Source organism: Cylas formicarius, unplaced genomic scaffold (genome assembly GCF_029955315.1).
Source record: "Cylas formicarius isolate icCylForm1 unplaced genomic scaffold, icCylForm1.1 PGA_scaffold_7__23_contigs__length_41026272, whole genome shotgun sequence".
In the NCBI taxonomy this organism is placed as follows: domain Eukaryota; kingdom Metazoa; phylum Arthropoda; class Insecta; order Coleoptera; family Brentidae; genus Cylas; species Cylas formicarius.
The window spans coordinates 25104893-25239727 of NW_026844352.1; the positions used below are offsets into that span (position 1 = coordinate 25104893).

Genomic DNA, 134835 nt, shown 5'->3' on the forward strand with positions numbered 1-134835 from the left:
CCTGCTTCCGTAGTTGAGCCGAAGCACCTCTCTGGTCGCCATCAATAAAGCGAAAATTTCCGCCTGAAACACAGTGCAGTACTGACCCAGAGGGACCGACAAGCTTGATCCCGTTGTCTCGCAGTACGCTCCAGCTCCGGCCAGATCTCCCATTCTGGACCCGTCCGTGTACCAGACAAGTCCATCCCAGGAGCCGACTCTGCCCTCTCTCCAATCTTCCCTTGATGGAAAGAGAAAGGTCAATTTATCAAAGAAGGTCATCTCGGGGATCATGACGTCACTCGGCATGCCCATGACCCCGCGATCCCCGCGACAGCCCTCTAAAATGTCGTACGGACCCCGATTGAGGGTTCCCTCCCTCCAGAGCCCGCAGTTCGCCAGCCTCACAGCTGTCCTGGCCGCCTCCATCGGCACCCGATCCGCCAGAGAGGGCAGCCCCACCAGAGCCTCCAGGGCCCTCGTGGGCGCCGTTCTCATGGCGCCCGTTATGCAGAGGCAAGCCAATCTCTGCAGTCTGTCAAGAACTAGCCTTGCTCCCGCTCTTTTGGTCCCCGGCCACCATGCCACTGCCCCATGCGTGAGCATAGGGACCACCATGGTACCGTAGATCCACTGCATGATCTTCGGCCCCAGGCCCCAAGTGCCCCCTACCGCTCTCCGGCACGCCCACAGAGCTCCAAAGGCCGACCTGGTCCTTGATCTTATATGTTCCTGGAAGGTCAACTTAGAGTCCAACCATACGCCCAAGTACTTGACACTTCCGCTTACAGAAAGAGGCACCCCATCCATCGAAATGTTGAGGTTGCACTCCATCTTCCTTTTCCTAGATGACCATCTCCACCTTGCTAGGATTGACAGCCAACTTGCTGTCCAGGCACCATTGTGAGAATCTTGCCAATGCCCCGTTCAGGAGCCCCTGCATCCTCCTCACGTCCGTCCCCTGCGTCATTATCACAAGGTCGTCTGCATATGCCTGAGCATAGACCCCGTGTTCTTCCTTCAGAATATGCAATATCTCGTTCACCACCAGGCACCACAGGAACGGGGACAAGACCCCGCCCTGTGGACAACCCCGTGATGAACCGATGGAGACCTGCTCCCCACCCAGTCTTGCCTCGACCCTCCTGTCGGTTAGCATGGAGCGGATCCACCTTACAATGGCCGTCCCCACTCCAGTACTCTCCACCGCCCTGCAGATCGAGTACAGGGCCGTGTTATTGAAAGCCCCTTCGATGTCAGCGAACACGCACACCGACAGCCGTCCCGAGCCCATACCCTCCTCCAACCTGGAAGTCAGATGGTGAAGAGCTGAGCCCACAGACCCGCCACTTCGGTACGCATGCTGAGCTGGCTCTAAAGGGGCCTCCAGCTCCACCCAGTCCCTCAGATACCGGTCCACCAGCCTCTCCAGAGTCTTCATAATGAAGCTGGTGAGGCAAACAGGCCGGTACGACTTCGGGTCTGTGTAGTCACTCTTCCCTTGGGAATGAACACTACCCTGTTGTGTCTCCACAGCTCGGGCACGTACCCCCTCGCAATGGAGGCCCTGAACAGGTCCATCAGCGGGCTGGTCAGGAGACCTCCGTCCCTTTGCAGCAGAGCCGGAAATACTCCATCCCCGCCCGCCGACTTGAAGGGGCCAAAGCTGTCAATAGCCCACCTCAGCCTACTATGGGTAACCACCCTCCTTGCCGTGGCGTAGTCGCCTCCAAGACGACCCCCGGCTTCAATATTCCCCCCTGTGTCCGGATCAGCGGACCCTGGGAAGTGCGTGTTCAGCAGCTGTTGTAGTGTGTCCGCTGGTCCCGCTGTGTAGCCACCGCCGGTCCTGCGGACCACCCCCAGTCTTCCCGCAGGGTCACTTCTGAGTACCCTAAGGAGCCTAGCCGCGTCCGGGGTATTCATTACTCCGTCGCAGTAGCCCCTCCAGGCCCTCCTCCGTGATGCCCGTAGTTCTTTTTTGTACTGTCTGCGGACCTCCCTATAGAGATCCCAGTCCGCACCTTGGCTGCTGCTCCTCGCTGTATTGAACAGCCTCCCCACTTTCCTCCTGAGACGCTCCAGAGAAGAGCTCCACCAAGGAGTCCTTCCCGCCCTATGCTCCTCTGTCTCAGGGCAACTATTCTCGAACGCCCGCATCATAGCGGAGCTGACTCGGTCGGCGGCCTCGTCAATCTCCTCCATTGTGCGGTGTTTCCTTGGTAAGCCCCCTAGGCGCCAAGCAAGTTCCTCTCTATAGAGTTCCCAGTTTGTTGCCCGGGGGTTCCTAAATCTAACGGGTTCCCGAACACCCATCTCCAACCCAAAGGTGATGTATCTATGGTCCGACATAGAGTCTTCCCCACAGACACACCACCCAGTTATTTCCGGGAGCAGAGCCCTGGTACAAAGTGTTAAATCTATGATCGAGCTCCGACCCGTTGTGAAAAACGTGGGTTCTACCCCTCTGTTGGCCACCTGCAGCCCTGCCGAGGCCATGAACTCCACGAGGTCTCCCCCCTTCTATTCGTTGCCGCGCTGCCCCACAAAACGTGGTGAGCATTGCTGTCGCAGCCAATCAAAAGAGGAAGATTCGCCTCCTCGCAGTAGGAGACCAAGTCACTGATCTCCTGCGGAGGACAGCTGCGGTCGCCTGGAAAGTACGCAGAGGCGACCACTACCTCCCTCACGCCGTCCCGAGTGGGGGATCTGACCAGAATTGGAACCAGGTCCTTGGACGCCTTATCCCTTAGGAAAAAGGCCTCCAGCCCCATGGTTAGAATACAGGCCCTGGGACCGCCCTCTAAGGAGTCGACACTATGCAGCATCGATCCTCCCAGAGATAAGCCCCTAACCCTTGATTTTACAATCCAGGGCTCTTGGATCAGTACAATAGATGTACCGCCCTCCGAAATTTTCCTGCATAAGTGGGCCGTTGCAGCCCTGCTGTGTTGCAGGTTAATCTGTAATATCCCCGTGAAGATGTTATTGCGGGAATACCACCTGCGGGTCACGATGCTAGCCTCAGCCCGAATCCGAGCCCGAGGTAGCACCTCCCTCCGCTTCCGCTTCCTGACTGGTGGACCCTGATGGGATTCCCCGGTCATCTGAGATACCTCCTCGGTTCTCGCTTCCTCGGAGAGCCCTCCGGAGGTCTCCTCCACAGAAGCCGTGGGCGCCGCCTCTCCGACAGGCCCGCCAACCTCCATGGACGAGCCGTCCTCGCGTGAGCCCCCCGCGGCCACCTCATCCCCCTGCGGCCTCGGCGCCGCCAGGTTCACTTTTACCTGTGTCGCCAGGCAGAAGAGAAGTGAGCCCTTAGCCGTGATGGCACCAACCTTGTGCCACTTACATCCTCCGTCCTCTGCCAGACCCTCCAGGCACGGCAATCTAGGCCATTCTGAGCTGCCAGGCAGCGGACTAGTGCCTCATTCGAGACACCCGCCCCCAGGTCCGGAATCCATATCGCCGCCCTTCTCAGTCTCAATCCTTCCGGATCGACCTCCACCAGGTTTGCGAGCCCCCAGGGCCTGACGTTAATCAGCTCCCTGCGAACCCACTCCCTGGTTTCTTCATCCATCATCTCGATCAGGATGTGGCTCCTCCACAGCCTAACCGAGCGTATCCGGGGAGGGGTGTATTGCCCCCCCTGCATGATATACATGCTTATGCGGAGGTTAAGAGACCCTATGAACCGTAGCAGGTCCTCGGAAGACAGGTCAGTTTCCTGTCCTCTGAGGCCCACCACCAGTTCAGGCCCCCCCGCCGCCGCTTGTGCATAGGACCGAGCCTCCCTTTCAGAGCCCCCCCGGGACGGCCCGCCTTTCCCGGGCCTTGCTTTCGCCGGGCCACGTGTCGGCCGCCGACCCCCGGCAGGTGCCCCAACCTGGGTGGTCTCTCCCATTTTCTTTTCCGCTTCCCGCCTGCCGTTTCCGGTGTGCCCCCTATGGAGCCCTCCGTTGACGGCGTGGCAGGATTCCTGGGCGCCGGAAGAGAGCCCGTCTGCGGTTCCGAAACCGTCACCGCGAGTCTCTTCTTCTTCGCCCTCCTTTTTTCCGCCCCACTCCTATGTCTGGGGCGGTGTGTCATCGAGGTGGTGTTCCCGGTTTGTACCGAGCCCTCCACCCCGCTGGCGACCTGGGGATCCTGTTCGGATCGCCCTTGGAGGTGGCCTTCCTGAGGACGCCCCTGCTTGCTGGAGCCCCCCTGGGTCCCCTCCTCCTTCTTCATTACTTCGCATTTCATTTTTGGTTCCATAAAGGTCCCACGAGTAGCTAGGGAAACCGAGCCCCGCATGCAGAGGTAAGGCTTCCTTCCCCGAGGTGCGCCCGGTGCCTCGGGGTTGGAATCGGTAGAGACTGATCTTCTATTCAGCCATGCATCCCCTAGGCCCGCCCCCCCACCGTAGGATTTAGGATTTTTATTGAGGTTTACTCCTCTTGGTCCAAGTGGTGAAGCTCAGACCCCCCGCGTCGCGTGCCCACTCGTCGAGCCGGCCCCGACGCCTGGTTTATCAACCGACTACAAGCCAGTTGGCACCGTTATACCCTGTGCAGGCCCTTAGCCACGACACGACAGCTGGGCAGGGTGAGCTGGTCCACGACTGGTTATTTGTCAGCCCTATTGGATTTTTACCTCCTCAAGCCTCCTTATTCCCAGCCACCCAGGCCCGTGAGGGCCTGGGCTCCCCCATCCGCCACCCGGGGGACGCGCCTCATGGATTGCTCAACCACAGAGGATGTTTGTATAGGTAGCTACAATTCAAAATAATTACAAAATAGTGTAAAAATATTGAAATTCATATATTACTATACAGTGACAGACTACACTTAATGAATATGCTAAAAACAATCCAAAGCGGTAATTTCTACAATTTAATTTGGGCATATACGGGGTGCAAAAATGAGCGATATTTTGCTAACACTTATTTTTATTATTTGCCATCATTCATTTTGCCTATGGCTTATAAAACTTGAAAGTATTTTTTATTTCGTTTAAAAAGAAGGGTCAAAAATATTTCATTTAGATTGAGATAATTGAACTGATTTTTGCTTGATGAAAATCCATTTATCAAAATAATAAGAACTAAAAGTTCAGATTTTCACGAAATTATATATTTTTTACATGACAATTGTTTCGGCAACACCGTGTCTTTATCAAATCAGAACATTTGATAGAGACGCGCGCAAAAATGAATAAGAATGGCAAAAAAAAACGAATTTGTTTAGCACATAATCAAATAGATTTATCTCACTGTATTTATATAAGATTCATGAGGACCTATTGTTGAAATGATAACCTACGATTACTAAGAAAAAAGAAAAAAAACCTGAAAATGGCAGTTTCGATTACCTATTAACAATTGCTGATGAAACACTTGTTTGTGGAAAACCATAAACAATACTGCAGAATGGTGAAAGTTTTTCAGACGCTATTTCGGTCAGCGTTAAAGAGAATCCTCAGCAATGTTCGCATACGTGAATATTAAATTGAAATAAAAAAATCGAAATAATTTTGCGCTGATGAAACAACTGGGGCTAATGCAAGTCAAAACAAAATGCGTAGAGCATACACAACTTAATTCGAATATATTTTCTACGGAAGCGTTGGACGACCAGTATGTATATATATTTTTTTTAATTCAACCGGTTGATTTTCACACTCAACTGATTGATTTAATACTGAACTAGTTGAGTTTTCAAACTCAACCGGTTGACTCAATAAACTCAACCAGTTTACTTTATTTATTATTATTGTTGAGTTTCTCAAGCATTTTAAATTATTTCTACAGACTATTTCTGTTCCACTCTCACATGTGTAGCGCTTCTGCGCATATGTATACACGCGCTCTCCTCTCGTGAAGTCCTAAAATAAAACGCCTATATTGCACTGCACATTGCAAAATTTGTAGCCTATAGTGTTGTGTACGCTGATTTGGAAAGATAACATGGAGCAACCGCATTTGAATAACGCCATTCAAACTACTTTTATTTAGGCTTACAAAATCATGAAATATTGTTTTTCCTTATACAACAGAACTTCACTATTAGTTTTACAGCGTTTAAACGACGTCCGCGGTATTTGAATTTATATGGGAGAAAAATTTATGCTCCACGACGAAATATGGTAGATTTGATCTGCGAATAAGGACTAAATGTTTGACAGAATATTGTTCGTAATATGTTGAATTCTATCGACCCACAAGGTGTCTCAATAAGAAAGAGAAAAACGACTCCAAAAAAGGCAGTATTTCAACAAAGGTCCTATTTGTAGCATGTTGATGGTTATGCCAAACTGAAGCCTTACGGAATATGTATTAGCGGTTACATCGATGGATTTTCACGTAAAATTTTAACTCCGAAAGCTGAAAGTGCCAACAATAATCCTCGAGCTATAGCTGGTTACTACATTCAAGCAATCAAAAATGTAAATGGCTGTCTCGGAACTGTAAGCAGCGACATAGGCTCTTCCATACCAACAGGCATTACTCTAAAAAGATTGTTAGTTATAGTTTACTGTTACATTATTTGAAGCACTTATGTCTTCCTCATCGCTATCAGTCCGTAAAGAAGCTGCTGGAGTTTCCTTTTCCTTTGTAGCTAAATAAAATCTCAATTTGTTTATTCCTGATTTTTCCATCAATCAATTGCATCGTTTTTAAAATCAAACAGATCAATTGTAAAATTATTCAATTGTCCCTTTGATGATGTGCCATTAGGAAAAAATAATTCGATTGCCTTCTGTTGTATCGTGTCTTTGGAAGCGGATTTTAAAACTTTAATTTTTCTCGTACCACCTTCTTGAATGGCTCTCATTTGACGGTATTTCGTTTTCATCATTCATGCAACATTAACCATCTTAACTCTATTTGTTTATTAAGTTGACAATTAGGCCCTTTCCTAACCTTTTTTTCATCGCCATTGCTAATATTTTGTAACTTTTTACGCAGACTCTACAAAAGTGACTGCTTTCTGTTAGTTGCGTTTCCTTTATCACATTTGAAAAAACTGTCTTAGGGCGATGCGGTCTCCATATTTAGGTACAAACTTTGCTATTTGCATATTAATAAGGCAATTATCGGTTTAATTACTAAAATTATTTTTGGCTTTTAAAGAATTTCATTTTGTGCATACGGATTTATACGACAAAATAGGTTAGATAAGATAAACTAAAAAAGGTCTATGGATACGTTTTGAGTAGTAACTCTAATGAAATACTTCAAAATAATAGAATTTTGTAATGATCGTAAAAAAGTAACGCCTTGGGTAGTAATCTCGTTGTCACCCGGTATACACATGTATAAACGACGTAAAAACAATTAATTTAATTGATTTTTAGAAAAAAAAAAACTGCTGCTAATGGAATCATTACTTCCACATCATTATTATGTCGTATGAGAGTTCCCCGTACATATTTATTTCGTTGTAATTTAATTATTTATTTTTATTTTTAATCAATAATACCTATGTAAAAAATAAAACACAATAATTTTTTTAAAATGTTGACAATGTTTAAACAGGTTTCCAGCCTGAACTGTTACGGCTTCATCGCAAGATTAGAACCACTAAACCAGGATTGGAAAAAAATTATGTAAAACTATAGACATGTTACTGAAATTATAATTTTTAGTGAAAGCAATTTTGTATTTTTATTTATAAATGTTTATTTCAATTTGCTTTTAGTATTTTTTGTTATGTCGGCGTACATTATTTGTGGAAATTTCAACTGTCTAGTTATCATAATTAGTTGATTATTTACAAAAAAAATGCAATTTTTTCCAACCAACCCTTCATTTCACCCCTTTCTGCTTCTTCTTCTTCTTGACGTGGAGGTTGGATATCACAGTGGCAAATCTCTCTCTGTGTTCAGCAGATCTTATGAGCTCTTGGAAGTCCATGCCAGTCCACTGACGTATATTCCTCAGCCATGATAGTTTCTTCCGACCCAGCCCCCGCTTGCCTTCGATCTTTCCCTTGACGATGAGCTGTGCGTATCGGTATTTGTCGTTTCTCGGGATGTGACCCAGGTATGCAGTCTTACGGACTTTCACAAGCTTGAATAGTTCTCGTTCAGTTCCCAGCCTGCGCAAAACTTCTTCGTTCGTGGTATTTTAAGTATTCTGCGATATGTCCACATCTCGAAAGCTTCTAGTTTATTAATGGCTTGTGTTTTTAGTATCCATGTTTCGACTCCGTACAAGAGAGTAGACCACACATAACATTTTGAGAGTCTTAAACGCAGCTCGAGGTTGATTCGTGAGTCGCATAGGAGCTTTCTGAGTCGTACAACAGAGTTTATGGATTGTTCTATTCTCGATCTTATTTCTGTGTCTGGATCTAATTTGTTATCTATCCAGCATCCCAAGTATTGAAACCTGCGCACTTCTTCTAGTATCTTTCCATTTATTTGTATTGGTTGTGGGACATTCTTTGGTTTTTTAATTACCATTACCTTAGTTTTCTTAACGTTTATTTTCATATCGAACTCTTCGCAGGTATTGCAAACGCGGTCGAGGAGTCGCTGCAAACCCACATCCGAGTCGGCGATTAGAATAGTATCGTCAGCGTATCTAATGCTGTTTATGTTCAAGGTTGAACAGCAAAGGGGACAAGACGCAACCCTGTCTAACTCCCCTGCCAATCCGGATTTGCTCGGACTTGGATCCCTCTATTCTGATTCTAGCGCTCTGGTTCCAATATAGGTTCTGTATTAGAGTATTTTCCTTTTCATGCCACGAAGCGACTCCATGAGCAGATCATGTCTCACTCTATCGAACGCTTTTTCGAAGTCTATGAAGCAGATGAAGATGTCTCGTTATTGATCATAGCATTTTTGCGCTAGCACCACTAGGCTAAACAAAGCCTCTCTCGTGCCCATTCCGCTCCTGAATCCAAATTGGTCATCTCCAATGTTCGCTTCGCATTTACTAGAGATGCGGTTATGAATTATTTTCAGTAGGACTTTTAACGCATGACTCATTAAACTAATTAGGCGAAAGTCTCCGCAGTCTTTGGCAATGGTACGAAAATTGATTCTAACCATTCTTGAGGTATTTTGCCAGTTTCATAAATGCGGTTATAGAGAGCGACAAGCAGGTCGATGTTTTCTTCGCTTATTAGCCTTAAGATTTCGGGTAATATTTCGTTTGGCCCTGGGCTCTTGTTTGCCTTGAGTTGTTTTATCGCGTACTCTACTTCGGTTTTCAGAATACTTGGTTCTTCCGCGTTTATGTCCGTCTGGTAGGGCTCTGCTCTGGCGCCTTCGAACAGATTCTTGATGTATTTTTCCCATTCTTGTAGTTTTCCCTCTGTGGAGTCTAATAATTTTCCATCCGAGCTTAATATGTTGTGGACTGCAGTTTTTCTGTTCGTCGCTGTAAAATCTTTCACTTTCTTATGTAGGCTGAAATTGTCATGGCGTCCTTGCAATTCCTATATTTCCGAGCATCTGTCTTCTATCCAATGTTCCTTAGCACCTTTTATTTTGGAGCGGATTATTCTGTTAAGATGTCTGTACTTATTTATGTCATTAGCGGCTTTACATTCCCTCCGTGAGTCCATCAGATTTAAGATTTCCCCTGTCATCCACTCTCTCCTATTTCTTTTAGGAGTTGGTTTCAGATTTGCTTCAACGGCCCCATTTAAGATGTCTTTTATAGCTTTCCACGTGCTATCCACATCAGTGGTAAGGGCAAGGTCCCGAGAGACATTTGCGAGGTGCTCGTTTAGTTCTTGACTTACTTTTTGTTTTATTGTGACGTCCCTCAGAAGTCCCACATCTGGTTTTCCTGGAAGTATTGGCCTTTTAATGATTTTCCATTTTGGTCTCACTCTAGCTATAAACCAAACTCTCCAACCAAATCCGACACTCGCCCTTGGCCTATCTTCGCATTAAAATCTCCCATGATGACTGTAAGATCTTGTTTCTTAGTAACTTGTATTAACTCCTCCAATTCTGTGTACCACGCCTCAAGCTCATCTGTGGACTTATCGGCTGTGGGAGCATACGTCTGTATTATATTTATGTTCATTGGTTTTCCCGAAAGCTGAATTAGCAGGTTTCTGTCGGAGACCGGTAGAAAGTTAGTAACCGCCTGACTGTATTCTTTCTCCAAAATTACTCCTACTCCATTGTGGTGTTTGGAGTCATTGTTACCGGAGTAGTAAAGTATTTTATTCATTGCTCTGGTTATTCCTGAGCCTCGCCATCTAACGTCGTTCAAGCCGAGTATTTGGATGCCCAGTCTGTCCATTTCGTGACATGCATTTGCAAATTTTCCTGTTTCAAACAGAGTTCTCACATTCCATGTCCCTATCTTAAATTCCATATGTAAGGTTTTCAGCGTAGCCAACCCGGGGATTCTTCGCACCCCTTGGACATTTAAGTCCTGCCGGGGACTAGGAGCCATTAAATTTTGTTGTATTGCCATTGTGATTTTCTTTGGAAAGAAACACCAGAGTGGTTTCCCGTTGTCTTCTCTGGCCTTTCTGCTTAACGAATTTATTTTAAAAACAATCCGAATTAATGTCTTGTATACCAAATTTAAAGTCACGGCGGTATTGCTTTTACAAAATTGCTTCCTTTCACCAAATTTTCGTATCTCCCTCCACCACATTGTGATATAAACTTTAGAAAATATGTTACGTGTAAACTATTCTTATTTCTGAATCTTTAATGATCTCTGCTTGTATTATTACTCTGAGAAGTACCCTTTGAAATTCAAATTAGATTTAAAAAATAGTACATATTTTTTCTATTCTCATCGTTTCTACTTCACTGCGTGATAGTCCCATATTTCAATCAATCAGTTGAGTGTGTAAGTCAACCGGTTTAATTTTAAAAAGATACATACTGATCTCAGCACAGCACTCTCAATTAAAGATCACAGATGCCAGGGTGTACCGCGGACAAGAATGCGGGTCAAATCACCAGGCAAACTATAGGAGGAAAGAACAGAAAATAAATTCACAAGACCAACAAGACAAAATAATCTAAGTAAAATACAACCTTGAAAGTCTGAACCACGAATCACCCCAATTCCTGTATAAATTGAGATTATCTACCTAGCTACAGAACCTGGACATGAACATATAAAGAAAAACATACAGGAAGTGGCAAAAGAAGCTCTGGGATACCAAGAGACAAAGAACACTAAAAAACCGGAATGGTAGTCAGAAGAAATAAACGACCTAGAACAAAAGAAATAAAAGCATATAATATGCACCTCAACTCACACAAACTAGAAGACAGAAAAATCTATATGTATTGGAATAGAAAAGTAAAAACAGAAATCGTAAAAAGTAAAAATATAACATGGGAAAAGAAATGCGAAGAGATTGATAGGTATATGGGAGGAACGAAGGTGACAATGGCTTGGAAAACTATAAGTGTTTAGTTTTGTGCGGTATGCAACCCAACATACTCGATTTTTTCCCGGCGCCGGCCGTGAAGGAGAGGGAGAAGCATGTCGGCGGTGAACGAATAGAGACCATGTTTTTTTTTTCTTTTGTCTAGTCTGTTGGTATTGTTATCTATTTGGCAGTAAGAGGAATAAAGTTTTATGTAGTGATAACGTTAGTGTTTTTGAACCAACGAAAATACAGTCCACCAATTTTCAAACGCAACAATAAGAAATATGAGAAATGAAGAAAAGCAACAAAATTAGTTCAATTTAATAGCTGAAAACGAATGGGAAAAGCACTACAAAGGATTACTAACGGAAAAGAGACCACAATTCAAGTTACAATATAAGGAGATTCAAATTAAAAATCAAGAAATAGACGAAATTGGAAAAGCTTTACAAGATTCAAAACATGGAAAAGCATCGGGGCCTGGAAACATTCCTATTGAACTAGTGAAAAATAGGCCAGAACAAAACAATTACAAACCTATTTAATAAATGCTTATTAAATGGGGACACAATCCCAGAAAATTGGAATGTGGCATATATTTCACCGATATACAAAAAAAGGGATAAGGAAAACTGTAATAATTATCGTGGAATTAGTGTAACTAGCGCAATGGGAAGGTTGTATGGCAGAATAATAAAAAATATAATCGAAAAAAATATTATAGAAATAGAAGAACAGAGCGGATTTCGTGCAGGTCGCTTCTGTATTGATAACACCTTTGTTTTGGAACAAATACTAGAAAAACGTAAAGCCAGAAACCTAGCCACGCACCTTGTATTTATTAATCTTGAGAAGGCCTACGACACAGTACCCCTGAAAATGCTATTTGAAATATTGACTTTAGTAGTGTATATATTTGAGCTATTCAAAACATATACATAAACTCAAATAGTGTAGTTAATATAAGAGGTACAATATTAAAGCCGTTTACGACTACAAAAGGGTTGAGGCAAGGGTGCAGCTTATCATCAACTGGAGAACAAATATTGCTAGAATAGGAATCTAGGTAGAAGATAAGTGCGTAACAACTCTATTTTTTGCAGACGACCAAGTGCTCATAGCGGGCTAAGAAAACTTGAAGACGAATATTCAAAATGGGATTTAAATATGAATATGACAAAAATGGAATACCTACCGGTTGGGAGTAAAAATGAAAACCCCGAACTGCATATAAATAGAGTAAAAAAATGTGAACAGTATAAATATCTAGGAAGCATAATTTCAGAAGACGGAATAATAAAAGAATACAAAAAAATAGACTGCAACAAGGAAAAAAGCTACAAGAATTTTAAACTCATTGCTTTGGTCAGAAAAAATTAGGTTAAATACAAAATTGACAACCTACAAAGTTATAGTGGAGCCCATTCTAACGTATGGATGTGAGTGCTCGCAATTGACCGACAGACAGGAAAAACAAATTGATGCTATTGAAATGGACTACCTGAGAAGATCCTGCAGGATATCTAGAATACAACATATACAGACAACACAATTACTATGGCACGGACATGTGATGAGAATGGAGTCGGACAGGTGGCTGAAAAAAGCACTACCCACCGCTAAATTGAAGAAGAAGAGAAAGACCCTTAAGGACCTAGAAGGAAGGTCTAGAACAGACAATGAAGGACAGAGCTATCCAGGAAGACAAGTGGATGGATAGGAAAGTTTGGCGTACGAAATGCGGGATGCGGCACAGAAAGCTGTAGGACCCCTGTATATATGGACAGTGGCCCTGTAAAATCGCAACCTATAGTAAAAAATGGGCTCGAAAGTTTTAATCTAGATTTAGGCAAATTTCCCATAATTGGGGTATTATATGAGGGTTTGGCCTGAGAACAAATGAAACATTGTCGTAACCCATTTTTAATAACATTCCATAAAACTGATAATAGTGACTGCGTACCCAAATGAAAATTGCGTTTGTGTACATATTTTATTAATAACTTAGTGAAATTATGATAAGGGGGTAGTATTATTTGAAGTTTTACGTCCGAAGTTAAATCCGAATGACATTCTACTACCTACATGCAAGAAATCACCTTTGCTGTCAGTAAATGGTTGTAGAGCATAAAGTTTACTCTCTATCGAATCGAGCTTATTGGCTAGTACAAAAATGATCCGCGGGTTGTTCTAACGTCCAAAAATGATCTGAGATGAGCGTGCGATTTCATTTTGATTGGCTGAGTACCAAAAATTGCTTTAATGTGTGTGTGGAGTCGCTTATAAGGAGTATAATAATTGTGAAGCTTTAGGCCAGATTTCTTAAAGCCACGTTTGAATCTACTAGAGAATGAAATAATTCGTTTAATCACCGACGATTAAATTCTGGTAAATTGGTTGCTGGTAATTTGATAGGGTTTGGATCATAACTCGGGTTGTAATTTGTGATTTTGTTTTTTTTTGTGAACAACTGGTTTGTTATCAGATTCTTTACCTGTTACACATTCTATTTATATTTGAATTGATTCGAACCATATAGGTCTAGCTGCTATATGGTTTAAATAACAAATAACAGCAACGATTCTGCACCTTTTGAATGCGATACTGCTTCAATTGCCGAAAACAGGGACCGTAGAACTGAAGTAAAGTTGGTTAAGTTATATGCCCGTTGGGTAAGAATTTTTATATGTTCGGTAAAGAGTATATTGGAGTCAAGCAGGGCACCAAGGATATGTGCCGTTTCACTAAATGTTAAATGGTGGCCTTCAATACTGAAGTGTTTTTGTTGTCGTTTTGACATCCAAATGAAAATCTTTGTCTAATCATGGACAGGTTACTATGTTTTGTTTATTAAAATATAGAAGACATTTTAACGAATTGTTGGAAGTTTTGATGTGGTCGTGGATTTAATTTGATTTATATTAACTAAAACATGTTCATTTTCAGATCATTTAAAATAATAAAAGAGAATTACAAAAAAACTACATTTGCGGCTGTGCTGATAACAGCAAATGTAAAGCTGTAACAGAATTTGAAAAATATTGTGCTCCCTTGCTTAATTTGGCTGGTTTAAGCGTCGAAATTCACAAGAAGGAAAACAAGAAGCCGGTGTATGCTCTAGCAGAAATAAAGTGGGGTGCTTACAGAGATGCTGAAATGAGAAAGATATTGGTAGTATAGTGGGTTGAAAAAATATGCCACCTACTTATTTAGTGGGTAAGCAAAACTGTCTAATGAATGAAGTGTTTATTTTTGGATTGTGGCTTTAGTCATAAATCAGCTTGACATGGACATAACTTTTATTTAGTCCTCCCAGTATTGGATTTTCAAATTGTTATAGAATTCAAATGTTAAAGTCAAGAATTTTTTTTTGACTTGCTAACTCCATGAAAGAGGATGATGTAAATGAATAAAAATTTAAATAAATACACAACCACACAAAAATAGAGACAGTGTTGGGGAGCACTAGAAACATTTATGAAGGTATACAGGCAGCAATCATTGAAACTGATCCAAGTAATGTAGCAAAAGTGGTAATGAATTGTGGTTTTTTATTGAGAATGAAGATTATTAGGTCAAACCTATAAGAGTGACTTTGCTACCTGGAATATATGTATTTTAAAAAGGAGATGTTGGAATAAATGTATGTATGGTATTGTTTTTAATTATTTTTTTTGTAATATCTTATTCTGTCCAGTGCTCTTAATTCCCCAATTGATGAGTTCCATTATCTTGCAAAGGTGTGTGAATAAAGTGACAATATAAATAAGAATTTGTTAACAATTGTCTCTTTGTCGGCAATGGTACTGGGATGATACAGTATTAAAACAATAAACAAAACGAGAAATAAAACTCTCAACAGACCAAAAGGCTGAGGTAATGTCAACATATCATTAGTTGACACGAATACATATATCATATATCAAGAACGAATATTTAAAGAACACCTGATTCTGAACAATATTATTTTTCAAAAATTAAAAAATACTAATCAAATATTAATTAAAGCAAATGTGAAACATGGATGTTAAATGATGCTAAATAAAATGAGAGTTTTAAAAAATCTATAGAAAATAAATTATATAGGGTTTCCCTAAAAAAAGTGCAAGGTTGCACAGTTTATTACATATAGGAGACTACAAATATTTTTTTGAATATTCGGTGTATGATATCTCGAAAACAATTAAATTGTGGTCTATGATGTTACAACATATTTGCAGAATTTTGAAAAAAAGAAGGTTACTTTATGTGGTAATATTTTTTCGGACACTCTTTGACTTTAGGGGATAATTGATCGTTTTCATAAAGTTACTTGTATTCTCTAGACCGTTCCCATGTTTACCGGATTCCCGCTTACGATCCCTGGAAATAATTTAAGCAATTCGTATAATAGGAAACGAAATCTAAAAAGGAATTTCGAGAATCTGTACTTAAGACGTAGGACGATTCTGCGAAATGTATTCATCCCAAGCTCTAGTAGGTATCTCAATTTATAGATATTTTTCGAAGAACCGGCGGTGTTGAGAATATTTTTGAACATTTCGCTTTTGAGATTTCATACCTCGTTAGTTTGGCGCCTTTGGATCATTACAGGGTGGTCCGTTTATTATGGGATTAACTTTATTTCAGAATCTGGAAAAAATATCAAAAAAACTTAAAACTAACAGTTGTTTGGATTGGATTCTTATTTTAAATAGAACATCTTATATAACTACAGTGACTCACAGCTTAAATGATGCAGTCGCTATAACAAGAAATAACTGGTCTGATTGTCTCTTTATTTATTAAAAAGAAACAACTTATTGAAATTAAGTTATTAAAGAGCCTTCTAAAAAAGTGTGAATGACTTTTTGTCTTAAATATGCCTTACTTACTTAACAACATGGAATTAATTAAATTATATACAATATTAACGTCACAGCTTAAATGATGCAAAACAAAACATAACCAAATCAATAGAGAAAAACTGCATAATTTGAAATGCTAATGCTAATATTTAATCAGGACATTATCGATAACGGCTTGTAGTCTTCTGGCTATTGATTGAACTAATTTTCTAGTGTAGAAATTGCGTTCCATACTTCAGTAATTTTTACTTCTAATCCATTCTTGTTAGATATTGGGACACTATTTACTTTGTTTTTTAATGTCAACCACAAATTTTCAATTACATTTAAGTCTATTGACTGGGCTGGTGTCTTAATAACATTTGGGCAGTTATAAAACAAACAATTGCGGACCCGAAATGACGTGTGTTTTGGTTCATTGTAATGAAAGAACCGATAATTGTTACCCATATTTAATTTTTGGACACTAGCAACCAGATGCTGTCTTAATATCTCCAAATACACATATTGGTTCATATTTCCTTCAATGAAATGCATCATATTACCTGCAGATGACTGCCCCATAACATCACTTCACCTTCACTGTGCTTTACCGTAGCTTTTAAGTTTTTCGATTTTAATTCTTCCGTAGGCTTTCTCCATACTGACATTTTTCATCGGCAAATGTTACTGAATTTCAGAAGTATAAATCTTTATCGATATGCTCTCTAGCGAATGCCAATTTCAAGCGTCTATTTCTTCGGCTAATGAGGCTTATTTCTTGCGGTTTGACCATGTAAATTTTTTTTTTCAAATTGTTTTTCCACCTCGACACACATTTTTGGAGCACTTTTTTTTGGATAATTCGATACCTCTCTTACAATCCACCTTTGCTCACGTTTATTGAAGATCTTATTGGAAGCTAACCTTGACTTATTCTCGACCCTATTTTCGTTACAGTAACGGTCAATGATATGCTGAACAGTGGACGGACATTTACCATTTTGGCTATATCTTTTTCGCCGTATTAATTTCTGTGATGCGTAATAATTAAATTTCTCTGAGAAATTGTAGTTTGGCTACCCATTCAAAAGAAAGTGTTTTACTGAACGAAAACGTGTTTTCAAATGTCAAACTAAACAAAAAACAATTGCAGTAATAAATAAAAGCCTTGATAAATTTCAAACTGATAAGTTTTGAACCCGGTTATTATTTTTGCATCATTTAAGCTGTGACGTTAATATTGTATATAATTTAATTAATTCTATATCGTTAAGTAAGTAAGGCATATTTAAGACAAAAAGTAATTCACACTTTTTTAGAAGGGTCTTTACTAACTTAATTTCAATAAGTTGTTTGTTTTTTTAATAAATAAAGAGACAATCAGACCAGTTATTTCTTGTTATAGCGATCATTTAAGCTGTGAGTCACTGTAGTTATATAAGATGTTCTATTTAAAATAAGAAAGTTGTTACTTGTCGAATCCAAACAACTTTTAGTTTTAAGTTTTTTTGATATTTTGATATAGAAGGCTCTTTATTAACTTAATTTGAATAAGATGTTTTTTGCCAAATAAAGAAACGTTCAAACCAGTTAGTTTTTGTTATAGCGACTGCATTATTTAAGCTACGAGTCACTGTAAGTCCTACCGTTTCCAACACATTTTAAATTTTGTGTCAAAAGTTGAAGAAACAGGACGAAAAATATCTCGGCTTAAAGAACATGGCTTAAGGCTGCTGGAACTCATCAGCAGAATATGGAATATGGATCTACGAGAATGACTTATATAATAATAATAGTGTTTTTATTTCTACATCATACATTTTGTTATAAAATAAGATACAGCAGTACTATGAAAATATTTATATATACATATAGACGAAGTGATGGGCCAGCCACAGGTATTTATTATTCTGCTCTACTCAACCGCGAATATCAAAAATAAAAAAAACTGCATAGTATGCATAAATTCTGCCAATTTTTAATTTATAACAGGTAATGTAAGCACTGTTTGCTATAACAACATTGACAAATGTGACGTTTAAATTTGACAGGAAGAGAGTTGTATAATTTTGCTGTCTTGTATGCATATAGCTATTTGGTAATGTAGTGGCCCTACTGCCTCGAGGTGCCATTGATATTTTCGTAGAGAAGGTAACCCACTAACCTGCACTTTTCAACATTTTCTTTCTAAACAGCGATTTCCACACACTGAACTAGTTTCCCAGAACATTTAATGGGATCTAGGCATATTTTAAGAAAATTCTGTCTTAAAAACGCCGCTTCCAAAATATCGCAAGGTCAAGGTTAAAAATTAAAAACGGTATATCCCGCATGGACATGTTGAATCGACCTCAAAAATTTTTACATACTTGCTTTATAAGTTTCTGTATTATCAGCATAGTATATATCTCAAAAAAGAAAGGTCTGTGGCGAGGTGCCATTATTATCCCTATAAAATGCAATGTGTTGCAATGTAATAGTACAAGTGAATCCAACTTTTGTTTTTAAATTTCTTTGATATTCTCCCCGCATAAGGTGGAGAGTGAATATGATATTTTAGGAAAAATTATTTTTATTCAGAATCACTTGATTCGTACTCGCTATCGTAATTAACTTCTTAACTTATATTGTTCGTCGGTTCTATAAACTGTATAATCGCAGTGAAGTAAATCAAAGTATTGCTGATTAGAGAAAAGATCGTAGATCTGTTAATCTCGAAGCATTTTGCGGCGGTAAATGAAATTGGCCTTAGTTCTAGTATTTGGCACAACTTTTTTAATTCACGATATTCTTCGGAATTCATGGGTATCGTTTCCAGGTAGTTCACACAAGTTACGAGAATTGTTTTGGATTCGTTAACTACGAGATCACAGTAGAGCAACACCATAAACAGCATACCCTGAAACGCAAAAAAAATTATAGCAACATTAGGAATATTTTTCTAAATACTGTTTTTAATAAAATACAATTCAGTTACAGTTATTATAGTCATCCTGTTTCCCCACGAACACAGTGTGATTCCCAATTATCTTAACAATTAAGTAGGTATATCTAAAAGCCAGATGAGTTTTTTTTTAATTCCTCAAGCTTCGCGAGCACAATACTGTTGAATCCGCTATGTGAGCAAAACTTTATTAAACTGTACTAAAAATGATGTGATGGTAAATGTTGGTTTTTTAGTTTAAGCCAGTTAGAAGGCTCGCTCATATTTAATGGGGAATGATTGTGTTGCAATGCTAAGACTGTTTTAATTTCATGTTTCAGAAAAGGGTCATTTTTTCTACATAAAAACCTGCTTTTGGCCAATGTCAACATTTCAAGTTGATTGTTATAAGGGGTGTTTTTTTTCGATGTATAGAACTTTAAGTTGCAATGAAACAGCGATGGATTATTCGATTGACATGAATTTTATTTATCCGGCATTATATTTTAAATATGATTTCAGGCATATGACCGCCACGGCTGCCGCGGATGTATTCCAATCTGGACGTCCAATTTTCGATGACTTTTTCCAACATTTGTGGCCGTATATCGGCAATAACACGGCGAATGTTGTCTTCCAAATGGTCAAGCGTTTGTGGCTTATCCGCATAGACCAATGACTTTACATAGCCCCACAGAAAGTAGTCTAGCGGTGTTAAATCACAAGATCTTGGAGGCCAATTCACAGGTCCAAAACGTGAAATTAGGCGGTCACCAAACGTGTCTTTCAATAAATCGATTATGGCACGAGCTGTGTGACATGTTGCGCCGTCTTGTTGAAACCACATCTCCTGGACATCATGGTTATTAAATTCAGGAATGAAAGAGTTAGTAATCATAGCTCTATACTGATCACCATTGACTGTAACGTTCTGACCATCATCGTTTTTGAAGAAGTGCGGACCAATGATTCCACCAGCCCATAAAGCGCACCAAACAGTCATATAACGGTGTTTCGACATATACTTGACGATTAGCTTCGCTCCAAATGCGGCAGTTTTGTTTGTTGACGTAGCCATTCAACCAGAAGTGCGCTTCATCGCTAAACAAAATTCGCTTATGAAAATCGGGAACCAACGGCAATCTCGTTTTGGGCCCATTCGACGAATCTACGCCTTACTTGATGATCGTTTGGCTTCAATTCTTGTACGAGTTGGATTTTGTAAGCACGTAAACCAAGATCCTTCCGCAAAATCTTCCATAAAGTGGATGGACACAGATCCAATTCCTGTGCTCGATGGCGGATGGACTCATTCGGGTCTTCCTCAATGCTACGCTCTACAGCAGCAACAGCTTCTTCTGTACGCACCGTACGGCGTCTCTGGGGATGCGAGTTATCAAAGTGGTGCGAAAACGTTCCATGGTTAATCGAATTAACTGCTCTGATAGACGATTTTGTCGACGATAAAATGGACGTAGTGCGCGATACGTATTCCGCAGAGAACCATTATTTTCGAAATAAAATTGCACTATTTGCAAGCGTTGTTCAGGCGTGAGTCTTGAACAGTAATGCCAACTTAAAGTTCTATACATCGAAAATAATAACCCTGTATATTCATCACATATTATTACATTCTGCTAGATAAATACTAATGTTGCCAATAGCAAACAGTCACACTAGTTAAGAATGATTGTTATTTTCTAACGGATGGCCCACAGTGGTTGGTCTATTAGAAGTATCTGGCGAACTATCTAACGCATTTATTTTTTAAATTATATAGAGAGATGTAAGAAGAGGTGCTTTATCGCTTTTAAATATTTTAAAGTATGCAGAGTTGTCGCTTTTATATAAACATATTAGATAATACTCAAGAAATAGAATCTTTTAGGTTTCTCTATACCCATGTCCTACCGTTAGCGAAATAAAAAATAATTTTCTAGATTTTTAAGCAATTTGGAATTCTAGAGGAGAGACTAACCCAACTTGACTAAAATCTACTTTGTTGAGTAGAATCTCAAAATGAAATATTATATAGGGGATGCCATTTAAATTCAGCAAGATATAGAAACGGCAACACTGCATACTTGCAAATATTTTAGAGTGATAGAGCATCGCCTCTTACATCACCATGTATAATTTAAAGTACCAACGGATTTACTGTTCTGTTCTCTTTTAAATATACTACTTGTTGCTAGAGTAAGGCGGGATGTCCTCTTAATATTAATGACTTCATTTGACAAAACTTAATTACGTATGTAACATCCCCAATCCATTAGTTAACAGAAACCATAAAAGAAACACAAAAATTAATGTTAGAGACAACGACAAATCTCGTTGTCGTTATTTGCTGAAAATATGTCTGTTTTTGACTTGGCTTTCGATTTGCACTTCATTTATTGTTGTATTTAGAAAAAAAAGGATTTGGTACGTTATTATACTTGACCGGGAGATGCGATTCTCTAATTTCTATATTGGGCGTCCCATTAAAAAAAATAACCAAAATTAAATAACCGTATAAGACAAAGGTTTCTTGAAATACTATCCTGCCAACGCACGTGTACCTAAATTAACTACTCACCAACACCGAACATAAGTAGATAATTGTTGAAATAATCTCTATAGAGAGATCTAGATATACTGAGATGCAGGCATTTAATACGTCCGAACTGACGAAAAACGACATAATCAAAACCTGTTTGCCAAACAATTCGTTAAACATGTCCACCAAACTAGAAAGTGACACGATCATAATTTTAGCCATCCTAATCTTTTTAATGTTAGCCCTTTCGTTGGCGATATTTAAAGTGAGCAATGCTTGATTAACTTTCGAGTATTTGTATCGCATATTCATTGTTAAATTCCAAAGTACAAACGATGTTAAAAGGTAGTAGTAAAACCCGACCAACTCTGCGAAAAATGTGGAATATATTTCTATACCAATCTTGGTGCCGTATGTAAATATATCGCACGCCAAAAACGCTATAATATATAGATGAAGTATTACGAAGTGGACGACGGCTTTTGAATAAAATCTTCCCCTTTCACATTCTACGCAGTTTATCGACAAACGTTCTTCGACATGAATTATTTGCCGTAGGAAATGTTCCCACAACTGCTTTTTCCTATATATGTCACTCGTGGCACAAATCAAGCCCGCACATCCAGTGATATAGGTTATTAATAAAAGTATGTTTGTTATAAAAGGGTCATTAAAAGAAAATTTTGTCCAGGTTGAAGATATCGTCAGTAGGATATCGACCAAGATTAGAATCGTAGCAGATGTTAAACATAGTTTCGAACTGATCACTTGGTTTTTATCCCAGTCGTAATTGGGAACGATTCCCAAAAATCTCAAATATTTGGTTAGCGGACTAAGATCTTTTAAACACGTTTTATGGTGCATGACGCTTGTACAGTTGTGTAACGGCAACCACACTGAGTAGGTAAGTAAACAATTTAATGGTTGAATTGCATCACTACCGGAATTCTAACTAATTATTAATCAATATTTTTGTCACGAAGAAGAGCCACATGTCACACAGAACGGCTTCACCTGGGTAATTTTTTGTATATCCATAAATCTGGAGCATAAATTGGAATTTGCCAATGATATTCACTTTTTTAATATCAAAAATAAAAATAAAAGTATTCTTTATAATGCAATTAATCCATATTAGAATACAAGGCATTAATAGCTCAAAAACGGTAAGAAATAGAGAAAATCTTTTAACCAAAGTTGCAAGCATGATATAAATCTATCGAAAATAATTTTAGGTATACCCTGTATTTTTTTTTAATATTTAGTATCTTATGTGCCGAAGAGATTTACAGTAGAGCTACGCTTTTTAAATTCTGCTTCAGCGTTGCCACGAAATTATTTTTTTCTGGTTCTAAAATTAGAAATATTAGCTATTTGTTTGCACGTACCGAAATCAATTTTATGGTGCTGAAATAAAGCAGATGTTATTTGTCTATTTCTTGTGGCTAATCGATATTCCTCGAGCCTGGCTGAAATCCTTCTGTTGGTTTGTCCCCACGATTCCAGTCGGAGTTCAACAAACTAAGGGATGATGAGCATATATAACAATAACATAAAACTCTTATAAAGTAATCAATTTTATTTTTTAGGACTATGGACATACAGATATACAGGACCAAGCGAAATATCATACAAAACCTTTATTGCCGTTTAATTTCACGTTATCTTATTTGTCAGTTTATCAGGTTACGAGTTTGGAATGTCAATATTGAATGAGGTAAAGTCTATACAGTTTATCACACAAAAAAAAAAACTCAAAAATATTGATTAATTGTCTTAAAAAACATAACTTTATGTGGTTCCATTTTTTCGAGCACCATTATTTTTGTATTATTCCAACCATAAATGTTTTACGTTTAGCATTTTTTGATAGCTCTTTAGAAAAATTCCTGTGTACACTAGCACTTCTACGTTTTGCTTGATTCATAACCTGTTTCCTCAGCACCCTAAGATGGTATACAAGCACATAACATAACCGTAAATAACATAAACGTAAATATATTAATAGTTTAGTCTTATTACAAATTCTACCGAAATATTTACTAATACATTCTTCATTAGTTTTCTTCACAATGACTTGTCGTCGGCTTCTTCCTTTATCTAGTTCGTTGGTTCTATAAATTGTATAATTGCAGTAAAATAGATCAAAGTCTGGCTCATTAGCGAGAAGACCGTGGACCTGTTAATTTCGAAGCATTTTGCGGCGGTAAATGATATTGGCCTCAGTTCGAGTATTTCGCACAGCTTTTTTAATTCACAGTATTCTTCGGAACTCACGGGAATCGTTTCCTGATAGTTTACACAAGTTACGAGAATTTTTTTTGATTCGTTAACTACGAGATCGCAGCAAAGCATCACCATAAAAAGCATAACCTGAAATGTCAAAAATGTTTATAACTATAAAAACGATTTTTGGATTTTACTGAAACTTGCCGTCTTGGACATATTTTAGCAATATACTAGAAATATGTATTATTTATAAAAATAACGTAGTTTCGTAACATATATCTAAAACTTCCACAAGCTACTGTAATAATATAATATTTACAAAGCTAGTTGTTGGTGAATCGAAGTTGCTGACGTTCCAGTGCTTACCTCCATATATTTTGTTTGAAGAGAGCGGAGCTAAAGGAGGGGCCTAAATGATAATGTTGCCAAAAGTAATTTACTCAGTAATCAAAAATAACATACTTGTTCGAATATTCCCTTATTGTTTTATATAAATCAATTTGATTCTGTGGAATATTATACATACTTGAAAAGAAGATTTGATTATTCTTATACCGAGTGTACTATAAAAACAACTCACGACCCAATAAAAAAAATCTCGAAATACTCCCCTGCCAACGCATGGATGCTTAAATTGACTACTCACCAACACCGAGCATAAGTAGATAATCGTTGAACTAATCTCTAAAGAGAGATCAAGATATACTGAAATGCAGGCATTTAATACGTCCGAACTGACAAACAACGACATCATCAAAACCTGTTTGCCAAACAATTCGTTAAACGTATCCACCAAAGTAGCAAGTGACATGACCACAATTTTAGATATCCTAATCTTCTTCACATTATCCCTTTCGTTAGTGATATTTAAAGTGAGCAATGCTTGATTCACTTTCGAATATTTGTATCGAATATTCAATGTTAAATTCCAAATGAGAAACCATATTAGAAGGTAGTAGTAATACCCGAGCAACTCTGGGAAAAATGTCGAATATTTTTCAATACCAATGTTGATTCCGTAAGTAAATATATCGAATGCCAAATACCATATAACATATATATGCAGCATTACAAATTGGATGACAGGTTTTGAATAAAATCTTCCCCTTTCACATTCTACGCAGTTGATTGACAAACGTTCTTCGACATGAACTATTTGCCGCAGGAAATGTTCCCACAACTGCTTTTTCCTGTATATGTCACTCATGGCACAGATCCAACCCACACACCCACTGATATCTGTGATTAATAAAAGTATGTTTGATATGAAAGGGTCGTCGATAGAAAATTTTATCCAGGTTGAAGATATCGTCAGTGCGATGTGGATCAACACTAGAACCGTAGCAGATGCTAAACATAGTTTCGAACTTATCACATCGTTTTTATTCCAGTCGTAGTTGGGAACGATTCCCAAAAATCTTAAATATTTGGCGAGTGGACTAAGAAATTTTACACACGTTTTGTTGTGCATGAGGTTTTATGGGCTCAGCAAATTCAACTGTAATAAGTAGCTAAGTAATCAAATTGGTGATGCAATTAACTAAATTGCATCACTATCGGCATTCTAATTAAACGTTAATCAATATTTTCATTACGAAAAAGAGCCATCGATTCAGAATTTAATGCGCGTACAAAATACTTGTTGTCGCCTCATTTTTGAACTAACAATGTTATTACAGAATGTCTCATAAAGTTAATGAACTCCACTGTTTAAACACATCGCATATTGACCTTCGCATGGATAATTCAGTGCTATAACGATTCCTATTCTCTAAGCGGCAAGAGTTTATGTTGGAAGTATATTTCGATTAGTGTGGTTTCGATAGAGTGGAGTAAGGATAGCCACCGGACAGATATCGTCCTGGGGCTAGCATATACGAGGACTAATTTTTATATTTATTATATATTTAGATTTCCAGAATAAATATGACTTTATTGTTTCTCAAAATATTCACCCCGATGTTACACTTTTGCATTCGATAAAACTAATCATAAAAGCACTTTTTCCACATCGATTCGGGCACCTCCAAAACATGCTTTTTAAACGCATCTGGTGTTAAAAATCGTTGCCCACGTAATTTATTCTTAATGTATGAGAATAAAAAAAAATCATTAGGTGCTAAATCAGGACTATATGGTGGATGGCTCATCAAATCCACGTTTTTAATGCTCAAAATGGAGTTTGTTTGCATTGTCGTCGTGGTTGGTTTTTCTAATTTCTTCGAAGACTTTCGGCAAGCAAATGGTTTTGTTTTGTCAGAATTGACTGTTTTACCTTTCACCAAAGAAACACTTGCAACGTGGAGAGTTTTCCTGAAAAAACAGGCTACCATTTGTTTCGAGGTGCTTCGCACACGAACAAATTTTGTGCACTTGGTCTCATTCTGAAAGATCCACACAGTCGACTGCTGCTTACTTTCAGGTTCATATGCATAGATCCATGATTCATCACCTGTCACGATATCATAGACCTGTAGACGTGATCGTATTTTTTTATCATTTCCTTCGACCAATCAACACGAGTCTTTTTTTGGGCTGATGTTAAATGTATGGAATCCAACGCGAACATTTTTTTAACGGCCAAATGTTCATGCAAAATTGTATGTTTGCTGATCCCACTAATGTTCAAAGATATCTCAACCTCATGGTAAGTCACATGAGGATCGTGCAAAATCAATTTCCGCACTGCATCCATGTTTTCTCGGACAACCATCGATTTTAGACGACCTTCACGAAATTCATCCTTAAGAAAACTACGACTAGCGATAAACAGTAGTCCTAGATGGTGCTTTACGTCACAGTTTTTTTAATTTATCATAAAAAATAAAAACAACACTCTTTCCCCAAAACCTGAGTAAACCTAACCCCAAAATGTCAAACTTCGCTATAAAAACGTTGGTCGCCAGATGGCAGGACTAGTTTAAGAAAATCCCGAAATATCAAAGGCTATTACTATTACGTAATTGTATTTTTAAAATGATATGCTTCGTGTATTCTTTTTATTTCGAAAGAAAAGTGAATTGGTGGATATGATATCGATCGTCGGTTTAATAGGATTATAGTATATAGTATAGGTTTATTGTAGCAGGACTTCAATAGCCTCTAATGCTGTAGTTTGCTGGTTTACTTCGTTTTGAAGGTACATGTTTTTAAGATAAACATCGTTTTTAATTCACATTTTCGAAACCAAGCAACCAAACAAATCTTTAGAAACACAATCTTCAAATTCTACATTAACCCTTAGCATATATAGGCATAATCATCTTAAATATTGTTTTTTTTTAATAAATCGTCCCTTCTCATGTCTCATGATATTTGTTGCAATATCTGTCTACACTGGCCGAACGTTAATTTCATCTGTAAGAGAATAAGATATATCTCTCTAAAAACTAAAACTACAAGTATATTAAGAAACCTGCCTGTACTTTCATGTGCTTATAACATTTAATGGATGACCACATAAAACTGTCAAACCGAAAATATTTATTCCTTCTCAATATCTCTTCATAGTAAAAATCTCTAAAACTCTCATATTCCGGAGAACTAGCACAAATAAAAGCCCATTATAGGAATTCGATTCCGGGCAGTACATCAGAAAATAAATATTCTAAAAATCTAATTACCTTCTTCGCTGCTGAAGATTTGCACCTAAACCTAAAAACTGATTTAAATGCGTCTTTCCGAAAATACTGGAATGGCAATATATATATATATATATATATATATATATATATATATATATATATATATATATATATATATATATATATATATATATATATATATATATATATATATATATATATATATATATATATATATATATATATATATATATATATATATATATATATATATATATATATATATATACGTGACTGGTTCGGGTGCACCACAAACCAACTATTTCGGTCGGCTGTGTCACGAATACGAATAGCACTGATGATTGCCAACCTTCGCAACGAAGACGGCACTTAAAGAAGAAGAAGACCAGTTTTTTTTTCCCTTTAATTTAATTCATCGAATCAAAAAATTAATAACTAGTAGACGTAGTTATTGGCTTTTTATTCATATGTCATTGCAAGTAGTTGATTAAGATGTTTCTCTACGACGCAACCGTGCGCCGTGGGGATAGCAATCGACGTTCCTAATGTAAGATAAAACATTATTTAAATTGATAAGCTTTTTGTTGTACCGGCATCAGAGGCGTCGAATACATTGATATATCATTCTGGTTGCGCCACTTTTGTGTTAGATGACAAACTTAACCAGAAAACTAATAGCTTCAATTATATGCCTAGAAAATGTCATCATTCGAAATTTCGTTTCTTTATTTTATATATTTTGCAAAAAGTTTTGTAAATTATTGTTTGGAATGATTTCTCAGGTTATACCTGGGATACAGAGGGCTTTAATTTGACCATAGTTAAATATTGCTATTTTTTTAACTATAGTGGAAATAGATTGCAATGTCCGCTTTTCGACTTAAGATTGCGCTGTTGTCAATCGTTCCAAACTTGCTTCCTTTCGTGGGTTTCTTGAGTTTTGGTAATAGGAAAAGTCGCAGGGGGCCATATCCGGTGAATATGGTGGCTGAGGCATGATTGTGGTTTTGTTTTTGGTCAAAAAGTTAGACACAAGCACCAATGAGTGAGCAGGTGCATTATCGTGATGCAAAATCCATGAATTATTCTCTAACAATGTTTTCTTCGTATTGCTTCCTTGCAAACTGCGCATAACTTCAGCTCTTTATTTACCATATGACCTTGTGATAACAACTCTTGATCTATTACGCCACGATGATCAAAGAAAACAGTAAGCAAATCCTTGACATTTGATCGAATATACGTAGCCCGCCCAATTATAAAACTCATCTTACTTTTTGAACACACCTCGTATTATAGCTTTAAAAAAGTCACATCGTTGCAGATATAATTTTTTAAAAATGCCAGTCAGTAAAAAAATAAGTGATTTTTGAACATCTTTGAATAAATTACTAAACTAAAATATGCGAATAGATAATTTTATTTTGGAACTGCCGATTAACTGATATTTTGTCATAATACGTGAGTTTTTCGGTACGATCAAGTATTTTTATTGTTGGTTTTTAAACTTTCTTCGTTTATTGTTTGTACATAATTTTCTAAATCCAAATAAACCAGATATTGATTAATGTTCGGGTTTCCTCTGACACCGTATTTAGGATATTTGTAAAAATGTTGAAAAATATTCTTAATAATTAATTAGTTTATTTCTATTAACTCACGTGCAGAAACCTACTATGCTATAAAATAGTCTTTAATATTCCAGATTTTTGAAGTAACCTAACTTAAATCATTTGACAAAAAAAAGTGTTCTTATATGAGGAAAGCCAATACAGCAGTCCAACTCAATGAAATTTCAGGACAGTCATTTCGCTAAAGTCCAAATTTATTTTGCTTCTCTGGATCCTACATCAATTTATTCCCGTTTCACCTTATATTTATTCTTTTAACAGCACAAAGCGGTTTTCTTACTGCAGTGCGGAGCGAAATATTTTTCATTTTCGTACAAAGTGGAAAATTAAGCACAGCATTATTTTTCAGATTGAATCCGGCAATACAATTTTGAAGAAAATCGATGTCTCGTACCGTTTCCATTATTATGGTGTGAGTGGAAACTTTATTGCCCAGCAACCTGCATATTTGTATTTCTATAAATTTTTTCAGTTCTTTGGAAAATAACAGTTTAACATGTAATATTAGTTACAAAGCTTCTTATTATTATTCCTGCGTTTTTGCTGACGTTTCGCCGATCAGCTTCTTCAGAGCTTAACTGCTTTCCATATTGGTGACAGATAAAGAACTGAGTCGCGGTTAAGATTTGTTTGGTTGCTAAATTTGAATAAAATTATGATTTTTCAAATAGAAACACAATAATTTAATAACAATTTTATTTAACATCAAAAATTAGTGCTAATCTCTGTAATGCTGTCTAACAAAACTATTATACCATGCAAAAGACTTAACAATTCATGCGACTATAAACTTGGCCTTTAGTTGGTAAAATTCTCCTAGTAAAACATGATTTTGTTTTATTTTCCTTAACTAATAACACAAAAGATAATTATTGCATATCTAATGATTAAAAGTCGTCTACTGCTGCTGCTATAGGTTCTTAATATTAACCCGTGAATTCATTCATTCGTCCGTGATGGATCACAAGGTCTAGACACTTAATTATCGTCGATTACTCTCAGAGAAAACATTAAATGCGTCTTAACGACATAGACATTCATCTCGTCGGATTATAAACCTTCATTTAATTTTCCTAGTGTCTTAAATTTTTTTATCAATATTCAGATCATAACTTGGAATTGAAAAATTTAAATGAAATTAGAATATATCCGCTTTTAGCTGGAACGGAAGTGTGGAAGCTTAAAAATATTGAAAAGAGTGGTTCGTATTTTTATATTTCTAACAGTGCTGATTATTTAAACTATTTTGTGAGTGAGATATTAGTTTATCGTTATACTAATGCGTATGTGTTGGTTACGAGCCGCACTTTTTTGGTTAGTATTAGTTTGTTAAAAAAGCTATACATGGAAAACAACACCGTTAAATTCTGTGTAGGTGTTGATAAAGCCATAATGCCGAGATACTGTTAATGTAATAACTATCAAATCTATCATTGTGTCATTTGATTGGTTCCTAGAAATAAAGGAAACGATTATTTCATTAAAAAATGTTTGTGCCCCAGGCATCGACGGTGTACAAAAAAAGATCTGCGGGCACTAATCAATATCATTCGACAAAAAGTGGTAGAACTTACTGAAAGTGGCTAAAATCATCCCGATATACAAAAAAGGAGCACACGACGAAATGAATAATTACAGGCCAATCTCCCTACTCAGCACTTTGTCCAAGGTACTGGACAAAATTATTAAGGCAAAATTAATAAAATTTATCGAAGCTAATATTAAATTTGACAATCATCAATATGGATTCCAAAACTAAAAGTAGTACACAATTAGCGGTTGTTGATATTATGACCAATGAATTGGACAAGAACAAATATGTAATTATAATGCAATGTTTGTAATAAAAATAAATTAAATAAAATGGGACTTCGTGGGGTGTGCTACAACTTGATTAAATATTATTCTACAGCCAAGGAGCACTGTATAATAACAAATAGTGAAAGCAGTGAGCGACTTATTTCCAACGTCGGCATTGCCCAGAGATTGGTATTTGCTGTATGTACAAAGCTTAAAATATGCAAACTTAAAAGCAAGGTGCTTGCTAATAAACATTTACAGCAGTATCTTGAGTGGCTGTGCTATAACAGACTTTCCTTAAACGCCCAAAAAACAGTTTCTATGATATTGAAAATATAAAAATAAAGGAAGCGACACTCAAAAGGGTGTGTGAATATAAATACCTAGGGCTAACAATCTCTCAAAAAATCTAACTTGGGATAAACATTTTGACACTGTAATTGACAAAATTGGACCTATGCTAGGTGCAATAAAAATAGGATATTTGTCTATATGTATATTTGATATTGATTGATATTTGTATATATGTCTAGTGAAGAAATCTACACAAACCTACTTTATCTAAAAATATGTGACCTTAAGATACTAGAACAAACAAAATTAATTTACTTAATTCAAAAGAAACTGATCAAAACAAATGTGAAACTGACAGGAAATGGACAGTGTTACAACTACAGCACAAGAAACAATGATAAGTTAAGAAATGTATAAGCAAGGACCAAAAACAAACAAGACTCCCCAATATACAGAAGCATTCAAGTGTATCAAACTCTATTAAAGGGCAGTAGTACCAAGAAAATGTGTCATAATATTAAAGACTTTATAAGAAAAAATAGAATATGAACTTATATTAACAAACTATTATATTTAATTTTACTAGAATATTATACATATATTTTCTGTTACTGGGTTTGTAAGGTCTCGGGGCCAGTTTATTGTTAACTGTTTAGAGGTCTGAAATAATTATAATAACGTTTTATTGTCGAACAATTAGATCTTTCCGAGTATAAGAATACAGAATATACAGCAGTAGGAAAATATTAAAAACTAACCAAAACAATGCAAACATTAAATATGAATAAATTAATAATTATTCCTATTTTAAACGAAACCTAAATTAAAATCAAACTAAAAACATAACTTTAACAGATGAGAGGCAAAACCAGGCATATTAGACTACAGACAACTTGACTTTCGAGTATGGAGCCAACATTTGCGGATACGGTTGGCGAAGAAGTGGTTTAGACTCGTGTGCCCACGGATGGCCATTTGTTTTACTTTTTGGGACCCCGTGCTCACCGGTGGGCACACAGCAGCAGTAAATTCAAATGTTTGTGGCCACCCATGACCACGTATTATATTGGAATCGCGTATACAAAATGATTGCTTGGTCCCAGAAAGTAAATAAAAAAATATTAGGTAATTTTTTTAGTAAAATATTTTAAACTCCGCCTGGGGCAGCTGTGGGTGGAGTGTGTAGCTCACAGTTGCCACTGCCGGTCCCAAGTCCGGATAAAGGAGGAGGGTTCTTAGGTAAGGCTAGCAACCTGCATAAGGTAAAACACTCACATGCTCAAAGCACCGGTAATACAGCCTCGGAACCAGGATTGATTTCACAGATAACGACCCACGCGCGAAAAAGGACAAGGAACAAACTGTATATGAAGAAGCAACAAATAAGAATTGCATGCTGGAATATAAAAACACTCGATTCGAAAGATCATGAACTAATTCCCGAACTCAACGAACATAAAATAGACATATGTGCACTTTCCGAAACAAAAAAGAAAGGTAAAGGAACAACAAAACTAAATAACTACATTTTAATATACTCAGGCGTGCCAAAAGAGCAAAGAGCAACATCAGGCGTTGGAGTAGCTATAAATGATAAATACGAACCGAATATAGAAAGCATACAGTACGTGTGCGACAGAATCCTGAGAGTAAAGATTATGTTTGACCAACCCATTCACATTATATCAGTGTATGCACCCGACATTAATAAACCTGAAGAAATGTCAATGGACTTCTACGAAAATCTACAGTCAGCGATAAACAAAATACCAACATATGAAAAGATAATTCTGTTAGGGAATTTAAATACAAGAATTGGAAACGAGGTAGTGGATGGAATAAAACAAAAATATAACGAGAATATAACTAATAGAAACGGCGAAATTTTGACCGAATTCTGCGGACAGAATGAACTGAGAATAAATAACACATATTTTCCCCATAAAGAACAACACAAATGCACCTTCTATGACAATAGAAACAATAAATCAATAATCGATTACATCATCACCAACCGAAGTTTCTTACGTCAACAAATAAGAGTATTATCTTCAGCCAACCTCGGAACAGATCACAAACTTGTGCTAGGAAAGATACGAATAGGTACGCCGCTATCCAAAAAAAAACCATCGATAAAAACTGAAAAATTCAATATAGAATCCCTCAATCACGAAAGCTCTAAACAACTTTACTCAAACAGATGCCATAGTACAGTTTGATACTCCTAACACAGCTTGGAACAAACTGAAAGAAAACATTTGCAAAGGTGCTAAGGAAGCTCTAGGAACACGCACTGTTTCACACAATAGGAGACCGAACATTAAACCCTGGTTTACATTAGAAGTCAAGAACATCACAAGGGAAAAGAAGGAAAAATACTTACAATACAAGAAATCTCCAACACCGGAGAACCGAAATATCTACACCGAAATAAGGAACAGAATGGAAGGTTATAATTAGTTTCCAACTCAATGGTAAAAAGTATGTTAGGGTGTATAGAGTTTAAATGTCTAAGAAAATCTATCTACCACTTACCGATCTACCACGAGGCCAAATAATATCGACTGATTGATGATTGGCGAAACGTCAGCAAGTTCGACTCAGCAAAAACCGACGCAGGAGGAATCCAGAAGTTCTGTAAAAAGTATATGGGAATGTCATTTGTTTAAAGTACTTTTCAAAATGTGCTAGCGGGAGTCTGGGATTTGGGCGGGAGTTATTTACTTCAACGAGGCCCAATATAATTAGGATCGAACTTCACTTTAGGTAAGTTCGTTTGATCTATTAATTATATTTATTCTCGTCTCGTAAATAACAATACCTGTAGATGTTTATTGCCTCCAACATTTTGAAAAGGAAAGCTCGGAAACAGCGCTTCCCTGCACCTAAGAGAGAAAGTATACCTTTGTTTTGATGCAAAAATATTTATTAATATCTTATGAATTAACATAATATTTCTATATGTTGCTTATCTAGTAAACCTACATTCAGCACACATTTCATAATTATTGGAAATCATTATATCTAGTTATGTGTCCAGTATTGCTTGAGCAAAGGTGCCCTGATCTACAAGGGGTCTGTTGTGCAGCGTGATGAGTACTTTGCTCTGAGAAACGAGAAATATCAATTCCCGACTTATGCATCATTTTCTTAATCCATATTGAGATTGTTTGTAATGTAGCGTTATGATGTGGTCTCTTAAATGTGACCGACAGTCTGCCACAAGCGCTATTACCTGAATGGATATGTTTAGTCTTTCTTAGATAAGAAAGTAGTGTCGAAGCTACACAGATGCCTTTGTGCTGATTGTAAAATGAAAGGACTAACAGTGGTTGAAGGCGAGTTCTTCCAGAAATTTTTAGTTGTTGCATTATTCTAATTTCGACCCCCCCTTTCAATTCTCATAATATTTTTAAGTTTGATGGCAGCTAATGTCTGCACACGCTGGCTCGTAGCCAGTGCTAACAAAATGGATGACTTATATGTAATTAGTTTTTGCGACATTCCTTCGTTATCAAGATTTCGCACATATACTAAAACAATTGACGGGTCCCATGTGTTGATATACCTGGGTCTATTGGGCCTCAACCGACAGACACCTTTGAAAATTTTTTTTTTGAAAATCCTGGGAAAGTGTGGAGACTAAGATCTGGGCTAAGGCGGAAGGGTATGAATTTAAAGTGCCAAATGTTGCACCCTTATCAAACAAGTCTGTCAGGAAGCGCCACACTTCTGGAACTGAGGCCATCAGCATGTTGATATTATTGACGAGACAAAATTTCCACCACATTTTTAATGCCACATCATATTGCCTAAAGGTTGACGGAGCTATTGATGACATTCAAATTTGAAAGGCTGATTCTGGGATCCGTCCTATTTGGAAGGCCTGCCGCATAATATTCCTACCACCAGGGTATGCTGTGTCCAAAGTGGGTGGGGGGTCGGCCTGTCAAAAGAAAGAAGCAAGTCTAAATTAGGGCCTTGAAATAAAGGATCTCTAGAAAGTAATGAATTAAAAATTGGATACCACCGCTGTGTTGGCTACAGTGGTACAACAATTCCTGTGGCTTCCTCATGCATTATTTTCTGCACGGTGTTTAATATCATAGAAAAATGGGGAAATGCGTAAAAATTAATATTGCGCCAACAAAAGGTATTCAGGGCAAAGGCTTCTGGGTCTCATCTCCAATCTTCGAAAGTTTTACACTTGCGATTTATTCGACTAGCAAATAAATCAATATCCGGTGCTGGAAAAGAGCAAACGATTTTTTTAAAAATATCTGTCATTTAGTTCCCACTCCGTTTCCATGCCTAGTTGACGTGACCCCCAATCAGCTTCTTTGTTGTCCGCAGATCTGACATAGGAAGCAAACAGATATAAGTTCCTATATGCTGCGGCATAATTCAATTTAATTCTTTGAAACGGATTCCACCTATTTTATTTATATATGCAATTGCGATACATAATAGTACAGAAATGTGTTTGAGATCAGTGGCGAAGCATCTAAGACCAAAGAAAGCTGCTTTCAGCTCTAACCAGTTTATAGGCATTAATTGATCCTCCTTAGACCAAAAAGCTTAGATATTTCCTATGTGCTCTGTGAACAGGCAGCACAAAATATGTATCCTTCAGATCTACAGTTGCCATCCAACTGTTTCTCTGAAGGACACGTGCTACTGTTCTTTGGTCATCCAGTTTGAAGTGGTCTATTTTATTCAATGATTTAAAGTTTAATATTAATCTATGACAGCCGTCTGGTTTCGGGGCTGAGACAATGACCTTCTCAGAGTATAAAGAAAGATCGGGAACGTATAGGGCTGGGCTATTATATTTGTAATTCAAGGTTAAAATTGTGGCAATTGGCATTGGGATGGGGTAACTACAGGTATTGTCATTTACGAGACGATGCAAAATATAATAAACATTTGGTTGAACAATTTGAACAAAAGAAAATTTTGTTCTTCAATAAACAAAAACTACCTATCTACAGAAACTTTTTATAGACCTAACTACAAAAAACGTAAGAACTTTTCTATATAGGAAGTAAAAAAATAAGTTAATAATTTGGTAAAAAGTTAACATCGAAGTAAAACTACATGCTTCTGGAAGTAATCAATGCATAAGGGCATGTGACACCTATCCTATTTACTGTTTTGGCATTTTTGCTTAGATGTGCAGCACAGTGTTACTGACATGGTGCTGTAGCATTTATTGCAGCGTTTTCGTCTTACCCTTTTCAAACCTTCTACTTCTTTTAGGATGCAACGCCGCTTTGGTCCTCGTGAGGTCGATGAACGAGAGGTATCAAGCAACTCGGGAGCTTCAGTAAGGCCCACGACCACTGCTTCATTAAATTTCGTAAAATTAATCTTTTTTATTGTTAATTTTTTGGAAAACATGTTGGGCATTAACTATAGTAGTAGCAGTTATTAATTGGAACAGAAGACGCTTACACCATTGTAGAGTCCTTCTTAGAAATGAAGCGTAAGCAGTCATCTGATCAGAATTTTACATTGGGTTTTGTTATCTCTTTGCCTTTTTCCATGAAACTTATTAAAGTATCATCTTGCTTTGTACTTAACATCATAACTTCTCTCTTGTCTGTCCACTTAAGGACAAGAGGTTTATCTTCATTCTGATTTCCTAGAGCTTCTAAGTGGGTTTCTCTGTCAATACGTTTTTTAGATAATGATATACTTGCATACAGAGTGCAGCCACTTTCTAAAAGGCCTTCCATCAATTCCATTACAACCTTCTAAGAAACGGAATTATCATCTATTTTTTTCCTTTCCAGATGTAAACCTTGATAGCCTAAGTGTAGAAACCAGTCGAAAGTAGATTCTTTGCCGAAATGGAACATTGCTTTCAGAGAGGCATACGTCTTCTCTGTAAGTTGACTTGAACTTATTTTCAAGCAGATTTAGAAGGTTTGAGATTTTGTAAAGACGATCATTTTGGAGGCTTGCCGCTTCATTATCGTTCACGTGGAACATCCTTTAAAGACTTTCGAATCTATTTCTGCACATAATTTGAGGTATACAATTTTGATAAATCGATTTAGTGAATCAATAGTCTCTCGTCTGTGGCAGAGGAAGAAGCCCCATCCATAATATGATACCCAAAAATCTTCGCATTTCTGTACGATTAGTATTCACCCATTTTGGAACCTTATTCCTCTCCTTTGGGTAGATCGACGATTTGATCATCAATAAAATGGTTAAAAATCTCTATAGGACTCTTTCCTGTACGTTTAGCCCTGACATTGGGATCAACAACATTGGGAAGTCTCGGTCATCAATTGAATTGTCTGATAATCCTGTATGCTCATCTTCAGAAATGATTGAGACATTATCCGAAATATTATCCATCTCCCTAATCAGGTTTTTTCTGTTAAAAACTTTTTCGAATTCATATTTCCTCAAATCTGAAACAAAAGAGAAAGACCTGGACCAAAAATTAACAGAAAATAAATAAATTGCTCCTGAAGCTCCTGATGATCAATAAATTGATTGCAATAATAATAAAGTTTTCCTAATCGCGATGAATTCATGTACTAAACTAGATTTTAAACGTTTGCATTAAACCTTGGTAAAGATTTAATTGTAGCTATTAATGAATAATAAGTGATAATTTCTCCAAAACCGCTATAGATAGGTAATAGCGAGATATCAGACACAAATCAACGCAACGGAAAATAAGAATATACAGGGTGGCTTATTTAGAATATTCAAGTTGATGTTGAAGCGGTAACCTCGCATCGCCAATTATATTACGTTAATTTCAGAATGGACACTTACACGTGATCGATTGAAGACGCCCGCAAATTCGTAGCTAGTCAATCGCTTACAGCGGGGGCCAGTGACTGTGCATAATTAACATTTAATGAAGCATTTTCCACACCAACAGAACCCTATAAAATAAACACGCACAAATGAGAACCCAAAATAGAAACACACCACTGCTGGGAGACGAAGACTGGTTGCCTAGGCAACTTCATCAGCCGACCGCAGCCGAACAATACCAGTCGCCACGTGCTGTCCCATTTTGAAATTAATCGCGATTCGTCTCCAAAATTTTTACACGCGGTGTCTTCGTGTGCTTTCGTAACGGTGTAAATATAAACGATTTAAATTTATTATTCTTAGATTTTTTTGGTTAGAGTTGGTTAGTTTCGATTTTGGTACAATGCTAAAGACAAATTTCACACAGGCTGGGTAGACGTTAGGTGTCTTTCAGTGGATGGTGGATCAAAAATATCTTACAAAATAATGTTTGTTATTCACACCAAATGCCCCTCTGCGCCTTTAAACAACCTCAGTGACATTTTTGATTGCGGTCAACGACATAGAGTAACAGCGAGTAAAAACCAAATATGTTGTGCAATATGCAAAAATACATTAATATCACGCTCTTCTTGAGTCAATGGGAGTAAAGTCTCCCTTTATTTTTGGTTTGGTTAATTTTAGTTTTCATTGATATAGAACTACTGGATTAGAAAGATTGAATAAAGTCTTGTGACTTGTTATACGAAGTAACCTAGAATGATTATTTACTAAATTGGACTAGGTGTATAGATTGGATTGAGTATTAAAGTTTTGTTTGGATTGTGTCAAAAATAAAGAAACATTGGAAAATTGGATATTGGGTGCTTAAATAAGAGCCGACGAAGATATTAATTTAATGTAGTCAACTGATATTGATGTGTACAATTTTATTTTGGTTATACGTTCTCAATTAATCAAATTTTAATTAAATTAAAATTAAGCTAGAAATTACACCGTTAAAGTTAATTTTGTGCGCTCTCATACTACTTTTTTTTAAAACTATTAATGTTTTATATAAATAAGAATGCCTGCCTATACTAGAAATTTTCCACATAAAATGTCATCGCTGCGAGATTTCGTTAAGTATAGAAAATAATTTTATAATGCCAAAAACACAATTTGGGACTCATTTTTCATTATCGAACTCGTATTTTCAATGTATTTTCCATTATTAATTAACCCATGAGATTCAACGTCAGAAAAATCGCAAGGTCGGAAACTCTGTTTCTCTTCTTATGTTTCTTACCCATTGAGTTGGAGATTAAACAATTAATTATTGTTTTATCGCAGTATTGGAGAGTGCCTGTTAAGAGATCGTTGTTTGCAAATTGTGATGTTACATAATAAAGATAAATATTAATAAATTATTCTTATATTATAATTACATTACATGCAGATGATGGACAGATCATGAGACAATTTAGTTTATTTTTACTGGTTTGCTTTGGAACAACTATGTTAAAGTTAAAGTTGAACCGTTAATGAAGGTTGGGTAGACTCTATTTAGGTGCTTCTGATAAGCAAAATATTAGAATTTTTGATTTAGAAAATTTGGTTATTTCAATATTCTCAGTGATTAGAGAGTTCGCTTTTGCTTCCTGATTACTTTTATAATGCAATATACAATGTATTTTCTAATACCTATAATGGCGTTCTTTGAGAAACCAAAATTTCTTTATTTTCCTTTTTCAGACAACTTCAATTAAATGTTAACATTCTTATATTTCGAATAGCAGAGAGAAGCTTGTTGTACATTACATAAAAGTGTTTAAAATGGTCTTGGCCTCTTGATACCAAAATACACCCCTGCCTCTAGGTACAGGCGCTTGACTCCTAGCATTCTGCGACAGAACTTATTAAATTAATGGCTCGAAATGTACAGGGTGTTATTTATTTTAGTATTATTCTCTCTCCGCATTATTTAATTGAAAAGGGACTGTGGACTATGATGTTCTTGTTGCAGCATTTGCAGTGTTTTGCTATTCGATTTAGTCATTATTTTTGATAATATAAGCTAAGCTGTAGCTTTTTTGTTATTGTGTATTTATTTATAACAAATATGCATAGACATTTGCGAAATATCTCAGAATTGGTTATGGCAGATTATCATCTTTTATGGCCATATAGCCAATTTAGAAAGGTTCCTTCTTGTTATTTTTATACAACTTTTAATAGGTCAGTCAATGTACTTTTGTGAAAAAAATGGGCGACATTTCGTGGTATGCTCCGCTTAAGGCGTACCAGTTTTGAATAATATACTTGACATTAAAGACTTTCATAAGCTTTCGTTTGGTATATCTAATATGGAATGACATCTCTCAAATATCTGTGTGCGGCCAGGGTTTCCTAATAACCAATCCCTATACACGATTGTTGTGTATTCCTTACTCTTCTTTAGTTTTCTTTCTCTAACTATAGTTAGGCTTCAATAAGGCTAGCGAACAACCTACTAACGTTAAGACATGGTTTTATTTTGTGTGCGATAACAAAAAATTGTTTTTAAGATCAGAGTGAAAGTTTGGAGATAGGATGTCACTTTTAAAATAAAATAAATGCCTATTCTTTTCTTGTTGCTGGGTAACTGTTGCAGTCATTGTTATCTTGGATACTAGTTGCTATGTCCCGTTGATCTAAATGGTGTAATGTGTCAGGACGAGTCACTATAGTGACTTGCAGAGTCACTAAAGGCATATGTAAATGCTGCGGTTATGTCGTTGGGCGTTCCTAGTTTTTAATTATCTGTTCTGTTATATTGCCGAAAACTCAAGGTGTTAAGCGGGTTGGAGCAAATACACAATTTTAAAGGCAAAAGCAGTTGATGTTGGTGGATGGTCGTTATTATCATTACAACTGATATTGATGAAGTGACAGAAAATTACAAATAGAACAAGGCAAAAATAATGAAAGTCACTAAACCATTATGACGGTAGATTGGCAGACAAGAGAATACCGTACAATATAGAACATTTGCAATTATTGAGATTAACGAATCAAAAAAACCGGTTCCAGAAATATTATCTTCCCTCAAAAGAATTTTTTGACATTATTAAGGCAATACATATCGATATTCAACACGGATATCGAGATTGGTAAAAAAATTGATAGCTACGGGGGAAATAGTCAAAGAAAAAATATTTCTTATTCTAAACCTATACTACATTCAGAAATGAATAACCGCCGCCAAGTAGATCGCAGATCACAAATAGACAGTCACTACTCGTCTGGAAAGTTGATTGATCAATCGAGAGCAAAATTTATTGGAAAATTCAATAAATATTAAAAGCATTCGAATGCGTAGAACAAGAAAATTATATCGGAAGGACGGTTAATTTGTACAAAATATTGGTTTCATGGCTTATTTCCATCTTGAACTGGTTGACATTTATATAGAATTTTACAGAAGTTGCCTCACTCTCGCTGCACTTCAGCCAGATTTTGCAGCCCCATGACGATATTCTTAACGGCACAGGTGATGTAACTATATTCGATACCTGACTTTGAAACTCATATTTCAAAAGCAATCTGCTGCTCCTATATGACAATCTTTCACCAGAATTGTTAGAAAAAGGGTAGGTTATAAAAATATGTATTTTTATTAACAATACCATTATTATTAGTCTAATTACTACCAAATACTCCAGTAAAGCGAAGACCTTAATAAAGTTTATCAGCTGATCTACAAAACAAACTAACGAAGCTTGCACAGGCTACTGTAATACCATTTATAAAATTCCATTTGAGTTTACAGAATTCCATGCATACGCGGCTAGGAATACACTGGAAAGACTGGACAAAAAATATCAATTAGGGTCAAAGAAAATGAAAGAGCCTTAAGACTAAGACAAATAAACTCATTAGCAGTTGCCGGACACAATTACGAAATCGAACACAGGCTGATTGGCGAAATGTCAGCAAGTTCGATTTAACGATAACCGACGCGATATTTTAAAGGTAGTAAAATGTTCAATACTTTTGCTTTTTATTCGGATCAGTTTGTTTCTCTTCATTTTTTCACATTTTCTTTAGCGTTTCGTTGTTCTGTGTCGATTTTATATTTCCTTATCAAAAGTTGTTCAACCGAACTGCGAGCGAAAGTATTCATTTCTTTCAAAATAATCGATAACAAATTCAAAATTCAATGCCTAATTGTAACATTTGCAGTATAACAACTTCTCGCTTTCAGCAAATGCAATGCGGTCATCTGCACCTCTCCTATCAATTTAAAATTTTCTGATGAGATAGGCTTTAGAAAGTTTTTGAATTTTTCGTGAATCTTTAATTTTTGAACAAACTTTACAACAACAGATAATAAAAAAAATAAATAGATATTCTGACTATCCGACGTTTTTAGGAACTCCATAAGAAGACAGTTATGTAATATAAAAAGAAGGAGACCATGATTATTAAAGGAATAAGGCAAATTTGACATTTTTTAAGTTTTTATGTATAATGTCGTTGTTGACAATCAAATATAAATACAAAACGATTTACCTTTATTGTATTGTGTATTTTAATTTTGAAAACAAAGAATAAAAAAAAATTATAAATCTTTTGATGTACTTGTTCTTTGTACTTCCGGTAGATTATATGCAAAAATTGTCTCACTTTGACAGCTACACATGCATGTGCATCAAATATATTTTTTTGTATGTTATAATAATAATAATAATTTATTGATGTTAACAACCCTTCGGTTTTACGCAAGTCCGCAAAAAACAAAGGCACCGCCACACAACACAGAAAACGCTAAACATTATTAAAATTGGTAAAAAGTCATCAAATGAGTAATAGGCCCCATCCAGCAGAAGTGATTTGACCTTAATAGAGAATTGTTTGTTTGTTCATGTTACTTTATACACTTCCTTTTAGTCAAAGTAATTTTCCACTATTTTTTTTTTTTGATTTTTGAATTGCTGTGTTTTGGTTGTGGCTTGGTTTATTTATACTATGTACGTGTACAATGCAGCTACTTGCTGACATCCGTATATTAAAAAAGAAATTGTAGTTATTTGAAGACAATAATTTATATAGTTTTTACAAGCACTATATCTTTTTAACATTGCCTTGCCTTTTTTACAGATCGCCCACTAATAGTATTAAGTGCTTCATTTACAGCAGCTTACGTCCAGCTCAGAGGCCATAAAAGAGGGACGTTTCTTCCTATCCAACCATTGCGAAATATTTCATTTAGCTAGTTTCTAACTAGTTGAAAATTGGCTGACGACGACGGTCAAAATATCTGTTGACGTAATCGTCAGCAGATCTTACCGCATTTTTATTGAACCTCAATATCGCGTTTCTCTAAATTGGAAGACCCTATTGTAACAAGAAAAAATATTTTGAAATAAGTAAGCGTGGTGAGCAACTGGCAACGTTTTATTTTATATAAAAATCTTTTCGCATAGCCAACTAATTGAACACCGTTAGGCTAAAACTTAAATTAGAAAAAAAAGCCAATTAAAACTTTATTTTTTAAAAATAACCCTAATATGTGCTATATACTTAGAATCGTAAAAAAGGTGTTGCCTTTATTTGACAAAAAGTATTTTTATAACATTTTATAAAGAATAAAATTTTTTTAAACTTTTGTAACTTTGTACTTGTTTGTGCAACAGTTAATGTATAGGCAGCTAGGCGCATTTTAAAAATTTTTAAATATCTTGACAGCCGATAAATCTTGGAAAACTAAATATTGTTTTGAATAGAACTTGTAAAACTGCAATCCTTTGCAAGCCATATAAGTTGGAGGAAAATGCATAACATACATATAAATGGGATTATTGTTTTGCACAAGTGGTAACATCCAAATAGTGCAAATATTATCGTTCTCAAGATCGACAAAGCTTATGAAAACGTTATTATTCATAAATCAGTATAATGGGAACGGAGACGTAGATAATTAGGAAACTCTGACTCGTGAAGTTTTGCCAGCAACTTTTAAAATTCCTTGTAGAAATGATTTGTTTTTTTTTATCTAACTTGCTCTAGGTACACGTTTTAATAAAACCAAAATAATAATATTTAAATAAAGTCGCATTCAAAATAGAACTTTGTAAAAAAAGGTTTAACTTTATCCAGTTATTGACAACCCCACAAGCTGCCTTGAATAATTCGGATATTACAATTATTATTAAATTATATTTGTAGTCCTATATTAACAATACTAAAAGATTTTTCTTTTTTTATCACAAATATTGATTGACAACTCTTTTCTGACAGTTACACTACACTAATTCGAGCGAACTCTTGGAGCGCCCATTAAAAAAAAACCATTTTTTTAGTGGTTTCGTCTGTTTCACGAGGAAGTAAGATTGCAACCATGTGTCTCAAATAATAACCAAGATAACGAAGGAAGTCTCGAAAAATAATGAAACATAAAATTGTAATTAAATGAAATGCCTAAATTAAATTCAAAATGAATTATTTAAGAAGTCTTTTTAATACCGCATTAATATATAAATATAATAAATTTAGAAAATGAATTATTAACTCTGTAGGAAGTTTTGGTGAATTTGGCAACGTTTTAAACTTAACTGAAATTGGAAGGGCACTGCTTCTACATCATTCACTCTGGTTTTCGCTTTCGCCCCAATTTGAAGACGGCTAAGCGTAGCGGAGTTCGCAGTTCGCGTTTTTTCGAAAGCTTTCCTTTCGTATCGGGGAAATTTCTTTCACAAATTTTGTCGTTAAACGCCGCGGTTTGCTGTGAATTATTTTATTAAAGGTAAGAAACTGTTTGTTTAGACATTTCAAAAAGTTGTTGTGAATGAATGTGCAATTTTAAAAATATTTTCTTAATTAACTAGATTTAAAATTCACTGATTTACAAAAAGAAGTCGGAAAAAGTTATGCATGACTCCAAAACTATTAACTCGGCGGGAGTCTAGTTTCTAATTAAAAAATGGTTTTTGAAGGGTATTGCGGAAACTAAATATTTTTTATTTTTCATGATTTTGAAACAAAAATAAAAATAAAAGTTGTGCATTCCCTAATTGGATATATATATATATATATATATATATATATATATATATATATATATATATATATATATATATATATATATATATATATATATATATATATATATATATATATATATATATATATATATACATATATATATGTATATATACATATATATATATATATATATATATATATATATATATATATATATATATATATATATATATATATATATATATATATATATATATATATATATATATATATATATATATATATATATATATATATATATATATATATATATATATATATATATATATATATACAATAAGTATAGAGTAAGTAGATTGTCAAGACGCATTACAAAAAAATGAATGAAAATAATGAAAATATAGACACATCCGGAATATTTATTGGGTTTCAAGAATAGAACAAACATTTTCCATCGTTTAAATTAGAATTCTTGCAATAGAGATGGAATAAATTGTCTATACAGGATGAGTCAACGATAGAGTAAAGTTAGTAAAGTTATAAGGAAATACAAAAGTTGTAATTATTGTTAACATGTACGATTTAAAATTATTTTATAATATACAAGGTGGCTCGAAAAAGCGCGATCAATAAATCACACATTTCTTTAAATGGAACATCCAATTTCTAAATGTTGGATTTCAATTTCAAATTCTTGAACTTTTTTATTGATAATAAGACAAATCTACACCACATAGTTTTGGTCAGTTGGTTAGACACTCATATTTGGTTTTAGCGTTATTAGCGAAGATGACGCAAAAGTTATGGGCAACGAAATTTGAATTAGATGTTAAATGGTGTTCAAAATAAACGAATATATTTGGATCATTTTAAATTGAAAATCTCGATTTTCTTAAATGGCACACCGTATAGATTTTTTTTTCCGAAAGATCTTACAAAAATCTACAACTTTTATTAAGTACCGATTTATTTTAACTTTTCCAATATTTACCCTTCTTCATCAGAGTCACGATACAACAAACAAATATGTGACTGATAAGTTTACAGTGCAATTGTTAAAGTTTGTTATTTATAATTGTTTAGGGTAAAGAGCAAGTTGCTATTATATTTGTAGGAACCAAACATTCAGAAACATATCAAAAAATCGTTACGTTTTGCTTTATAAAATTAATTATAAGATTTATAAGTTAATGTAAAAATGGGCGCGAATTTGATCAATAGCATTTGCACTTACCAAACTAAGGTTTTTGATATTATAACAATTAATGCATTCGGTATCATTAATAAATGATTAATAACTATTAATAAAAAATCTAGGTGCCTTTAAGATGATCTGTGAGTCAAGGAAATTTGTTTTTTTATGAGATTTGCTTTTTTAAATAATTTTGGTATGAATCACTGTAATATTCTATAGGTTATAAACGTACTATCTGAAAATTTATTGTGCTAGAATAGAGAGTTTATATGCTAAAATGAATCTTAGTAGTTATTGTAAAGAGGGAAGGGAGCTGTTTGCAATATACCATGAAATACCACAAACACGTATCATGGTTACGACCGGTGCCAGAAATTAAACAACCTTTATGACATTTGGATTAACGGTAATGCATTTCTCACATTTCATTGTCCAAAACGTGATCTACTTCTATTTTACTTGTATAACTACCACTACCATATGCAAGTTAAGCAAGACAATATTTATTAAGTACATTTTTTAAAAGTATTTGTTTCCAAATGTTTCTTTAGGCTGGAATTCAGTTACATGCTGGAGTCCTTTAAACCAATAGAGGGTAAATTAAAAGAAGAAAAGAGTCTCAACTGTTCTATTTCTATTTCTTCTATCAATCCGACTGTTTCGAGCCGATTTCCCTTTGCTATCCATCGATTTTTGTAATGCCAAATTAGGAAAAGGTACAGAGTTTGGACAAAATTTCGAAACGCAGATTACGTTCTAATTTTATGAATTTATTAACTTAGTGGTCAGGTAAAAGTTTGACATTGCCATTTTACCACAGCCAACTAAAGTTATAGCAATAGTTTTAGACAGAAAGAAGGGTAAATATTGGAAAAGTTAAAATAAATCACAAAGTATTAAAAACAGTTTTTGTGTAAACTTTAGCGAAAGGAAAATTGAGTTTGAAAATTCATATTTTCTGACCTCTTTCTGGTTGTTAATAATATTTCGTTCATTGGGGCAATGTTTCACGATTAGAATTGAAAGTTCACCACACTATCAACAAAAACAAAAACATTTGAATATTTTTGACAGCAATTAAAACCCATCCTTCAAACCCTATACCTATTTAAAAATAGAAGTGCTTATTCAACCGCTGTAGTACAAATTTTTAGTAATAACGAAATTTTTATACAGGGGGAATTTTGTCGGTCTGTTACGGGAAAAAGCAGCAAAAATTTGAAAAATTTGGAAGTAAACTAAACTCTTTAACTTTCTCTGCAGAAAATGGTCTCTTGAACAAATTTAGTTATTAATTTCGATTAAAACTCATTCACGATGTTGAAAAAAAATAACGATTAAGAATAAATTCAAAAAACTTGCGAAAATCGTTTTTTGATAATACTGTCTTATTTAGAATCAAAAATGCGAACTACTTCGATTTAGGTTATATATTCCTAATATTTATAGTTCTCGTTATAATGCCGTTATTTTTTTTTTTAATTGTAATCCAAAAATGCAATGATATATAATATGTTCCATTTAAAATAAGAATTTTGATGCCTACTTCCAGTATATCCCGATGTGCCGCCATGTTGAAAATTAAATTAGCGCGATTTAAACCTCCCCGCCCCCCACCGGTGAGACTCCCTGTATATCTATCAAGAGAAAAAAAACACCTTGGTCCTCTTTTGCACTAAGTTAATTTAATGTAAAATTATTTTTTATGAAAATGCGTCATTACATCAATACATGTTTCGAGCACTCAAGTGCTCATCTTCAGCTGACGCCTAAAGTAACATATCCCGACTGTCAAGGGAGCTAACGAAGCGGTAAACCGGAATCCTAAAAGTTAAACTTACTTGTAATATAGTATATAGTATGACGGAAACACGAAGCCCCTTCCAATTTACTATAATTTCCGTTCAAGCCATTGCTTCTGGCTCAAGAAGGTATAAACCTTACTTCAAATTAGTTTACGGTTTGCTCGGGGTGGGATGCTAATTTTATGTTCTACATTAAAAGTGAGCGAGTTTTGGTTAGTTTGATACCTCGAAATATGTAAGGAGTTAGTTGAAGATGAGCACTTGAGTACTCGAAAGGCGTTCTGGCGTATTTCCGTCTTTTTTTAAAAAAGGAATTTTACATTAAATTAGTATGGAGGAGACTTGTCTCTTTTCTCGTGAATAAGCAGTCAAACAACAAACAAACAAAACGTTTTGTAATGTAAATATAAATGACGCTTGACGCTGACATTTCATTTCCAAAGGATCGATGGCGATTTACGCCTTCTTTCTCGCAAATATTAAATTTTGAAGAATTGTCCCGGCAGTGCTATTTATAATAATCAATCGTTTTTTTTTTAATCTAAACGATATCAGTTTATGATTTGGGTTACCTGCTCTTCTTCGTGAATGTCTGTGCTTACTCAGCGGCAAAACTCTGGTCAAACTTTATACATTGTACATCCTCTTCGTCTAGGCTCAGCACACTATTAAATTGCTATCAAATTCACGAGGGTCGGGGTCAACACACAAAAATTCCACACTGAAAATATAAGATAAAAAATTAACCTAATAATGGTGGAGCATTGATTAGACTCTTACTATACCCACTATATGCAGCGGACACTTTTTTTTAATTTTTTTTATTTTATGTGGATATTTTTCACATGACTTGACTATCTGAACCCATGTAATATTCGTAGGACCCAAAATTAGTAAAGTTGTGTCTACTGAAATGTTAATATCATAGGACCGTTGACTGGTAATCAATTTGAATAAACGACGTAGAGTATGTCACACAGTTGCGTAGAATATTTAATACCACCATCAGTATCCCGATAAAGTGGGCATAAAGGTTTTGGCGAACTAGGTATTCTTGAAGGAAATCAATATACTTTGGAACACTAATGTTTATTTGTGTTTTTTTACTAGTTCTGAGATTATTTGCAATGTTCCTAATTGCTCCTTCAATGAATTATTTTTGTCCCAACGAGCAATAAATTGCGCTCTTCGGTGGACATTTTAAAAGACGCGTGCAAAGTCGTGCACAAGCAATAATACCTAGAATCCGGTCATTTAATGTTATTATTGCATCTGACACTGAGGGCCGTTCAATAAATAACATTGTCGCTAATAGTTCATCAATTCTATAGTTTTCAGTTTGGATCTGGCATTTTTATATCAGTATTGTCTCAAAACGAGTTAAGTGTGCAAAATTCAGAGGCTTTCCTTCTGTAAAATACCTAATTATCTACCCATCTAGCGGTCAGAAAGTGTCATTTTACCACGTCAGTTTCGTTTCTCACGGATTCGAGCCACTTTGGACATTTTCGAGATATCACCTCTCGAGTTTGGGAGCATTCGGATGTTTTTGGAGATATTAACGCACGGCTTGAATTTTGACATTTGTCAATTCTGTATTAGTGTTATAACCTTATCTCTATGCTCAACAATAATATCGTAAATTTTTAGAATTATATTTTAATCGAAAACTGCCAGTAGTTTCAGAGAAAAACTACAATTTTTGAAAAATCATCCGAACTATGTTCTATCTTGAAAAATAAGAGGATCGGATCGGTAGCAGAAAAGAGGCGCACAAATGTAAAAAAGACTATTTAGAGTTTCGAGAAAAACTTTGGAAATTTGGAACTTATTTAATGTATAGTAGGTATATGATTAAAACAAAACAGTTAAAATAAAAAAAATAGAGAAGCAAAAGTCAGTTGACATGGAATAGTTACCGAAAACAATGATCAAAATAATATAATAGTATATTACGCAAAAAGTAGGGCAAGGTAAGGTAAACAGCATTTTTCTGCTCTCGTTTGTAAAGTGCCTAATTACACACGTGTGACGTTTGTCAATTTTGATGGTTATATCAATGAATGTATTCGTGTTGATTCGCGAAAATGTACCCAAAAACTAATTGCATAATACACTATTTTCTACTGCCGTCTGTAAAATACCAAATTACGCACCGATCTAGCGTGCGGGAAGCGTCACTTTACCACGTCAGTTTCGTTTCACACAAATCCGGCCCACTTCGGACATTTCCGAGATTGTACCGCATGGGTTTGGGAGATATTTCCCACGCTTAAATTTTGATGTTTGTCAATTCTGACAGTCATGTCAGTGAATGTATCCGTGTTGTTTTGCGAAAATGTACCCAAAAACTAACGGTCGTAGAAAAAGTATAGTATGCAACACGTTCCGTAAACTTTTTAAATTACTCGTGTATTAAACATTCGCTCCGCTCGTGTCAAATAAACTGGTGAGTTAAATGCCGTTTACTACATAATAATATATTATGCAACAAGTGCGGTAAACGGCATTTGACTCCCGAGTTTATTTGACACGAGCGGAGCGCAGCGGAACGAGTTTTTAATAAACGAGTGAGTTAAAAAATTTGCCGAACGTGTTGCATACTATACTTTTTCTACGACCGTTAGTTTTTGGCTACATTTTCGCAAACCAACACGAATACATTCACTGAAATGACCGTCCGAATTGACAAACGTCAAAATTCAAAGCGTGGGAAATATCTCTGAAAACATCCGATTGCTCCCAAATCCGTGCGGTAAAATCCCGGAAATGTCGAAGTGGCTTGGATTCATGGGAAACGAAACTGACGTCGTAAAGTGACGCTTCCCACACGCTAGATCGGTGGGTAATTAGGTATTTTACATACTATACTTTTTCTACGACCGTTAGTTTTTGAGTAAATTTTTGCAAAACAACACGAATACATTCACTGACATGACCGTCAGAATTGACAAACGTCAAAATATCCGATTGCTCCCAAACCCATGAGATTATATCCCGGAAATGTGATGGTGTATAATTAGGTATTTTACAGAATGGATTAGAAAAATATTTATAATTTGCGATTATGGGCATTAACAGTTTAATTTTAACAAAAGTTGGCAAATACAAATGACAATATTTCTAAGAAAATTCTAACAAAACCGGTTCTTAATGGACGCAACCACAAACTAAACTTTCCAAAAATATTTACTTGCGATTGATAATGTTTGATTTATCCGGGCACGAAATTTACGTAGGCGAGAGCTTCCCTAAAGAGGTTCAATTTTTTTCCTTGACATAATAAATCGTGCACATAAAACCAGCCCTTCAGGTCGACAGATAAGAACGCAATAAACAAAAATGGCTTGGTAACCATATGGGCGCATTTTCATTTAACTTAAATGGTGAGAAAGATCGTAAATATTAGAAACGCCTGAGTTGGTAAATTCGAAAAATATCGATTTTAACTATAGGTTTGTAAATGAAATGTTCTTTCGTCCTTTACGATTTATTTTTAAAGAACATTTTATTTACTTGAGTTTTATATACTTGATACTGAGACCAAAAAGTGTATTCGAACATCAAACAAATGTTTTTCAAACCAATAAAATTTCATAATCGTTTCGCTTTTATTTTAGTAACCAATTTGCCCTTTTTCAAATACATTTTCTGAAATGTTCATGGGTATGTTTGCCTATGGAGCAGAGAAAATCAGAATTAACTTTCAATATTTCATTTATAGACAGGCAGCTTGGCGAATATATTTCTTGGACTAAAGTTATTCGCACTTAATAAGCAACATTAGTTTATTGTTCTCAGTGCGTAGTTTGAGGACTTTTATAGTATTGAAAATGGATCTTTATTATAATAATAAATAATAAAATAATTTTGACATCAGTTACACATTCTATTTAAACAAGCAGAAAGTACTTTGGAATCGACACTGGATAACATAGGCAGAGAATACTTAGTTCAAAGTCTTTTGCCTGTGAATTAAAATCTTTTATTGTTCTTTACTTAATCATTATAAATATTAATATGTGTTTCCTTTACATCGCCAAAATCAGAAGTATATATAATCGAATCCATTAAACTAACAATTAAAAGTTGAAATTGTAATTTTCGATATACAAGGTGTTTCAAAATAAATGCGAAAAACTTAAGGAGGCGATGTGTTTGTTTGTTATATAAATGTTGTATCAAAAGCCAAACATTAGGGAAATATCGCACTACAAATATGGCGCAAAAAATTATTTTTAATTATTATTTCAAAAACTAAGACAGAATAATGAAATATTACTACATTTTATAAGAACTCAATTTCTGACTATTCTTTTCTATTTTTTTAAATAAGTGGAAGGGATTGAATTAAACTACCCCTGTCATTCTTCTTAAATAAATGAGTCACGGCTTTATAACAAGTGACTCAAAAAATTTACCAAATGTGTTGCATAATATACTTTTTCTAGGACCGTTAGTTTTTAGGTACATTTTTGCAAAACAACATGAATACATTCACATTCATATGACTGTCAGAATATCTCTGAAAACATTCGATTGTTCCCAAACCCGGTAATATCTCAGCAATGTTCGAAGTGACTCGCATCTGCAGGAATCGTAACTGATGCGATAAAATGACACTTTCTGCACGCTAGATCGGTGTATAATTAGGTATTTGTCAGAAGGGAGTAGAAAAATAAATATCGATAAATTAGTTTATTAAAAACTTTTTGTCCCTTGTAATTTTTTCACAAAGCTTACAGTTTCCAAATGAAAATGTGATCTGTTAAGCATTGCATAAATATTATATGTCATTGCATAAGTTTTTCCTTAAATTTTATTTAAAAAAATAATTTAAAAATAATACTCTAATTCAATGCAATTAATAAAATAACAAAAATGTGTAGAAAGTCTTTTTTTTATCATATTAATACTTCTGTAATATTTTATTGCTCTATCTTTTTATTTTCGTTTTTAAGATAAATAGCAAATATTTTTTTTTGCGCCATATTTGAGCACGGCTGAACTCAAAACTCACGAAATGGATTCTTGCTTTGTAAAAATGTACCCAAAACCTAAGAGTCGTAGGAAAACTATACTGTGCAACCCTTTGGTAACCTTCAGTCACTCGTGGTTAAAATGGCCGAACATGAAAAAAATTGCGTGTGATAAAAAAGTTTTTAATTAAATCATAATTGTTTGTTTTTATAAACTTATTGGTTTAACATCCATTGAAAATAAATAAAGTCGAATTCACGAAATGTGAATCTAAGGGTGTAAATATAACTTTGAGGTACTAGATATCGCATAGGAAACATCTAAGTAGAAAAAATGTCCATCAAGCACCTGATATAGACAGAACGCCCATTCTTTCATCACAAGTCTAGTAATTGCATAAAGTTTCGCCTCCCAAATATATAATTATGAAAAGTACCAATTGACAATTTCATTAAAAAGCTGTAAGTATTGGAAAATGTAACCAAGAAAGTTAAAAACTAGTATAAAATAAGTCAATAAACAATTAGCCCAAAATGTAACACAATTAACTAAAAAGTGTAGTTTATTGTCTCAAAATTTATAAAACATTTTGCTAGCAAAAATTGTTAAATGCTAAAAATATATATAGAAATTGCATTGTGTCTAGTGGGCTTTAGATATTAGTGTCAATTCACACAATAATTTACATATATTTTATTGCAATTTGGATTCATATATTAACACCGATGTCACAGACTGTTGGTATTCTCTGGAAATAGCAATTCCTAGCTCGGCGTTGCCAATTATATTCGGATTTCAGAGACATTATTTTGCGTTCTTATGAAAATCAGTCAATTTTTTCAGAAAAATTACGGCATTGTGACAACTCAGTTAGTTGGGGATGACGCATGCGCAAAAGATCCAGACCTTCTTCATATTTGAGCACGGCTGAACTCAAAACTCACGAAATGGATTCTTGCTTTGTAAAAATGTACCCAAAACCTAAGAGTCGTAGGAAAACTATACTGTGCAACCCTTTGGTAACCTTCAGTCACTCGTGGTTAAAATGGCCGAACATGAAAAAAATTGCGTGTGATAAAAAAGTTTTTAATTAAATCATAATTGTTTGTTTTTATAAACTTATTGGTTTAACATCCATTGAAAATAAATAAAGTCGAATTCACGAAATGTGAATCTAAGGGTGTAAATATAACTTTGAGGTACTAGATATCGCATAGGAAACATCTAAGTAGAAAAAATGTCCATCAAGCACCTGATATAGACAGAACGCCCATTCTTTCATCACAAGTCTAGTAATTGCATAAAGTTTCGCCTCCCAAATATATAATTATGAAAAGTACCAATTGACAATTTCATTAAAAAGCTGTAAGTATTGGAAAATGTAACCAAGAAAGTTAAAAACTAGTATAAAATAAGTCAATAAACAATTAGCCCAAAATGTAACACAATTAACTAAAAAGTGTAGTTTATTGTCTCAAAATTTATAAAACATTTTGCTAGCAAAAATTGTTAAATGCTAAAAATATATATAGAAATTGCATTGTGTCTAGTGGGCTTTAGATATTAGTGTCAATTCACACAATAATTTACATATATTTTATTGCAATTTGGATTCATATATTAACACCGATGTCACAGACTGTTGGTATTCTCTGGAAATAGCAATTCCTAGCTCGGCGTTGCCAATTATATTCGGATTTCAGAGACATTATTTTGCGTTCTTATGAAAATCAGTCAATTTTTTCAGAAAAATTACGGCATTGTGACAACTCAGTTAGTTGGGGATGACGCATGCGCAAAAGATCCAGACCTTCTTCATATTTGAGCACGGCTGAACTCAAAACTCACGAAATGGATTCTTGCTTTGTAAAAATGTACCCAAAACCTAAGAGTCGTAGGAAAACTATACTGTGCAACCCTTTGGTAACCTTCAGTCACTTGTGGTTAAAATGGCCTCTATCGAACATGAAAAAAATTGCGTGTGACAAAAAAGTTTTTAATTAAATCATATTTTTTTTTAATGTCATTGCATATGTTTTTTGTTACGATTTTGATGACATATTCTAACTTGATCAATCCTATCATGCTATCAAATTTATGTGTATTTCCTAAAAAACTAAATTCTTTGATATACCTATCTAAAAGTGAATCTAGTCAAGATTGCTTGAAAGCGATTGAGATCAGAAATCTTTCACCAACAGAATGTGCCGCTATGATAGTACAACATACCAGGTATGCCATAAATTCGGTGGTATTCCTCAGAAGAAACCAAAGAGGACCTGGACAATACGAAACGGGGTGAGAACAAATAATCACTATCGATTTTTGCGAATGCGGACATTACGGAATCAATTTACCACAAGCACCGTACTCCAGCAGAAATTTACTCGTCGGTACAATTACCGTAGTAGCCAAGATGCAGTGTTGAGAAAATTAGCAGAAAACAATATCACTCAATATAGGGCTGCAATTGGTTCCCTACTAATCATAAAATTGGGGAAATCGTGAATGCTATTTTTCCTTTTCAGCGATGATCCCCGGATGTCGAACTGTCAGCTAGGCTGTTATGGTATGGGGTGGAATTAGTCCGGAGGCTCGCGTGGACTTAGTTCTGGTTCAGGGAGGACGTTTAACATCCGACCGATACATAATAGACATTTTAAAACCTCATGTAATGCAACTTGGTTATTTTATTGGGGAACATGGTTCTACAGATAAGGGTCTTACAGCCTTCACCTAGAGACTTAAATGAACTGTCATGAAATCTAACTTAACTGTGGTATAAAAATTGAACAAGACGAAATGTCAAGAAAGTGTGAAGCAATAATCGGACCTAGGGGTGGCACTTCGAGATATTTGTTTGTTTGTTTGTTGACAGATTAAAACATAACATTTTTGTTGTCTGTAGTACACCCTGCCGCGCATCTGAAATGTTCAATATAATAATTATGTTTGGTATGAAATTCATGTATATTCTTTAAAAATAATAATTTTCTTTATTTTTTAAGATATGCTTTATATTTGCGGCACAGTTTAGTTCATTATTAGACCAAATGTGAAAACATGTATTTTTTGGAAATATTATCTCCATGGTTTTTTAAAAATATCTGGTGTAATTTTGTAGATTTTTCAATTTCAAAATTTATCTCACTTGCATGGAAAACATATCTTCATGGAGCAATGGGCGTAATCATATAGCTACTAGACATATAGAGGCCCTGTCTATGCTAATAGTACAGGAATTCGTGCAGCTATGTAACAAAATTTTGAGAAGGTCTGTTCAATATGCGCATGCACGAGATTTGAAATTTCGTTTTTAACCAATGGCAGCCTTGGGGCTTTCAACAACCAACATGGCCGCTGGCAGGTCGTCAATGTTTGGATGCTGCAGTTTTACGGCAGTATTTTCTCAAACTATGTCGAAATCCTATTAAATTGTCAGGCAAAAAAGAATTAAGATGTGAAAAGCGTTGTTAAAAAAATTAGCGACAAGTACAGGGTTAATATTATGCTGAATTACAGCATAATATAATATAATTCTGTAAGTAGTTTGACATTTTGGTTCTTTAAACCCTATAAACACGATACCAGCTATTTTTTCCCGAACTTGTGCCCATAAATCAGCGCAAACAGTTTGTTTTTATAAACTTATTGGTCCATTGAAAATATAAATAAAGTCGAATTCACGAAATGTGAATCTAAGAGTGTAAATATAACTTTGAGGTACTAGATATCGCATAGGAAACATCTAAGTAGAAAAAATGTCCAACAAGCACCTGATATAGACAGAACGCCCATTCTTTCATCACAAGTCTAGTAATTGCATGAAGTTTCGCCTCCCAAATATATAATTATGAAAAGTACCAATTGACAATTTCATTAAAAAACTGTAAGTATTGGAAAATGTAACCAAGAAACTTAAAAACTAGAATAAAATAAGTCAATAAACAATTAGCCCAAAATGTAACACAATTAACTAAAAAGTGTAGTTTATTGTCTCAAAATTTATAAAACATTTTGCTAACAAAAATAGTTAAATGCTAAAAATATATATAGAAATTGCATTGTGTCTAGCGGGCTTTAGATATTAGTGTCAATTCACACAATAATTTACCTATATTTTATTGCAATTTGGATTCATATATTAACACCGATGTCACAGACTGTTGGTATTCTCTGGAAATAGCAATTCCAAGCTCGGCGTTGCCAATTATATTCGGATTTCAGAGACATTATTTTGCGTTCTTATGAAAATCAATCAATTTTTTCAGAAAAATTACGGCATTGTGACAACTCAGTTAGTTGGGGATGACGCATGCGCAAAAGATCCAGACCTTCTCCACGAAAATATCATAGCCACCTGCGGTGCACCATTTTTTACCGTAGTAGGGCCAATATATTATCTTATTGCTATATGGGCGTAATAAAATGAATTCTCGTTTCCTTTATATTAAAATGCTTTTCTTTTCAGGACTACGTTGACCATGTCAGCCGTGGAATCACAATTTGATTATGGTTTTCCCGACATTGCCGCCGATTCTACAACAACCTCCTCCAATTATTCACTATATAATGAATATTCGGGAAATAATGCGAGTACTGAAGCAAAGCCAGATAGCGAATTTCTAAGCCAAATAATGGTCCCTTTATATTTAATCATTTTCGTTCTATCTATGGTTGGCAATACTTTTGTGCTAGTAACATTAATCAGAGACCGCAGAATGAGAACGGTTACCAACGTGTATTTACTTAATTTGGTAAGTGAATTTTTTGCCTGTTTATGATGTTTTAATTCATCCGCTTGATAGCCGAAATGAAATAATCAAAATTTCGATATTTTGGGAAATATGAGGCAACTCGAAATAAGACTAGCGAATCAGTACCGAATAACGAACAATAAAATAAGATTTTGAGAAACGGTCACTATAATATTAAGAGCGTGTTCAGTTACAATAGCTATAGGATAGGAAGAATTACTCTGTTAAAGTCTTAATCGGAAAAGCCAAGATATGACGAATGAAGTGCGATGAAAATCAGCTACAAATACCAACAATCCATCTATTTTCATTATGAAAATTTTCCAAGGTAATTTTTATTTGGAATGGGAGAAACAGTATCTTGGAGAAGAGGTCTTCCAAGAATAATTACACATGGCTCAATCATAAAAGATATTTAATTTGAACCATTTTGAGAAAGAGTTGTATTTAAAATATAAATATACCAGTTTTGACAATGCAAAATTTGTTCCGAAAAGTTAGTTTTGATGGAGCAGCCACAACGTAACAGAATTCGTACTAATAATAAAACATTAGATTGTGTATTGCTCAAATGAAACGAACCACAAAGCAATTAATTAAGTGGGCTCAAATATTTTAATTAGATGCTTTATAAAGTCTTTTCCATAAGAGTGAACCGCGTTATTTGCTAAATGAAAAATGCTCTCTACCTCATGATATTCTTTTGCAGGTTTAATTTAGCTTCCAGGATTAACGAAAAAACTTGTAATACAATATTCTTTTTGCGAAAGAAATTCTAGTTCTTTTATTTTTATACCCAAACGTAATGTAATAATTTGAAGGAATGTTCGGATTGGTATTTCTTTAATTAAAAGCAGTGGGTGATTCAGTTAGGTTTGTTATACTACAACGAATAAGGAAAAAAACCCAGGAACTTAGAGACGCTGCAGACGCAAGTAGATTTGTTTTTTTTTCTGTTAAGGTTCTTGATGTCAGAAAAACAATTAATTATTGCACATTTTGTTGGAGTTATTTATATAATTAGCATCTTAGCAAATAGTGTTTAGCCCTTTAATATGTGAAATCAGGGTTATCCTAGGTTAATCTGGTATGGGCCAACCGTATATTTTCATTCTTTGATTTACTGAAACTTATTCCATTCATTAGTCATACTAGTTGAGGTCACAGAAATTTAATTATGCCTGACATATTTCAAAATCTAAGCAGCTAAAGTGAACTTGACGTTACATTAAGCGTACAATATATTTAGTCTAGCCAATATTTTTCAGTTTAAGATATATTAATATATGATCCGGATTTAGAAGAACTGAAAAAGTCAAATAGATAAGATCTTAGAACTTCGCCAATTTTCCGAATATAATATCTAATTCAGATTCAAAAGGCGCAGTCCTGTGAATACAACGTAATCAATATTTTTTGATTGCTTGTATGAATAAAATGGCTAAAAGTCAATAGACACCGATAAAATGGACTGGATATTGTGGACGACGAAGGTGGCTTTTTAAAAACTTTATTTTGAAAATGCCAATTGAAAATTCAAGTGTCTGCAGCAACAGGTGAAATGAATAATGTTGTTACTTTAAAGTAACGTTTTATAAATTCGCATATAAAGCTGACTACGTGGGTCTTACGGTCTCTTCTTAGTATCATCGGGGAAAAATACTGATGTCTTCCGGTTCCTTACAGGTATGTCATGGAAATCGTAGTACATAACTCCTCCTTGCTTATGAAGCAAACATAATGTAATGAGTTGAGTTGAGTTGATAGTTTTGATTGATTAGGAGACATCCTGGTAGAAGCTTCTTTCTATAAACGATAAATAAAGCTGTAACGATCGCTACAAAAATTTATAAAAATAATATTAGTTATTGAATGCGCATAGGCTGGTCGCTTTCTTCAATCGGTTGCTGTTGACTTTCTATATCCTTTAAGTGATATAGATCTTGCAGGTTAATGTAAGTGATATTTTCCTTTCATAATTTTGGCATCGTTGTAGTAACTTTTCTTGCCTAAGGTAATTTGGCAAGCAGTTGGAATTTCAATTAACGGTTTTGCATTTGGCAAATAGCAAGTACTCTTTCTTGCGATTCTTGCTCTGCAAGAGATTGTCTGCAGGTCACCAGGTGCTTATCCTGGTATTCATGCGTTCGTTGTTTGATTCTAAATTGAGATCAGTTGCCTGACATTTCGCCAAAATTTCATTTGCTATCTTCAGAGGCTGCGCGCGCCTCCATGTCAATTTTACGTTTCCGCACTTAAGTTGTATGTGGTAATAAGGGTTGATTTTAGGAACTTTGAGCGGGTCGCAGCAAAATATCTTGCAAAATATTTATTTCATTTGTTGTTTGTTGTTACCTACCGGATTTTATTCTGGTAGTTCTTCGACTTTTTCATTAGTCGTAGATAGAGTTCTCAAGCGTTAGGGTCTATGTTTTTGCTACTACTACTTTATTTGAAAATCAGAATAGCGGTTTATGGTCTTTGAGGACAGTTCTGGACGCATGACTAATTGGGTGACCGTTTGATGATAATATTGCTCCGATTCATGTGTCAGGTGTTAATTCAAAGGCTTTAGTAAAATCAGGATATTTAAGTACTGGTTCGGAAGTTAAAATATTTTTACAATGTTGAAAAGAGTCCACAAATTCTTTAGTGTATCATTTTTCCGCACTTTTTAGGCATCGAGTTAACGGTTTTGTAATATCTGAGCAAGCCGAAGAACTGTTTAATTTTTTTTGTGTATGAGGTATCGCGAATTTTTGAATGAGCTCGATCTTTTCCGGTTTGGCTTGTTGTCTTCTGGTGTAAGTTCTCTCTTTGGAACTCGCATTTGTAGAGGTGAACTTTTTATCCATATAGACCATGCAAATTTTGTTCTCGAAGATGCAGATCGTTAAGGGTGTGATTCCTTATATAAAAAAAGGCTGTTGAAAATATACCTAGAAAGCGGGGTTTCGTCATTTTCCACACTGCACGAAACTGTTTTTTTTGTGGGGCGTGGGGGTAAGCATTTTTTTTCCTCAAAAATAAATTAAATTTTCAAAATCGCGAAGGGTTTTCTTCTATAAAAACAAAAAATCATCAAGCTCAAATGGGCTTTATAAACAAGGTTCCATTCTAAACTACAGGGTAATCCAAAAATAATCAAAAATATTAGATTTTAAATTTGAATTTAAAATGAAATCTAAAAAAAAATGTTTCACTTCGGATCTGGAATCATGCTTCCAGTATTCCATGTTTATGGTAATAAGTAATTACGATTACTTAACTTTTATTTAAAAATTCCTTCGTCAGACCACACGAAGTAAAGAGAACATTTTTATTGATAAAAATATTCAGTATCATACTAACCCCGGTAAAAGTAGAAAAGTAGAAAAATAATTATGGCGAAATATCTAAAGCAGTTTCAATGATAAGGAGATAACCCCGCTTTTTGTTAATTGTCAGCATCCTGAATTTCACAAATAAAGCTGTTGCTGACCTACCTTGATATAAAATGTTACAATTATACATTTTATTATTTGTGTGTGCGAATAAGCGGCAAATTTAGAAAACCAACTCAGAAGTTAAATGAAATTAACATGCCAAAATCAATTTCCAAAACAATGCAAGAGAGTAACATATTTAACATCAATAAGTAGCGACATAAGTTCAGGCAATAAAAACAGAAAATTACAAAAGTACAAAGAACAGCTTAACAACTGGTTTGAATTTATCACGTCAACGAATCATGAAAGAAAGTTATACCGTGAGGTGAAGGAAATTCCGTCTGATTTTTTAACTAAACATTAAATCGACAATTTCCGTCTCGAGAAGCATCAAAGTTTTAATATTGCCATTTAAGTCAGGAAAAAAGTAACCAATTTACCCGAAAAATAACATAGGTATCAATTATACCTTAGTTACCTGCCTTTTGCTGAATACGTTTTTCAGAGTGTATTACTTTAAAACATTATTGTGAAACGAAAATATAGTTTTGATTAATTAAATTTAAAATTAATAAATTCATATTTATACTTTCTAGCAGTGTTCAGGGACACCAATTTTCTTTTATTACTGAGAAATTCAAGAAGAACCGAAAAATAACAAGAAAACCATACCCACAAAACTAACCAAAATTACTTAAATGCCTCGCAGAGGAGTGGAAAATCTGGTCATATTGGAGTGACCAATTAAAAAGGGTATTCTGCTCCATCTCGAAAGATAAAGGTCTTAAGCACTTGGGGCGCAAAAAGTAAAGGGGCCAAGAGAATGCTGGAAATTAATTTTAAGTTTCTAGAATGAACGCCGAGAATAATCGCATTTTTCAATTTTACATGCAGTTTTTTTTCGTATATTACTATTAGTTAAAATGGACACCGTTTTAAAGCGTTGTAAATGTTTTTTTTTTTTTCAGAAAACAGAAACGGATTGATTAAGAGTGCTTGTATCGCCGCTAGAGGGCATTTAGCGACATAGCTATAAATAAAATTAAATGTTTAAAAAAATGAAATGCAGCAAAAGAGCCAAATAAGATTCTAACTAATTAACAAGAGCCTAACCTATAACATCAACAACAAAAACGTTATTACATACGAACGTTAGTTTTTAACAAAATATATGCAAACTACAACTACAGTGATATGTGTAATGATTAACTCTTACGTGAAAAATAGCAAGGTGTAGTAAGCAAGTTGCTTTTATTAATTCATTGTTTCTACAAAGTACTTAGAATAATTTCAGACTGTCTTTATAAACATGCTAAGTGAAGTAGAAGACTGTTGTAAAGAAAAGAAGAAGAATTTTAAAAAACTAAACTACTAACAAAATTAATTTCTGTAACAAGAAACATTTTTTTTGTTCAAAAGTGGCATGAAAATATTAATGCTTTATTAAATGATTTCAAAATAAGTTCATTTATTAGTTACATAGAAATAAAATCATCATTATATATTTAATTTTCGAAGTTTGACCCCGGACTATGTTTTGGTGAGTTTTGAATGGCAATAGCGTTTATTCAAAACTGATTTGGCCTTAAATTTATTTGTTTATTAGCGGTTGTGTACCAATAATGATAGCAGAAAATCATTAACAAGAGAGACAGCAATTCTCCCTATATTTAACTAAACGTAAGTAAAAAACTTTATTTCTGAGCTTAGTTTCTCAAACCCAGTTCTTTGGGATATTACTAAGGAATTTACTTTAAAAAGACACTAACTATATGAGTGACTCGCAAACAACCATATTATACTAATATGCCCTTTGGACAGCACGAAATACAAGGTTTAAAATGAAATGTAGTTTCTTATTGGGTCAAAAGCCAACCGTTCGGGAGATATCATGCTACAAACATGGTTGAAAAATAATGTTTCAATTTGTTTTTTAAAAACGAAAATAGATACATACCGTTTGTTTGTTTGTTTTGTACGTCTATCATTTTTCTTAACTAAATTCAAGGAGGAAAGAAGGAGAAACTTATCCAATAACATTAACATTAGAAAATATACATTTTGAATGTTATTTTTTAATCAGAAATTTTTTTGTCTCCTGCGAGTTTTTCATAAAACTTTTCAAATAAAATAATGAAATATACAGCATAGCTTGTTGAAAAAAAGTTATTTCAGAAAAGCAATTTAGTTAGATGCCCTTAAACACATGTACTTTGTACTAATATTTACCAATTACGTTCTAAACAAATACATTTTAGAAAAAAAATATTAATAAACATTTCTGAAACTAATTGATCTGTTCATGCGTGAACAATGAAAATAAAAAACAACACAACTCACATAAAACACAACAAATTAGCAAGAGCCCCTAAGACATAAGAAAAATATTATTTTTATAGTAAGTGTTGATGATGCTTTCTTGCGATATAATAAATACACTTATGGTTCTAAGGAATTTCTATTTCGGCGCCCGCACAAGAAATGCAGCGGATTTTTTAATCATTTTTTTTCTACTTCCTCTTGTAAATGCTCACTCTGCTTTTGCCAAATAAACTAGTGATTCAAATGCTGTTTCCCACATCTAGTGCATAATATACTATTATTACGCTACGCATTGATTTAATTTTTTTAAAATTTGGAAACGGTAAATATTGTGGAAAAAATGCAGGAGACAAAAAAGCTTCTAAATAAAGCATAAAGTAAAAAAAATTATGTCATTTTATAAGTTTTCCTTAAATTTAGTTAAGGGGTAGTCTAATTGAATTGCCTCCTATTATTTAAAAAAAATAAAAAATATGCAGAAAGTGTGTTTTTATAATAATAATAATACTTTTATCATATTTTATTCTTCTTCAACAAGCAACAAATAAATTACCCTTAATTTTAAATAAGTAATCAATCCTTTGAGTTTTTTTTGTTTTGCGTTGAAACGCCCGGTATACTCATACTACAGGTTTAAAACTATCCGACGAACTAGCCAGAACCGAGTCATTTGACTCATTTGGCATCAGACAACGTTGCCAAACCCAGTAACGGCTATGGATGCCAAATGAGCCTGCAGAAGGTCACAAAAATATTCAAAATGTATATTTTGCTTCGATTATCACGCCACTTAGCGATAAGCGCTTGCTTGGAAAAAATTGCATGGGTCAATTTGACCTCCAACTGAAATATGGTTTCAGACAGTAAATAGGACATCTATGAACTGTCAAATGGCATCCGATACCATTTGATCGCTGGATGCTATTTTAGCCTAAAATATAAGTTCAGTAAGGAGTTCACCACAAGATATTGTGAAATTGTGAATGTGTGCATTGGAAAACAAATTAGCGCAAATTATATTGGTGGTGGTGGTCTTACTTGTAGAAGTGTTTGATATGTTTCGTGTCAATTTTCAAAACATTTAAAACTGTTTCTATTCGAATTTATGCGATGGAGTATCCTAATTGTAATATATTGTTTTTCCATATCTCAATTGTATTGGAATGAGTATTAATTATTGTTGACATTTATGTCATTTATGTCTCGTTAATTATTTGTTTTAGAGAAAAATGTTAAATACACAAGCTATATATGGGTCTAAAAGAAACAATTTCAAATTATTTTCAAATGCACAGGGCCTTTCATAAATATGTGGGAAATCGATAATTAGTAATTTTATTAATTTCATAAAGTGGTACAATCATTTATCTTTATTGGTTGGTCTTACTTGAAGTTACTTCGAACGTTCTGGTATTATCATTAGAGTTACAATAAACAATATAAAAATTAAGTCACAATACAAAAAAGACTACTTTGTATTTTGATTTATAGTATTTTAGCGTAATTTAGATAATAATATGGTAATCCTTTTAGTTGAAAATTACAAGAAAAAAATGTAAAGGAAAGGATTTTTAAGTTTGCCTCCATATTAACAGTTTCCTTTTCAGAAAAAATAGAACACACAAAACTTTAGAATTTCCGAAATTGCTGTCCTTAGCTAGATAAAAAAGTTGTCTAAACGACGGATAAAAGTTCTTGTATTTATGGATGTATATATCTGTTTCGCAAATTTTGGGGAACGCGTATAAGGAGATCGATATTTGATTGACCGACCCTCCATACATTATCCAGAAGACTGATCTATCTCTAATGTCTTCTTCCGCCTTGTATTTGATAGACATGTTCGTATTTGCCTACCGAAGGACTTATACTCTTCCGCAGTAAGATAAATGAGTCGAATGTCGAAAAGCAAAGTATTTTTTAATTAATTATTTATAAAACACGTAGAAGTTATATTTTTTCATGCACAGAATTTCTCACCTTAATATTTCTATATATAAATTTCTTCACCTTAATAAGGACCTATTATTCGATCAAATTAGTAGTACAAAATTTAAACAAGAAACAGTCATGTTACATTCAGTGGCCTTTCAAAGGATCTCTTCCTCCATTTAATGACATTATAAGGGTCGACTTGAAAGCAAAGCGATGTAATTTAACTCAGTAGAATTAAGCGGATATTTTAAATCGCATATAATCAATTGACACTACCATGAGATAATGGGTAAAGAACAGGATTGTATTAAATAATAACAAATAGTAAATAAACTCATCAAAATTAACTCAATATAATTTGTGTTGTGAAAAGTATTAATTCGATTTGAAAAATATGAATGGTAAAATTTTGATACTTACTGATACAGCTGTGATCTTAGCATTCATTAATGATGATAACTTTACTCAGAAACTTCTAAAATTTATCAAAAAAAAGTAGATAAAAGTTATTGTTATATTATTATATAGACATTGTGTTTGTATTTTTGTGGACAGGTGACTTTCTTATTTTAACCGGAACATCCAGTATATTAAATCTTTTTGGTTTCTTCCAAAAATTCTAGACAACTGCTCACTATTCACCTCAGATTTACCGTTTCTAACACATGTTGAATTTAATGGCAAAAGTGTTTGTTATACATATGGTGTCGATTTTATCATACGTTTTAGAGCTTTGCGAAAAGTGACATTAAAAATTTAAATGAAAAAATAGTTAAAAGTATTTTCTTAAGGGAAATGTGCCCTTTTTATATTTAAATCGTATTTCGCATCCAAAAAAGTGAGTTTGTGTAAAATTTGCTCTTCGAAAAGATTGTAGTTTTCGAAATATAAGCAATAAAAGGTTTTTTAATTTTAGAAATGCTATCACGAAAAATTCAGCAGTACAGTACAAAAAATATACAAAAAAATAATATAAAGTCTACAAACCATTTTTCGAAAAAAAAAATGCAGAAAACACTAACAGCAAATAAAACAAATTAAAACAACAGTTTATTATCTGCAGAATTGAAAAAAATATGTAAAAATGAGATTTTATGTAAAGATATATATTTTTAGAAAAAACGTAGATTGTTATAATATTCTAATTTAATACAATTGGTGAAATTTTTCGATATAATAATATAAAGTTTACAAACCGTTTTTCAAAAAAACAAGTAAATAATGCAAAAAACCCTAACAGTAAATGGAACAAATAAAAAAAACAGTTAATTATTTGCAGAATTGAAAAAAATATGTAAAAATGAGATTTTGTATAAAGATATATATTTTTATAAAAAACGTAGATTGTTGTAATGTTCTAATTTAATATAATTTTTGAAATTTTTCTATAATTATTTTAAAACAGTGTTTGTTGCAGGTTTTTATCAATCTTGATATTTTTCGGCAAAGGTAGTTTTTGATAAAATTTGTAAAATTTGTCTACATTAAACAAATTCAGAAACTGTTTTACAAAACATTTATCGCCTTCTTTTAAAATGCTAAATACGAAAAAATTATAAAAATGGATCGCCGAGTGATTTTTTAATTCAAATTTTATAGTTCGTTTTTGGCCACCCTGTATTTATTTGTTTTTAAAATATCAACACATACGGCTGAGGTTATTTTATTTTTGTTTTCTTCGCGGAATTCGTTCATATTGTCCACCTGTGGTTTTCCCCTCGATCCCCTTTTATAAGGAAATCAAGCTTTCAGTAGCACGCATCGATAATTCCCGCAAATGTCATTTTTTACATAAAGTTGAAAATACGTCAGATACCGCAAGACTTAATTATAATTATATAATTATTATATACTAAACATGGTCTAGAAATTTCCGGGGAATTGATTAATGCCTTAATATACAGGGTGTTCTATTTAAAATTAGAAAATGTAAGTAAATCAACAACTTTTGACTTAATTTGTTTTTGAGAAATTTTGCAAATTCTTTGAAAAGGTGATTAATCCCTAACATAAGCCAACCATTATATAAGCAATAGAGTTCGAGTTGAGATTTATTCGGCTTAAGTTGTGGAAGACAAATAAAGCTTTATGTTCAAGGTTGATTTTTTAATGCTTTAGGCACAAGATTAATTTTTTTTTTATTGTTTCAGGCACTAGCTGATCTTTTGTTGGGAGTTTTCTGCATGCCTTTTACCTTAGTCGGACAAGTGCTGAGAAACTTTATATTCGGTGAAAGGATGTGTAAGTTGATACCATATTTCCAAGGTAATATTAATATCCCTTTAAAAATGTTGATGTTATTTTGCAAATCTTATGTGTGCTGAGTTTTGATTTATTTCGACAAATTGCGGGTTAATTGTCATTAATTACTTGAAAACATAATTACGCAGTCATTATTCTGAAGTCTCCCATACTTAATATACATACATAACATGCTTAACATATGTAATACTATATATCCAACAAAAGCGGTAACCGGCATTTGAATCACGAGTTTATACAAGTGACTTCCCGTAAATGTCCGAAGTGGCTTGGTTTCGTGAGTTACGAAACAGACGTGGTAAAATGACACTTTCCGCGCGTTGTATAATTAGGAATTTTGTAAAACGGAATAAAAAAGTAAATTTTTAAATAAGACTAGTAAGCAAGTTGTCTCTATCTGTATGGGTATAATGGCGAAGTATATACTGTGTGCCAAATAATATGCTAATTTAATATATATTTTTAAACTTTTTCTATAATTAGTTTAAATAGCGTTTGTTGTAGGTATTTTTCAGCAAAGGTAGTTTTTGATAAAGTTCAAATGTTCAATTTTTCGACATTAAAAAAAATTCAAAAACTGTTTTACAAAACATTTATTTTTTAAATGCTAAATACGATAAAATTATAGAAATGGTGCTCCGAATGATTTTTTAATTCAAATTTTATAGTTCGTTATTGGCAACCTTGTATTTATTTGTTCTTAAAATATCAACACATACTGCTGAGGTAATTTAATTTTTTCTTGAAATTCCTGGGTTCACTGGGTTTTCTTCGCGGAGATACGAAAAGAAGTTTCTTAGACTCTCCTGAAGATAAAATATTACAATTTTTTTTCGTGTCTCTAATGCCTCTTATCATATGTAATAAAAATAAGGAAAGTATGCTTATCCCAAAAAAAATTTTTTTGAGGTTATAGCACTTGTAATACTGTTTATGTGCAGTTTTTTATGCCGTAATTTATTATTAGTAGCTAACTTTTCTTTTTAACGAGATTTGACGAGTAAAAATGTCGTTACTTTCGGAGTTCGGACACGCTCGTCCTTTACTGGCTTTAAATTTTATGATATCATTTCGCGAAAGCGAAACACGTAGATTTGTTGGTTTCAGTGTGTCCCATTTAATGTTTTTTCGGCACCAGTGGCTTAGGTAAAACCAATGATAATCTGTTTGTGTGTTCTGTATTAAAAAGTAGAATTGAAATTGTAGAATTTGCGTTTCAACAGGCACTCGGGTTCATATAAATATTAAATTTATCACATAAACATCGCTATGGGTTCTATACAGTTTCCTATTGTTTTTTTACAGTTTCCCAAAGAAAAATTATCCTTCCCTAAAACCCGCGTATTCAAATATTCTACCAAAATAGTAATAGTAATATTTCTCAACTATTTGGTTTGTCTGTAATAAGAAGAAAATCCACGCAAGTATTGATTCTGTCTTTAACGTTCACAACCAAAACCACCGTTTTGTCATCAGCAACAAAGGCAAATAAATCTAGCCCTGAGGTGCACATAAAAGATTAGATCAAAATTTTAAGTTTGAGAATTGAAAATTTTAGTATTTAAACTTTACAATTTAAAACTTTGAATGATATGAACGTTGCCTATAACACGCACAACTATATGCTTTTGCTTGATAATGACACCCGTCATTGACACACTTGTCACGGTTCCGTTTTATTATTACCCTTTATTGGCGTATTTAATATATTAATTTATTAAAGATTAGGACCGTCGTATTATTTGGGCGAGAGTCCTTAGTGAATGTGGCTAACGCCGATTGGAGGTTTAGCGCGGCATCTGTGGGTTGGTAAAATACTGGTTGCATAGTTCCCGAAAATTACAAATTCGGATTTGATTCCTAATGGGTTTTATTTTTTTTTCAACGTTATACAAAGCTGCTTTACAGCGAAGCAGTAGATTTTTCTATCGAAGTCCGTAGTAGTCCTGTTCCGGATTTCCGAAGTATTGGTTTGGAAGTGTTAGGTTGGTATTGTGCCTAGGGTTATTTTGTTTTGTTAGTTTTCGATCGGTTCCTATTCTCAGGCCTCGATTCCCTCCAATTTTTTTGTGGCTGAGGACTTATATTTAAGGTGGTGGACGGGGTTTTGGGACTCCTTTTTTCCTCGATGGATTTGATGGCGGCAGAAGCCTGGTGAAGGTCATTGCAATATTGGTTGGAAATTTCCCGAGTTTGGGGATCGAGCCTTCCGCCACGGCTACTGCGACTTGTTGCTTGGGTGCACAAGTTTCCCGAGAGGGGATTTATCTGCCGTCCAATTCCCGATAGAGACTCCTAGGGGCACCCGACATCGTTGGTCCCCCATTAAGAAAACCCTCGTGGCCGAGGTAGGTTAACCTTGCTCTAATCTGGCACTGTTTGCTAATTTTACGCTGTTAGGGAGGTAGTGTTTCTAGAGACGCTTGTTTTTAGGGTTTTTTTTTTATCTTCTTGGTTTTTCTGCTTGTCCGGGTTTGGGTCTGTTGGATTTGTGGAGCTGTGACCCACTGATTGGTACGGAGTCTGCCCGTGCACTGTCTCCGGACTTGCTTCTGTTGGATTTGTGGAGCTGTGACCCACTGATTGGTACGGAGTCTGCCCGTGCACTGTCTCCGGACTTGCTTTTGTTGGATTGTGAGCTGTGAGCCACTTATTGACCGAGCCCCGTGCACTGTATACGTATTCCGCCTAGAAACACTTGGGCTAGGACGTGGCGAGCGGTGGACGCCGAGGACGGTAATGCAACGGGACACGAAACTATGAAGCTTGTGAGGTACCGTTAGTTATATGGGATTTTGTTACTGCTATAAGTGACCCTCCCCTGTTGTGACGCACCCGTATGAGTGGCACTAGCCCGATTTATTCGAAAATAACCTCTGCTATTGCACGTTGCAGAACTTGTTCTCCGCGGGCGTTCTGTATACCCCTGGTGCACACTTTACTAAGTTTCAGTAAATCACCTGATACACCCGTAACTTAGTTGGTCGAGCTTTAACATTGTATATTGGTTTAGCAAGTTTTACCGAATTAGGTTATATTATTTCCAGCTTAATTAAATTCATTCACTTAAATTTAGATTTTCATTTCCTTGCCCCATTTAAGAAGTTGAGCCCATTGCGAAGGTGCCGAGGTACAGAGCAGGCAGAGCTTTTTCGTGATTTGGGGGCTCACCTTGTGCTGTTCAGTCTGGTTCAGCTGCGGTAACCAAGCCGGACCGTAGATTTACAATTCACGTGGCGCCCAGAATTCAACATTTTGTTAGGGCTTGGTGATAGCAGCTAAACTACCCTGAATATCTGCGGGTAACCTAGCCGGGTATTGTGGTGCCATTTACCATACGCCCCTGAGATTTTGGCACGTCACACACTTTCTGCCGTCTTAGCTTCATATTTAAATAAGAAATATTTTTCTCGTGGCTTGTACGCATATTTCCGCATTTATTAAATACAATTTGATTTATTTTGATATTCTTTTATGACAAATTCCTTTCTTATTCTTCATTTTCTTTCCCCCTTCAACAATATGAACGTCCAAGCAATTGTTTTTTTTTCAATTTTTTATAACCAAGATCTAAAGAACCTGACAAACTTATTGCTTTATTCACTTATACCACGAATTACGCTGTGAGAATGTATAATTGCCAAATAAATGAGTTAAACACGAGATCGCAAAAACTACCGGCACTACGTCAAAACGCGTGCTCGAAAACTCATCGTAGCAACAGCGTTGAAAATTGGGCGCTATTTAATTAGTCATTTTCAAAAGGGAATTTTGGAGCCAATTTAACTAACTAAGACTTTTACTCCTGACTGCTACTCAATCAACTAACACCTGAAGTAAATGCTTTTCTGGATTTATTCTGGATAATGTAACTAGGGAGCACAAATTATTCTGCATATAATGCATTATCAATACTGATGCTCTAGTGAAATACTAGATTCCTTAACTGATTGGGAAAAAGTAAATGGTAGTTTTGTTGATTTTTAGTATATTAAGTATATTAAGTCTCACTGCTTCACTGCTTATTTAAGATTTAACTATTACATACAAGAAATACGGGTTGGTGGAATAGCTTATGCTGAAAATACAGTACTCATACTTAAAGAGAAAATGTAGGGAGAAGTTGGGAATAGATCGCCTATTTTGCACTTCTGCCAAGACACCGTATTATCATAGTATAACAATGAATGATAGTGTTTATAGAAGCGTTTGGATAGACAACTTTCAATAAAATATATACACTCAATAAATTTATTGTAAATAGCGATAGGTGCAAAAAAACTGTATCCCGTTCTCTTTTTTAGTGTTGTGTTTAATAGCGGCATTAAATCTACGATAACTAGATTGGATTAAAGACTACTTCCCGGTTTTTATTATCTCTTATCACGTTAAGTACTAACTGCAACTTTTTTTTATTAATAATTATAACTTACGAAACCTAATAGTTTTTTCAATATTCTAATTTTTCTAGATGCAAAAAAAAACAATTGTGTCATTATTTGATATTAGCGTTATTCAACGGAACGGAATTTAAATTGGATGTTTTAGAGTGTTCAAAATTAGCGACTATATTTGGCTCATTTGGAATTGAAAAATCTCAATTTTATATTCCCACAAAAAGAAAACTAGTGGTGTTAAGTCACATGATTTCGAAGGCCATCCAATCTCGATGGTAATGCGGGGGAGGTCCATATTGATGAAACCGCACTTCTTGGACATCAATATAATCACCTTCTTGAAGAAGTTGAAGTAATTTCAATTACTCTGTGTTTAATCCTACATCACACATTAAGTGACCAATGGTTCTGGTTTTGCACTTCCCGTACCCAGAATGTTGAACTTTTGAACAATTGTTCATGTTACGACGATTAACTGCACCATTACGGCGAAAAGTAGCTTCATCCGAACATATTATTTCAGAAAAAAAAATTGTATGGGCCTCTATTGCTTCATTGCAAGTTTTTGGTGTAGTTCCATTTTCTAGTAGATTGGGATGTATTACATAAGCCAGCTACTTGACAGCTACTGGCCTGGAGATTATTATTATTATTACAAAGAATAAAATGCAGAGGAGAACCTATTATGCACATTGATATACACATATAATAAATATTTATTTATTGCTGTGAAACTATACACTGTCCAAGCGACGTTTAAATACAGACAAGTTCGGCGCACACACAACATATGGGGGTAAACTGTTCCAATAATCGAAAGTCCTGTTAAAGTGCAGACGATGAGAACCCCTGAATTGTTCCTTTCTCATTTTAAATGGAGGCGTTCATCATTGCCCAAGACCACAAACATATATATTTGAATGAGATCTCCTCGCTGACTTAATGTTGGCAGACTATTAGCGGTATTTTGAGACGGTTATCGTAAGGTGTGTCTAAGTTGAAGTGGTCAGCGCATAGCGGCTCGTTGCATTCTTTCCAGAACATCGCTATGACGCAGACTGGGGAAGCAAATTCCAGTATGGGGCGAATGTAAGTGGTAAAAAGTCTGCAAGCGATGCGAGGACTAGGATTTTTAAAAGTGTGTTTTAACAAAAATAACGCGCAGTGTATTGTTAATATAAAGTAAAATTTTCAATTCTTTTTCGTCATTGGTCGCATTTCGGTGTACCACTTTTTGTCTTTCATCAAACCGTTCCATTAAATACTGAAGAGAACGTCTAGTTAGTATATGTCTATTAGGGTACGTCGCCTGAAAATCTTACTGGCACCAAAGTATTTTTTCCTGTCTCACCCAGTGTGTGAATCACATTAATTAATTCAGCTATAGGAAAATCCATACTTTGTTTATTTTTATTCACTGACACCACAATATATTCAATAAATTTATTTACTCAGCTCTCAGGTAAAAATTTAGCAATGTCATTTTGAAAGAAGGGTAAATATTGCAAAAGTTAAAACAAATCGCGAAGTATTAAAAATAGGTATATGATATACGTAATAACAATTGTAGGCGTACCATTTAGGAAAATAGAGATTTTTCAATTTAAAATAATTCAAATATATTCGTTAATTTTGAACACCCTGTAATCTGCGAATAACGTTAGCTTCAAAAATAATGGCACTATCGTAATTTTTTTGCCAGCGGGAAAACTACTACTTTATATTATTATTAGTAATAAACATTTTTAGGAATTTTAAAAGGAATTCAAAACAAAATTTGAACATACGATGTTCCAATTTTAAAAATGTATGTTTTATTGGTTACGCTCTTTTGAGCCATCCTTTATAATAATAATAATCGTATTTATTTAGCATAAAGCTATAACAGAAAACAATCGTATTTACATTTTAAATATACGAGTCAGTAGCAAAATAGGAAAATTTAAATAAGTATAAAAGTACAAAAGTACACAAAACAGAGGTCGATAATAGCAGAAACAATTATAAAAGAAAAATCAGATTAAAATTTCATACAATACATAAGTTTTAATTAATCTTTTAAAAGCATTTAAATTTTCACACTCCTTAATATTTTTTGGCAGCCTATTAAACTCTAACAAACCTTTATTTAAAATGGTATTCAACATATGTGTAGCTTTACATCGATTGACTAAGATGAAATCAGTACGGTTTCTAGTGTTATAGTCATGAACATTCTTAAAGTAATTAACTCTATTACAAATGTATGGCGGCATCATTTTATTTTTTGTCTTAATATGAATATAAAGGCATCAAACATTACTTTTTTGCTTTATAGTTAATATTTGCAACACATTTAACATAGTCATCACAGGCGTATATCTATTTTGTATTTTCTGAAGTTCGCTTAGTCTATAGTTAGGTATACTAAACAATAAAGTTGAACAATATTGTAGATGTGGCGCCGCCAAGCTATTATAAAGTGGCAATTTTGTATCACTTGTTAAATTTTTGCCTGCTCTAGATATGAAACCTACCTTTTCTGAGAACTTTCTCATTATATAATCAGAATGTGCATCAAAATTTAATTGTGAATCTAATATAATTCCCAAAGATTTTATATGTTTCTCATACTGCAAATTAACGCCATTTATATTAATATTAACACTCTGCAGATCCAAGCCACTCAATCTATGTTTTTTGCCATACAAACAGAACTTCTACTTCTTGACATTAATGCTAAGATTATTGTTGCACAGCCATACAAACACTCGATACAGGTCATCATTGATATCTCGCTGCATTTCTTAGATATTTTTACCAACGACACAATTTTGCTGGAATGGTCCCAAAACAGTCCCCTGTGGTACCCCATGATCCACCAAGATAGACTCAGACACAATTGTCTCATACTTTACTTTTTGTGTTTTGCCAGATAAATAAGATTTTAGCCAATCCCGGACTAAGTGCTTTATACCCATATTTCCTAGCTTAGCTATTAAAATATCCCTATTGACAGTCTCAAAAGCTCTTCTAATGTCCAAAAATACAGCCAAAACAAAACTCTTGTCATCGACAGCCCCAACAAATTCATTACAGATACTAACCATCACAGTCTCGCAAGAATGTCCCGTTCGAAATCCCGATTGACTACAAAAAAAATGAAATTACTTCCATCACAATAATTACATTTTAAATATACATTTTAAATATATGCAGCTGCTTCTTTGCAACGAGTTCCAATAATTTCTCGTACACTGGCACGGTGTTGATCGGTCTAAAATTAGAACGCAGCTTAGTACCTGGAACCTTCGGCACCGGAACCACCAAAGATGACTTCCATTCCTCTGGAACCTGCCCTTTAGAAAATGACGCATTGATAATGTCCAGTATTCTATTTCCAACCATCGCAAAAGCACCCTTGAAGACTCTTGTTGTTCACCCCCACCAACATTTTTCATTCCACGCAATATATATTGAATTTATACTTTCAAATATTTTTCAATTGTGCATCCTAACAATCTTGACAGCTTCTTTTATATATATATTTTTTATATATCATTGACTCACCCTGTACAAATATGACATTCTGTAGTAAAAGGTTTTGTTTTGGATTTGTATCTTTTTGTGACATTATGGCTGAATTTATATTAGCACTACCCCTAAAATACTAACCTACATTTAACTTTGTATGAGAACTGGTATAACTCCTAAGAAGAGAATTATGTCTCGTATTTCATGAAAATGTAAATAAAATATCGAACTCTTTAATTTGCGCATGGCTCATCAGATTACATGTTATTTAGGTAACTGGAATGCCGATTTTAACTGCATATTATTCGTGTTAAATTTGAATTTGCTTTTCACCAAACTATCGGACTTTGTTTTGTTGTCGTATCTATTGAAAACGGGGAAAAATTTCAAGGATAATGTTTTTTGTTACAGCTGTGTCTGTGTCGGTCGCCGTTTGGACATTGGTAGCTATTTCTATGGAGAGATACTTCGCTATTTGCCGACCACTCAAGTCGAGACGGTGGCAAACCAGATCGCGTGCTTCAAAAATTATTTGCGTTCTTTGGATCATCAGTTTGTCATGGAACCTGCCAATTTTGGCTTTTTCTACTTTGCAAGCTACGAAACGAGGTAGTCAAATGAATTATTCTATTTCATATTAATTCATGAATGATTTACAACTAAAAACCTCTTTATCAAATTTTAAATTCCGTTTTGTTAATTGTTAATGCAGACGATACGAATTTTGAATCTGAAAAACCTTTAATGGAAAATTGGTGCTCTTATAGCCTTGTGTTATTTATCACAAGGAAATATTACCAGAAGATGCTTGTAGGATAAATTTCACCATTTTGTTTTTAAGAAATCCGAATGCTAATTTTCTTCACAAGAGCTTATTAATGCTTCAGTGTATCTGTATCCCATTTTAATGGTTTTTGCAGCGTATCTCTCTTATTAATAAAGCTATCGCCTGTCGTGACCGATGACTACTTTTTCATGAATTGATTGGTGGCATAAACAGGAATCTCACAACTATTTTGGATTTTCAGATTCAGGGTAATTTTGTTGCATTTTTAGGCAGTCTTATAGCTCGATTATGTGTTAACTTATCTAATTGGCAACAACGGGCCTGGATAGGGTTTTTTACGTCGAATGCAGTGGCCTAGTCAGTTTTCTTCTGAAAGTCCCTAATGTTGATATACTAACTAAACTTTTGTTTCTTCTAATGGAATACATAACATATTTGTAGGTATGTGTGTGTTTTCAATACACAATTATGCAACAAGTGTGGTAAACGGTATTGGACTCGAGCGGAGCGAGTGTTTAATAAACGAGTGACTTAAAAAGTTTACCGAACGTGTTGCATACTATACTTTTTCTACGACAGTTAGTTTTTGGGTACTTTGCTCAAAACAACACGAATACATTCACTGACATGACCGTCAGAATTGACAAACGTCAAAATTCAAGGCGTGGGAAATATCTTCGAAAACATCCGATTGCTCGCACACCCGTGCGGCAAAATTCCGGAAATGTCCGAACGAAAGTGACGTGGTAAAGTGACGCTGCCCGCACGCTAGATCGGTGGGTAAGGCTATGGGAAAAACGTGTTCTCCTTCCTAATATACTTTAGTTGCCAAACAGGCATGACATTTATTACTTTTCATTTCTGCCTCCTCTCCTTTCTGCTAACGTTCATGTTAACCTTAAAAAGGCGGCCTTAATATTGAATACACACATATTTATTTTGACAGGTTACATGTAAAAAAGATCTGTAGTTTCCAGTGCTCATAAAAAAAATCCATGATTTTTATTTCAAAGAGCACTTATATGTTGTATATTTTCGAAAAAATGATAACAAGCCTAATTAAATAATTACAGGACATACAAGGTGAAACAGAGGCTTAGTGTATATTTGAAAATTTGTGAGTTTCACAAGACTACTGACTACTCCAACTAGAGTTAACCAAATTAACACCCAAACTACAAAGAGTTTTGAAAAATGCAATGTTACTTTTAAATAATACTATTAAATGGATAACTAATTATTATTTGTCTTCCCCGTCTCTATATAATCACTAATAACTATATGCAACAAGTGTTGCGAAGGGCACAAATAATTCGAATAAAAAAGATCGGCCTAATTCTCTATACTCGAAAAAATGCCATCTATAAATTTTAGGTTACAAGTGTAGGGAGCTTTGGCCTAGCTATGACACCGAAGTGGCCTTTAATTTGATTTTGGACGCAATTTTGTTATTAATTCCGCTAATTATTATGAGCCTCGCGTATTTCATGATCATTGAAAAACTCTGGAAAGGACTACAAAGAGAAATGGAACAAAACTCCTTTGATAAATTTTGTAAGTATATATGTATATTTAATATAAATGATTAGGCCACTAAAGGTAATAAAACATTTAATTTACTATTTCTCTCAATTGTAGAGTTCTGCTACAAATAAAACTTTGGGAATATTTAACGTGGCGTTTTTCATATTTTTATTAAAACTACCTGATAATATATTATTTTATGGAATACTGTAAAATATGTGTGGAAAATAAAATGAGTAATGCCTGTTGGGTTTCTGCCAAAGAGAAACATTAAGAGAAGAACTGCTGAACTTTAAAGTGGTACTTAAAAAAAAGAAGGGGCCTTTTAAGAATTGCCAATGTCAGCATTTCTTATTAGCAAGCGTTCTGTCGTCTCAGCTGGATCCGCAGAACAATTCAATTTTGCACCACAACAAAATTAAACAACAGTCGAACACAAGAAACTCAGCTCCGACTTATGGTTAGTTTTGGTTAGCAAAAGAAAACATTAACGGATATTTAAAGTTCGATTTATATGCACTAATCCCGCCAAATATGCGTTTTGTGCGTAGTTTTTAAAATTGCTATTTCTCTATAGTTGAAACAATTTTTGAAATATCGAAAACGGAAATTGGATTCGGGGATTATATTCAATTTTTTCACATGATATATAGAGGGCGCTAGTTGAACCCCTTAGTCTCTCTATTTCCTGCCATAACTTACTTGTCATTAACGTTTCGGTATTCTTCTGAATGTAATGTAGTAGTGATTTCTGAGTAAAACAGACGTATTTATTTCGATGAAATACACCGTTTTCGAGATAATTGCATTCGAATACACTCGCCACATTTTAAATTTTTAAATTTTGCAAATACGGGCGTGCATTACATTAATGCATTAATTATATACAGACTGTCTTGGAAATTGTTATTTCTCTATAGCTCAAGCTGTTTTTGAAACATCGGCATGAAAACTTAGATTCGGAGGTTTTTAGAGATGGTGATTACTATTAAGAGTGATGATTTATAAGCAAAAAATGAATAAAAATAAACTTCAAGCGGTTAGTTTTTTTCTATTTTTATTTATTTGAATATATAGCATGTCGACAGGTAAAGATTGAGATCCTTAATTTACAATTTGGTGTGCACTAGTCTCTCTCTATACTTCTACCCGTGACAAGTGTTTTTCTTTTTGAGTGCTGGATACACAGAACCAACGCTACAGGAATTTTCAAGTCCCTATTAATAGTTAAAACTCGGGCATACACTTTGCCATTTCCGGACCCCTCACATTTTCAGACAAATTAATTCAACTTCCGACTGGGTAAAGTTATTAGGCAGTTATTAAGTGCTTTGAATCGTACTGTTAAAATATTGGTCTCTTTATAAACATCGAAAAATGTTATGTTAACTAGAAATCTGGTTCCTGTTCCCTACTATTCTGTCAAAAATAGCACACAGGAAAAAAGTGCGGGATCTCGGAATAATATTGGAGGAGAAGCTGTCATAACCTGTTATCAAATGCTAAACTTTATTGGTAGGCAAGTAAAAGTTGTCAACAGAGCTATCTTAGCCAATATCAAGCGTATGTTGTTAGTAGAATAAATTTTGCATCTGTCGTTTGGAGCTCTAGGTATAACGTATACAAAAATTGTATTGAAAGTTTTGAAATGCTTCTCTTACAGAATTTCTTAACTTAATAGCCCAAGGCTTAAAGGTCGCAAGCATTATAAGCTCTTAACATTGGACGATTTATTATTCCCTTTAGTAAGACCAATTACTCCAAATTCTCCCCTGATGCGTGTGCTGAGCTGCAAACCGTTACCTTGTTCACAGTCTCACATGATTAAAACAATCGTTATCTAATTCGTAAATTCGTAATCTTTTTATATTACACAAAATTTTCTTCTTTGCCCTCTCTATGTATAACATTGCTGGATTTGTTGCTTTTTACATTTCAAAAATTATTTTAATTGTTTACTTTTACTTTCTATGCCGGACTCTATTCACCGCTTTTGTTTGTTTATTCTTGTTCTCTTTGTTTTTTTTATTGTTGTAAAAGCAGCTTTGCATGTTATTATGTACTTTATTGTAATTGTTAACATGACACTGTTGTGGGTTTAACCTGTTTATCTCAGAAAAACCAAATAAATAAATAAATAATTGAATGCCCACATAATGCTGAAATAAATTTCGCTCATTCATATACTGGATGTTTGTGACATAGTTGTTGAAGGATCAATGAAAAAGAGATCATCAAAGTCAAACGATTTTCTCGGAAATCAATTTTTTTATCGAGGCGAGTGCGTCTAAATATGTGTGTTTTATTGAAATAAATGTAGGATATCTGTTTTACATAGAAATCGTCAGCCTACCATATTCTTTAGCATAATGTAACGGAACGGTACTAACAAAATTACTTTCGAAAAATAGTCGCTGGGCTGGACAAGTTCGTAGCGCGTAGCATCTTTTTATTTTCAAAAGAAAGAGCTTCGCGGTTTCTTGTGGTAAAGGGACGCATCGTTTTTCTATCGTCCTCCTACCATCGAACTTTCGCAAAATCAATGTAATTTTATTGCGTTTTTTACCTATCGCCGAAGTTCAAAGTCAGAACAAATTTTCATAAATATAAAAAATTGTACAAGTATTAACGATTTACATCCATTTCCATATTATTCCAAGTATCTCGCGCACCCTGCATGATACAGAAAACTTGAAACTCTCTGCTTAACCAAAATTATCCCATGTTTTATAGTTTTTCAATTACGGCTAATAATTTATCCACGAAAACGTCAATTTTCAGGGTCTTTTAGATTTTTTTAACCATAATCGACACACATTGTACATATTTGAAAAAATTCCGAAAATGGTTTTCGACAAAAAAAGATTTTTGATTTGCGGTTAATAATTTGCTCTGAAAAAGAACAATTTTCAATGCCTTTTAGGTTTGTGCCTATAATTTAAAAACCCTGTATGTAATTGAAAAAATGCCTGAAATAAATGTTATAGCACTGCGAAGTATGCGAGCTTTATTGCCCTGTAAAAAAAATGATATCTGAAACACGGTCTTTTAGTTATCGCCAATTTTCAATAATAGGGGGACTCATTTTTCAGTTTTTTTTTTAAATTTACGTCGCATCCTGTACATTTTTAAAAAATTGTCAATAATTAAATTTTATGCAGCTAAATCTTCTACGTGTTCTTCTTCAAGAATTTTTTCGGTTCCAGAAACAGTTTTCGAGACTCTTGCAACCGCAGTTTTTAATTTTTTTAAAATACTTCCCGACTCCCAACTCCCACAATTTCAATAGGTTAATTTATGGGACCTAACGCTATTTTTCTGCCAAAGTCGATAGCTTCAAATTTCGGACACTTATCGTGTTTCATAGCAATTTTCAAAAAACAGTCGAAAATAAAAAAAAAACGCCGAAGCTTGGACGGAGCCATTTTTACATATCTTATACACCTAGTGGACGGTTAAAAAGGAGCAAAATTTGAAGCGTGTAGCTCAAACCATTCGGAAGTTATCGTCGAAAAACCTTGGAATAGAGAACGGAGAGACGGAGAACGAACAGACAAAAAAAAAATTTTTTGTCGATGCTGATTCCATCTGTACCAACGGCTACGCTTACGATGCACCGTTATCGAGATCTAGAGAGTAATAAGGAGCGCCTATACTTTCGAAAAGAATCGATTTCATCGATTTTTCTTAACAAGAAAGATGTGGCATGAAATAGCCAGATTATTTGAATGTATTATACATTTTATGAAGGCATATTTATCTCAATGACATTATTTTCACGATTTTAATCTAGGATTACTTTTTGGCGCATTCATTACGGACCACCTTGCAACTCCTAGTCCATGTCCACTACTCACTAAAAAAGAGTTTTGGTCTCTCTAATGCTAATTCTATTTTTATATGAAAATAAGGACACGTGTTAACTATCTATTATTATATAACTATATAATATAATATTATATAGTACATATATAAATAGTATAAAACTTTGGATGTCTATACTTTAAACATATTTTCCATTGTAAAGAGTGCATCAAAAAATAGGATACCGCGTACCGAGTCACAAGAAAGTCAAAAATAACGTGACATTTCCAAAAGTGGATTTTAATGATCAGAGCCCGGACTCATATAAAAATTTAATATTTTGTTAGTTTATTATTTATTTTTTGTAAAATACAATATAATATATAATATAAAAGTTAATTCTCAGCCTGTTTGAACTGTTAATGTTTTGATTTAATCGAAAGCTCCGGCGTTATTTTCGGTTACCCCGAAACACATTTGTTATGCCAACATCGTAGGCAAATTTGTACTGATAAATGTGTTAAGAAGATAAATCATTGAAACACGCCAGTAACTGAAAACAGAGGCTCAGCAATACCGGTTTTAAACGCCGTTGCCATAAATTTGCTTCAAGAGGGCTTTATCGGCGTGATTTAAATTACAACGCGTCTCATGTTTTTCAAGAGTGATGAAGCTAGCAATTATTTTTAGTTAATGGGGTTTGCACTAAAAATATTTCTTCCGACAAATGCACCCAGCCTTTTCAAAATATATTTATATAGGTCAGGGACTTCATTCTAATTGTCTCACTCAAAATACAATCTTCCTTATTTGCTGTTTTCAAATTTTAATAGACATTTTTCAACTTTGTGAGAAAGCCAAATTTGTCATTCAGAACTGTATCTGTCAAAAGTCTTAGATGCGACGCCATCTTGGTTTTCGATGTTAATGGACTCCTATATTTTTTTTAGGTCCCTGAACACATTCATTCAATGGCAAGAATCATTTTTAGTGATAAATTTATATTTTTCAGCTCAGTACATGGAGTTAAAAATATATAGGGTTTCATTTAGATTGAAAAATCCAAAGTATATTAGGCAATTTTGTATCAAAACAGAAACTTGGCTTTAATCAAAATATTCAGTATTAAAACTGAAACTATGAGAATTTGTGGCAGAATGTGTTTTTTGCTATTTAAGTCTATTTGGAAATTATATACTTTCGATTGGGCTGCTTTAATGTTCTTCAATGTTTTTTATTGCCAAAGATCATTTATTAACATTTCTTGCTCAGAGAATTTATTGCTTACTTATGCGTGCTCAACATTGTATTACTCAATTTTTATTTTTTTAATGAAATTTATTGTCATTACGTTTCTTTAGTAGTTAAGTTAATTATGTTTTTTTAGTACTTCAGGAGCCGTGCAGTTGACCAAATGTACGAGATGTGACGCCTATTAATGATGAAATACTTATTTGTTCAGAGAGTGGAATCGCAACCAAGCAAACCAAATCACCAAAGAAATTTACATCCATTACTACTGTATTGGCAGGCAAGAAACCCTGGTGTAATTTACTTTGTCTCAAGAGTTTTGTAGGGGTAAGTCATCGTATCATATGCTTCAGGAGCTTTAAATCTGATTTTTCTTAAACAACTTTGCTTTAATAGAAACTCGTATATTTCGCATGGTAGTTTTCAAATTTGCTTTCATTCTGTGTAAAATATTAACTTAATACTATTCAACAATTGTGGTAAATGGGAATGCTTAATAAACGAGTGACTTAAAAAGTGCGGTAATATCATGTGGTAAAGTGACGTATAATTAGGTATTTTACAGAAGGGAGTAGAAACACATATGTGATGTTCAATATAGGATGTTCAGAAATCAATGCACCAATTTTTTGTGGCATCGAAAATAAACCCTAATTTCTCACATAAACATATATCCGTAAACAATTTCTTTCCGAGATTCAGGGTGTTGAATTTCCAAAAGATTTTTTTTAACACAAATTCCTAAAGTAGAAATATGACTATATTTTGTTTTGAAGAAAATGATTAACATTTTGAACAAGTTTTAGAGAATTGACCTGTATTAATTTTATAATTGAAAACGACAAAAAAACAATTTATTTATTTTTTACAATTTTTATCATGACTCATTTTATTTAATATATCATAACGGTGCAACGTTTATTTTAGGAAACAGCAGCATATATTCCATGCCGATATTTCGCTACTTGAAAGCAATGTGCAAAATGTAAATGAAATATATAGAGTGGTTTGCAAATTATGATACAAATAGTTTTAGTAGTAGTGCCTTTCCGTGCATATGTTTATATATTAAACCACGACTTTCGACGTCGATTGTGCATTAATTTTATAACGAACGGTATAACATTATTTATAACTGAACTTACATTTTTATTTGCATTACGATTTTACACGTCTATATATTTTTAAGTTCCAACGGATTTATGTATGTATGCTAATATCGTTTTATGTTATTTTGTTGAAAAAAAAGAAAAATAATTTATAAACAAATTCCTTACGCGATAAAGCTGATAGTTTATTAATGTGAAAAGATACAATATCCTTGGAAAAAAAACACAGTTTCCTACAGTCTAAAACAAAAGTCATAGTATTCAAAATATTCCTAAATATTCCTGAGTTTATTTTTGGAGGTTTTTGAGTCTTAAATTTTAATATGTATGTTGGTGTCCATATAAACATATGCTTGAATATCGATAAAGAATTCGAAACATTCTTTAAATGGCGCTTGTTATCTGTCAAAAATAACTTTTTTCCCAAAATTAAAAAATAAAAGTTTTTTATTAAGTTGAATTTACCTGTTTACATGTTTATTACATGTTTACTAGTTAGGCCAATGTAATAATGGACTTTATTTTTAAAAGCACAAAAGTTAATTCAACCTTACTTAAATTTTAATATTTCCAAAACATAGATGTTATAGCTTCAAGCTAGTAGTGGATAATTATGATGAAAATAGCAACACCTTTTATCATGTGACTGTTCAAATGAATTATTGTGAATTTTGTGAATTCGGTATAGCCAAAAATATTGATATTAATGGAATTTAGCCAAATTATATCACTTCCTTAAGTGCGAAAAACAACACGGGCTTCATAAAGTCGTTAAAACATCTACACTGTATACACACTTCGATTGGCCCTCCCGCTAGCGTCTGGTACAATTAACTAGTTGCGTATGATTTGAAATTTTAAACCAATTTAGGAAGCCCATCTAATTTTTGCAAAACGATTCAGATATGACTAGTTATTAGAAATTTGCCAAAAACACGCTTACTTTTAGGAAGCCAAATTGATTGCTTGCCGGACCATAGCTATAACGCCCTCTTTGTTTTGTTCACTTTAGCTATGTATATTTTTTTACCGCAAATCTCCACAAATTGTGGTTTCGGAGGTACCACTACGGCTATATCGTAATTCTACATGAATTTCTTTCAACGGGATTATAAGTCCGTCCCTTAATGCCTCAAGCCTCTCTAATCTTCCTGGGCGAATACTGTACGGTGAAGGGAGAATTAGGGGACATAAATTAATTATCTATCTTTTGTCACTAAGAGCCTCTTTTGCACACGCTGACACTCAAATACCCAAATGATATCTTACAAAGTACAGAGCGTCAACCTTTTTTTGTTCTCAAAACCTTAGCATTTTAAAAGATAACTTGTACAATTTCTGTTAAAAAAAAATTAGAGAGTTAGTTTTTTTGTAAAAAACCAAATGTTTTGGGAACATATTCGGCAACGTAGAAGTAATTTAAAATACCAAATAGTCAAGAAACCAATTTCAGCTTCTTTCAAAAATTGAATTTGATAAAGACACGGTGTTGTCGAAACAATTGTCATGTCATAATATATAATTTCGTGAAAATCTGATCTTTTAGTTCTTATTTATTTTGATAAATGGATTTTCATCAAGTAAAAGCCACCTCAGTTCAAGTTTTTTTTTAGCTTAAAATTTAATAGGAATAAAATATTAATTTTTAATACTGTTTGTTGAGCAAAGATAACCTATGAATAAGTGTTCAGGTTTTTTGACAAAATAATGAAAGATTGTAAGTTTCTTTGCTTGAGAGGGTATTTCTCAGTGACAATGTAGAAGCTAAGATGCCGTTGCAGTTAATTGAATTGATATTTAACCAATATAATGTAAACAAAAATAAATAAGAATTCACAGAAAAAAGGTGTGGTCCTAGCAAGATTTTTGTTGCGGTATGTACAATATAAAAAATTTTCTATTCTAATTAAATAGAGGTAATTTACTTTGAGAATGTTGAAAAATCTGTTTGTCTGCAGCTTTTTTTCCCCATATATGTGAAAATATCTTCAATTTCTTTATTAATTGTATACGAATACTTATCTGATCTAAACTTAATACGGGCAAAGGATGTCACCTATTAATATTATCTTGAGGTAATTATGGATAACACGTATAATTTGAATGGAAACGACAAAACACTTTTGTGTGTGACTCTTATCTATCTCACTGACCATTCTAATGAGAACCATTTCAGGTTCAGAAGCATCAGACGGAAAGTAATATTTTCCATGAACGAGAGGTTTCTTCTCCAGGGAATAGTGGAGAGAGTTCAAAATTTTCAAAAATGCGAGCGACACAGAGAATCAGGTCCAATTTCATGGACAAAAGCATAGAAGCTAAGAAAAAGGTTCATGCATGTGCACTTTGTGTTTGCGATGAAATCAGTGTTATGTTCTTTTAAAATCATAAATATGAGCACGATCATAAGTAATCAGGGACATAGGAGCATACTGATAAGGAATTTTATGCTGGATATTTATATGAAAAATTTGTATAGATTTCGCCTTGATATAATATTGTACAAATTTAATAGTCCGCGAATTGCGAAAAAATTTTGTCATATTTTTAAAGAACCTCATTTTTTGGTTTTAAATTTGATAAGTATTATAATAATTATAATTAAATTATTTTTTATTATAATTTCTGGAATTGATGTATAGATGAAAGCGAATTTAACTGCCAATAATCTTAATTTAATTAAAAGAAACCTTTATTGGTTAGGGTAGTAATAAAATTACGATGAACCACTGGCGTACAACTTTATTTATTATTTAAAATAGTTAAAATGGTTTCTGGAATGGCACTGGGTAAGCAAAAACAAGTTTTGTCTACCCTATAAATTTACTTGGTTGTTGTTTGAAAACGAATTCTAGAAACGTTTTTTAAAAATAAGCAAAATGACTTTTTCGCAAAATTTGAATGTATATTGAATGTATTTTGAATTTATTTCCAAAACGGAGTATTTTTGGATCTAATTTTATATGAACTTTTTTAGTTATTTTTAGCTGCGAGATACGCCTTGAATTGAAAAAAAATATTTTTTTATTTTGCTGCTAACATAATTTTAGAATTTTAGATTATTAAAAACTTGCCATGTAACGGACCTGAATAACATAAGGCCTCTCAATGTGAAATCCAATATACTCGCTGATGCGTTTAGCCGACTTTGGGATCGAAATAAAAAATTTACACAAATAATCCTTAGAAGAAAAAGAAATACAGATAAAAAACCGCAGGGAGCACTGGATTTAAATAACATCCTTTTATTAAATCTTTTTTAGAGAAAAAAATTTTTGGTATATATTGAAATTCAGAGTTTTTTTTTAAGAAAAATATATTTTCAATATTCTCGTATCTTATTTTGAAAAGGTTTGTTATTCCCAAAATAGAAGGATTCTTAAGGTAATAACGAACCTTTCTTATATTATGAGAGGTAACCATGATGTCATATTAAAATTTCAATTTTCAATATCGGATGAAACCTTTATACATATTATATGTTTTTAATGAGGGATTGGGTATATTAACCAAGAGAAAAAACTGTCCCCACATTTGCCAGTTTCGATTTTGAAGATGGTTTCAAGCTACATACATAGAGTTAATTGAAAAGTTTTCACTCTTGAATGCGGGGTGTAACTTTCGCGCAAAAATAGTATTTTATGTTTGCATTTAAAATTCTTATTAAAATGATGTACTAAACAATTTAAATCTCCGCTGTCATGAATTATTTTATTGTACTCAACACCGAGATCCATAAATACGATATCCTTACTCTTTCCCTCCTCTTTTTATGCTTATAGAACTGTTCATTTTTTGTTCATGTAGTAGCACCCTTGATACTAAATGTTGTTGTACAAATTGTTTTGTGAGTCAAAAATCTATAGAGATTTATAAACTCTAAAAATATAGTGTTCATTTTGCTTTTTATGACGGAAATAACCTGTAAGTACTTTCCGATACACTAGCAGCCATGGTAATTATAAACATTTCCTAAACAGTTTACTAATCTGACAGATTCCTCTTCAGTCGATTATTGACGAATCAAATTTGAGCCAATTATCCGAGATATTAACTAAAATTGGTTTGAAATCTGCTCTGTACATCCTTATCTGTTTGAGGGTGGCGGAGCTAAAGGAGAACATGCAACGATTATCAAAGAAAATTGTTCTTGATATTTGATCGAATTTGATGCGTTTTTTTCGGTCTTGGCGATTCTCGGTTCTTCTATTGGGAGGATTGGACTTTGGTTTTAACGTCCTAACCGTATACCCATGATTCGTCATCAGTTACAACCTTTTTGAGCATATCAGCTTAGCAGCATATTTTGCTGCTACATGTTTCATGCCCAAAACTTCGGAAAAAATTCCATTGCAGCCATTTCTCTAACAGTGATTCGACGTTTTCAACACCATTTGTTTCAATTCTTCAACGCTTTCATCAGTTATTGACGTGCTGGTACGACCATAGCGAGGTTCGTCATCGGCGTCTTCTCGGCCATCTTGGAACAGCTTGTATCACTTATAAACGTTTTTTTTTTTGCTCAAAGTAGATTCACCATATGCCGTGGCAATATTCCAAGTGTTTTGCAGCACTTTATTTCATTTTTTACAAAAAAATTTATGCAAATTCTCTCTTCCAAGTAAACTTGCTAACTGACTGAAACTGTGAACATTCATTAGGGACATGTGTACCAATATAACAAAATATATATATTGAAGATCGAATGTACGTAGCCCTCCCAATTACAAAAGTTATCTTAATTTTTGAACACACCACGTATTTATCTTTTGAATGTTTTCATTTTTTGTCGGATTTCCCCAGGTGGTGAAGTAATTCCTTTGTTGAAATACCCTCCATATTTATAAAATAGGATTCGTGTTAATCTGAGTATTTGCTGTAGTGTTACGAAAAATACAAAAATGTTTTATGTTTTTAATACTATTCCGCGGTTTTTGTCATTTTACTAATAAACCATCTCTATAGGTCATCCGAATGCTCTTTGTAATCGTCGCCGATTTTTTCATCTGTTGGGCACCACTCCATGTTCTCAACACTTTCTATTTGTTCTACCCCGAGGAGGTATATGAGAATATAGGATCCACGGGAATCGCCTTAATTCAACTGCTGGCGTATACCAGTGCATGTTCGAATCCCATCATTTATTGTTTTATGAACAAAAAGTACCGCCATGCATTCCTGGTGGCATTTGGATGCAAGTAAGTTCGTGATTGAGGTGTTGTGAAGGGTATCCATTTGCAACAATGAGCAAACTTTAAAAGGTCGTTAAATAGGAATAGTTAATTTTACTGTATACTGTATCGTATCGGGTCAGACGTTGTAATGTAATTGTAATTGATACTATAAAACATTGGTACCTAAGACAATAAGGGAAGGAGGTTCTTAGCTAAGTGACGTAGTGTGGTGTAGCTTACTGTATAGGACTTAGGCCTAGGATTTATTGTGATCTTCCGTTATAACCTAACTAGTTAACATCCCACGATAGAGTTACTGCTATCACCAAACATAAAACCGATAAGAAGGGTCATTCTAAACTCAGCCGCATAAGACAGAATTACATTTTTTATTCTTAGGTTATACAAAGCACAAATGTAAAACTTCTACATCTTCCAAAGAGTACGATGCATGGCGAATATAACATGTAGGTATTTAAAAAAATAGGCGTTTCTACGTTTTCAGTGATTTTTTAAAGCACTAATGTTCTTCAAAAATCGTAAAAGTTATAAAAAATTTTGTATACAATCCGATAAGATTAGCAAGCAAAGTAGCAATATTTCAACTTCAATTTCTTCTATTTTAAATTATGTGTATAGCTCTTTGCCATATTCCATTTTTACTTAAATTCTAGTAAAGGTTTGGAATGGCCGTTTAATAAAAAATTATCTGCTTAATTTTAAATCTTGAAATATATTTTATTATTCATGTCTATCAATGTTAAGATTTATAAAAGGCTCATTTTACATACATCAATAAAGCATTTGAGAAACGTTAACAAAAACGCTATAATGAAACCACAACAAATGATTATGATTGGTAAACATTACGTCCATTTGGAATAGCAATACTGTAATAGGCAGCGATATCGATGTGATAAACTTTACGGCTACAGTCAATTATTGCGTGGCAATTTCGTCCCGAAGGAATGAAAGTAAATAACGACACGAATAGGATGTTAAACGGAATTTCATTTATTGAAGGGTGTGCTGCAAGGAGAACACGATAAAGGAAACAAGAAGTGGTAAATACAAAAAGGTCATCATCAAAAGTAACGGAAACAATTCAAACTCTGGAAACGAGTCCGTACTGCGATTCAGCAACCCCCGTTCTGGTAAGGCTTATTTGAAACATATGTTGCTGATGTGTATATATGTCAGTAAAAGGTTGGGAAACCTTTTAAGAACGTTAGTCGGAAAATATAGGGACGGATAAAGAAGAATTTCGTTGACCCCGTTGGCAAAATTTTACTATACAGGTTTCATTTGTGCGTTTAGATCTACAAAAATGACAAAAAATAGTCAGTTATTTGAAAAAAGCCCGAACCAATAATTTTATAAATAAATAAATTTAAAAGACAATGAGAGGGAGGCTGAAAGATGCACATATAGAAATATCTGATATATACTGATTGTGTTAGTGTGTGTGCACAATCACAAAAAATATTTTTCCGTAAAAAAAGTTAATGCTACAATTAAAGCTTAAAATATTAATAAAAAATGTTAACGTTAAAAAAAGTTGGATTTTAGAAAAATTTTCACCTAACAGGGTGTCATTAATGTTTAATTGTTCAGAATTTTATAAATAAAAACAAATTTATCTCTAGGATGCGAAGTGATATTTAAAATCAAAATAAAATGCTATTATTTATCTTTATTACTTTTTTACAAATTCCGTAACTTACATTTTACGTTTTCAGATATTTGGTATTACCAATTAATTTTTCATTAAGAATGAATTTTAATCATTAAGTCGATCAATTCTTGGAGACACACTAATTTTATTAATTATTGACGTAGTGGTAAAATGTGGAATACAGAAATAATTCATTTCTGCTAAAATTGGCATGAAAACAAATTTGGTTCTTGTCTGACCAAACATTACGCGTCTTTATGACGCTGCCTACCTACGAAGAATAATACAGATTATCTCAATATACATTTTTCTACTTGAAATAAATTAACAATTAATACAATTGCTTAGTTTTCAACAATTGATTGGTATGACTTAGTTGACTAAAGCTAATTAATGAGAAAATATTACTAGTAATGAATTGACTGAAAATTGTCGCAGCATATCAAAACGCGGTAACGTCAGCTACTGGAGAATTTTGTGCCCACTAATGGTATTGGAAAAAGCTGAAAGACAAAAACTAAATAATAAATAAGCGTTTCATTTGGAAAATTCTGAATAACATTTTTCCCAAAATCCAACTTTTGAGCTTTGTTTTATTTATATTTTAGGGTAGTTTGCATATCTAATTATGTATAAAACGTCATATGGTTGCATTAATGTTTTTTCCAGTTTTTTTTGCGATTATGTCAGAATACGCCACCTGGTTGCCTAGAACCTAGAGCCTAGAGCAATCGCAATCGCGTCGCTTAGAGTGCTATTGATAGCCTAGCTCTTTTTAACAGTTTCAAGTTTATTAAAATGCGTTAAGCGTTTTTGGAGATATAGTACACTTTCCTTGCAAGATAGGAAAAACAGCATTAAATAGAAAAGATTTCAACTTTTCTTAGTTGCAACACAATACTCCCTTTAACTATGATTAAAATTAGATATTTTGATAGAAACCTACCTTTAAAATTCAATATTACAATTAAGCCTCTTGGTGGCGACTTTAGAAACTCGTAAATAGTTACCAGCACTTTCTCTCGATCTAATCCATAGCTTTTCCCGTGACCCCGTTGTGTCCAAGTAGATAAGCTGTGAAAATATTTTAACACGTATTTCTTATAGAACTGATCGGTCCAGAAGCCGAGGATCGTGTTTAGCAGCGGTTCAGAATTTCGCAAGAGTTCGTCGTCTTCAAACCAACCCGTTGCCGTCATCGAAATAAATCCAGACGACGAATCATTTAGATATAAAATATCGTGGGTGAGGCAACATCAGATTGCTGCACAAGTTTTAGCGGCGGCTGAAGGACTAAATAGTGCCCAATACTAAGGGGATGTTTCGTCCAATCTTAAAAACACACATGAATTTTTTATATTTGTTATATGTGATCTGATAAGCGGTAAGACTGATATAATTTTTTACATACTGGTTTTCAATGGTGTTTCTTAAATGGAATGTTTAATGTAGATAACTCCTATTTGCCTAATAAAAATGTTGTCTACAGAATTAATTTTAATTTCAAATCAGACATCCAATCTTTCTCAGTACGAACGTTCCAGGGGCAAGGCGCTGGTTGTGACTTTGTTTTTCGTCAAATCGGTAAGCTCATATCAGATTCAGAAACCAGGCACGCTGGCTTTGATTGCTTTGTTTTTCCTGAAAATCTTAATCTAATAATTTCAGCAAATCTCATTCGGGCGTTTAAGCCAGTCTCGGATATCAAGCCAGGAGTATTTTCTTCTCTCATTATCACGTCGACCCTCAGTCTCACCTTCTATTATCACTTTAAGAAGGTCGCATTTACTATTCCGCCCTATGTGGCTTAGATATGTGTCCTTTCTTTTCTTTAAAATTATTTAGTTGGTAGGTTGAGGAATCGCCGTAAGGTCCACATGTCGAAATCTTCCATTTTATTTTTGGTATTCGCTTTAAGCGTCCATACCCCATACCCGTAAAGCAAAACAAAGTGTATATAGCATTTTATAAACCGATACCTTGTTTCGAAACTCGGTGTAGGATCGAACAGAAGATGCTTCATGTTATTCCATTATCCATCGTAGCTCTTATTTCCATGTGCTGGTTGTTGCACTTCAATTTTTTTTCCATTTATTATAATCCTTGGTGTAGGTTCGCGTGATTTACGGTCGTAGAAATAGTATAGTATGCAACGCGTTCGGTAAACTTTTTAACTCACTCGTTTATTAAAAAGTCGCTCCGCTCGTGTCAAATAAACTCGTGAGTGAAATGCCGTTTACAGCACGTGTTGCATAATATACACCAATCTAACGTGCGGAAAGCGTCACTTTACCACGTGATTTTCTTGTTCCACGGATTCAAGCCCCTGCGGACATTTTCGGATGTTTTCAGAGATTTTCCGAACGGCTTGACGTTTGTTAATTTTGGCGCTAATGTCAGTGAATGTATTCATTTTGTTTTGCAGGAATTTCCCCAAAAACTAAAGGTCGTAGAAAAAGTATAGTATGCAACACGTTTGGCAAACATTTTAAGTCACCCGTTTATTAAACACTCGCTCCGCTCGTGCCAAATAAACCAGTGACTCAAATGCTGCATACTCCAGATTGTTAGTGGTCTGTCAGTCAAATCTTAATTATAATAACAATTAAGATCTTTTCCAGCAATAATAAAAAAAGAAAAAAAACAAACATGTTACACCAACTATGGCAGAAAAATACCGGGGATCAGTTGAACAACCTGATAAAGATGGTTTGTGCATTTAATTTAAGGCGAAAAAAAAAATTAAACCAAAATTATTCTATAATATTATGATATATATGTTATCTGACATGATATGATTACAATACATAAATACATAAATACATAAAAAAGACGAGTCTTAAAGCCAACATTGGTTTACACCATCACGTTTAAAGATACCAGCAAAATAAAAATAAAAAAGAGCGAACCAAGCCATTTTCGAAGGTTTTTAAAACCTGTTTTAAGGCCTTGGCTAGAGTCAAGCAACGACTGAAAATACTATGCACACTAATATTTTGAGCTTATTTTTCCTTTTTTTGTGGTTTAGTTATTTAAATATTTAGTAAACGCAATAAAAATTCATTGAATCGAGAACAACTGATTTTTAAATAAAATATAAGATTTTTTATTATCAATTTTTAGTGTAAAAAGTTTCAGATATTTTAAACTTAGAATTATTGAATAAAAATTATATTTTAATGAAAACAACCACCGCAATATTAAAATGTATTTTTTTATCAAATCATAAAAATAATATTGTACACAATCGATCGCGCCGTTTTGCTTTAAAATTATTTTTGATGTTGAATTGCGAGACGAAATCGCGCTAGACCTGCAATATTTACTCTGTGTGAGCGATAAAATGTTGCGAGGCGGGAAACTTAAACACCATCGCATTCCATTAAGCAAAATTTAGTGATGTTAAATCTGACTCAGAATAAAGGGAAATACATTAAGGAAGACAAATTTATTTAAATTTCGGCAAATTGCATTCTTATTTTTACTAATTATTCAAGCTGGCGTTTCTGCTGAATTAATTCCACGTATGGCCGCAATAGTAGGTTTTCTTATTTAACATAGCTTCCTAAAAAAAAAAAACAAATTGTCAAACCCAATTCGGCGTGCAACGCGGCTGATTATTGATTTCGCATTGCAGGCATTTAAAATTAAAATATGTTTAGAATGTATTTAAACTAAACCAGATGTTAAAAAAAAGGTTGTTGTACACTTATTCGACACGCAAATGACTCACGAGGATTTGTGATTTACCTACCCCTTCGTGTTTTTTGTAGCAGTTCATGTAGGGCTTCCGCGTGTAATTGTTCATTGTGGCTATGTAGCAAGGCAGGGAAACATTGTAAATGATGGGCGTTGGTTCTGGGGTGTTAGTAAACGAATTCTCAGTTCCACATTTGCCATTGATCGCCAAAAATAACAAATTCGTGTTGGGAATTTTTCTTGCTACATAAGGCCTAAAAAAATCGAAAGAACTAAATTGCCAACTTCCTGTTCTACTAACTTTCAGAGAATACGAGGTGCGTTCAAAAAGTAAGTTGGCATATGTAATTGGGTGGGCTGCGTACATTCGATCTTCGATATATATTTTTTGTTATGTTGGAACAAATGTCCCTAACATATGTTTACAGTTTCAGCCAGTTTGCACTTTAACTTTTATTTTTATTGCGAGACGGGCACGTTAGACGTGACGTGTTTTGTGTGCTCGTCGATTTTCTGCTGTTAAAAAAAGTGGAACAGAGAATTTGCATAAAATTTTGTATTAAAAAATGGAGTACGGTGCTGCAAAACACTTGAAATATTGACAACGGCATATGTTGGATCTACTTTGAGCAAAAAAAAAATGTTTATGAGTGGTACAAGCTGTTCCAAGTTGAATGAGAAAACGCCGATGACGAACCTCGCTCTGGATCCCCCAGAACATCACTAACTGATGACAGCGCTGAAAAAATGAAACAAATAGTGTTGAAAAATCGTCGGATCACTATTAGACAAGTTGCTGAAGAGATCGGTATAATTATAGACTCGGCATAAGCAGCGTCGAAGGAGCATCGCTCAACAATGTCAATTATGATCCTGATATGCTGGAAAAGGTCATAAAGGTAATCATGGGTATATGGTTATGACGTCGAAACCAAAACCAAAGCACAGTCGACCGAATGTAAGCCCAGAATCACCAGGACCGAGAAAAGCACGGCAAGTTCGATCAACTGTCAAGGTTTTGCATACCGTTTACTACAAAGTCGTATGGTCAACATAGAGTATTACCTTGAAGTTATGCGCCGTTTGCGAGAAGCAATATTAAGAAAACGTCCGGAATTGTGGGAATGGATTCTGCATCACAATGATGCACCTGCTCACTCATCTTTGTTTGTGTCTAATTTTTTCGCCAAAAACAAAACCAGAATTATGTCTCAGCCACCATATTCACCTCCCGTTAAATAAATAAATACCTTTTGATAAAACTTAAAAGCCGCCTTACTTTTTGAACACAACTCGGATCAATTTAGTTACCAAGTTTCACTATTCTATGTAAGCTAGGCCTTTTCAAGTTATACAAGTTAATTCGCAAATGGCAAGAAAAACTTTAACTGCTTGCTAAAAATTAGTAAGAACATTTTGAGTTTTTTAGGCTGTATTAGAGCATAGTTGCATTTATGCTACTGTCCGTATTTTGTGATTACTGCGACAACCAGCTCATAATGGCGTTTTCATTGCGATTTAATCGAAAAATCCTAGGTAGCATTTTAACTCCAATATTCGCAGGTAATTCATCAAAGTGTCTACAACGGAACGAATTCAGTTAAAAATAGCTTTTGTGCCCTTTTGTGTTCCTTCCTAAATGATTTTAAAACTACTGTATTTGAAATAACGCAATTTAACTTTCGATTATGTAATGGAACTTTGTCTAAATCTAAAAAAAAAGTCTAAAAATAGTGAATTCCACAAATTTATTTACTAGAAACGTCGTTATTTTATGAGCGTAAGTTTTTCATTTTTCTTCAAAGAATGGAAAAAATATACAGGCTGCGCCAAATTGGACACTTTCTCGATATAGCACGCTTGGTATTTTCCTATAGAGTTTTGAACAAGTAGGCTTTGGATTTGTACTGGTAGTTTGGGTTAGTTTTATGGAAGCCGAGAAAAATACAGAGATAGTAAGCAATCTGAATAACGATTAATACTCCGAAAGAAAACAACCTCTTAAAGACATTTTCACTTTGAAACGACGTGGTCTAAAAGCTAAACAATACATGAACTCTCTATGAGGAATAAAGATTGAAACAAAACTAGCAGGTACTAACGTTAGATAAACTTGGAAGACAGTACCATGAAAATGCTATGGTACAACTGGATTCTAGAAAAATATAACCTATTGCTTATGGCTTTTAGGTTAAATTATATAGCTGTCATATAATACAGTTATCCTACTACTAAACAGCGATTTGAGCAAACTTAACCCTTGGTCCCAGAACATTTTACTAGATGTAGGCATATTTCGAGCAAAATACTTCCTCAAAATTGTCGCATTTAAATTAATTGACGATCTGTCAACCACGTTGGTTAGTGAATGCCTTAAGGTCATTGATTAAAAATGAGATTGTATATCTCGCGCATGGAAAGACCTCAACATTTTTTTTCACAAACCCTTCATAAGTTCCTATATTATCAGCAGCATTCTTCTAGTACCTATATCGGTTAAACTAAAACCTGCAAACTCAATATCTGAAATATCAAGTAAGCTATAGTTTTGGAAAGGCAATTTGGAAGGTCTATTCATTGATCCAAAAATTAACGGGCCCATATAGAAAATTGATTTTTCTGTTGTTTCCTAATAAAATATTAGAGTTACAAATATTTAATTTGAGCCATTAATTTCTGCAAATACTTTCACATAAATACCAAATTTTCAACAATCTTTTAAAAATTCACATTTTTGAAAAACACTGTTCAAGAACACTCTGGAACCTGGAATGGAAACAGATATCTCAATCTCATCTATTTCTTTTAGTAATGGGAGTTTTCCTTAAATTTGGCCCGCCCTGTACATAGCGCTTAAGACTTAGTATTTTGATTCTGCTAGGGTAGAATCGGGAGGTTTGGGTCGACGAAAGTGTGGGTCAATAGCAAAATTACTTTCCAAAAATATTATATATATATATATATATATATATATATATATATATATATATATATATATATATATATATATATATATATATATATATATATATATATATATATATATATATGTGTGTGTGTGTGTGTGTGTGTGTGTGTGTGTGTGTGTGTGTGTGTGTGTCTGTCTGCCTTCACTGTACAATATCAAAACTGACTTCCGTTGCAACCGCTGTGCCACTGTGAGTGGTTTTTGGTGTTAAAATCGATTTTTTGACCAGGTAATTTATTTAAAAAAAATATATCTTTCATCACTTTTTCATTTTATCATTCAATATAGCACAAGAGGTATTTTGTATGAGGTTCTTTTAGTAAACAATCCAATACCAAAACATAACCTAACATCATTTTGAGCTTGATATTCGAGCACATTTTTTAGATTTAAAATCACTAGTTGTATAGCGATATAACAGCCATTTACCAATTGTTTCTTTTTACATTGTAGGCTGAATAATATTCCGGAAATACACTAAAAAGACTGAAAGATCTCGAAAAACCAAGGAGAAAATTAAATTTGCAGTTAGTTGTGTTCTTAAAAATGGAATGAAAATTAGGCGAGCGGCTGACAATTTAGGCTTCAGTTTTTCATGCAACGACATGACAATTACGAATATGAAGCTAATGTTTCATCTAGACGATTTTTCACTCCAAAACAAGAGAAACTTCTTTGCGAATACTTACAAATGTGCATTAAAATGCATTAGAGTCTAGATACTAATACCACCGGAATGGAATCACACAAATCTGGAGGACGAGATTGGTTGTTAGGACAACACGGTCTGCAGCATCATAAATAAAACTTCAAGAGTTATTATTACGTAAGAACAGAAACAATGCCTTTGAAAACACTTTAAGCTTAGCCTATCCAAGTGGATGGATGACTAAAGACAATTTTGTCTTGGTAATGGAACATTTCATAAAATACTCGGGGGCTACATGAAAATCAAGTCAATCTTGATGTCGTTTTTATGGCAAAATTAAATGGTGTCCATCTGCTCACATTCCCACCTCACTGTAGCCATCGACTCCAGCTTTTGGATGTTTCTGTATACGGATCGTTAAAGACATACTACTCTAATCCTGGTAAGACGTTGATCATTTATCATCTACTGGAGCTGATCAAGACCGCTTTCGATAAAGCACTGTCGAATCACACACCAAAAATTGTTATAATAAGCGACATCAAATTAACTCCGGAAATAATTAGGCACTTCTCAAAAGCAAAGGACGCACACCAGGTAAGACTGAGATATTATCTAAAACTCCGATAAAGAAGAACTTGAATAACTTGAACGTGAGAGAATGCTGAAGATCTCAAAACAGCAAAATCAACAATTGACGAAAACTTTAACTAAAAGAAGAAAACGATCTGAGAGTGAAGATAGCGACATTAGCTGCTCAAGCGTGAGTTCGGGAGAATGCAATTTCGTCCCTGAAGAGTTGGAAAAAGATTTTGACCCATCTGTCAATGAATTGAGAACTGGGGACTACACTGTAGTCAGATTTTTAACTGAAAGCGATTGAAAAGTGTCGACTATGTAGGTCTAGTCGAAGTCATACACAGCAATGAAACATGTTCTGTCAATTTTATGAGAAGAAGAAGAAATACCCCCACATTCTTTTTCCTGGAAAATGAAAATAAATTGGATGACATTCGATATAAAAATATTGGGCTGCAACTACCACCTCAAATTTCAGTCGGAGTTACTAACCGGTCTGTGCAACATAATTCTTTTGAAGTTGAGCTAATTTGTATTAAGAATTTGCGTTAATTTATGCATTTATTACAATAATTTTTATATTCGTTTTGTTAGTTACTTGCAAATCTTCCTTCTTTTGATGTTACCATTATTACCTAAAATAAATTTTTCATTCACACCCAAACATCCGACACTACCTACCCAAATGTCCCGCCTGTAAAACGTATGGGTCAAATTAAATAAATAGCTTCATATTTTCTCAAATAATTTTATCAAACTAATAGTGTTCTATTTCAAATTATTTCCATAAAATAAAATAAAAATTCAACATTGAAAATCGAACCAAACCTCCCGACCTTCCCAGACTGTTTCGAGCTGCTAAACTATGATAATAATAGTTTGTTCCCCACACTAAACAACCTTGTGTATTTTGGAACAAAGTTTATAGACAGAGTACAGTACAGTAATGCCAAATTTATGTTTAGTTTCTCAGGTGTCGCACTTGAATGAAAAGACGCGAAACGGTTGGTAACTGCGTAAACAAAATTTCTCAATCTTAACAAATTTATGAATACCAATAAATACCAAAAAAAATGTCACAGCAATTTTTGATATCTTACCAGTTGCAACTGAATTTTGCCGTATCGTTATCGAAAAACGTAGGTCTGAAGTTATCTTTCAGGGTGTAGAGCCACATCTGTCTGTCGCATGGTGTCGGAAAAGTCTTTTTAATCATAAGTGTTTCGAATGCTTTCGTTTCCGCTTTAATCACTTCGTCGGTGGCGCAGGTGACAGATTTAATCAGAAATAGAACGGTCGATAGTAGCCAGGATAACAAATGTACGACGTTGTTAATTAGCTGAATGAAAGAAATATCAACTGAAGAAAATCAAATTGCTCATATTAATTACCAGCTGAAACAACGACGTAATTTTCACTGAATTACTTTTCGGTTTATTACATTTATCAGGGGCAGGGGCTTCCGGAGGTTCAAGTTGACAGATCGCCTGGTAATCGAACATTCTGAAACGATGGAAACAAATCAAAAATTCTATCGTCGCGTCGTCGTCTTTACCTTGTAGCTTCGTAAACCTTTTCTTGAACAAGATAGTTCATGATTCCTGGCTTTATGTCGCCCAGAAATCTACCGGTGTATTCTATTTCATCGCTGAGTACTATGTAGGCGTTGTTATCAAGAATGAAGCATTCCAAGAATTCAGAGACGCACGTAATTATCCTCTCGCCTCTTCTTTTGTTGGACTACAAGAACTTCAATATAGCTACACTCAGTGACAGGGCGCATTTAAGCCAATTCAATATCATTGCTGTTTTTCTCACGGAAATTATTAAACTCTGCAAACAAATCCCTTATCTATTGAAGTTTAAATACTTCAGTTTGCCCGCAGTTCAATATCTGACTGTTCAACACATGATGACTGCATTATTTAAGTACACTGAATAGTGTGCTGCTGGATAAAGTTTAAATCGTCAGTCAGGGACTGCAGTCTGCATGGTAATCTGTAGGGTAAAAAGTACAGCACCTCATAGGTGTATGTCTTATTGGGGTTTGAATTTTCAAGTATTAACTGATTTGAGGGTAGTCTTTCATAATGTGCTATTAAAATTTTGTAAGTTTTGTAATTATTGAGAAAATAATGTAAATGTTTTATAACATTTTACTAATTGTTCAAAGAAACTTGTTGACGTTTCGCCAATCATCCTGTTGGCTTCTTCAGAACTTGACTGAAACTGCTTATATATTGTTTGAGGGGGGCGGAGCTAAATGATGCCGAAAGCAATCCTTGCTTCCTTACATTCAAAATATCACTGACCACATATCAAAAGTTCTAAAGAAGTATAACATCAAAACCAGATTTACCACTTGTCGAAAAATCTCTCAACATCTTCGGTATATCAAAGATAAAATTCCATTTGAGATGCCAGGAGTTTACAGCATTCCATACATATGCGGCAAAGAATACATTGGAGAAACCGGACGAAAAATATCAACTAGGCTCAAAGGACACGAAAGAGCCTTACGAGTAAGACAAATCAACTCATCAGCTGTTGCTGAACACAATCACGAAACCGGACATAAAAATTTTATTTGATAAAACTAAAATTCTTGTATGTAATCAATTCTTCTACTCTTCTAAATCCGAGTCTGTAGAAATCTATATACAACCTAACAATCTTAACCGCGACTCAGGTCTAATGGGAATATGGGGGAATATGGGAATCAGTCATCCGAGACGGTGTTTATGCCCCTCATTTAGCTCCGCCCCCGTGAAACAATTTATAAGCAGGTACGGAGTAAAATGCGAGCCAGTTTCAGTCAATCTCTGAAGAAGCCCATACAGCAGGAATCCAGAAGTTTTGTAAAAAATATGAATATTATACTAATCTGTCGTACAGGGTGTCTCGGTATTTTTTAATTTTTAATTATCTTGGATATGACTTAAAAATCCCACAGTTCAAGCTGGAGACAATACTTAGCAAGAATCGATATTAAATGACAACAGTCATTTTTTGTTTATTCGTGGTATTGTTCTTTGCTAAAGAAATTCTCTTGTAGTTAAGATGAAGTTTACATTTTCCAATGACATTAACGACTGACCTTTTGCAAATTTTTCTATGAAACTTGCACGTACCACTGTAATAGTTGCAAATCTTCTGGATTCTCCTCCATCGGTTGTTCACGAAACAGTATCAGTTAAGCTCCGAAGAAGCCAACGGGGTGATTGGCTAAACGTCAGCAAGTTCGAATCAGCAAAAACCGACACTTGAAAAATCTAGCAGATTTGTAGATAGAACTGACCTTTCGTGTTATTGTTTCATACAGCTTGAACATCGCTTGATGGTTAAACTGTAGTCCTACAACCGCAACAGGGGTTTTTAGTCCGCCTTTTTCAACAAAAATTGCCTTGGTGCCTCTTATCATAGTATTATTTTCGTATCCTAAAATCAGTATACCTAATAATATATTTGATAAAGTAAATATAATAAAATAAAATAAGTTGTTTAAATCCTGTTAGCTGGGTTTTCACAGACTAAATGACTTAAACTTTTACTAAATGGCTATAACGGTACCTGAAATCTCAAAGGGCACCGAGTAAAGAAACATATTTCCGTTTTTGGTGTTTTCTTCAACGGATCGCTGGTACCAATCTTCGTCCACAGATTTGTCGTACGCAGGTTCCGCCTCGTCGTAAACATTTTGAAAAATATCACTGTTGAAAAATTTAAACCTTGTCAATCCTGATGCCGTAGATATGAATACTTTGTGGACAAGATAAGGATCCACAAATCTGAAATTTTTGTCTTTATATTGATATCCTCTTTCAACAATGTTGAAATTTGAATTTGGTTTAGTTTAGTTGATTTTTGTAACTACAGAATAACAATCTGATAAATTTCAAACTACACTACGAAAATCTGATAATTTTTAAACCTAAATGCATGCATACTTTTTAATAATTGGATTTAGCTGGACCAATGATAATTTAATTTAAATTTAATTTAGTGTCCAACGGATCATGGAGCATCTTTAAATAAAATCTGTTGGGCAAATAAACATATGGAAATACAGGGATGCCGCTATGCTAAGGGAGTTCTGCCTGCGCTATTAATAACGAATGATCTTCGGTCGCCACTAATATATTAGTAATTTATAACTCACTTGTCCTCATCTGGAATGGGATCGTCAAACCACTGAGTAACATCTATGTCGTACATGACATCATGGTACAAACTCGTTCCTAAAATTATTAAGCAAATTTGAAAAAAAAACTGTTCCTTTTTAATGCTATGTTCAAGACAGCGATTTATTTTACAGAAATATTAAATTAACAAATTAACTGCAATGATGGCAGATTCTTTTTTTGATTCGATTCGTGGTAAATTCTGAATTTATATAGAGAAGTTTCTGTTTGCTCAAGTTTTTATTTTTTATCAAGTGTGTGGTGAGACTTACAAATGAATTAGTTTTTTACGACCACCCAGTAAATATGAAAGTTGTCCCTTTGGTCTACTAAATTTATTTTAGTTTCCAAATAGTTTATATCCTTTAGATCCGATACTATTTTTGGATCCATTTTAAAAAGAAAACTTCATATGCACATATATCGCAAACATCTTAACTTTTGAGATGCAGTGGTAAAGTTTTCAAAATTTATTTTTTTTTAATATCTGTAATACCACTTCTTTTAAAAAACCATTATTGTTACAATCTTTAAAAAATTAAAAATCCCTTCTCTGCATAGTCATAACAATATCGTTAATGTGACAACATGCAAATAATTATTATCATTATTTTTTTTACTTAAGTAATCGTCTATCTGTAGAAGAGCTGAAGAATCGTATAAAAGCTTAGTGCGATGTAATAAAAAACATTGGAGGTATACATCAACGGGTGCGCGGCAATATGAGGTAAAGACCTGCAGCGTGTATCCATGCAAAGTGGACGACACTTTTAACAACTTATCTATTTTCAATGTTCTAGTTTTTTACAAGAAGGTTGTTATTAATTTAGTAACAGACAATTTTGTTAAAAATTATTAATATTATTATTAATGTTAGGACGTTGTGTTATTTCCATAAAATTGTAAAAGTAAAAAGAACAGTCTTCCAATATTGAACTAAAAGCTAGATATTTTGTTATAGATATATATTTTATTTTTCACAAAGAAAAGTGCTCGATTTAACCAGTGCAGTGACGACCTAATTAACCAAAATATTGTTTGTTCATAGCACGCCAGATTGGCATTAATTTATGGGCAAATTCAATTTCTTATTTTTTTTAGTCCGTCGCATGGTTTTCACTTAAAAATAAAAACTAATTTCTCTGCATACTGTCATATTAACGATATTTATTTTAAGCGACAACCGTACATCGGGTTAAAAAAAATCAAGAAATTCAAATTCTTTAGAAATGATTGGAGATTGTAAGAATAATTTTTATTTTAAGAGAAATCAATGGCGTACCATCAATGTCTGCCAAAACAGACAGGTGAAATTCCGTATGCCCGCCACTGGTGTATTTTAAAAATATTGTGGTATAAATAATGCCTCTTGATACATGGTACATGTGCATCAAATCTCATTCAAATATATTTCGAAAAATTATATTTTCGAAATCTTCACCACATTATCTCTCAAAAGTTAAGATGTTTAGGACAATGTTCATATGAAGTTTTCTTTATAAAATGAACCCAAAAATCGCCCCCTTAATTATTGACATCCAATTAGAAAAGACCATGTATATGTTTTTTGTTTCTTTCCATACTTAAATAATTAAATTTTACTGATGGTTTTTTAAACTAAATTGACAGTTTCTATCAAAAAATTTTGGGGACAGTTACTTGAACGTGTGAACAAAACTGATTGAGAATTTTCGATGGGATAAATGAAGATCATCACTTGACGGCAAGATAGAAAATACCCTGCACTGCTTCCATATAGAGACTATTCATAGTATTTATTGTTGACTTTAGTTTCACGTTTTCTGTAGGATTTTAAAATGCCTTTTATTTTAAGGTACCGTAGCTACTCTGCCTATTTTAATATTTATTTATTTTTGATATTAAACTCAATAATTACTTATATAATATAATTAAATTGTATATAAGTTCAATAATTTCAAGTTCACAAAGGCATGTCACACATCTCCCATCCGCAATTCGTCAGAACGTAAACAAACAAACAATTTGTTATCTCTGCTAACCATGAATTACAAATAAGAAACGCAGACAAGGCTGACCAGGGCCAAACCGAGCCCATTATGTACAATGTATTTTAATGATAATATCAATTTTGATAAATAAAACAGTCTTTATGCACTCTGTATTGTTATTTCTTTAGGTATTATTATCCATGTTCAACGCTAAAGTTTAAATCGAAGTAACAAAAATGAATGTCGCTACTTAAAAGATTACTTTAGAATGTTGATTTCATAATATATTGCTTCTAGTAGATTTATGATAGGTATATCATTTTTGACGTAAGTAAGTGAATTTGTTTTTCGTGAAGTTCTACGGAAATGACATAATGTGTTTGCAAAATACTTGCTAAAATCTCTAGAAGCTGCCTAAAGAATGTTTTTATATAAAAATTATATTATTTTTTTTTTAAATACAATAACTCTACAATTTCATGATAAAATTATGGTTATAGGTGTTCCTCAATTTAACGCCCTTTAACTCCGCATTTTTTCAAATGATGAAGTATAAAAAAATCACTCACTGTGTGATGGATTAAAGTACGCATATTCCACTTTCCTGATTGGATCAGTTATTGTGTGCGGACAGTTTTTGCAATATATCCTGGAATCAAAGAAATTATTTATTAAGTCAGTATCCGGATCTGTTAAAAAACTACCAGTCAGGATGTACTACCCAATTTTTATTATCAACGATGAATTCAGGAGTGGGATCGGGCAATTTTGGATTTGCACGCTGTCTGTTAACCTTGACGAATCCGTAACCATTTGGTAACACTATACATAATGTAAAAGGGCCAACTTCTCTAAAATAGTAGTGTGTCGTTGCTCTTACAATTCGCCTCTGAAAAGTGATTTGTAATATGTAATATGTTTAAGTTATGCAATGTTGTTCATTCCTACTATAACTTTCACGACCAATTTTGAAAAATTTTAATGCTGATATTAAATAAAATTAGTGAAGCAAAGCAAAAGCGAAGCCAACATCTGCCATTGGGGACATTTAACCCCACATCTGACACCAATAATTTGCGAAGATTTAAAGTCAGTTAGTCCAAGTGTCGATTTAACTAAAGTAGGAAAAGTGAATTTAATTGATAAAATAAAATAGAAATGAAAAAAAAACAGAAAACTAGCAACTGGAATTAATCGAAATTATTACACATTTTATTTCTCACCATGTCATCCAGGGTGTATTTAATTTTAAGCGTCGCTTCTTTTCCTTGTCGATTCAGCATTTGCTCCCGTAACTGAAAGCAATGCAAAATTATTGAATAACATTTAAGCGCACATTCATTTTCAGTAATGTATAAACAGCAAATTTCATATAACTGCGTGTTTATATATGATATGATTATATATATATATATATATATATATATATATATATATATATATATATATATATATATATATATATATATATATATATATATATATATATATATATATATATATATATATATATATATATATATATATATATATATATATATATATATATATATATATATATATATATATATATATATATATATATATATATATATATATATATATATATATATATATATATATATATATATATATATACATATACAAATCCGTTATTCCTGTCCTTCGTCAACAACAGGACTTACTCAAGTGAAACAATAAATGCTTTCGATTGAAGAAATTGGCAGATATTTTAAGTTTTGCAAAAGTCATTTTTTGCACAAAAAATTAAAAACGTCAAAAACGGTATACGGCATTATGCACAAAGTATGTCTAGAATTTTGTATAGAATTTAAAAATGAAGTAGTATACTAGGTGGTCCATTTAAAATAAGAAAGTTGAGACTCGCACACGAAAAATGAAACACTTTTGTATTTAACTGATCCAAGATAAACGGACCACCCTATACATAAATTAATACTTATACTTAAATGAATTGTGAGAGTCACTCGTTTGATAAATATTTGGATATAAGAGTGTGTTGTTAATTGAAAACTGTATATTAAAGTCATCGAAATTTGAAATCAATAATATTGTATTGCATATTGTATGCCGCGATGATTCATGTCAGCAGCTTTAGATATTAATGAAAATTGTTCATGAGAATGAATGAGCTCCCAAATTACTTATAGTACAAATAAACTTGTAACCATGAAAAGAAATGTTACGCACTTTGACTATTTCTTCACCGAACAGTCTGGGTTCCCGTTCGTCATCCAAAATTTCGGTTTCCAGGAAATCTGCTCTGTTGAATGTAGGTTTTAAGATACCTTCGAACTAAAATTGAAATGCGATTCATTCAGAAGACAATTTCGTTCAAAAGGATTTTCATAATCTTACCTCGGTTCTATGCTCCGGATGCATCAAGATATACCCATTATTCGTGATTATAAACGCGTAGCCATTAACTCCAATCTCAAACCAGACAATCAGTAATTATTAACGCAATTGGTGCGTATTCATGCGTAAAAGCAAAGCGATTATTCAAGGGCGGGGACATTTCTCTCACAAACAAACAAAGCTAATTAACTTTAAATCATGCGAATTTCACGAATGGAATAAACAAGCAAACTAATTTAAAAAATATTCTATCTATGTAGTATTTTACTATATTTTACACTTTTTGAAACATATTTTCTGGCGGAGTGCTTTTTTTTAAATTTAATTTGATGTCTTTCGTCAAAAAAGTATATTTAGAGTTAAAATGATTATTTACATACTTTGTCTTGAGCGATCCTTGATTTTAGAAGTTTAATTGGAACATCGATACCAGCGACCCCAATTAGATCAAACTGTAACAAGAAATTCGAAGACATGACTGCCATCTAGTATAAACAATTGTACATAATTTTCGAAAATCGATAAACCAACCATGACAGTTACCTCGTTATTTCTTCGGCCGTACACTGGTAAGGAAACTGTAGTCATATATTTATAGTCTTGCCTTTTTTCGTATTTTTCAAATTCCTGAAATTATAATTAAAGTACTCAAAATCACAATGATTATGAAAAACTTATTTACGTGGGATTCGGTTAAAAGCATGTGATTGAGCGTAGAAAACTGTAATTGAAGTCTTTCGACGCGCCTTTGTACGTGATCCAAAAACACTTCCCTCTGTCTTATTCCTTCGTATTTTCTCCATAACCAGTTAGACAATCTCCTATCGGCCAGATCGACGTAGAGATAGCTCCAAATTGGAACTTGCCTTTTTTGATAATTTAAATTTATAGGTCTGGACATCACGTTCAAATAATTTAAAATTTTTTCTCTAATATCTGACATGACAGAAATGTTAACATAATACCCTAAAATTGCAAGTTTTATTAAGCTTGGTTATATGACATTTGAATTGAAATAAAAATAGAAGCAACAATAAATTAGCAGTAATTATGGGTCAAACTGAGCAAGAAGGCAGAAAACTCTTGGGGCAGGAAAAGTCCCATTCGAGACAGCTATTGATGGTAGGGCAGATTCGGAACAATATTAAAGTAAGGGTGTCCACTCTTTCATATTCGGCTGTTATAAGGTTTTTTGCGTCGTTTTCAATGTGACATTTAGGTTTTGCTACACAGGGTAAAATTTGAAATTTAATTTTTATCTGTTACTAAATGGAACATTTTTGATTTATTCACTAAAATAGATATCACAAAAATTGAAGTTAGCTGTGACTAATAGTAGAATCCATGGACCTTTCAAAGCACTGTGGAGGCGCTATGGTTCTAGTTCATAAGGCGAAACATCTTAATTAGAAGAATGCCTGTGTGCACTAACTAGTCAAAAATTTGAAATCGATATTTTCAGGATGGCTTATATTTTAATTTTATATACATGCGAGGGTCATTAGTTACCCATATTAGAACAGGCGATGAACTCCATGTGTTTTTCGTCTGTTTCCTCCGCTCCGATTTGATAGGTAAATATGCGGACTGGAAAATCTTGAGCCCAGTTCGAATAATTAAAAATTGAGATGTCATAGTAGTAATCAATCCCTTCTGTAATGAGCATAATCGCCTGATTGCATTTTGAACCTAGAAATACATGAATGATCAGGTTTAGGTGGTTTGTATAATAATAGCGACTTGTATAAAACTATTATTCGATTTTATTTAAAACAGTGTACGATTTTAGTGCTGCTTCTGTGGTCTCAAATACCTAGGAGGCACAGCAGAAAAAGCTAAAATATTCACATAGTTCAGGTACCTATATTTAATTGCTTATTAATTCATTGCTTTAGATTAATTAATGTTATTAAAAGTTTAGGTAAAGTTTTATAAAAGATCCGAGAAATAATAGACTTTTTCTACGACCACTGGCTTTTGGTTATCTTTTTTAAAAATACTACAAACAACTTAACAATCTTATTATTTGTGACGGTTAAATCAGAATTCTTAATACTATTTCTTAGCAGAATGCAAAGTGTGAAAATTTAGCAAATTTTAAACCTGTAAGTAGGATATACGGAAAACTCTGTACATTTTACATCTTATATCATTAAAATGACAAATTAATTATGCGTGTCCAGCTAATGTTACTTACTGGTTCCCATCAGTCTGAAATTTTTCAATATTTCGAAGCCTTTTTGAAGACCCACAGACAAATCCGCAACAAATTCGAGATCGTACACAGGCAGATTTTCTCTTAACAGTCTCAGATTCTCTTCATTAGCCTAAAAACATCTCTACTAGCATACTCCAATAAAATTTTATGTAAATAAGTTGTTTTAATATGTTTAAGGAAATAATCGTAAAAATAAATACAATAATAATTTAAACAAGAATTTTCGATAAACATTACTAAAAATCTCATAAAATAACTGTTTATCAGACGCTATCGTTAATGTATCGGCTCACTTGAAACAGAGTATCATTAAAACAATTGACGAGCGGTCTGGTGTAGTTGGTAAAAGTATAAATATTGACGAAGTCGTTATCGTTTAGAGTATCCAGAATATTATTTACTATCTGCATAGACAAAGCTCGTTTCGTGCCCTTCATAGATCCCGATTTATCGAGCAAAATTATAATATCTTTCGGGGAAGTCATCGCTTCCGTATACCAGGATCTCGTTCTAAAATCATACGTTTGCAGGTATTGTTCGTCTGACCATTTCACAGCTAAAAATGAAATGAACGTATATTTCAAAACGGTAAAGTAATAAATTAAGCAGAAATTTAATTTTGTGAATTATTGATTAATGCTAAATTGTTAGCTAGTGTATTCTGAGATAGATGTGTATACTATACCAGGATAATGCCTCATCAATCCTAACGGACTGGCAAAATATTGCCATGTCAATTCTGGATCGTCAATAAAATTCTGTTTAAAGATCATATCTAAGGGCTCTGACCAGTGTATTGCTTCCATTACAACGGGATCTATAACATAATTATTTACAGAGGGAAGATGTAAAGAATATTAATTTGTCAATTGACTTTCGTTCTATGTTTTTGTTAGAGAATATCAAAGTTAATGCTTATTAAGTCCACTTTTTAATTCCCCAAATGAATTAATTTTTGTGTGGATTTAAATTGTGTCTTTGAAGTAAGTACTCATACTTAACTTTAGAAAATATACAAATTTATGAGTAAATTGGTGCTTTCCAATAGAATTTTTTGTATAAAAGTCAAAAACAAAAAATGTCATCTTCGTAACAATCTACACTACTAAAAATTAACTGTCAATTTAAGCAGAATATTTTAATTACATTGTCGTTTTCGTCAGATTTTTTTGTTGATAATTTACTGGCACATCCTTGGCCCATGATTCATATAAAGTGTTTTTTTAATTTCTGTGAGAAACAATTGCCCGAAAATAGTTTGAATCATTTCTATACATCCATGAACCCAGTTTTAGTAGGTTCTCTCAGAGTACCAAACTTTACCTGTTCCCTATTTCAAATCCATAACTTATGAACTAAATTTTAGACACTTACTTTGGAAAAATTCATTGTCAACGATTTTCGTTTTTTCAAAAACAAAATTCTAGGTAGGGTAGGGTGTTTCAAAACAAATGCGAAAAATTTAAGGGGGTGATTAATTGTTTAAAATAAAAGGTGCTTGCCAAACATTAACGCTACAAATATAGCTGAAAAATATGTTTTTTTTTATATTAAAAATAGAATTGTAAAATCTTATCGAAGTAATACTATTATAAAAACAAATTTCCTGAATATACTTTTTTTTTAATGAGTGGAAGGGATTGAATTTGGCTATCCCTATCACTCTCCTTAACTAAATAAATTTGCATAATAACATGGAAAAAATACATTGCGTTAAACGCGCTTATTATACATTTTTTTGGCTGCTGCAATTTTTTCATAAAACTACACTTTGTGTTAAACCAGTTTTTCGCATTTGTTTTAAAACACCCTGTATATAAAGAACTATCTGACTTGCAAAGTTATTAGGACAGTAAAATTTTAGTTGTTGCTAGGTTAACAACACATTCAATAACCAAAAATTTCCTGATGCGCAGCAGATATTCAAAATCGTAATCGAAACTGAAAAAAATTAGAACGTAAGCCCAAAATGTTTAATTTGTACCGAAATTGGCCAAAACTCCACAACGTACCCCTTTCGTAAACGTTTGCGGCCACTTTAACAGCGCTAACGTCCAAATTGATCTTCTCATTAAATCTCAGATCGTGTTTCATAGGCAAAATTTCCCAGTTCTCCAATGGAAACATAACTGGAGGATTGCTGCAGTTGCACGCTCTTCCATTATTTTCAAATAACGATCGAGACCGAAACAGTTCGTACCTTGTTTTATTGTCGTATATGTTTTGATCGAGATTCTTCAAATGAATTTGGTAACACATCCAGTGACACTCTCTCTGGAAAGAACAACATTCTTAAACTATATAGAACGGTTCAATGTGCCGTTATCGTTTAATCCGCATTAAGGCTTACCGTAAAGATTTCATCTTCAATTTCGATAGACCTGGTTTCGTTTTCTTCGGTGAATTTAATTTCATCCGAATCGTAGAAAAAATATTTATCTATGGGTCTCATTGAGTCATTGTTTCGGTAGTAGGACAGAAATTCTGCATATTCTGCTATTCTCTTCAATTTAAAATTATAAGTTATTGACAGGATGTACAGGGTGGGCCGAATTGGTCGATTTCAAAAGGGAAACTCCCCTTTCTAGAGGAGATAGACGAAAATGCTTTCGGTGTCTCATAAGTAATTTGTATCTTATGTAATAAACACGAAGGATAATACAAAAACCGTACTGAAAATACAGAACCAGCCCGTAACAGAAAATGGCAAGATAGTCAAAACAGTCAAAATCATAATTTGAAAATTACCAGCACTTATTTGCTTTCGCGATGATTCTGTTAAGAACTATTGAACTATTCGTTTTAAAAGTTGAAAGTATAATATTTAAATTGTAATTTTTTTAAAAATGGAAACACAAAATTTAACGTAGCAAAAAAGACACGGACATTATCACAAGTTTTCAAAACTGATACTAACGGTTTATTTAGAAAAATTTTGCGCATCTAGTTTTAAAATTTCGAGTTCTGCTTTTCTTTCTATCTACATATGGACGAGATAAAGAATTTTATCCCGTAATATCAACAGTTCGACTTAATATATATTTAATAAAAATTAAAATTATTTTGATCTTAATAAAACTGGGAATAATTTTTAATTGCGGTACAATTCTGGCGCCACATTTTCACCTGTACTCCTTCTGCCTTTTTTGCCATCAATTCTGTTATGGAACCCGCAACTTCCTCTATCAAATCGTGTCCCGTAATTTTAACCAAATGATTTTCCAAATTCTTAAAGCTCTAAAACATATAAATATTAAGTGGTTAGTTCAAAGCGATCAAGAATTCTATAAGCAGTAACTTACATGTTTCACCTGTTCTTGTCTTGTTATGGTTTCGCTTAAATCTGTCAGCCTTTTTCCGATTTCTACTGACCAAATATCTACTCTGAAACGAATGTATCTTCATTACTGATAGCAGTATCAAAACTGATGCAAAACTAACGTATTTTAAGTTTTAAGATTGATTTTCAATTTATGGGGAAGGTGGTAGAATTTCGTTACAAAATGTGTCGGAATGAACCAAAAGTTTCCAAAAATTTTGTTTTAAATATCGTCGTCTTCGATATGCTAATTTTAATTGACTTTAAACTTTTATTTATTAGCTAGGTTTTATTTAAAATGGCCATCGAAAGGTATGGGAAATAAATATCTGTGGCCATTTTATTTAAAACTTTGCCGTGTGCAAAACAAATTTGACAAAATTTTGTTTCAAAAACTTTTCATCCTAGTAATAAAGTTAAATGACTTTGTTTACGAAGATGATGCGAAAATACATCCCAAATTATATCTTACAGTTAAAAATCAATAGAAATGGGACTGGATGGCGCCAAGAAACACCGCTGCTTCCGAACTCAAGTTGGGCCACATTTTATGTCATGATATTGGTGTGATCAATAAAAAAATAAGAGGCAAAATATTAATGTTGGTGTTAGGCAGAACAAATTTTAGATAAAACATATTCATGACAGGTTCATAACAAAAGAAAAGAAAAACAAATCAACATGAAAACTATATTCCTAAGCTACTAATTAAATACACACTCACAGTTCTAAAGTTTCTCGTTGAATGCTCCTTATAATTTTTTCAATTCCCCTCGGATCGGCACCGTTAGAGAAACCCGCTGTTTCCTCTAAACTTAAAACTATTAATCCGCACAAAAAAAAATCTACTAATGATACTTTTCGGCACATTTTTCCCATTCAAACACACTTGATTTTTAGCAATTTCAATAATTTCCTAAAACAGAATTTTTGGCACCGTTGAGATTAACTATATCAATTCAAACTGTTTCCATACCGAAAGAGCGGCTGCGCATGTCAAATGAAGACGGCGACGCGTAGTCTGAAGTACTTAAATTGGCTAACAAAACTATCATTTGTTACAATTTGTATTTTTCGACATTTTTTTAATTTTATTTAGCAGTAACAATTGCGTCATCCTAGTAATTGATATCAATTTTAGGTAGTTTAATCATTTTTCGTGAACTGCTTCGTTAATTCTATCTTTGTAAAATGATTTTTCAGTAAAATAATTTAGATGAAGCATGATTGGTGGATTGCAGGTAAGTAATTCTTTTTGCCCAAAGAGTAGCCTTTCAAATTTTTTTTTTCAAATATTTTACACAATACCCCTAACAAGCTATATATATATATTTTTTTTGAGTGGATTTTATAGACTCCTCCAAAAAGTCCGACGGTATTGATTGTTAACGCTAGGGGTGTATCATCGGTTTGCAGGTACCATTACTAGATGTCACCACGCTCTTCAGAGAATAGAGAACACGAAATTTTTAGTGATCACTACGCCCATCAGTAAATAGTTATATTTTCAACAATCGAGCAAGAAATTTGAGGAAATGCAGTTTACGCCTGATGCTATACATCATAATAAAAATTAATTCTAGCAAACCCTGAGGCAAACAACTTAGTTTGTGGTTTGTTTTAATTACATCTGAATAATTGAGAACCAATCTAGGAATTCTTACACAAAAAATATATCCATAACAGAAGAATTCAATGACTACAAAATAATGCAGGCCTTGGTAAAAGAGATCATTACTCCAAATAACGAACCTTTCGATACATCTTGAAACAAAGGTCGTTATTTGAGCTAAGGAGCCTGATATAATACCTACTAACATTTTCAATTTTTATTTAAATTTGATATGCTACACTATTACTGTTTGATACAGATGTAACCTTTAAATTTTCGAGCATGAAATAAAATGCGATGTCTTCGCTACTGAAAAGCATCTTAAATATTTATGAGATTCCGCTTTTCTTTTGGGAATGTTTGATAGCATCTTCATTTAATTATGTACTTATTTTCGATTCTCGAGCCGTGGGGATGCCATTTACTTGATTTTCTGAATAAATACACCGACGCGACGGCGCGATAAAAATTAAACAAGGCGATCCCCCTTTGTCGGAGTTAATTTGTTTTGCAGAAGTTATTTAACGTCTTCGTTACTTCCAATTATGACATTTTGTAGAAAAGGACCCCAAATAAATAATATCTGAATCCCGAGAATACCGAATATTACGAGAAATCTTGAATATTTGACGAAATGCTAAACGATTTTTCCGAGGGCAATATTAAATACATGGCCGAGCTGTACATATTTCTTACTTAGAATTGGCGCATAAATGGACGGCGAGAGAATAAACCGCCACTACATCAAACCATAAAAACTCATGAATTTTCTTAAACGATAACTACTAACTATCTAATTCTACTACGTTGTATCCGTAGTCGGATTCAGTAGCGCTGTTCTTTCTGTTGTATTTTAATAAGAACTATTTGTTATTATTACTATTATTATTATAATTATTATATATCACACATATAAATCAATAGATCATTTATTTTAATAAAAACACTAGCAGGATACTGACGTCACAATTATTAGAATGTTAATTTGTAGTAAATATCCTTTTGGAGAAAAGAATCAATTAAATTATTTCGGACATGTTAATAATTAATGTTTTACATTAAAATTCTCAAAATTTTATGCTAATAATAAATTACAAAAAACATATTTTACATATTTTTTATACTGTTTTTAAGCTTTTCTATCCAATTATCAAGATTTTCGCAATGTATTGTTACTATTATTATTATTATTATTATTATTATTATTATTATTATTATTATTATTATTATTATTATTATTATTATTATTCAAGCTCTGGTTGGGCTAATCTGTGGAGAATAAATTTATCTTTTTCCATATTATTCTGCAAGTGTTTAAAATAATCGCTTGTTGCCAATTTTTGAAACGTTTTGTCATAACTCCTTCCATTGACATAACAATAAGGTATTATTATTGTTATTATTATTATTAATATTATTAATATTATACTATTTTTTTCTTTCTTCGCTTTGTACGTTTTACTTTTATCATACCTACTATATATTTTTCAATCTTAACTCATTTAAATTAATATATAAATATAATCAGGATTGTAAATCTGGGAGAACAACAATATCGACGTTTATTTGTAATAGATAAAAGAAAACGTTAAAAGAGAAAATCTGGGAACTTATCAATTCACAATAAGCCTGGTGACTTACGCAAAAATAGCACCAAAACTGGGTGTTTGTTTCAGTGGCATTTTTTCAATTCATTTCGATATGCAAATTTGCGCTTTTGCGTAATTATATCTACTTTGCGTATGATTGACAAAAGCAATAATTTCCTCATGAGAAAAAACTTTTAGGAACCACTCCACTACGTTTTTTATAAAACTAACAAAATTGCTAAATATTGATAAATAGGCTATGTCTTAAGTTCAAGAAATTCTTTTGTCAAGATCTATTTTTACATCTTTTTATTAACCAAATATTATCAAATGTTTTTTTATATTTGCATTTGTATTTGTCCTCAAATGACAATTCCATAACTTAGAGTCAAATTTAAAGTTGTTTGAAGGACAATATAGCATCATGCAACAAGCTCGATACAATACATCTAAAACACTAGTTTCATTGAGTAGGAACATAGCGGCAGCTTAATAGAGGAGTCATTGAAGAAGTCTATCAACACATTGCAGTCACAGTAAAAAACAAATTCTCAATTGTAGATTACGTATAACTTCAATATTTTCTACTCGATTTAAATTTAAGTATTTTTAAATTAAGCACAGCAATTTTAATTCAGAATTTAAATATGCTTAAAAAATATATATTTTTAAGATATCTTTTTCATTGTAGTAGATAGTTTTGTTTTCAAATGTTTCAAATTTTTAATCCTAAAAAAAGGACAAAACGTAACATACTTTCGATTTGAGAAATGGTTGTGTCGTATTCTAAATGGTAGAAGATATGTCTATAAAATAATTGTCCCAAAATTATGATATCCTCAATTTGAAAATGCTTTTAAAATATGCTGTCCATTATAGAATATAATCTTACAGTACTGCAGAAGATTTTGAATAGTTAGGGACTTCCAAAGTTATAAATACAAATACATAAATCTGAATGTAGCTATGTGTTTCAGAATGATCGGGGCAACATTCAAATTTTTGAAAAATTTACGCCCACTGGTGACAAGTACTTGTGCTGGCTATAAGCCCGGGAGCTGATCAATAATAATGAAAATCATTTATATGTAATATATATGGGTTTTTGGATACAGTACCAAAATTTGGTATGTGTTATATGGTGTTGAAGTAGGTGCTTTTGTTTATACTTTTAATGTATTTTGTTTAGATTAAGTGTAGTTCCTTATTTTAGGTAGCAGCAATTAACATGTTCATGCACTTTTTGAGTTGAACAAATGTTTAAGATATTTGGATAATTTGCTAATTAAAAGGGTTCTTTTTTTGTCAGATTTACTATTAGCAGAGGCAGACAACGAAACACTAACAGAAAATCTACAATACGAAAAATTGACTATAAAAATGGTAAAAATCTTTTCTAAAGCCCTTCCTTGCTTTTCCATTTTTGAGATTAAAGGAAAAAGTTGGTAATGCAATTTTTATTCGCCCAGAAATAGTATTAAAGTAACTATTTACACGTTAGATTAAATCTGCATTCCGGATTTCAGACTTTCTCTGTAAATAATAATAGAAATACTAGTTTTAGATGAATAAAATTAATGCAAATATCACTGGTCTTTAACAATGGTAGAATTATTATTATTATTATTACGTTATAATTATTATATATTATTATGATATTATAATTATGATTGTATTTCTACTAAGGCCTCTTTAAAAGCAAGCCCATTTTTAAAAGTATTTCTTACCCACCTATATTTGCTGAAAATTATCAATAACAATAATAAATAACATGTTTTAGTATAAAGATAAGCCGAAAAGCTATTTATATTTTTTGCATGTGTAATAAAAGTTTTCAATTAGTAGAATTATACAAAAATTTACTTTAACAATATCTCCACGTTTATTGTAATTTTTTTTTTTTTTAGAATAAAAGTATGATTTTTTGGATGGAATTGACACAATGCTAGATTGATTTAGAGCAACTATATGAATATTTTAACCAACTAATGAATTTAAAACTACCAAAAATTTAATATAAAATTATCCTCGTTTAAATAGAGTAACTTTATATATTTTAATCGAATGACGAAGGAAGCATTTTATTTTGGTAAAAGAAACTTCAGATATTGAGACTTTGCCATTCTAATTTTAATAGTCTTGAGTACATGTAAAGCTTACTTATGCTCAAATTGAGCTTAACCTATTAATTCACTGAGGGAATTGTGATCGTCACTATTGAAAAACAAAATTCCATGACTAAAATCTGTGCGGAAGTTCTGCATTTTCAAAATTAACCTTATTAAAAATTGACTGCTCAAATATGCCTCTTCAATTTGTAGATATTCTTATGAAATGGAAGTAGAAAAATATTTTTTGCATCTGCAGGGATTATCGACGGATTTTCACCGTTGGTATAGGGCGCAAAAAAATAGAACGAAATGTGTTAAGCGGATGTCGCAAATGTGTTTATTCAACCATAATCCCGGTTTTTCGTCGCAACACAAAATATTTAACCTACGTTCCTGTTTTTGGCACGCTTTAATTTTTTCATATTGATTGGTAATTTGTCAGTCAGTCAGTCAGTCGAACCTAATAAATATTGTATCTAACGTAATGACTATAAACTATTTAATTATGATAGAGTTGAGAAATTGAGAAATTAATTTTTAAGCAAATGATTTTAATCTAAAATATTAATGCTTTGTTGCTAGGCCTATATAATATATTTTGAAAAATGCTCCCTCATTTTATGGCAGAGCGACTTTAATGAAAACTTTATTAAGACTAAAAAATATTTCCACAGCGCATAAATGTATTACAATTACAATAATATGCACAATGAACTCCAGTCTGGGCAGTTTGCGATGGTATATTTTTAAACTCTTACTTAAATACAAGATAACCAGGTAAATATACGATCACGATTAATTTGATGATTGATGGGTCACTCCAGTCCATTCCTGTTCTTAATGCTTATATCTAGATAATAACAAATAAATGAGATAAAACCAAAAAGAAAGTGAGGGACTCAGCGATCATTCAAATAGTTTGCACATGAGTCCAGGATATTGGACAAAAGGTCATAACAGGAGAGAACCCCTTATAAGAAAATGAAACCTTATCAAATATATATCTAATTTTTCAATAATTATTGTTATTATTTTGCTAAATTCTTGAATTTGTGATACAAATTGACAAAGCCTCTGGTTTCATTTTGTAAGCACAAACTAGGGTGGCGCAAAATCTCGTTTGTAAGGTTGACATCCAGGAAAAAGGAGTTTTTGTTTCTACTACGTATTATGTACGGAGTGGTCAATATAACGTAACGTAACGTAACGTAACCTTTTCTCAGAATATAGAGAGTGTACGAAAAAAATCTTAAATACAGAAGTCATCTGGTTTGAAACGAAGTTTTATTTTATTATATTTTTTACATGTACAGGACACTCAGTGCTGCCAGGGCATAAAAACAAATTAATTTTTTTTAAATGGAAGATCCTGAATATTATTACATTTTTTGCTTCAACTCAAGTTTTTAGGAAGGAAATACTTGATATCAACGGATCTAACATGGTTAGTGATGCTATAAATAAAATGGAAACTATATATAGGGCGTGTTTGGCGGTTCATGGAGGACATGTTGAAAATTTATTATAATACCTATTCTTCCAATCCAAATCCAAGTTAGTTGTTCTTCAAGTGCTATTATTTTTAGTTTAAATTTTTTAATTTTGACGAAACTTGATATATTATAGTTTTTTTAACGAAAAATGTGGCGTATTTTATAAAATTTAGGTAAAAAAAAATTATAACTGCGAGCGTCATACATTTGTTTGGAATATGATTGATTTTAAACGCTGTCATTTTCAACTAAGAATAGATACAATAAAACTTGAAACCCGCAGCAAAATCGTCTTATAAGAATATTAATTTGTCAATCCTTCGAAAACTAAACATTTTCAGCAACCACATCCTTAGAAAAACTTACCTTTATTTTTAATGGTAAATAAGATAAAATTATGAAATTTGGTATTGAATCTTACTTTTTGAACACCCTGTATTGTTAGTTATCAAAATATTATAAAAACTCTATTAAAGCAGGTTCTTGTCAACAAGGTATTAAACCCAAATTAAAAAATAAAGTTTCCTTTTACGAATAATTGGTATTTTTCTTAAGGCCTGCAAATGACATTTTTAATAAACTTAAACCATTAGACAAAGGTATAGAACATTAGAGTAGAATCCAAAAATTTAATAATATACAGAATGTTCCATTAAAAAAAAATGAAGTTGTGTTTACCCAAGCAACACTGAGGGATGTATATGCAAAAATACAATAAAATATAACTTCGTTTCAAACTTTTGTATTTAAGATTTCTTCGTACATCCTGTATATTCTGAGATAATGTATAGGGTTACGTTATATTGGCCACCCCGTACATTTGTATTTTTAGGTATGGTTTTAATTTTGAACTTGCTTGCCAATAAAGTTTCTCCGATGAAATAGGAAAAATTGATGATCTGAATCTGAATCGTTTTCGTTTGGCGCAAACGATCTGCTAAAGTACTAACGACGGCGTAACTTCTACCGATTGTTATATGCAAATTTCAGGCAAAAATAATGCCCCAGTTTCTATCTGGTCGCAGCTGTTGGTATTTTCGTAGTTGGAATTTTAGATGGCTATTCTCATTACCATTACATTAATTGAATGCAAGGTTTATATGCATTCGTTTAAAATATGTTATTTTCGTACATGACAATTTACGTGTGTCTAAATTTTATTTTCTGCAAAGCTTCGAATATTATTGCACTATAACTAAACCAATTACAATTATTAAATCAAAGCTTAAAATTTTAGAAAATAATGGTCGAAAGAGTTGTCGCATGTTTTAAGACGAGTCGAAGAAACAATAAATGGAAGTACAAAAGATGACAAAGAGGAGTTGGCTCGTAGTAAATAAAAATATTTTTGACTGGACTATAACACATGAATTATTAATGCAATAAAAGTTTAACTGATCCAAGTTATAATAGTATAGTAATATAATATAACTTTTTAAAGTTTTTATCCTTTTCGTGAAAGGGCGTACCTAATATTTATTGGAGCATAATAAATATTCCCTTGACGTTAATGAAATAATTAAAACAATTTAAACAGTGCATTTTTTAAAATTAAAGTAATTGTAATTATGCAATTACGGAGTTTTTAATATTAGAAGTAAACAAATTTGTAAACAATTTTTGGAAGAAACTGCCACCAAATGATATAAATTGTACAACTACATCTGTCGACTATTTGTTTCTCGCCCCAAGATTGTCTGATTAAAACCCCTATATCATCTGCTCTCTCTGTCAAACCGGGATTCGCTTTAATAGGTCAGCAGCACCTCGTGATAAGTTGGCAACGTTGGACTTCTTTGTCAAGAATGTGGCTGTAGTTAGAATTGGATTTGGATTCGGATTAGCACATATTACAGTGGACCAGTGACAGTTACAGTGACTTATCTTAATTAAAACAACATATTCCTGTGGATATGCTGGATAAGTAAGCACGGAAATTTTGTAAGGGAACTCCCAAAAACCATATCCCCTTTTATACTTGGATCGCCATAAAAAATAAATTAATTTAATTACTATTTCGCAATCTCGAAGAAATCTGAGGTTGTCCCAGAGATTCAATCAGACCATTAAAAAACCGTCGGGAAGATATAAAACTACCCCCATAATGAAATACCCAAGAGTTTGTTATATTTATTTTGGAATCTAAAAAAAATCTGACTTTCTCCCAGATAGCTTACTAGAGCTTCAAAATGATGTATTGCTCAACTACCTTGACACTCTCATAAATGAAATGCCCAAAAATTAACTATATAACTCTATTGTGAGACTGGTTCTTGAATATTCTTCGGTGTGCAGTCCTCAATACGCGAAATATGAGGCTAGAATTGGAAGAGTTCAAAAAAGATTTACCAAAACAGTCATTTATAGGTTTAACAGCCCATTACAGAACGTTAATTTTCTTATTATTCTAACTTGGTATTCTATAAACTGAAAATTATCAAATATCGCTGATACTCCTTTTGTAAATAACCTTGTTAGTAACCTTATAGACTCGCCGTTTTGTATTAGTTGTCTGCGCTTTATTGCAACTACTTATATCAGAAGAGAAAAATTGCCATATGTTTATCACTGTGTGTAAATAGCATATTATACAAGTGCGGCAAGCGGCATTTGACTCACGAGCGGAGCGGGTGTTTAATAAACGAGTGACTTAAAAAGTTTTTCTACTCCCGTCTGTAAAATATCTAATTACCCTCCGCTCTAGCGTGCGGGAAGTGTCATTTTACCACGTCGGTTTCGTTTCCCACGAATCCGAGCCACTTCGGACATTTCCGGGATTTTACCGCACTGATTTGGGAGCAATCGGATATTTTCGAAGATATTTCCCACGCTTTGAATTTTGACGTTTGTCAATTATGACGGTCATGTCAGTGAATGTATTCGTGTTGTTTTGCGAAAATGTATCCAAAAACTAACGGTGGTAGAAAAAGTATAGTAAGCAACACGTTCGGTAATCTTTTTAACTCACTCATTTATTAAAAACTCGCTCCGCTTGTGTCAAATAAACTCGTGAGTCAAATGCCGTTTACCGCACTTGTTGCATAATATATTATTATCGAACGTGTTGCATATTGTACTTTTTCTATGACAGTTAATTTTTGGGTACAAACGCCAAAATTCAAGGCGTGGGAAATATCTCTGAAAACATCCGATTGCTGCCAAACCCGTGCGGTAAAATCCCGGAAATGTTCGAAGTGGCTCGGATTCGTGGGAAACGAAACTGACGTAGTAAAGTGACGCTTTCAGCGTACTAGATTGGTGTATAATTTCATATTTTACAGAAGGGAGTAGAAAAAATATTTTAACTACTTACTGGACGCAAGTGGGGAATTTCCAACAGTCCGTCGGTATGGTTAACCATATAAATTCCGAAAATCCCCAAAGTAAGTCTAAGTGTATATATTGCAATTACTGTTCCCATTAACTACGACAAACCTTCGGTGTCAAAGGGCCGTTCTTGGGAAAGTTTCCATAAAGTTCTCTACATTAATTTCGGGAGGTAACTAAAGTCATTTCATAATAAGCTTCACTTGGCGGTCTAATGTACCACATATGCAAGAAGTTTGGAACATCAATGTGTGTTGATAAAGCATTGACATATCATTAGTAATTAGTGCAACGCAATATTGTCGACCTTGTTTTAAAGGATAATTAATTAATTAATTAAAATTTCAACACAATTTTGGGAAATTTTTGATGTAAAATACCAATTATTCACCAATCATGCTTGCCACTTTGAAGCATCAGCTTGATTAAGCGCTCGATAGCATCAAAAAACCTCTGATCGGTCTCAGTCTGTGACTAAAATACCGGAAATGTCCATAGTGTCTTGCGATAGCATTTAAAAAAGTGAAACTTTGCGGACGCTTGATAAGTGCCTAATTGGTTATTTCAGAGTAGGGGATAGTTCACTGGATCAATTTTCTCTAGTTATAGGTTATGAAGAAGTGTACTGGAGTTAATGAGATATCACTGATAAATTTCAAGTAATTTTTTTGATGTAGCACCGAATTGAAATTGGCCGATTTTTCTACCAGTTTTGATATTTTTTGCGATCCTTCTAATCATATTTTTAGTTAGAAATATATTCCTTAACTTCAATTTTTTGTTTATTCTCATCACCTCCAACTCCAATTCTAAACTAAAGAGGTACTTTTATCTTGAACACAATAATTACACAATGTCTCCTATGATTTACATTTTGAAGGGAAAGAAAAGGACCAATCGGAAGAAATACAATTGACGGTTGTTCCAGATAATTTGTTATGGAAAACTGCATACAAACATTTAAGAACCCATAATCAGTTCAGATAAACTCAGATCTTAACAGTAAAAGTACCAACTCTCTTTAGAAAAGAGAATAAAACAATCCAATTAAGCCATATTGTTTGCTAATTTAGTATCGCTGTGCTATGGTATCACTTGACGGTTCCTTGCAAGTTTAGTTTTAAATTAAATATTATTAATATATAAATTAAATTGATATAAATGTTTCCTTAAATTCGTATCTTTGTGTAAAAATTCAAATGTTTAAATAAACTTGCTTTGCACTGCATTCATTTTACTCAAGGAGGAAGTGAAAACAAATAGCATGACATGATTAGCAATGTGGAAATTCGCTGTTATTATTAAAATGTCTTCAAATCCAAAATTATGGCTGTGCCGTGATTGTCGTAATTCTATATTTAAAAACGGACGATATTTTATTGTTTCTAAATCGCTCTGCGTTACCACGCAGCCCTTTTCCTATTGCTCAATCGAGAAATATATCAGAGTCGATATAAATTATATCGGGGTTCAAAGCAAGGAACAGGAAAATGTAGATTTTAGTGATTTATCTTTAAAAAGGAAACCCCAGAATAGCACAGCACTTTTCTTTAGCTATTCTTATCGCGTTTTCCACAGTTTCTGTTTCTTGCTCGCAATTCGCCCAATAAAACTGATATATAGACACTATGCGAGTGACAGCTATAAAGGTTTTTTGATTGCATAATAAATATTCATAGGTTAGGCGAATGTATACGAGAAATTGCTACAAACGTTTGGAGAGAAAATTTTGTTTGAAGAATAATAAAAGTCGCGTGAATTTTCTGTTTCAAAGGAAAAATTACTCGTCTTTCCGTTTTGACAAATTGGCGCGACAAGTACTGAATGTGGTGCAAATATTTCTCTAAGTAATAACTTTCGGAAGTTTTTTCGAATTTTTATCAAGTTAAAGAAGTAATGTCGAGTTCACTGAAAATTTGTCTTCTAAAGTAATTTCGTTACGTTGGTTGCCTTATATGTATAAATGCAAACAATTTTCAATAATTACTTTATTTATGATTTGAACTCATAACTTTTCGCATAATGACAGATGGGGCAGATTTCTTGGAGTTCAGAAACTTGAAGAAGCAAAATTTGTTCCGGAATTGCTTAATTTTGAACAAAAGGACCGTCAAAGAAGCATCGCTGCAGAGCTGTTAAACAACGTCATTTATGATCCTGATATGCTCAAAAAGGTCATGACTGCTGACGAATCATGGGTATATGGTTATCAAATGTCAAGGTTTTGCCTACTGTTTTCTTTGATTACCGTTGCGTAGTACATCAATCATGCAAACTCATCGTTGCTTGTGTTTAACTTTGTGCCCAAAAACAAAACCACAATCATGCTTCAGCCACCATATTCACCGGATAGGGCCCCCTCCGACTTTTTCCTGTTCCCAAAACTCCTAAGAAATCCATGAAAGGAAGAAGGTTTGGAAAAATCGAGCGGTACCTCTATGATATTTCACCCCCGGGGGCGGAACAGGGGGGTCTACTTATCGGATATTTCTTTATTAGTAAATTTAGTTTTTCTACTCCCGTCTGTAAAATGCCTTATTGCACACCGATCTAGCGTGCGGAAAGCATCACTTTACTACGTCAGTTTCATTTCCCACTGATCCAAGCCACTTCGGACATTTCGGCCTTTTTGGGGATATTACCGCACGGGTTTGGCAGCAACAGGATGTTTTCGGAAATATTACCCACAGCTTCCATTTTGACTTTTCTCAAGCCTGACGGTTATGTCAGTGAATGTATTCATGTTGTTTTGAAAAAATGTATCCAAAAACCAACGGTCGTAGAAAAAGTATATTGTGCATCATGTTCGGTAAACTTTTTAAGTATCTCGTTTATTAAACACTTGCTCCGCGGGAGGAATCTAGAAGTTTTATAAAAATTATCAAGATAATAATTATTAGTTATGTACGTGACAATGCTGAAATTGTCGAAAGATTTCTAGATTTTATTCCAAATGGCTAAAGATTTTGAAGATGCTCTGTTAAAATCTCTTGAGAATAATGCTTTGAATATAATGAATTGTCTTGGCCAATCTTATGATAATGCAAGTAATATGTGCAGGCACCAATAATAGTATATTATTTAACGAGCGTATTATGAAGGCCATAATAAACGAGGATGATTTATAAAACGAGCCGCTTGCGGCGAGTGTTATAATCATCTGAGTTTATTATGGTCCATAATACTCGAGTCAAATACTATACTTTATCTACAACCATCCACTTATATAGGGTACCTCACCGGAATTGAAATGTGTTATTTTATTGTGAAAAAAAACTATACATGGGAGAAACCTGAAAATTCGGTAGGAAGCTAATGCTGATGGCAGAGCAATTCAGCTAGAATATTCTCAAGATGGTGGCACTTCCGGTTAGGCCGGAAGTGGATGTTAACTTGCTTTATATGAAATGGAACATAATATCATACATTTTTAGATTCTACCATTCACTCAATATCAACACTGGTTACTGTTTATGTATGCTGTTTATGTTATATGTTTATGTGTTATGAGTTGTGATGTAATAAGGAATAAATTCAATGAAAGTCCTGGATTGAACATTTAATAAGTTTAATAATATTTAATTAACATTTACACTTCAGCACACAATTATTTTTAAATTGACGCTTAATAGGATCATTATGTATTACTCTGTCTATTTCATAAAATTGATTGTTATATTAGGGCAGTTATTGAAATTCATCGTAGTTGGTGTAGTACCAATACTAATGTCCGTGGTGTCTTTACTAATCGAAAAAGTGTTATGAGAAGATTCGCTCGTAATAGTAGACATACCTGGATATTGTGAGGGGGTAGAAACAAAAGTACTGTTATTAATATTACAATTAGGGTTGATTTGACTTAATATTTTAGTAGCTGCATCGGTCTTGTTCTTCTGCGAGTCTGCAATATAGCCTTCAGCTACAGAAGCCGACTTCCAGCCTCCGTGGCGCTTCAGAGCTGTCATACTTGCCCCTGCGTCGACATACAATGTGGCTGAAGATCGTCGTAGACAGTGCCCGGTATATCTTTCTGGGTTTTTGATTTGTAAGAAACTTGCAATTTCTCTGCCCATTTTGGCAAACTTGTTAATGCCGATAACTTGTTTTGTGCATTTTCCATTTTGAAAATTCATAAAAAAAGAATCTGATGCATTTGGCAGTCTCAGATTTGCATATTTTTTAACAATATCATGGAACTTCTCAGTAATAGTAAAATTCCTAGGGATCTTGGTCTTCGTAACGGGAACTATTACTCTAGTGCAACCTTCATAAAATGTAACGTGTTGTATTTTCATTGCATGTAGTTCATTTGAGCGGCATGCACCCATCACTCCCATAATTAATGCAACCTAAAAAATTAACACCTCTTGGTAAATACCGTAGGTATGTAACGTCTTATCATTCCTTACCTTTGTAGCCAAATATTTTGTATCAGGAGCTTCATAAATAAATTTATTTATTTCCTGTCCGGTAAATGCCTTAGATTTTTTGGGTTGATAGCCTTCTGATTGTCTTTTTAATAAAGCATGTAGCTTCGCGTAGTGGTCGATCTTGACATTGTGTTTAATATAAAGTGTGCTTTTCAGCATGGAATAAAACGTCCACAAGGAGGACGACTTATACTTTTTAGCCAATTCTTTGAAATACACTAATAATGTATCTTCAGAGAAGGAGGTGGCCTTGTTTCTTGATCGCCAATCCATGAAATTGTTGTAGGCAATTTCATAATTGTTTCTTGATTTCTTGGGAAGTAAATCCAGAGACGCAGCTTCCGCTGCCGCTCGAATTTCCGGGGGTGTTAGTACTTCGTTTTCAGAATCCATTTTTATTAAATCTTATGTTTTAATTGCAAGGCGAAATTTTAAAGCTTCTCTATATGAATATTATTTACTTTACAATTATTATTTCATGAAAGAAAATGTTTGTATTCACGATGAGCGTCGCGTCGGGTAAGCTGTCGCTATGGATACCCGCTGCGCGCTGTCAGATTTAGCCTGCACGGCCTACTAATTCTTTTTAATTATTGTCATATTGGTTTGTATTTTTTGAACTGTTTTTGAATAATAGAATTGAATTGGTAACGTGTGTATGACTTTAATATGGGTAACTTTATAGTAAATTTTCATAAAAATAATAAATGAAATGTGTGAATTCTGCGCCGATTAATTGAAGCCCGGATTAATAAGAATTCCAGAATATTTTATTACACTTGTTGTTTTATGATATAATTACACTTGTTTTTTTATGATATAATTACACTTGTTGTATTATGCGTAGCATAATACTCTCACTGTCAGAAGTATTATGCGTCTATTATTAAATGGTTGTAGATAAAAATATTTAATCCATTAGCAGAATATTTTCCTTGTGCTGCTCATTCGTTAAATTTAATAGGAACTTGTGGAGCAGAATCTTTGCTGGAACTTTATTATTTTCTTTACATTGCTTGTTATAGCAGACAAATTTAAGACTTAGAAGCCCTTCCCAAACTCGTTGGCTGCTCGATATGATGCATGCTACGCATTAGAAAAGAAGCGGCTTGGAGTAATTGTCGCACTAGAATTTATAGCTGAAAACAAGGATGAAAGACCCACAACGCGATCTAAAACTTGGGGGCTGCATCAAAAATTACAACATCTATAAGCGGCAATTCAAGTCATTGTTTGCAATGCCATTTTGGATCGTTTTAATGCATTGTCACAGATTTTGATGCTTTGTTATCTGTGATACAAATGTATACTTATTTGTCATTATTTTTACAAGAAAATGCCAAAGCACTATATGCAGTTCAAAATTATTATGAAAGAACACCTTTATATGTAGAAGAAAATATTCCAAACAACGTTTATAATTGAATTTTAGATACTTAAAATGTGCAATTGGCAGGACGTGGAAGTGCTTAGGATAAACTTTACGAAAATTTTAACTTTTTTGTCTGATATAGAGACTAATGAATTGAAAATTCGTGCAGATGAGTTATTTACTAAGTATCTTGATTATTTGGAAGAAACTTTAGGGAATTATTGTATTCATTAACACTATCAGCTCGAAGATTCGCTATTAAACACGGCATGTAGGCATTGCACTACGGATTTTTTTGAATATTCGCGCTACAAAGTGTTGAGGAGAAAGATCTTTTTCCACCTTGAATAGGGTAAAACCATATTAACTCGAAAGTATGGGCCAAGACAGACTTAATGTTTTAGACCTACTGTGTATTGAAGCTAAACTATTTTAAGAAATTGTTCACGACAACATAGTTGATGTTTCTGCACGTACAAAAGCCAGAAACAAGATACATTATATTAAGAAAAATTATTATTATTTATTTCGTTAACACTGAATAATAATAAAAATAAATATAATAAATAATAATAAAAAGGGCGGCACATCAGACAGGGCGTAGTACGGCAAGAAGACTATATCCGCCACGGTAATTATACATATCAAATTTCATTCAAAAACTGAGATATTACGAAGCAACCGTTACCAGTCGTAGAAAAAATATGTTGCATCGTACTGCTTAAAGCAACCACAAAAATATTTAGATATCTTCCCACTCAATCTGTTAAACCATCGTCATCCATATTCATCGTTTCCAACGAGTGGCGATAGATCATACGACAAAGGACCAATATTTTCAGGAACAGTCACTCGTTGGGAGTGAAATATGTATGTAACGTCTCGGAGAAGTCTCCTAACAAATCGCTACCCATTTTTTATTCAAAGAGCAAAAATGAACAACCGTCGCGGCGCCGTTTTGACACAAGGATCCGGGTGTGACAATGCCCCCAGGGCGGGATCGAACACTTTGAAAGCTTTTTTTTTGCTGTTACAGTTGAAATGGACGTGATTGCGATCGATTCCTTGTTCTACGTTGTTTAATATTTTAAGTTTTCGAGAATGGTAAAAATAAAAAAAATCAGAATAAAATAACACATTTTCTTCAACTTCAGATAATTTCACCGTTAACAAGACATATAAAAGGTCAAAGCGATAAAATATTTATATTTGTGTGAGTAATTTTGTAAAAGATTGTTTACGAATTAGTAAGCTATACGAGTTCTATTAAAAATCCATCCATGTATTAAATTCGCTCCGCGATTGTTCTTCAACAATTCTACTAGCGAGACACGGGTTTACAAACCACCATAAAAATATAAAAGTAACTTGTTACAAAAATGCTTCCTATTCCAGAGGCAAATTTCAGGCGGAATTTCGCCATAATGTGCCAAAAATACGATCGCTATACTACAATATGCGATATGGGAAAATAAAAGCCTAAGTGTTCGCTTGCAACTTTTTATTAGAAGTAGTTTTGATGTCGTTAATAATTGGTGCTATGCTTTTCTGTATGGTTAATTCCTAAACGTTATTACATAATTAATTACCATATTCTTCAATAGCTAAATTACTTTAGCTTAAAAACCTTACCAAAATATGCAATCAACATTTCTGTCCTCTAGTCCATGCGTTTTGTAGTCATCAATGTACGTTCCCCCAATAGGTCTTATTTTGAGCAAAATTATCCCTGCTTGCCAAGTCATCCTCTTACATCAATTCTTTGCGCGTCAAGTCCGATCTAATCCCAGGATGTTCTTTATATATAGGCCCCTTCAAATAGATCCGGAGCAGGCACAGAATCAGTACGAAGTATAGATCTGAGTTGAAAATTTATAGCAAAAAATCTATAGCAATGCTACAGTGAGTTATATTTTCTGTTTCGTTATTTTGGTTTTGGTTACTTAGCCACTGCCTTAGTGAATAAGATTTAATTTAGAACTGATGTTCATAATTCTTATGTTCTTAGTTACTTGTACTCTTACTCTGTATTCCTGACCCTTTACCCGTTATCTCTGCTTTTATGTTTTCGTTATGCACTCTATATCCGCTGTTTTATCAAAAAATGTTTCATGTAATCTTAAAATAATATCTGAATGGTTTCAGTTGAATTTTGATTAAATTTAGCCCCGTTTTGCAGATATGATTAAGACTCGTTTAGTTGATATGTAACAATTTATTTTATTTTCTGCGAATATACCTTATTATTAGTATTGTTCTTATAATTATTATTAACCGTAAATTAACTATAGGTAACTTAGGTAGATATTTTATCAACTGCATATGCACTGAAGTCGCAGAAGAAAGAAGGTAGTGATATACCTATGTGGAATACATGGAAGCTCGATCCCAGTATATGTGGACAACCAATCTCATTACATCCGGAAAGATACATGAATTTGCTAAACGAACCGCCCTTCACGTTAAGAGGCAATTCATCGAATCTCTGTAAGAGGATGTTATGGTCCTTGACCAGGTAGATTCCATATTTTTTAAACAACAGATGCCTTTAGAAAACTCTGTATTAATGAGAGCGTTAAATAAAAGTTTCAAAATGCTTGCAAAATGTCTGGTGTTTAGGCGCGTCATAGCCGCGTCGACGTCGCAAGCCGACTTAAACAGAGTGAATGAATTTTGATCGCCACAATGTCGACTACTGCTTTTAACCAAACTTGAATTTCGACCCATGTAAATCAAAAATGTTGGAAAACATGTATCATATTTTGACACACCAAACGATAGTTAGCAAATCAACTTAATCTGTAATAATTTCTTATTAATATAAGGCACCAATATGAATTAAAAAACATTTCAAACATATTCCTGAGTGAATTATAGGAATTTTTGGCGGTAAGGGTAGAAGGCAAATTTGCATGGGTTTTAAAAACAATCTAAAAATGGCGATTTTTATTCATTTTGAATAAATTAGTATTTGGATCAATTTTAATTCAAGTGAAAACATAACCATAAAATCTTTAAAAAGTTGTTAATTGATGGCAAATAATTATAACAATCTGAAAAAAAAAATGGAAATTTGTCTAATGGTAGTGGTGTCACCTCAGGTCGTGCATCCCAAAGATGGCGTATTTACTAATTTTCACTAACACGTTTCACTAATACGGTTAATCATACCACAAAGGAAAACCTGCAGGTCAGCAGTTTATAGAATTTTAATGCCGATCAAAATTCCAACCTCGAGTCTTTTGAATAACTCCGATTTGAGCTACCAATGCCATAATTTTAGCTGCACCAGTTTTAGTTCTGTTTGTGGAAAATAACAAATTAATCTTTTAATTTTCTTTTAATGTTCAAGACTTGGATGAATCCTGAGTACAACCCACTTTGGACGACGAACTGCACTAAAGTGTATCTATCACTTTATATAGCATTAACCTACAAATTAACCAAATGAAACCGCGGGATAGGTCAAGATGTGCTCGTAAGTCAGTACGTAAACAAGAAACCTAGTGAATTAACGAATAAGATCGTGTGAGTTGCACTCAACACAGCATCGATCGTAATATACCAGACGAATTCGGAATTATGTGACGCTTTTGTGCAGCCTAAAGCTGGTTATCCCAATCGTCATACACTACAAGCACATTTATTTTCAATGTTTGCGTTAGGTAAATATGACATCTAGTTAAATTTCTACCAATATGTGGAAGGCAAAAAGGTTTTTTTTTTCAATTAAATTAGAAGAAACTGTGTGCAGATTTTCACAGTTATTTATTACTTTATGTCAGCTGTTATGACAACACAAATATAAACATTTGATAAAAGCACGGTGTTGTTGAAACCGCTGTCATAAAGTAATAAATAACTGCTAAAATCTCAAAATTTTTTGTCTAATTGTGTTAAATGGATTTTCATCAATTAAAAGCCGCAGTTCAATTTTTTGTTATAATTTAGAGAAAGCAAAAAACAAATTAAAAACAAGTGAAATATTTTTCATTGTACACAAACTCCGATAGATGTTTGGTCTTACAGAAAATATCATTTCATATAGCATAAATTCTTATTTGCCATTTCCGTTAATTCTGCACTGCTAATAAAAAGGCCATTTCGTGACGCCAATATTAGAATTCCGTTCTGTCCTAAGTCATAAAATTTTTGTGGCCTATATAAACAAGGAAATATATGGAGCACAAGTTAATGATAATAAGAGGTGGTAAAATAAACCAATTTGGTGATAAAGGTCCTTTCGATTTAAAAAATTGCCAGCGGAAAAGAGGAATTGCATTGTTTTAGAAGTTTAATTCTTAATACTTTTAAATTGAATCGTAGACCAAAATAAACATTGACAATTTCGTCTAATTAATAAGAATTATAACAAAGAAATTCTTAATGTCCAGTCTTGTCAAATGAAATAAGAGCTCTAACGTTTCTATTGCCTCTTAAATGTAATAACAATATTCAAAAGCTCTTAAAATGTCGGTTTGATGTTGATTTCTCGTGTCTGGTTTGGATTTAATGTCATTGATTGCTTGGAAACATTTAATACCTTTATTGAACAAAATAAATCAATAAAATATTATTGCTATCGCCTTGCTGGGGATCGCAGATCTTATAAATATATAAATAAATATAATTTTGAACTTGGAAGTTTAAACTCCATTCTCTTAATTCGTCTTATTGTTGTTTCAACTATTTTAAGATAAATTGTAAAACAAAAGGTTTTAACACAACTTCGTCACTTTTCCATTCCAAAATTAAAATAGGCTTATTTAGCACAACAAAATTAAATCGTTTGTTAATTCTCTTGCTATTGCTTTACGTATTAATGCATATCTGGTTTATATAATTTATGGGTTATATAGGTCACAGGATCTTAGACTTCTCTTTAGGCAATTTGAACTGCTGGCAAACTAAATCATCTAGATGTTGAAGATATGTTACTTGGGATATTGTGCTATCTTTTAGGTTTTTTGTGATATTTATTTGTGAAGTAAAAACGACGCAATGAAAGTTTTCAACAGAAATAAGTTAAAAGGATCAATGGAAACAATTAAAGAATTTACCAGGTCACAGTACTATAGTAGTGCCGGTTCTAAACCACTTTTGACGGGAAAATTTGAATTTGCGTGAATGTTCGGGTGTGTTGGAGTTGACGCGTGAAAATTTTGAATATTCGGGTATGTTCGGGTGTGTTTGCGGAAAATGTTCGGGCTCCACATGCGCAGTATAAATCGCATTCGGCTCTGTTCGGACTTATCGGATTTGCAGAAGGAAGGAGGAAGTTTTGTGAAGGGGTAAGTTTAATAAATACTAGTGTGTAAACAGCAACCTCTTAAGTTTGAATCGAAGTTGACCTGTTTAACCAAATAATAATAATGAATTATTTCTAGTTGATTGACCTTAATACTAGCCTTATTTTAGATTTCGTTCCCTGTCTATTCATATCAGATCATCGGGTGCTTAGGTCACGCTTACACCTTCATATTCGAAAATGTTATTGGAAACCATCTGATGTCTTTATTCGGATAGAAGAAGAAAGTACAATGAAAACCAAAAAATGGGATATTACAACAATCATTCTAATTTTCAAGGCGATTCTAAATCTATAGTAATGGCGAACAAGACTACTTATTCAAGTAGTAAATTGATCTTTCTTTACATGATGTAAACGATAAATTAATTAAATCGTTTTTAATATTGTGCCTATTATTTAAATCCCGGCGACAGAGAAAATGTTTGTCTTATATAACTAAATCTATAAGGTACAATGGAAATAAAAAATTGTTATATATCAAATTGTTTTATTTAGGAAGAGGCATACAACCAAAAATATATAGATTGAGCGCTATTTAAGGAACACATACATTGTGATATGTACATAGTTTCAACTAATCAACATTTACAATTCTTGAGCAATCAGTTTTTAAAACCTTGCGCAGGAAAATTTCTTTAATATTTCTAACTTAAATAATATCCACTTCTTCATCAACAATATTCTTCTTTAGTTTATGCTGGACATCTTCCTGTTCATTTTTTACATCACTATGTTGTAGATG

At 33.7% G+C, this 134835-nt stretch overlaps 4 protein-coding genes and 1 long non-coding RNA gene across 5 annotated transcripts; 2 read left to right on the top strand and 3 right to left on the bottom strand.

Moving 5' to 3' along the window:
• Window positions 1-23425: 23425 nt before the first annotated feature.
• LOC132705593 (uncharacterized) lies at window positions 23426-24678 on the bottom strand. Its single transcript, XM_060676270.1, has 2 exons — window positions 24497-24678; window positions 23426-23994 (listed from the first exon to the last, which is right to left on the bottom strand). Exons 1-2 carry the CDS (start codon window positions 24659-24661, stop codon window positions 23722-23724), a joined length of 438 nt encoding a protein of 145 aa, XP_060532253.1. The 5' UTR covers window positions 24662-24678; the 3' UTR covers window positions 23426-23721.
• A 19955-nt stretch (window positions 24679-44633) lies between these two features.
• Window positions 44634-92348, top strand: LOC132705094 (cholecystokinin receptor type A-like). Its single transcript, XM_060675524.1, has 10 exons — window positions 44634-44729; window positions 57420-57705; window positions 67541-67655; window positions 75974-76171; window positions 77724-77903; window positions 83101-83255; window positions 86214-86366; window positions 89003-89235; window positions 90235-90365; window positions 91994-92348. Exons 2-10 carry the CDS (start codon window positions 57433-57435, stop codon window positions 92026-92028), a joined length of 1473 nt encoding a protein of 490 aa, XP_060531507.1. The 5' UTR covers window positions 44634-44729; window positions 57420-57432; the 3' UTR covers window positions 92029-92348.
• A 1798-nt stretch (window positions 92349-94146) lies between these two features.
• On the bottom strand, window positions 94147-113792 carry LOC132705095 (voltage-dependent calcium channel subunit alpha-2/delta-3-like). Its single transcript, XM_060675525.1, has 25 exons — window positions 113573-113792; window positions 112832-112913; window positions 112656-112766; window positions 111880-112032; window positions 111542-111803; window positions 110215-110346; window positions 109823-110085; window positions 109509-109638; window positions 108821-109000; window positions 107994-108277; window positions 107855-107938; window positions 107692-107763; window positions 107312-107386; window positions 107144-107248; window positions 106156-106227; window positions 105637-105821; window positions 105502-105581; window positions 102941-103019; window positions 102352-102569; window positions 102080-102219; window positions 100337-100521; window positions 100173-100284; window positions 99882-100120; window positions 94641-94839; window positions 94147-94451 (listed from the first exon to the last, which is right to left on the bottom strand). Exons 1-25 carry the CDS (start codon window positions 113716-113718, stop codon window positions 94401-94403), a joined length of 3639 nt encoding a protein of 1212 aa, XP_060531508.1. The 5' UTR covers window positions 113719-113792; the 3' UTR covers window positions 94147-94400.
• LOC132704693 (uncharacterized) lies at window positions 97680-99364 on the top strand. The gene is made up of 2 exons (XR_009619302.1): window positions 97680-97782; window positions 98007-99364. It is a non-coding gene; the product is annotated as an uncharacterized LOC132704693 (long non-coding RNA).
• A 12841-nt stretch (window positions 113793-126633) lies between the features above and the next one.
• LOC132704765 (uncharacterized) lies at window positions 126634-127803 on the bottom strand. Its single transcript, XM_060674993.1, has 2 exons — window positions 127390-127803; window positions 126634-127329 (listed from the first exon to the last, which is right to left on the bottom strand). Exons 1-2 carry the CDS (start codon window positions 127801-127803, stop codon window positions 126634-126636), a joined length of 1110 nt encoding a protein of 369 aa, XP_060530976.1.
• Between the last annotated feature and the right edge of the window lie 7032 nt (window positions 127804-134835).

Coding starts and splice junctions, on each gene's coding strand:
- LOC132705593 (XM_060676270.1), bottom strand. CDS start 24,661: ATGTCACTTGCTACTTTGGTGGATACGTTTAACGAATTGTTTGGCAAA. Junction 23,995..24,496: donor TCTACTTATGCTCGGTGTTG/GTGAGTAGTCAA, acceptor TTGACATTTCAG/GTTATGCTTTTTATGGTGAT.
- LOC132705094 (XM_060675524.1), top strand. CDS start 57,433: ATGTCAGCCGTGGAATCACAATTTGATTATGGTTTTCCCGACATTGCC. Junction 57,706..67,540: donor ACGTGTATTTACTTAATTTG/GTAAGTGAATTT, acceptor TTATTGTTTCAG/GCACTAGCTGATCTTTTGTT. Junction 77,904..83,100: donor AAACTCCTTTGATAAATTTT/GTAAGTATATAT, acceptor CAAATGTACGAG/ATGTGACGCCTATTAATGAT.
- LOC132705095 (XM_060675525.1), bottom strand. CDS start 113,718: ATGTGCCGAAAAGTATCATTAGTAGATTTTTTTTTGTGCGGATTAATA. Junction 112,767..112,831: donor GACAAGAACAGGTGAAACAT/GTAAGTTACTGC, acceptor TATATGTTTTAG/AGCTTTAAGAATTTGGAAAA. Junction 108,278..108,820: donor CATCGCCTGTTCTAATATGG/GTAACTAATGAC, acceptor TTGCAATTTTAG/GGTATTATGTTAACATTTCT.
- LOC132704765 (XM_060674993.1), bottom strand. CDS start 127,803: ATGGATTCTGAAAACGAAGTACTAACACCCCCGGAAATTCGAGCGGCA. Junction 127,330..127,389: donor CAAAATATTTGGCTACAAAG/GTAAGGAATGAT, acceptor TTAATTTTTTAG/GTTGCATTAATTATGGGAGT.